Here is a 144179-nt window from a genome sequence, read left to right on the forward strand (position 1 = left end):
GGCATCTTTTGGATATATGCCTAAGAGTGGAGTTGCTGGGTCTTGTGGTAGGTTTATTCCCATTTTTCTGAGGAATCTCCATACTGATTTCCAAAGTGGATGAACCAGTTGGCACTCCCACCAGCAATGGAGGAGTGTCCCCCTTTCCCCACATCCTCTCCAGCATAAATTGTCATTGGTGTTTTTGATTTTAGCCATTCTGACAGGAGTGAGATGGTATCTGAGAGTTGTTTTGATTTGCATTTCCCGGATGGCTAAGGATGTTGAGCACTTTCTCAAGTGCCTCTCAGCCATTTTAGACTCCTCTATTGAAAACTCTCTATTTAGTTCTGCAGCCCACTTTTTAATAGGGTCCTTTGGTGTTTTGGAGATTTGCTTCTTGAGTTCTTTGTAAATTTTGGAGATCAACCTTCTGTCAGATGTGGGATTAGTGAATATTTTTTCCCATTCTGTGGGCTGCCTTTTTGTCTTGCTGACTGTGTCCTTTGCTTTACAGAAGCTTCTCAGTTTCAGTAGGTCCCATTTATTAATTGTTGATCTCACTGTCTGTGCTACTGGTGTTATGTTCAGGAAGCTGTCTCCTGTACCAATTCGTTCAAGGGTACCACCCACTTTCACTTCTAAGAGGTTCAGTGTGGCTGGATTTATGTTGAGGTCTTTGATCCATTTGGACTTAAGTTTTGTGCATGGCGATAAACATGGATCGATCTGCATTCTTCTACATGCCAGTCTCCAATTATGCCAGCACCATTTGTTGAAGATGCTTTCTTTATTCCATTGTATATTTTTAGCTTCTTTGTCAAAGATCAGATGTTCGTACGTGTGTGGGTTAATACCCGGATTTTCAATTCGATTCCATTGGTCTACCTGTCTATTTTTGTGCCAATACCAAGCTGTTTTCAGGACTATAGCTCTATAATAGAGCTTGAGGTCAGGGATGGTGATGCCTCCGGACGTTGCCTTGTTGAACAGGGTTGTTTTGGCTATCCTGGGTCTTTTGTTTTTCCATACAAAATTGATTATTGTTCTTTCAAGGTCTGTGAAGAATTGTGCTGGAATTTTAATGGGGATTGCATTGAATCTGTAGATTGCTTTTGGCAGGATTGCCATTTTTACTACATTGATCCTACCTATCCAAGAGCATGGGAGATCTTTCCATTTTCTGAGGGCTTCTTTAATTTCTTTCTTTAAAGATTCAAAGTTCTTACGATACAGGTCTTTCACTTGTTTGGTTAGCGTTACCCCAAGGTATTTTATGTTGTTCGTGGCAATTGTAAAGGGTGATGTTTCTCTGATTTCTCTTTCAGCCCTTTTATCATCTGTATATAGTAGGGCTACTGATTTTCTTGAGTTGATCTTGTAGCCTGCCACTTTGCTGAAGGTGTTAATCAGCTGTAAGAATTCCCTGGTAGAGTTCTTTGGGTCATTGATGTAAACTATCATATCGTCTGCAAACAGTGAAAGTTTGACCTCTTCCTTCCCAATTTGTATCCCCTTGATCCCCCTTTGTTGTCGTATGGCAATAGCTAGAACTTCAAGTACCATGTTGAAAAGGTATGGAGAGAGTGGACAGCCTTGTTTTGTTCCTGATTTTAGAGGAATTGCGTTGAGTTTCTGTCCATTTAGTTTGATGTTGGCTGTTGGTTTACTGTATATAGCTTTTATTATGTTTAAGTATGTCCCTGTTATCCCAGATCTCTCCAAGACCTTTATCATGAAGGGGTGTTGGATTTTGTCAAAGGCTTTTTCAGCATCTAGTGAGATGATCATGTGATTTTTGTTTTTCAGCTTGTTTATATGGTGGATTACGTTGATGGATTTTCGTATGTTGAACCATCCCTGCATCCCTGGGATGAAACCTACTTGATCGTGGTGAATGATTGTTTTGATGTGTTCTTGGATCCGATTTGCTAGTATTTTATTGAGTATTTTTGCATCAATGTTCATGAGGGATATTGGTCTGAAGTTCTCTTTCTTAGTTGTATCTTTGTGTGGCTTGGGGATCAAGGTTATTGAAGCCTCATAGAGTTTGGCAAAGACCCTTCTGCTTCTATTGTGTGGAACACTTTGAGAAGAATTGGTATAAGCTGTTCTTTGAATTTCTGGTAGAATTCTGCAGTGAGGCCATCTGGACCTGGGCTTTTTTTGGTTGGGAGACTTTTGATGACAGCTTCTATTTCCATAGGGGTTATAGGTCTATTTAAATTGCTTATCTGTTCTTGATTTAATTTTGGCAATTGATAGCTGTCCAGGAAGTGATCCATTTCCTTTAAATTTTCGAATTTTGTGGAGTACAGGTTTTCAAAGTATGACCTAATGATTCTCTGGATTTCCTCAGAGTCTGTTGTTATGTCCCCCTTTTCATTTCTAATTTTGTTAATTTGCGTGTTCACTCTCTGCTGTTTGGTAAGTTTGGACAAAGGTTTGTCTATCTTGTTGATTTTCTCAAAGAACCAACTCTTCGTTGCATTGATTCTTTGTATTGTTTTCCTGGTTTCTACTTTATTGATTTCAGCCCTCAATTTGATTATTTCCTGGCGTCTACTCCTCCTGGGGGAGTGTGCTTCTTTGAGTTCTAGAGCTTTCAGCTGTGATGTTAATTCTCTGGTATAACTGTTCTCCTGTTTCTTCATGTGAGCACTTAGCGCTATGAACTTCCCCGTAGCACTGCTTTCAAAGTGTCCCATAGGTTTGGGTATGTTGTGTCTTCATTCTCATTGAATTCGAGGAAGTCTTTAATTTCTTTTTTTATTTCCTCTTTGACCCAGGGATGGTGCAGTTGAGCATTATTCAATTTCCATGAGTTTGTAGGTTTTCTGCAATTTGTGTTGTTGCTGAATTCTAATTTTAAAGCATGGTGGTCTGATAAGATGCATGGAGTTATTCCAATTTTTTTGTAGCTGCTGAGGTTTGATATGTTGCCAAGTATGTGGTCGATTTTTGAGAAGGTTCCATGTGGTGGTGAGAAGAAGGTATATTCTTTTTTATGTGGATGAAATGTTCTATAGATATCTGTTAATCCCAGTTGGGTCATTACTTTATTAGACCTTTTGCTTCTTTGTTGAGTTTCTGTTTGGTATTCCTGTCTAGTGGTGAGAGTGGTGTGTTGAAATCTCCCACTATAACTGTGTGGGGCTTTAGATGAGATTTAAGTTCTAATAATGTTTCTTTAACGAATGTGGATGCCTTTGTATTTGGGGCATAGATGTTCAGGATAGACACTTCATCTTGGTGGGTTTCACCTGTGATGAGTATGTAATGACCTCCTTCATCTCTTTTGATTGATTTTATTTTAAAGTCTAGTTTGTTAGATATTAGGATTGCCAACCCTGCTTGTTTCTTGGGTCCATTTGATTGAAAAATTTTTTCCCAACCTTTAACTCTCAGGTAATGTCTGTCTTTAAGGGTGAGGTGTGTTTCTTGTATGCAGCAGAAGGAAGGGTTCTGTCTTCGAATCCAATCTGCCAGTCTGTGTCTTTTTATGGGTGAGTTAAGGCCATTAACATTGAGGGATATTAATGACCAATGATTGCTCATCCTTCTTCGATTTGCGATGGTTGTTGGTGGTGGAATTATGTGTGGAATTTCCCACCTTTGTTCTTTTGGCTGTTGGTAGAGAGGGATTCTCTAATGCTTATGTTTTTCTGGTTGTAGTTAGCTTCCTTGGGTTGGAGTTTTCCTTCCAAAATTTTCTGTAGGGCTGGGTTAGTGGACACATATTGCTTGAATCTAGTTTTGTCATGGAATATCTTGTTTTCTCCGTCTATAGTGATTGAGAGCTTTGCTGGGTATAGTAGTCTGGGCTGGCATCCATGGTCTCTTAGTGTAGGTAGAATATCTATCCAGGACCTTCTGGCTTTCAGAGTTTCCATGAAGAAATCAGGTGTAATTCTGATAGGTCTGCCTTTATATGTTACTTGACCTTTTTCCTTAGCTGCTCTTAATATTCTTTCTTTATTCTGTATGTTTGGGGTCTTGATTATTATGTGGCGAGGGGATTTTTTTGTGGTCCATACTATTTGGTGTTCTGTAGGCTTCTTGTACCTTCATTGGCATGTCTTTCTTAAGGTTGGGGAAGTTTTCTTCTATGATTTTGTTGAATATGCCTTCTGCCCCTTTGAGTTGGATTTCTTCTCCTTCTTCTATACCTATTATTCTTAGGTTTGGTCTTTTCATGGTGTCCCATATTTCCTGGATGTTTTGTGTTAAGCATTTATTGGATTTAAGGTTTTCTTTGGTTGATAAATCCATTTCTCCTAGCGTATCTTCAACACTTGAGATTCTCTCTTCCATCTCTTCTATTCTGTTGGTAATGCTTGTATTGGTAGTGCCTGACTGTTTGTACAGCTTTTCTATTTTCTGCCTTTCTTCAGATTGTGTTTTTTTAATGACTCTATTTCAGTTTTCAACCCTTGCAGTGTTTGCATTGCTTCTTGCAATTTTCTGTTTATCTGTTCGTCCGTTTGTTGCCTTTCATGAATTTTTTGGTTTGTTCTTTCTTCCATTTCTGTGAGGAGCCGCCCTCGCTATCGCTATCACCATTAGAAGATGGCGCTGACATCCGCTGTCAGTTGGAGTTCACCATTTAAGCTGTGCCTCTCCCGTGGCGTCATCTGGGGTGATGAGCAAACCACCAATCCCGGCTCTACACGTCTCACTCGGAGCTCCTAGGCTTATATAAGGGGCTGGGTTTCTTAGCTTGGGGTCTCCCTCTCAGAAGCTGATCATCTATCTCTCAAGATGCATTAAAGCTTTACTGCAGAAGGATCCGAGTGTCCTGAGTCGTTCTTGCTGGCGAGACGGTAGCGCGGGACATCTGGTGCCGAAACCCGGGAACTCTTCAACATCGCCGGCGCCGCGGGAGACCCCTCAGAAGACGGGGCGGATTCAGAACTGCAGGGACGTAAGTTCAGAGAGGTATGCTTGATCCTGAACACCCCTTTTCTCGACTATGGCCTTAGTTTGTCATCACCGTGGGACAGGTCAGTGGAGGCTTTGGTGCTAGTCCTGTTTGTCCTTCTTCTTCATCGTGGCTGGTGCTGACAGAACGGTGCTGTCAGTCTGGTAAAGGAGTTGAGAGCCGTTTTTTAGATAAGCCGCCAGCGCGATGGGGTTGTCACAGTCAGTGGTTACTGCCCTACAGACTGTGCTAAAACAAAGAGATCTCAAAATTGCACCACGGACACTTCAAAATTTTGTGAAGGAGGTAGATAGAATGGCACCATGGTTTGCTTGTTCTGGGTCCCTCACTGTGGCCCCATGGAACAAGCTAGGTAAAGAACTAGACAGGAAGCATGCAGAAGGAGATCTCCAAAGCCATTTGGAAGCTAGTTAAAAACTGCTTGGAGGATGAGGCCTGTCACCCTGCTATAGTAGAAAGTCAGGGAACCTTAGAGGAAGTTCAAGATAGCATGTCAGAAACTGAACGGAGTGAGAGAATGGGAGCTCGCAAAAGGAAAGACATGTCTAAGAAAAAAGGCCCTCCCCAAGAAGTTAAGAAAGGGGGAGAGAAAGAAGGGAGTGATCATTCACCCCCTAACAAATCTAAGAAAAAGAAAAAGCCAGAATCTAGCCTATACCCTACGGTAGAGCTAGAAGCCTTGGAGCTTGATAATTTCGATTCTGACACTCTGGATTCTAGCGAAGAAGGTGGTCTAGAGGAGGAGATGGCACGGTATGAGGAAGAAAGATATCACCCTGATAGACACCGGCCGCTGAAAACAAAAATGAATGTGAGGCCACCGCCTATAAATCCGGCGGGCTCATGCCCCTCGGCGCCTCCACAGTATGAGCTTCAGCTGAATACTGGTACTGACTCCTTTTTACCTTTAGAGGAACGGAGAAAAATACAAATGGCTTTTCCAGTATTCGAGAATGTGGAAGGCGGAAGAGTACATACCCCCGTAGATTACAATCAAATCAAAGAATTGGCCGAATCCGTTCGTAATTATGGGGTCAATGCTAACTTTACCACAATACAGGTGGAAAGGCTTGCTAATTTTGCCACGACTCCCACTGACTGGCAGACGACAGTGAAAGCAGTGCTTCCCAACATGGGACAATACATGGAATGGAAGGCTCTCTGGTATGATGCAGCCCAGGCGCAAGCTAGAGTTAATGCCACGGCTGAAGATGAGAATCAGAGGCAGTGGACATTTGAAATGCTGACAGGTCAGGGTCAACATGCCCTTAATCAAACCAACTACATCTGGGGCGTCTATGGTCAGGTGTCGGCCGCCGCTATTAAAGCATGGAAGGCCCTCACAAAAAGGGGAGAATCCAGTGGACACCTTACAAAGATTGTCCAAGGACCCCAAGAGCCATTTTCAGACTTTGTGGCCAGAATGACCGAGGCCGCCGGTCGCATCTTTGGTGATTCAGAACAAGCTATGCCCCTGATTGAGCAACTTGTCTATGAACAAGCAACCCAGGAATGTCGAGCGGCTATCGCCCCTTGCAAAAGCAAAGGTTTACAAGATTGGCTCAGAATGTGCAGGGAGCTGGGGCGACCCCTAACCAATGCAGGACTAGCTGCCGCCATTTTACAGACGCACAGGCGTAGAGATTTATCTAGTCGAAAAGCTTGTTTTAATTGTGGGAAAATGGGGCACCTTAAGAAAGATTGTCAAGCCCCTGAAAGAACAAGAGAACTGGAGCTTTGCCGTCATTGTGGTAAAGGTTATCATAGGGCTAGTGAATGCAGGTCAGTCCGGGATATGAAAGGGAGGCTTCTGCCCCCTATTGAAGAACCCAAGGTACCCCAATCAAAAAACGGGTCACGGGGCCCATGGTCCCAGGGCCCTCAGAAATATGGGAACCGATTTCAGAAAAGCAATCAAGAGGAAGTAGAGGCTTCCGAGGAACTCCCGGAATGGACTTGCGTGCCGCCTCCAACTTCTTACTCATGCCCCAAATGAATGTTCAACCGGTCCCAGTCCATTCCCCTGGACCTTTGCCCCCTGCCACCATTGGGCTTATTCTGGGCCGTGGCTCCTTAACTTTACAGGGACTCATTATATATCCTGGGATTGTTGACCTGTATCATAAAGAGGAGATTCAAGTTCTCTGTTCTAGCCCTCGGGGTGTATTTTCTATAAAGCAGGGAGATAGAATTGCACAACTGGTGTTGCTGCCCTCCCTCGGGGATGGAGAAACCTACACTTTACAAAAAAGGGCTATGGGATCTTCTGGAAGTGATTCAGCCTATCTGGCTATACCCCTAAATGAGAGACCTACAATAAAATTGTTAATTAATGGAAAAGAATTTGAAGGGATAATGGATACGGGAGCAGACAAAAGCATTATTTCACTCCATTGGTGGCCGAAGTCTTGGCCCACTGTTGTTTCATCTCATTCTCTACAAGGTCTTGGATACCAGTCCTCTCCTGCCATCAGTGCCTCAGCCTTAACCTAGGGATGTTTTACCCCCTATGTGTTGCCACTCCCTGTAAATTTATGGGGACGGGATGTGTTACAAGCCATGGGCATGACCCTAACTAATGAATACTCCCCCCAGGCATCAGCCATTATGGCAAAGATGGGGTATACAAAGGGTAGAGGCTTGGGTAGGCAAGAACAAGGCAGAATAAAACCCATTACGCAACATGGAAATCGGGGTAGAAAAGGACTGGGTTTTATTTAGGGGCCGTTGAGGCTTCACGACCCATACCGTGGAAAACAGAGGAGCCATTATGGGTCTCTCAATGGCCTCTATCCTCTGAAAAATTAGAGGCTGTCACAAGATTAGTGCAAGAACAGGAACGGCTGGGGCATCTAGAGCCTTCTACCTCCCCATGGAATACACCAATTTTTGTTATTAAGAAGAAATCTGGGAAGTGGAGATTACTCCATGACCTGCGGGCCATTAACAATCAGATGCATCTTTTTGGCCCTGTTCAAAGAGGACTTCCTTTGCTTTCTGCACTTCCTCAAGATTGGAAGCTTATTATTATAGATATTAAGGATTGTTTCTTCTCTATTCCACTTTACCCACGGGATAGACCAAGGTTTGCCTTCACTATCCCTTCTCTTAATCATATGGAACCAGACAAGAGATTTCAGTGGAAGGTACTGCCGCAAGGCATGGCCAATAGCCCAACAATATGTCAGCTGTATGTGCAGGAGGCTTTGGAGCCAATTAGGAAGCAATTTACATCTTTAATCATGATCCATTATATGGACGATATTCTTATTTGTCACAAAGAGTTAGATGTTTTACAAAAGGCTTTTCCCATGCTGGTGGCTGAATTAAAACAGTGGGGATTAGAGATTGCCTCAGAAAAGGTTCAAATTGCAGATACAGGCCTCTTTTTGGGCTCAATGATTACTCCCAAAAATATAGTTCCTCAGAAAATAGAAATTCGCAAAGACCACTTACAAACATTAAATGATTTTCAGAAACTTCTGGGAGATATAAATTGGTTGAGGCCCTTTTTAAAAATTCCATCTGCTGATCTAAAACCCCTCTTCGATCTCCTGGAGGGTGAGCCTCATATCTCCTCACCCAGAAAATTTACCCCTGCCGCCCACCGAGCCTTACAGATGGTGGAAGAGGCCTTACAGGAAGCACAATTACAACGTATTGAGGAGTCACTACCTTTTAATCTGTGTGTTTTTAAGACAGCTCAATTGCCAACTGCAGTCCTGTGGCAACATGGACCATTACTTTGGATTCATCCAAATGCTTCCCCTGCTAAGATTATTGACTGGTACCCTGATGCTGTTGCACAGCTCGCGCTTCGCGGAATAAAAGCAGCTGTTACGCATTTTGGCAGGGATCCTGATTCCTTGATTGTGCCTTATACTGCTGCACAAGTTCAGACCTTGGCAGCCACATCTAGTGATTGGGCAGTTTTAGTTACTTCCTTTTCAGGACAAATTGATAATCATTTTCCAAAGCATCCAATTTTACAGTTTGCCCTAAACCAGGCTATAGTGTTTCCACAAGTGACAGCTAAAGACCCACTCCCAGATGGGACTGTGGTGTACACTGATGGATCGAAAACTGGTATGGGAGCTTATGTGGTCAAGGATAGGGTTATATCTAAACAATATAATGAAACTTCACCTCAAGTTGTAGAATGTCTGATAGTACTGGAGGTTCTTGAGGCTTTTCCAGGACCCCTCAATATTGTATCAGATTCCTCTTATGTGGTTAATGCAGTTAATCTCCTTGAGATAGCTGGAATAATAAGATCCTCCAGCAGAGTTGCTAACATCTTTCAGAGGATACAAGCTGCCTTGTTAAACAGGAGATTTCCTGTTTTCATTACCCATGTCCGAGCACATTCTGGACTCCCAGGTCCCATGTCCTTAGGGAATGACTTAGCGGATAAGGCTACAAAGCTGGTGGCCGCTGCCTTGTCTACCCACGCACAAGCAGCAAAAGAGTTCCATCAGCGCTTTCATGTGACGGCTGAGACCTTGCGCTGTCGTTTTGCTCTATCCAGGAAAGAGGCTAGGGAAATTGTTACTCAATGCCAGAATTGCTGCGAATTCTTACCTGCTCCCCACGTGGGAATAAACCCACGTGGCATTAGACCATTGCAGATGTGGCAGATGGATGTTACTCATATTCCCTCTTTTGGAAGGCTTCAATATGTTCATGTTTCTGTTGACACCTGTTCTGGCATAATGTTCGCCACGCCCCTAACAGGGGAAAAGGCCTCATATGTGATTCAACATTGCCTTGAGGCCTGGAGTGCTTGGGGAAAACCCAGAATTTTAAAAACAGACAATGGACCAGCATATACCTCTCAAAAATTCCGACAGTTTTGTCGGCAAATGGATGTTACCCATCTAACTGGCCTACCTTATAACCCTCAAGGACAGGGCATTGTGGAACGTGCCCATCGTACACTCAAATCATATCTGATTAAACAAAAGGGGAGTATTGAGGATGTTCTACCCTCGGTACCAAGAGTTGCTGTGTCCATGGCACTTTTTACCCTTAATTTCTTGAACTCTGATGCCCAAGGCCACACTGCGGCCGATCGCCACAGTTTAGAGCCTGATAGGCCAAAAGAAATGGTAAAATGGAAAGATGTCTTGACTGATCTCTGGAAAGGCCCGGATCCTATTCTTATAAGATCCAGGGGAGCTGTGTGTGTTTTTCCACAGGAGGAAGAAAACCCCCTGTGGATCCCTGAAAGACTCACTCGAAGAGCTCCTTCACAACTCCAGAATAAGAAGGATGGAGGCCAAGTGGGTGATGAAGACTCTCCTACTCGGGATGATGGTTCCTAGTATGATGGGAGAGTTACGGTGGGCCATCATGTCTACCTTCCCCTACCGATGCCAGTGATGCATAATGCCCAGGAGTTCCCTAGATTTTTCACAACTAATAGAGAGTTGGGGCTTGCCTTTTTGCCTTTAGATCCTCAGATACAGAGTTTTCAGGATGAGAGAACCTTGTCATTGGTAGGAAGCTTGTGCTTTACTGTGATTTCTTCATTAAAGGATAATTTTATTCATATGGATCCAGAAAGATCTAATGCTAATCCTTTTGAATTAATGGAAGCTGTACTGATCTTTCTCCTATGGCAATGATTGCTGGAGGATATAGTGAGAAGGGACAGATTACTTTTGATTGGAAAGGGACATTAGGCAACAGTCTGAGTGAGGGACAGAGCTCTGGATCATCTGATTGGTCCTCCTCCAATGTTAAGTATACCCCTTTTAAGAGAACTAATTATTCAGCTGCTCCAATTTGTGTTTGGCTGCCCTTTATTTGGGTTGTGAGTAATGATACCTTAGGTAAGAATCAGAAAGAAATAAATTGCTCTGCTTAGAATTGTTTTTATGCATTATGCTGGGATGCTATTAAGCACCCTTTTGCTTTGGTAATGTGCATGCCTCGATTTGTTCCAGTTCCTGTTGAGGCGCCAAGTAGTTTGAGTTTGTTTAGGGAAAAGCGAGATTTTTGGGATCTCTGCTATTATTGTGGGCCTGATAGCCGCCGCCGCGGTTACTGCTTCGGTTACCGCCTCGGCCCTTGCACTTTCCGCCACTGTGCAGACAACTCAAACCATTAATGAACTATCGGCCACTGTGACTATGGCCCTAGATAAACAGGCCACTGCCAATTCTCAGATACAAGGAGGCCTGATGTTGGTAAACCAACAGATTAATTTGGTTCAGGAACAATTGGATATATTGTGGCAGATGGCCCAATTGGGATGTGAACAAAAGTTGCCTGGCCTTTGTGTCACTTCAGTACAATATGAGAATTTTACAAGAGCAGCTAACCTGTCAAAAGCTCTGTCTCAACATTTATTACAGAATTGGACTTTTGAGTTTGAGCAGACACTCCGTGAGTTGAGAGTGGCGATCCTGCAAGTGAATTCCACGCGTCTGGATCTTTCTCTGATGGAAGGCCTCCTGGATTTCATCTGCATTTTCTTATTTTAAGGAATGGATGGGGGTGGGATCATTTAGCCTAGTTCTCTGCTGTGGAATAGTGTTGATGCTTTGGATGGTGTGTAAGCTCAGAGCCCAAACAAAAAGAGACAAAGTGGTGGTGGCACAAGCACTTGCTGCCTTAGAACACGGAGCCTCCCCTGACATTTGGTTAACCATGTTAAAGCAATAGGTCGCTGGCCTCCCGGCTCTTGCACCCCACGAGGCTAGTCTCATTGCACGGGATAGAGTGGGTAGGCTTCAGCAGCCCAAGGAGTTGCAAGGCTAAGCACTGCACAGGAGAGGTCTGCGGTATAACGACTTTCTCCTGGGAGATAAGTCATCTTGCATGAAGGTTCTATGTCATGATCTCCTTCCCCCAGAAAAACGACATCGGGACTGGTCAGGGCTCCCTCTGGGGATAAGACCCTGGAGAGGAGCTTTGTACATGTTCCAAATTTGCACATGGGGATTTGACCTCTATCTCCACTCCAAAGTTGTGGGTGTCCTATGGCTTCAAAAATAAATGAATAGGGGGAGATGTGAGGAGCCGCCCTCGCTATCGCTATCACCATTAGAAGATGGCGCTGACATCTGCTGTCAGTTGGAGTTCACCATTTAAGCTGTGCCTCTCCCGTGGCGTCATCTGGGGTGATGAGCAAACCACCAATCCCGGCTCTACACGTCTCACTCGGAGCTCCTAGGCTTATATAAGGGGCTGGGTTTCTTAGCTTGGGGTCTCCCTCTCAGAAGCTGATCATCTATCTCTCAAGATGCATTAAACCTTTACTGCAGAAGGATCCGAGTGTCCTGAGTCGTTCTTGCTGGCGAGACGGTAGCGCGGGACACATTTCTTGCATTTTTTGGTTTGCTTTTTGTTCCATTTCTCGCATTTTGTGCTTTGTTTCTTCTTCCATTTCCTGCCTTTTTTGGTTTGTTTCTTCTTCCATTTTTTTCATTTTTTGCTTTGTTTTTTCTACCATTTCTTGGATTTTTTGCTTTGTTTCTTCTTCCATTTCCTGTCTTTTTTGGTATGATTCTTCTTCCAATTCTTGCATTTTTTGCTTTGTTTTTTCTTCCATTTCTTGCATTTTTTGCTTCATTTCTTCTTCCATTTCCTGCCTTTTTTGGTTTGTTTTTTCTTCCAATTCTTGCATTTTTTGGTTTGTTTTTTCTTCCATTTCTTGCATTTTTTGGTTTGTTTTTTCTTCCATTTCTTTGAGGGATTTTCCAATATCCTCTTTTAGGGCCTCTATCATTTTCATGAAAGTGCTTTTAAGGTCGTTCTCTTCTGCTTCGTCCGCATTGGAATGTTGGGGTCTTGCTGGTGTGGAGTCTCTAGAATCTGGCGGTGTCATATTTGTTTTTCGGTTGCTGACTGTGTTTTTGTATTGTCTCTTTCCCATCTCTTCTTCTAGTGAGTGCAGAAAGAGCCCCTTACTGGTCTGGGGACCAGAGTTCCCTTTTGGTGGGTGCTAGCAAGTCCAATAATCTGGTGGTTCTTCTATTCCTTGTCCAAATGCTGGTCCTGGTCTCCCTGGGTCCTCTGGTTTCCTGGTCTCATTGGTGGGAGAGAAGACTTGGGGTCTGGGTGCTTGGCTCCCGCCGGGATTGGGAGCTCTGTGCAGGTCCCAGGCGATCTGCAGGCACTGGAGCACAGGCCGGGAAGCCGGCCTGTTTACCTGATGCTGCCCGAGGAACAGCTGCTTCCCTGGACTCCCAGCCTCCTCTCCTTTCCTGGTCTCATTGGTGGGAGCGAAGATCTGGAGTCTGGGGTGCTTGGCTCCCACCGGGATTGGGAGCTCTGTGCAGGTCCCAAGCGATCTGCAGGCACTGGAGCACAGGCCGTGAAGCTGGCCTGTTTACCTGATGCTGCCCGAGGAACAGCTGCTTCCCTGGACTCCCAGCCTCCTCTCCTTTCCTGGTCTCGTTGGTGGGAGCGAAGATCTGGAGTCTGGGGTGCTTGGCTCCCGCCGGGATTGGGAGCTCTGTGCAGGTCCCAGGCGATCTGCAGGCACTGGAGCACAGGCCGGGAAGCCGGCCTGTTTACCTGATGCTGCCCGAAGAACCTGTAGCCCACTTTTTGATTGGATCCTTTGGTGTTTTTGGAGACTTGCTTCTTGAGTTCTCTGTAAATTTTGGAGATCAGACCTCTGTCAGATGTGGGGTTAGTTAATATCTTTTCCCAATCTGATCTGTAGGTTACCTTTTTGTCTTCCTGACTGTGTCCTTAACGCTAACCAAATAAGTAAAAGACCTGTATCACAAGATCTTTGAGTCTTTAAAGAAAGAAATTATAGAAGATATCAGAAAATGGAAAGCTCTCCCCTGCTCTTGGATAGGTAGGATCACCATAGTAAAAATGGCAATCTTACCAAAAGCAATATACAGATTTAATGCAATCCCCATTAAAATCCCAGCACAATTATTCACAGACCTTGAAAGAACAATTCTCAACTTTATATGGAAAAACAAAAGACACAGGATAGCTAAAACAACCCTGTTCAACAAGACAAAATCCGGAGTCATCACCATCCCTGACTTCAAGCTGTATTACAGAGTTATAGTCCTGAAAACAGCTTGGTATTGGCACAAAAATAGACAGATAGACCAATGGAATAGAATTGAACTCCCCGACATTAACCCACACATGTATGAACACCTGATATTTGACATAGGAACTAAAATTATACAATGAAAATTATACAATGAAAAAAAAAGAAAGTATCTTCAACAAATGGTACTGGCATAATTGGAGGCTGACATGTAGAAGACTGCAGATAGATCCATGCCTATCGCCATGCACAAAACTTAAATCCAAATGGATCAAAGACCTCAACATAAATACAGCCACACTGAACCTGTTAGAAGAGAAAGTGGGAGGTACTCTGAATGAATTGGTACAGGAGACTGCTTCCTGAACATAACTCCAGTAGCACAGACACTAAGATTGACAATTAATGAATGGGACCTCCTGAAACTGAGAAGCTTCTTTATGTATCAGATTTTCTTCATCCATTCTTCAGTTGAGTGGCATCTAGGTTGTTTCCAGGTTCTGGCTATGACAAATAATGCTGGTATAAATATAGCTGAGCAAATGTCCTTGTGGTATGAGTTTACATCTTTTGGCTATATGCCCAAAAGTGGCACTGCTGGCTCTTGACGTAGATTGATTTCCATTTTCTGAGAAACCACCATACTGATTTCTTTTTAAAAATTTTTAAATTTAAATTTAAATTAGAAACAATGTTGCTTCACATGTCAATCCCAGGTCCCTCTCCCTTTCCCTTCCCTCCTCCCATGCCCTCCCACTACCCTCACCAGGACCCTCTCATTTCCCAGGGAGGGTGAAGCCCTCTGTGGGGTGTCCATAGTGTGTTGTTTCACCCATGGCAAGGCCTAGACCCTCCCCTAAGAGTCCAGGGTGAGAGTACATCTCTCATTGTGGGATGGGCACCCAAAGTCCATTTGTATGTGAGGGATAAATACGGATCTCCTGATTTCTAATGTCGCTGTACAAGTTTGTACTCCTACCAGTAAGGAGGGAGTGTTCCACTTACTCCATATCCTCTCCAGCATAAGCTGTGTTTTTGATGTTAGCCATTATGATAGGTGTAAGATGGTATCTCAGAGTCATTTTTATTTTCATTTCCCTGAGGGCTAAGGATGTTGAGTAATACCTTAAATATCTTTCAGCCATTTGAGTTACTTCTGTTGAGAATTCTGTGTTTAGATCTGTACCCTGATTTTTAATTGGATTATTTGGTATTTTGGCATCTAGTTTCTTTAGTTCTTTATATATATATATGTATGTATGTATGTATGTATGTATGTATGTATATATATATGTATGTATATATATATGAGATTGTCCCTCTGTCAGATGTGAGGTTGGTGAAGATCTTTTCCTATTCTCTTGGCTTCCATTTTGTCTTATTGACCATGTTCTTGAGGTATGACTTTTTACAGAGGTCCTGCTGTGCAGATGAGTACTTGAGAAGCTGATACTGGATATAAACTCCTGCTGTGGGTAGACACAACAAATTATCAGAGCTGGGATGTGTAAATGTGGGTCTGGGCCTGGGGTAGTACCTGTGGCATGACACTAGGCTCTCATGGAACCAAGTTGAGGTGGAGCCAGCCACCAGTGACACTCCATGGTGATAGCCTACAGTTTAAGACTTGTCTCTGAAGTCAGAGAATGCTGCAAGTACATGTCTGCAGATGCTCAAAAAGCCAGGTCCAGACTCAGAAAATCTCTAAAAACATACAATGTACTTAATAAGATGTTTAGATAAAGAAGAAAAGATAATGGGTAAAACAGGCATAGGAAATATAAATATTTTAAAAATAATAAAGTCTTTAAAGAAAATACAGTAATATAAAAATAAGACATGTAAGGATGAAAAATATTATAACACATGGAGTTTGGACCTTAGGTGCTTTGTTAATTTTGAATTTTTAATGCTAATGAAAAGAGAATGGAAGCTGCTGGGAGATATTGGATTATGAAAGAGGCCTCTAAATTAAACCAGCCTATATATTTTAAGGCTGTCTTAACTTTAAAATCGAAGTCAGAAAATATGTTGCATTGGGGGAGAAGTCATGATTTTGTTTCCACAGGAAACAAAGAACTATGGATTCTTTCAGAATTAATGAAGATTATATTAGGGGCAAAAGACCTCCTGAAAATCTTGGTTTACAGACATGAAGAAAAGAAAACAAGAAAAACCTATAAGACAGGTGATGTATAAACTGATCCCTCAACATGGGAACAGCTCTGAGACTGGATGAATCATGATAAACATTGTTGGTTACAGAGTCCTCATGAATTATTATTACATACCAGCCTTTCATATAACATGGATAGAGATTTGTTTATTCAGTTCAAACAGATTTATAAAGTTAACAGATACCTTTTTCTTGTTCAAACATAAAACAAAAATATCATCTTTAGCTGACTTGTGCATACTGCACATTCCACACTTGTGTTAATGCAAATATATGTTACCTCTAAAAGTCCGTGTGTTTTCAGGAAAAAAAGACCAGATCCACATAAAGACAAGTAGTCCAGATGATTCAGCCTCTCAGAATGCCTTTGTTGCAATTTCCTCAAAATTCTACATCCAGAACAACTTCAGAGCTGCTAGCTGAGATGGTTAAGCCTCACGAACTACACCAGCCAGGACTTCAAATAAGCTCTATACTTTCCCATTACACAGAAACTAGACAACAAATGATAAAGCTAGCTCTCCCAGGACTTGAACATTATCCCAATTTTCTCAGTGTCCTCCTAAAGATGCCATTAACCCCAGACAACAGGAAGCAGTTTAGAGAACACAATGCCCATATTCCCAAGAGGTGGGGTGGTGGTTTTTGGTCATTCAGCAGGTTATAAATATTGGTCATCATTTATGGAGGAATATTGGAAAGATAGGATAAAACGATAGATTATTGAATCTACTTAAATAGACTTTAAAGAAACTACTGGCATCAAATATTCTAGGCCTGTAGACTGTCAAGATGAATGCTCCAATGTTGCAGAGGAACCTCGGGTGACTGTCCAAGTATTCAGATGTCTTTGTCATTTCTGTAGTTTTGGAAGTTGCTTGACCTTCACTTCCTGTTTACTCAGGAAATGAACATCCTTGATCTTGATCTTTATCACTTCAAGATATTGGTTCTTTGATGGGGATGAAAACTAGATAGTTACAGTTTTCTTTGTTACCAAATTTGGAAAGGAAACTCACAAAAGAGATGTAAAATCTATGAGGTTGAGAGACATAAAAATTTATGCTGTTTATCTAAGAAAATGTTTTGAGGCCTGAAAAGACAGTTTTGGATTGGTAATGCAAGTTAGGATAAAAAGTGAATTAGGTATAGGATTTTTGACTCATCAAGTTAGAACAGGTAATGGAGTATTTTCTCTGAATTATTCAAATACTAATAGACTGAACATTGCAAATGTAATTTTTACCTGATAATTTTTGTTGTATATATTTTACTGTGTTAGTGTTAAAATCTTTCCTTTTTATTTAGACAAAAGGGGGAAATATTGTGGATATATTTGCACACTGTATGAAGACGTGTTGCTGTGATTGGTATAATAAAAAGCTGAACAGCCAATTGCTAGGCAGGAGAGAATAAGGCAGGACTTCCTGGCAGAGAGAAAATTCTGGGAAGAAGAAAAGTGGAGTTGCCATCCAGACACAGAGGAAACAGGATGGGCAGTATTGAAATGAGGTAACAAAGCTCATGGAAAAACATAGATTAAAAAATATGGGTTAATTTAAGTTATAAGAACTAGTTAGGAACAAGCCTAAACTAAGGGCAAGCTTTCATAATTAATAAATCTCTGTGTCATTATTTGTGAGCCTGCAGTCCTAAGAAATATCCAACTATACCTACACGTAACTCCTTCTTCTTGTGATGAGCATTTACATGAGACACAATATCTTCATGTCCTTTGCCCACTTGGAGAGACCTATCCACATACTTCTTTCTTAGATGGCTTTCTCACCAATTTTCCAATCATATTCTTTCTGAGTTCCTTACCATTCAGTCAATCCATTGGCTAGCACCTGTGAATCAGTGAGCAATTCTGGAATTTCTTCTTCCAAAGAAAATGTATTGCCATATATACTTCTCAAAGTTCTGCCCACTATAGGACTTCCCTTCACTGGTATCTTTAAGGGTTGACCCATAAAGGAATTGTAATGCTACTCCTGTCTACTTCTGGGTAGTGCCTGCATAATGTGCAGAACAATTAGTAAAACAGGTCCAATCATAGGTCATAGGTGCATACCTGGCAGCAGGTGGCATTGTAACAAAAGGAGGAAAACATAGGCATTTGGGCAACTTCTTCATGTAACTTGCTTGTGCCTTCAGGACCTGCTTAACCTGATCATGTATATATCACTTCCATTTGATAATGGATTGCTGCTGTGAATGTCTTACTTTGTGACTTTGTGGGTCAGGTAATACCCAACTCATGATAGCTCAGATCACATGTAACTTAGTGGCCCATTGTCAAATGTTCAGTTTCCACAAAGGCCCAATAACAGGCCAAGAGCTCTCTCTCTCTCTCTCTCTCTCTCTCTCTCTCTCTCTCTCTATATATATATATATATATATATATGTATGTATGTATGTATGTGTGTGTGTGTGTTTGTGTGTATGTCTCTGTCTATCTCCCTTCCCCCCTCATATATATATATGAGAAAATTATTAGAATGACTTGCATGTTGTGGTTCAGTCAATCCAACAGTGGCAGCCTTTGAATGGAAAGTTCAAGAATCCAGTAGTTGTACAGCTCACAAGACTGAATGTCTCAGCTGGTCTTCGGTATATTGTTGGAGTCCCAAAGAAGTATGCAGGAATACCAATGAAGGAATGGACTTCACACAAGGGTAGAACAAGCAGGAAAATAAAAAGAACTTTCTTTTTCCATGTCATTTATACATACTGTCATAGGAAGGTGTGATTCTGATGAAAGATAAATCTTTCTACCTTAAAAGATCTGGAATAAAGGTTTATATTCCTATCTCAAAGATCCAGATTAGAGGTGGGTATTTTCACTTCAAATTATTAAGAAAAAATCCCTGATGGGTGCATGCAGACATTTGGTTGTGGTGTGGTGAAGTTGACAAACAAAAATGGCCATCACAGACATATATCCAAAAGATTTTATATCCTACTACAGAGATGCTTGTTTATTCATGTTCATTATTGTTCTATTAACAATAGCCAAGAAAACGAAGCAGTCTAGATATCTATAAAATGATGAATGGATAAGGAAAATTGTTACATTCACACAATGGAAGTCATTCAGAGGTTAAAAAATGAAATTACAAAATTTTCAGGTAAATTGATGGAGCTTGAAGCACTCATTCTGGCCAAGGTAACTCAGACCCAGGAAGACAAACGTCATATTTTCTCTCATTTCTGGATAAGTTTTGAATTTTCAGATATGTGTGTTTTATTGGTAAAATCCATAGAGATTAGGAAAGTGTTAAGGAATTAGAGGGAGGGCTAACAAAGTAGGGGAGATAGAACAGTGGTATAGAAGGGGCAAAGGAGAATAATAGAATAGGAAGGGTTAAATTAAGTAGGGAATGTGAGGAAAAAGTGAAGGAAGGAAGGAATAAAAGGTGGGATAACTAACCCTAAGGATCTTACGAAAAATCCAAATTGAAACCTAGTACTATAGATAATTCTCTCTCTGTCTCTCTGTCTCCTCCCCCGTCTCTCTCTCTCTCTCTCTCTCTCTCTCTCTCTCTCTCTCTCTCTCTCTCTCTCTCTCTCTCTCTCTGTGTGTGTGTGTGTGTGTGAGTTACATAGATGTGTTGACTGACAGTGGTCCTATGAGAAAACACTGACTAGGAAATAAAAAACTTAATGCCATGAATGGGTTTCCTCTTTTGGAGTTGTTGGCATGGAGAAATTAAGCTAGTACCAACCTGGAAGCTTCTTCCTTACTGGCTAGCTTCATAGTGCTGGAAGGAGCTATATACTCTCCTGAAGGAGAAAGTAATCATTAATTCTATCTCCACATGAGGCCTTTCCCCATCCTGTATCCTGTGCCCAGAGGTCTCATTCTGTCTCTTTACCTGTGTCCATATTTTCCTCAATCCCAGATCTCTAGAGTGTTCTTTCCCTGCCCCCCTTTCATGGGTATGTGCATCTTCTGCACGTGTACATGCATGCTTTTGTACATTTATGGGTACACATGCATGAGTGGGAGTGCATGCATGTATTTGTGTGAGTCTATGCATGCACACATTGAGGGGCAGGGGTTGTATATGACTGTGGAGGGCTGAGTTTGATGTCAGGAACTGTCCTCCACTGTTCTTCCACCTTATCCACTGAGGCAGGATCCCACAGTCCAAACCCCAGAGCTTGCTGATGTCTGGTGTCTCTAGTCAACTTGCTCTAGGGATCTCCTGTCTCTGCCTTCCAGGGCTGGACTACCATATCCACTGAGCATTTACATGAGTTTCTGGGATCTGAACGCTGGTCCTCGTATTTGTACGGCAAGGTTTTTAATGGCAAGTTCTTTAACTTGTGCTCTAATCTCCCGAGCTCTACCAGAAACATTCTATGCAAACCTTTATGTACCCTAAATCTCCCAGTCCTGACAGCTACTGTGTGCTCTGTGACACTTATCATAGTCATGTCCTTATTGCTATTGCTACATGGTAAATAATATCTGCCTCTTCACTAGACTAAACTTTGTAAGCAGTGCTTTGGGTTGAGTTTATTTGTTGAAATCCTAGTCCCTAGAACCTTACAAAGTGACTACTGTGTTTGGAAACAGAGTCTTGGTTGTTTCCTTGCTTCCTTACTCCTTGCTTTGTGTTATTTGGGATCGTATTCAGAGCCTTATACATGACAGGCAAATACTCAACCACTGACTATATCTCCAACCTCTTCTTTTTACTCATCTACTTTGAAACATTAAATCACCTAGTCTGGCCTTGAATTTACTCTGTAGCCCAGGCAGCCTCTGGAGCTTACAACCTCCACCCCTTACTCAGAGTCAATCTTTAAAGTCCAAGGACTGGCAAGTTTAGGTAGTGAAAGATAGAAGAGTAGTGAAGATGTATTTGAATGAAGGACCATGCTCCTGCCACAAAAAGGAGCAGGACTCGGCAGCTTTGACCATGAGCTTCTGGATTTAGAGTTAAGGATAAAAGAAAGGAATTATGGAATACATCCGCCAAGGCCAGGTGTGTGTCAGGGGTGTCTCTGAATGGAAGTCTAGTAGAGAGGCCATTGTGTGAAGCCTGAAGGTGAAGCCTGGATTGCCTTAGAGAACCAAAGATGTTAGAGATACCAGAGTTGTGGATACCTGCTGAGGAGAGTGGAAAAAGTTCAAGAGAAAGAAGTGTGCTGTGGTCAACAAAGCTGAATGGGATTGGATGTTTTGACATCAGACATGGAGATGCTGTGTTTGGAGTTTTCCCAGCTAGTTTTCGGTCTTGCTTTGGTCCAGCATTCCCTCAGTATGTTCCCTTCCTTGGATTTTAAAATGGTAATATACATCCTGTACTGTTATATGTGGGAAATATATGATCTGCTTATTTTGAGTTTTACAGGGGATTGCAATTAAGAGATCGTCATGAGTCTCAGAAGAGATTTAGGAGTTCAAATTTTGAAACACACTTGGGACTGTTATAGACTATGGGAACTTTTGAAGTTGAACTGAATACATTTTTGTGTTATGACACGTCTATAAGCCTTTTGGGACCAAGGAGTGGAATGTGGTGGTTTGAGAGAAAATGGTCCACAAGGAAGTGGCACTGTTAGGAGGGGTGGTCTTGTTGGAGGAAGTGTGTCACTGTGGGGGTGAGGTTGAGGTATTTTTCTCAAGCTTCACTCAGTGTGATGGTCAGTCGACTTTCTGCTGCCTTATGGTCATGATGTAGCCAACACCATGTCTGCCTGCACACTCCTGTGCTCCAAGTCATGATGATAAGGAACTGAACCTCTGAAACTGTAAGCCACCACCTCAATTAAATGTTTTCTTTATAAGAGATGCTGTGGTCATGGTGTCTTTTCACAGTAATAAAAACACAAACTAAGACAACAGTCAATATTACTGTCTTCCACTCTTGTTTTCAACCTTACCTTTTTGAGATGGGGCCTCTCATTGAATGTATAGCTCACTGGTTGGCTAGACTGGCTGGCTAACAAGCTTTGAGGATCCTCTTGTGGTCCTGTTACCCTAAGGTAAGGTTACAGATGTGCGTAGCAACAGCTGACTCTTACATGGCTATCAGGGATCTGAAAATCAGGTGTTCATGCTTACACAGCAGGTGTTTTATGGTCAGTGCCATCTCCCAGTCCCACAAGAGAAGATTGCCTCTCTAAAAGAACTTGTTCATTGGAATAGTTGTTTCTGTTTCTTAAGATAACTTTGTACTCACTCATAAGTGGATGTTAGACATAAAGCAAAGGATCCACAACCGAAGAGAAGCTAGATAAAAAGGAGGACCCTAAGAGGGACACACATCAAGGACATAAGGAAGGGGAAATAGTTAAGATCTCCTGGTAAACTGGGAGGGGAGTAGAAGGGATAGGGTGTGGGGCTGGAACATGAAGGATTGAGATGGCTGACTTTGGGGAAGGAACAGAGCAGGGGAGAACAATGAAAGAGATATCTTGATAGAGGGAGCCATTATGGGGTTAGGGAGAAACTTGGTGCTAGAGAAATTCCCAGGAATCCACAAGGATGACCCCAGATAAGACACCTAGCAACAGCAAAGAGGGTGCCTGAACAGGCCTTCCCCTGTTACCAGATTAGTGACTACCCTAATTGTCATCATAGAACCTACATCCAGTACCTGATGGAAGCAGATGCAGTGACCCACAGCCGAACACTGGACTGAGATCCTGAAGTTCAGCTGAAGAGAGGGAGGAGGAATCATATGATCAAGGGTGAGTCAAGATCATGATTGGGAAAACTACAGAGACAGCTGACCCAAGCTAGTGGGAACTCACAGACTATGGACTGACAGTAGAATAACCTGCATAGGACTGATCTAAGCCCTCTGAATGTGGGTGACAGTTAAATGGCTTAATCTGTTGGGAGAGCCCCCAGAAGTGGGAGCAGGACTCATCCCAGGTTCATGAACTGGCTTTTTGGATCCCATCCCCTATGGTGGGATACTTTGCTCATTCTTGATACAGCGGGGAGAGGTTTGGTCCTGCCTCAACTTGGTTTGCCAGACTTTGTTGATTCCCCAAGGGAGGTCTTACATCCTCTGAGGAGTGGATGGGGGTGGAGTCAGGGGGAAGTGGCAGGGCAGGAGAGGGGAGAGAGGGGGACCTGGGGTTGGTATATAAAATGAAAACTTTTTTAAATAAAAAAAAGAAAAGAAAACTTGTCTAGGGGAAGGGAGGGGTTAGGCTTCCCCATGGCAGTTTTCCCTGTAAACTATAACATGTTTTTCCCCAGAACACAAGATATGCTTAAGTAATAGAATAGTTACATTAATCAGCCAAGCTCGTGTTAATTATTATCAAGCTCATTGATTTAATTATTTCTCTATTGTTTTGGAATTTGTATATGTGTGTGTTTTCAGTTATAAATAATGTTTCATGAAATATCTTTGTATATCAAATATTTTCTGCATTTTGAATCATTTCTTTTATAGTGAGTCACAAAGGTATGATTTCTAAATGGAAGAGTATTGCCAATATTATGGTCCAGATACTGTTACCAAATGGCTTCAACCAATGGGTCAAGTTTTACCTTCTCACTGGCATAATGAGATCATGGATACCCTAAGGCTGTGGTAATCTGTCTGTCCCAGGAACAGCAGAGTGGACTGATGCTGAGGATGTCTCAGTCAGGGATGTTAAACCATGGAACATTTGCTGAATGTGGCAGTAGCTGTGAGCTCTGAACCAGGAATGCTCTCCCATTTGCCAATATCATCCCACAGTGCTCATTTGATGCCTATACTTTGAAGGGATCGTGCTCCAACGAGGTGCTGGCTAGCACCCCTCCTTCTCCTTTCAGGACCTTCAGAGCATCATGTCATCTTTTGCTGGTTGCACCTCATCTTCCCCACTCTTGGTTTCTCAATTTACTCCTTAAGATCTTTCCAGAAACTGTCTTTGGCAGTTCCGAAATGAAAGCCACCTAGTAACCAAACAAACAGATACAGTTATGCTTAGAAACCATCATTTCCTAGAATGACCCTTTTCTTAAGTCATTCCTTTTGCTACTTCAAAGGAAAGCTCCCATAATTCAGGGTTTTCCCCATCAGATAGTTAAAATTTCTGGAGCCTAGAGTGCCTTTACCTCTCACCAGATCCATTGCTTCTCATCTGCAGATCAATTTTTTCTTTTATTTTAGAAACAATCTTTATTTACATATCAGTTCCCCATTCCCTTGCCCTCCCATCCTCCCATGCTCCCCACTGACCCCCCCAACCCATACCTCCCACCCACTCCCCAAGGATAGTGAGGCATTCCACAGGAGATCATCAAAGTCTGTCACATTATTTGGGGGAGGGCCTAGGCCCTCTTTCATGTATCTGGGCTGCAATAGTATTCTTCCATAGGGAATGGGCTCCCAAAGTCCATTTGTGCACTAGGGATAAACACTGGCTGCACTGTTAGAGATCCCATAGACTGCCCAGGCCTCCTAACTGGCACCCACATTCAGAGGGCTTGGTTTGGTTCAATGCTGGTTTCCTAGCTTTATGACTAGGGTCTCTGTGCTCTCACTAGGTCAGATCAACTGTTTCTGTGGGTTTTTTCAGCAAGACCATGCTCCCTCTCTACAACTGGATTCCAGGAGTATGGCTCTGTGTTTAGCTGTGGGTGCCTGATTCTGCCTGCTGAAACTGAGAAGCTTATGTAAGGTAAAGTACATAGTCAACAAGACAAAATGGCAGCCCACAGAAAGTGAAAAGATCTTCACTAACCCCACATCTGACAGAGGGCTGATTTCCAAAATATACAATAAACTCAAGAAGCTAACCCCCAAAACACCAAACAATCCTTCAGCTCTATTATAGAGCTATAATCCTGAAAACAGCTTGGTATTAGCACAAAAATAGACAGGTAGACCAATGGAATCAAACTGAAAACCCTGATGTGGACCCACACATCTGATTTTTGACAAAGAAGCTAAAATTATACAATGAAAAAAAGATAGCATCTTCAACAAATGGAGGTGGCATAACTGGATGCTGGCATATAGAAGACCACAGATAGGTCCATATCTATTAACATGCACAAAACTTAAGTAGCAGAGACACTGAGATTGATAATTAATAAATGGGATCTCCTGAAACTGAGAAGCTTCTGTAAGGCAAAAGTCATAATCAACAAGACAAAATGTCCTCCCACAGAATGGGAAAAGATCTTCACCAACCCCACATCTAACAGAGGGCTGAATTCCAAAATATACAAAGAGCTCAAAAAGCTAGTCACCAAAACACCAAAGGATCCAATTTAAAAGTAGGGTACAGAACTAAACAGAGAATTCTCAATAGGAATCTAAAATGGCTGAGAGACACTAAAGAAAGTACTCAACATCCTTAGCCATCAGGGAAATGCAAATCAAAACAACTCTGAGGTACCATCTTACTCCTGTCAGAATGGCTAAAATCAAAAACACCAATGACAGTTTATGCTGGAGAGGATGTGAGGAAAGGGGAACATTCTTCCACTGCTGGTGGGAGTGCAAACTTGTACAGTCAATTTTGACATCAGTTTGGCAGTTCCTCAGGAAAATGAGAATCGGTCTACTTCAAGATGCAGCAATTCCACTCTTAGGCATATACCCAAAAGATGCGCATTCACACAACAAGGATGTCTATTCCACTATGTTCATAGCAGCATTATTTGTAATAGAAAGAACCTGGAAGCAACCTATATGCCCCTCAATTGAAGAATGGATGGAGAAAATATGGTACATTTACACCATGGAGTATTACTCAGTAGACAAAACAAAAAACAAAACACTGAAATCTTGATATTCACAGACAAATGGATGGAACTAGAAGAAACTGTTCTGAGTGAGGAACCCAGTCACAGAAAGATAAGCATGGTATGTACTCAGTCATATGTGGATAGTAGACATAGAGCAAAGGACTACCAGCCTACAATTCACACCACCAGAGAAACTAGGAAACAAGGAGGACCCTAAGGGAAAAAAAAACACATGGTCCCCTGAAGAAGGGGAAAGGGACAAGAACCCCTGAGCAAATTGGTGGGATGGGGAGGAAGGAGGGAGGTAGGAAAAAGAGAAGAGGATAATAGGAGGGGGGAGGAGAACAAGAGGGGTGAGGAAGACTGAGACGGGGAGGAATAGAGAAGAGTAAGAAAGGAAATACCTTGATAGAGGGAGCCAGTATCGGTTTAGAGAGATATCTGGCATAGGGAAATGTTCATGGATCCACAGAGATGGCACCAAGAATCTAGGCAGTAGTGGAGAGACCACCTTTGATACCCTTCCCTATAATAATGAGATTGATGACTCCCTCGGTTGCAGATCAATTCGTAATGTAAGAACATACAGTACTTTGGGAAAGATCCAGTGAAAAAAGACAAACAAGGCTGAAGCAGCAACTGGGTGTTCATATCTACAGTGCTGAGCCTTGCCCTACATAGGTGACCAGTCCTGGGAACAGGCACCATCTGGTTCCTCAGCTTATGTCTTAGAGCCACAGGTGTTTACCTTCCTGGGATACTTGTATGGAGCAGTCACCGTCTTCACATGCTCCTGGAGTTCCTGGGTCAGTGCTTCTGGGTCATGAGATGCATACGCTGGAGAAAGGACTATAAATGCCTTCACCACCTGAAGGGAGAGAACCCCAGAAGGGATCAAGCCTCCAGGAATGATGCTTTTCTCCTCCAGCTAGCCTTATCACAAGGGTTTTGCTAGTTCCTGCTAGTTTTGCTAGTTCCTACTGGTTCCTTGAGCACAGTCAGTGAAGTGAACACCATCTATTTCCCTATTGTCTGCCTGTTCAGAATAAACAGTGGAATCATTTGGAGCCTCATTTCCCAGGCCACTCCCCATACTTTTAATGGCTCCATCAAGAGTGAGGATAAATTCCCTTAAGGTGCAGACCTACTGGGGGGAAGCAGCTTCACAATACCAATAGTCATTTGCTCCCCGATTTTCATGTGGGAGGACAGAGGAGCACCAGATTGTCCAGGCAGGGTTAAAGAAAACAGCCCTGCTTGGGGGCCACTGTGTCTTTGGAGAGTGCCCGCAGGTACATTTCCCATCAGCAAACATGGAACTACACTGTTTCTGTTTCAGTCATTCAAGGGCATGTTCTTCTCCTTGGCTTTGTGTGCTCAGGTTTCTCCTGCAATTTGCCTCTTGTTAAAGAGGGAACAATCAGAGGGTAAGTTCATTTGATACTGAGCCTAAGAACCTGAGCTCATTCCGTGGAGCCCACATGGTTTGTCCTCTGACCTCCGCACGTGTACTGTGGCCCACGAGCATATTTATAAACACACACACACACACACACACACACACAAATAAATTTTTAAATGAGTTCAAATCATGTCTTCTAATAATGTCAGAAACTACGCCCACAAAGTCTCACCAATGTGACTACGCTGCATAGCATGAGCTGCATAAAAATGACCCCAATAGAAATTTCAATGTGGACAGGTGTCAACTCTACATGAAGAAGCACAGGCAACCAGGAAACACTGAGAATGGGAGCAATAAAGACTATTGGTATTGTCCAACCCCAAATGGTCAACCCTGAAAACATATATACAAGTAACATTATACCGTTTGAACAGATTATATTTAGGAATATATATGTAGATACATATATACCTGTAATAACAATTAATGAAGAAGAGGTCACAAATTTGAAAGAGTCAAGAAGTGTTTGGAGGGAGGAAAGGGTAAAATGCTGTAATTATATTATAATCTCAAAAGTAAAATAAAATAGTTTCTTATATCAATGGAAGAGTTTTAAAGGCCACTTAGTTGCAGGTCTACAAAACCATTAAACTCTATTAACTCACTTTTATTAAGGGGTGGTATATCAAAGACACTTAGAAACACTCTGTTATCCCTAAATTGGCCATGCAGCCATCATTAGTCATGTTTGGGGAGCTTGCTAGGTTCTCATATGAAACAGAAAAGGACATTTTTCTGGAGAGAGTGTCTTCCCTTCCACTGAGATTTCCTGCCCAATCATCAGCTTCATTTGGATTGTCTGATGTCCAATAAAAAACTACACTTTGTATTTTCCCATCTTGTCTTTGTAGAGTGTCTGTGATTTAAAGGTGGTTTAATCAAAAGGAATGAATGACTGAATGTGGAGCTTAGCTTTGTGGTATCAGAGGTGGGGCTGAGATCAAAGGAGGAATCAGGCATTCCTGCTTGTTCCTTTGGGTGCAAATAAGCAGAAAACAATGAGGTTATGCTCTTGTCTGACTGCTTACCTCTCCACGAATGGGGTCTGGGCTGCTGACCACGGCGCACTCGAGGACAGCTGGATGCTCAGCAAGAGCACTTTCCACCTCAACAGGTCCAATCCGGTAGCTGGAAGAGAAAAGAAATCTTTCGAATGTCATTCCTCTCCCTATGGAACTTCAAGGAGAGGAAAGAGCAAACTGCTTGACCTTGAAGAGTTGATCACATCGTCATTTCTCCCTAAGAACCAAAAGTAGCCATCCTTGTCCTTGCGGGCTCGGTCTCCAGTGATGTAAAAGTCTCCTTTCTCTGATGAGGCTGTCTTTTCAGGATTTTCCTAGAAGACAAGGGAAGACTATGAAGGATCATTTGGGTACAACCACTTAGGTCAGCCCCTGCCTGGGGATCCCATGCTGAGGGGAGGGCAACAATCCTTCAACAGGTAGTCTCTTGGTTCTCAAGGCTCAAGCTGTCCAGAATTTCCTATAGGGAAGAAGGTTAGATTCCTGCAGATTTGTGACTTCTCTTTTAATTGGATGAGAGCCTCCAGGTGGGATCTGGAGCAAATGCCCACAGCATCCTTTGAATAGTCAAACTCAAGGATGATATACACAGGGCAATTGGCTCTGCATAACTGAATACACTGCAAGTATAAGATAGGAAGTAAAAGATTGGCTTTAAACCCCATTGCTAGGAGGAGAGTCTAGAGTAAAGAAAAACGTATAGCCATGGTCTAAAACCTGTGTGTGTGTGTGTGTGTGTGTGTGTGTGTGTGTGCGTTACACTGTGTGAATGTGGACACAATAGTGCCTTGACAAATGTGTTGAAGTCAGAGGACAGCTTCGGGTATCAGTCCTTTCCTTCCACTTTATTTAAGATGGGTCTTTTATTGTTTCTTTGCACTGCATGCACCAGGCTAGCTGGCCTGTGAGCTCCCAGAGATTCTCCTGTCTCCATCTCCTCTTAGGAGCTGGGATTTCAGACACTCATGTTATCCTGTCTATTATGAGCACTGGTTCCCACAGCTGTGTCAGCCCCAAATGAACACTCAGAGACTTATATTAATTATAATACTGTTGGACAATGACTAGGGCTTCTTATTGGCTAGCCCTGTCTTAATTATTAACCCATTTCTATTCATCTAAATATCTAAGTATTTCCACATGGTCTTATTTACCAGAGAAAGTTCTGGACCTCTTACCCCTTTGTGGTCTCACATGACATCTGCTAAGCATCTCCACAGAGAAAAGAGCAATTTCCTGTTTGTCCCTATTTATATCCTGATGCTGCCCAGATACATCACTTCCTGTCTGTCTGTACAGACCTCCAGACCTCTATGATTAGCTAGTGGCAAGTTTCTGCCTAGCTACATCACTTCCTATCTTGCCAATCAGCTAATCAGTGTTCTGTTCATTAACCAATAAGAGAAACACATAGAGAGTACATTCCCCATCACCTGTCCAGCTTGTGGCAGATTTTTGCATGCCAAATTCTTTGTTCACAAAGCTAATTATCTAGCACAATTCCAAAATAATTTTTAAAAATTACTATTTGTTAGTAGAAAGAAAAAATTATTAATTACTAATGCATGCAAAAATATGGATGATTGGTAAATAAATTATCCTGTTCTTAAGATACACAAAATGGATCTTTTATGTCTCCAAGTGTAGTTTTTGGAAGAAAACAAAATAACTATATAGTTGTTGTGCACAGTATACAGTAAATATATAGTATATGTCATGCTATATAGTAACAATTTACCAGTTGCTTGAGGTCTGGAGTAAAGAAAGTTGAATAGGAAGGAGATCATAGAACACTTAGAGGTGATGACAGTGTTCACATCTTAACTGCATTGGTGGCCACATATGTATACATAGTGACCAGAAGTCATTGGCCTGTATACTTACCATGGATGCATTTTTTTCACAATTAAATTTTATCTTCATTCAAACACATTTTGAAGAAAAGCTAAGTTATAATGAATATTTAAGAATATATCTTAATAGAAGTCTATAATGTAGAGCCATAGAACTCTTAACAGTCTCTAGAGCATTAGAGGAGAGATAAACAAATGGAGAGACAGAAAGAATGAGTTAAAGCTGGTGAAATAGATTGGTGGGCAGATGTGTGAGTTCAGTCCACAAGCCCACATGGCAAAAGGAGAGAACTAACTTACCCAAGCTGTCCTTCGACCTCTACACATATGCCCTGGCATGCATGCACCCAAGCATGCACACCACACACACACATTTAAATTAATTAGTGTAAAATAGTTAGAAAGAATGGGTGGAATGTCAGCTCTCTCTGGGTTGATTTACAGACAATGCAAAATCCAATTAAATTGCTAACAATTATTTTTTTATGGATCTTGACAAGTTGATTCTAAAATGCATACTCAGTCAGCTTAATGTGTGAATGGCATAGTATCTCTCCGACAAGTGATTCTCAATCCTTGGATGCACTTTTGAATTATCCAGGGACCTGACCCTCATCATTCAAAAATTTATTTGAATTGGTTTAAGTGGTATGTAGGCATTCTAATAACTGAAGCTTCCTGGATGTTTCTGATGCACATCCAGGTTTAAGAGTTTTACAGAAAAGAGTCAGAAGGGACTCTGGTCAAGGCATGTCTAGAGGACAGATAATTACTGTTTTGTCTTGGAATTTTGGACTGAAATCCCAGGATACAAATCTAGACAGCAAACCAGAAAAAACACCCTGAAAACTTGGCTCTGATACAAACTTGTAGTTGGTTCTTTGGTAGGAAACTTTACTTCCCTGAACCTAATTTTCCCTATCCTTTACCATCAGGATGAAGTTGTCATGGGTTTGTGCTCTCAACACACTCTTCTTAAAGCTTATGACTTACCCTGAATATTAGTTATGTGACACTGGAGGAGCCATTTTACTTTTGTAGCTTCCTTATTAACCACAGTGTTCCTGATCAATAACAATAGCAACCAACTTAATACAGTTGCTGCAAGGGTTAAACTATAGATATTTACAAAATGTGCTCTCAAGGCTTGGCATGAAATAATTGCTGTACTTTCTCAGGGCTGTTCCCCTACCACTTACCAGATAGCAGTTGAAGAAACAGAAGGGTCTGGTGGGTTTGATGCGGACAGCAATATTCCCCTCTTTTCCTGGAGGCAGGACATTGCCCTCCTCATCTACAATCTGATAGAGAGATCATCACATGGCACCAGAGCATCTTTTACACAGCCAGGGTACCCACCAGCCTGTACTCACCAGCACGTGGATGGTTCCATGCACAGTGGGCAGAGGCTGCCTACCTGAACATCGTAAGGTGGGCTTGCTTTCCCCATAGATCCAGACTTGATTGGGGAGTCTCTTGAATTGCCACAGATGACGACCTGGAGAGAAAACAGTGTCCCCGAGGGGGAAACTCATCCTCTTGCTTCTTGTTCCATGCTTGCTCTCACTGCCAGCTCATTCTTCTTCTTTCTTCTGCCATCTTTCTTTCCCTCCCACTCGTCCTTCCTTTTTCTTTATCTCCTTTCCATAGTCAACAAAACTTTATGTGGTACTCTAATTATTGTTCATGGATGGAGAACTAAATTGTATCATGAAGCTCAGGCACTCACTCACCCTCACATCTTGCCAAGATGGCTGCAGGGGTCACTGCTTAAGATATTACTGAAAGTACACTGTAGGCTATTCTGGGATGACAAACAATTTCCTTGAACAATTATGGGTATTCATCGTCATTGTCAATTGGATTGAATTTAGGATCACCTAGAGAGAAGTGTGTCTGAGAAGGGAAGACCATTCTGAACATGGGTATCATGATAGAACCTCTTTCATCATGAACTCCCACTACCATAATGTTCTCCAAGTTCAAGGAACCAAGTGACCATGGCTGGACCCTTTAAAGTTATGAGCCAAAGTCAGGCTCTCTTCTTTGTTTCTTTCAGATAATTTGTCACAGCTACGTGAAAGTAATTATGGTATCAGGAAAGTTGCTTTACTGGCCATGGTATCTGTGAAATTAATTACCTGAAACTGCCTTTAAACCAAAGGAAGAATGGCTATTGGCGTTTCATTGCCAGTTTCCCCTAGAACCAAGGCAGTTTCTGGCAGGTGTCTGGGAGAGGTGAGTAACTCCATGATACTCTATGAGGGCTTAGATGAGGTGGCTTGGCACACCAACTCACTGTTTCAGATTGTCCGTAACCTTCATGGAGCTCCAGGCCTGTCTGGCTCTTCCACTTGTCCCTCACATCAGGGTTGAGGGCCTCTCCACCCGTCAAACAGTGCCTCAGGCTTTGAAACTTGTACCTTTCTCAAGTAGGAAGACAAGACCATCAGTGTCATAAAAATTTCTACTTACTCACTAGCACTGCTAGAGGTTCACAGCCCCGAAGACACTAGAGGATAAACTCCCTTCTGTTCCAACCTCTCTCTATAGCTCCAGAAGTAAATAATTAAAACTAGTAATTATTAAGTAAATAATTAAAACTAGTCAATCCTATCTGAATTTGGGATAAAATCAGGTTCATATGGTAGGTTTAAGCATAACAATGTATTGTTCAAATTAATTTACCTATAAATAAACTGGTTGGTAACAAATAAACTGAGGCAATTATCTAACTCAAAGTAATAAATCAATAAAAAAATCTAGTAGACTAAAAATAGCCTTCTAGGAATTCCCCAATTCTGAAGACTGGATCTAAAAGTTCAAGAGATATTAAATAAATAGCAAATATGCCTCTCAGTTAAAAAATTATCCTAAGTATAAATACAAGTTCAATCATGTTCTCCTCCTGGTTGGAATATACTGTGTCAATTAAATTACTTAGCATTGCCAGGCAGCCTCTAATTGGTCTTGAAGAATTACCCAAGAACTGCTTCTAGCCAGAATTACAACGTGGAGATAATGAATGGGAAGGATTCCTATATCTAGAGGAATAAAATAAAAATTATGTAAGTGCTCCCTTCTTTTGGGTATTTCATGGCCAGGGAGTGTGATTATAGAAGACGAGAGCATGGGAGGAGCATGCCTTGGGAAAGGATAAAAAAGGGAGGCATGGGTGGGGATAAGTAAGTTACTGATCAATGAGGGTGTTCACCTGATACTCCAGCAAATAGCCTTGCCCAACTAATGAATAAAAGCCATCCATGGAGTATTGTCACCTTCTTTTGTGTGTCTGAAGACAGATACCCAGGAATGGCTGACTTGGGTTAATTAGGGAGTGGGAAATGTAGAGTATATTGTGACAGGGTTTGTCAGTCTAAGCAAATGAAAGATCCTTGGCTACTAACCCCATTCTGTATATGGTGGGAATTCAACAATTTCTGTGACAGAATTCACAGACACAAGGTTAAAGTACTAGCCTGTGGGCATTGTATACGGTGGAGATGAAGTTTACCTCAACTGTTGAAATTTTGGATTGACTTAAATCATTTCCATTTTCTCTGGGTATGAATTCCAAGGAGCCATAGAATCATCTTTAAAGGACTGTTTTGTGTGAAAGACAGCACATAGTGACAAAGAGAGACACATGAAGACAGATCTGACTTAAGAGAAGCTGGAGGAACACAGGGAATAAGAGTTGGATTGTAAAGGTGGATTTACTCATAGATCCTCAAACAAGAACCCCAGAAGTGCTGAGCAGAGTCTGTACCTTGTCAGATCCTCCTGTACAAGCAGGCGAAAGAGGGTTGGAACACAGCACATGACAGTTATTGGGAACCTGCAGAGAGTCTAAACAAAACAAGGGGTTTAGACAGTTTTCTTAGAGATACTCAAGTGTGATGGGATGAATGAATTAAATATTTATAATCTCGCTGCCATAGCAGAGAAGTAGAAAAGTAAGCATGGCATTTGTCAAGATGACCTCCATGATCTCTACCTGCCGGCATTTGTATCCTTATGGAGTGTCTGGTGGAAGTCACTTGGGATTATATGATAGGAAGAGGAAACTTCTGTCTTGGATGCTTTTATCTCTCTTGAGTGACTCACTCTGGAGGAGACAAGTTACCAGGCTTTGAGTATTCTAGCTGCTCTTGGGATGAAGGCACACAGTGAGGTGGGTATTCAGTGCACAACTGATAAAAACTACAATCCAGAAGTGAAACAGATTGCCATGCTTAACTGTACACCGAGATGACTATTTTCCTAGATGGTAGTTCTGTTTAAAATTAGTATTGAAGATCATGGGAAAAAGTTCAGTCAGTAAAGTGCTTATAGTGCACCATGAGAGCCTGAGTTTGCTCCCCAGAACCCAAGCAATGAGAAAGAGTCAAGTGTGGTAGTGTATGAGCATAGACTCAGAACTAGGGTGGCAGAGACATGTAGATCTCCAAGACTCACTGGCCATTGGTCTAGTCCAATAAGAAAGCTCCAGCCCAAAGAGATCTTGCCTCAAAAAATAAGGTGGGTGCCACCTGAGGAGTGTCATTTGAAGATGACCACTGGCCTTCACACATAAATGTACAGTTACTGTACACACATTCCTACACACATTCATTTATCTGTGTTCATGTGAACACACAGAAGCATAAATAATCCTTGGATATATATTTCAGACATTTATCTACTTTGCTCATTTTTAAGGTATTTTTACATTTTGGCACCATCTAGATCCAGAGTTATTTCATCTTTTCAAACTGGGTCTGTGTACCCATTATGTAATACATTCACATTATCTTCTCCCCAGACTCATAGTAGCTGCCATTCTATTCTGTCTTCATGAACATGGCTATTCTAGGTACCTTATGTAAATGAAGTCATGAAGTATATGTCCTTTGAGGACTGCCTTCTTTCACTTAGAATGTGGTCCTCCAAAATCACTCATATTGCAGAGTAGCAGAATTTGCTTTCTTTTAAAGGCTGACTAACGTGTATGTGTGTGTGTGTGTGCACACGTGCGCACACTCATACGTGTTGTATTTGGGTTATGCATTGTTTCTGATGGATGCTTGGGTTGCTCCTGCCTTTCTGTTACTGTGACTAGTAATAATAAAAAAACAGGCTTTATTTGTAAAACTAAGGTATCACCACATATCCCCCTTTTTCCTAAAATTAAAAAGTGTTATAACAAATATAATAAAAACTATATACAATAAGTACAATAACTATATACAATATATACATGGCAATAAGTACGTTAACAATGTCTAGTCCATTAGCATATGACAAATTCTGAGAAAATACTCAATTATTTATTCTTTCTTGATGAGTCCAAAGTCTTTACCTAATTTACTTTCTATTCTAATTTGCATTATCATATTATCTCCTAAAGTCTTAGATGGGGCTACCAGATAAGGAGAATGCTGGGAAGAGAAAGGCAGAGAGAGAAGCCAGCAGAGAGATGCCATGTAGCTACCAGGAAGATAGGACTCCGTGCATTCTCTGGTAAGATAAGGTCATGTAGAAATACATAGATTAGTAGTTATTGGTTAATAATTAAGAGAGAGCTAGCCAGTATTAAGCCTAAGCCATTGGCCAAAAAGTTTATGATTAATATAAGCCTCTGTATATTTATTTGGGACTAAGCATGATGGGACCAGGTGGAACAGAAGCTCAATCCACAGGTCCAAGTTTAACGAATGGTGAAACCCATATTTCTAGTCATGTGTAACCCAGCTTGTCCCAAACAGATAGGCCTGGGGAGATAGGCTCATGGCGTCTCAAGAACTGCCAGTTAGAGTCAACGATAGAATAAAGGTACTCAGTGTCTTCACTGGGGTGGTCAATACCACTCCCTCTTGATAAGACTCCAGAGAAACAAGACAGGAGGGGCCAGATCTATGGTTGGATGGAAGCTCATGATAAGGTCCGGGGACAGAAGCACATGCTCTGGTGAATAGACTTTTAATTTTTCCTAAAGTTTTGACATAGATTGTGCTTTGACAGAGCATAGGGAAGAAGATTGTGGAAAGAGAGGCATGACATGTATTAAAAGGCTTTGTTAAGGTTTGAAGACATAAAACTCTTCTGTGCCTAGGGATCTATGTTGAGCATGGGCAATGAATGAAGGCTGTTAGGTGGACAGGAATAAGATTATGTAAGGCTCTCAGTGAATTTGTCATCAAATTCACACATTGTCCCATGCCATCTTAAAACATATATTTCATTCATCTGATTCATACCCAGAACACAAAAGGTGTTCAAGATCTTGGCATGGTGGTATACAATTATAACATCAACCCTTGGGACTCAAATACAGAAGACGGCTGGTTCAAGGTTGTTTTGTGTTATATAATATGACTGTTTCAAAATGAGTGCATAGTGATAGAGCATTTGCTCAATGTGTGCAGAGCTTTGGATCCCAGCACTGGGAGTTTTTTCTTACATTTAGGATAGTTTTGGCATCAACTCGGGGCAGTTCATGCACGAAAATGCACGCTCCATTGGGCCAGGCAGAGAAGAGAGTCCAGGCTGCCTTCACCCAACCAGTGTCAGTTGTGTTCCAGAATATGTCAGATTCAGTCAAGGCCATCCACCTCCTGCCAAAAAATGACAGAAAGTCAGAGAATCCTCACCAATGTATCTATCTTCAGAATGGATTATATTATTCACATATCATTTGGAACTCAGACCACAGGAGGTACCATTTAAACTTGTCAAATATACACAAGATCCATCAGCTTAATTACTGTCTCAACAAATACTCAACACTTTCTCTGTGTTTGTTCCTGGGCCTAGAAGAAAAAAATGAAAAGAACAGATCCCATACTTTCAAGAGCAATTTGCAAGGGAAAATTAATCTCAGTACATTATGATAAGAGCAGGTTTTTCCATTCCACACTCATTAAATTCATCTGGAGTTAGCACTAGTGATGCAGAAGTAAATAGTTGTATTTTGAAAGACTTATAGGTTAGTAAACATAAGTATCCAAAATGACCTGGGAGAGCACATTTTTTAACTTTCATTGGAGGGGGCAGGGAGGTGTTTTTTACCACATGCCTCCTGATCCTATCCACCTCCCTGCCCCCTCCAAATTTTTAAGAGATATAAATGGGTTGAAAGAAAGAGAAAATCTCATCATGGAAGCTGCAGTGTGAAATTAGTGAGTCTCCTTTAGTCATACATTTTTATATTTTACATGCAGGTATTCATTGCAGAGAGTCACTGATTTGGTTTGAGGCCTCTGATCTCTGCTATACTATCGATGCCTCTTGCTCATTACTGCAAGGAGTGAACCAGCCAGAGCAATGCTGGAAAACTCACCCTGGTGGTAAAGACAGGGGAGATCTGGCAGGATAACCAACCCTGAAACTACCCAGACCTAGAACCAGGGTTACTTGTTGGCCCACCCCAATATCTACCCCATATGTGATCTGATGGAGCTAGGGGAGGGTCAGTCCTGTGGACCCAGGGCTGCAGGATCTCCATGACACTGGGCAGCAATGGTATGTCCAGGAAGAGTCCCAGTGAGGGCCCAGTGTCAATGGGAGAGCACATTTTTAAGAGTTAAAATCAAAGTTTTGTAGGATGACAGAGAATAAACACTTAACTTGGAGCAAAGAGACTATTATCTCCACAACTGTTAATTAAGCATCCTTTAAGATTTATCTCATGTTCTCACGTGGTCCATAGTGAGAGTGGAGGTGGGTCTGAGAAATGCTTCTGAAGTGGACATGACATTTGAAGAAGCATCATTGATGTGTAGCAACCATGGTGATAAAGAGAGGAGGAATAACCTAGGAAAGGGATGCACATGTCTGCAAACACGGGATATAGACGGCTGCCATGCTTGCCTTTTGGTCTCAGGACATACTTTCTTCTGGTTTGCCCCATGGGTAGCTCCCCCTAAGTAAGCTCCTGTTCCTCCTTTCAGTGCAGAAATGTTTCTCTGTTCTCTTCAAATCTCACCCAGCCTCAATATATTAAATAACATCTGTATACTGGTAACCTGAGAGGAATCTTGTTACCACTACACATGTAGAGCTATGCTCGATCTCTACAGTTCTACTTCAATTAGGAAGATGAAGATGTTTAATGGACCCATTGAGTTTGCTGCAATACCAAGGAATAACACTTGGTTTTCTTTCCTCTGTCCAACTTATTTTGTTTCCTCCACATTATTCTTAGGAGAATAAACCACATAGTTCTCACCCCATATTGAACTGTCAGAAAATTTCATTAGGTCTGTGTTTAAGTTGTTTATAATCTCTTCACTTTCTCCTGTCACTTCTAAACCCCAAGACAAGTCATCACACTTTGTTTGAATATAGTGCACTCTTTTCTCTCTTTCTTTTTCCTTCCTTCCTTCCTTCCTTCTTTCCTTCCTTCTTTCCTTCTTTCTTTCTTTCTTTCTTTCTTTCTTTCTTTCTTTCTTTCTTTCTTTCTTTCTTTCTTTCTTCCTTCCTTCCTTCCTTCCTTCCTTTCTTCTCTCTGCTCTGTCTCTCTGTCTCTGTTCCTCTGTCTCTGTCTCTCTCTGTCTCTCACTGTCTCTGTCTCTGTCTCTCTCTCTCTTTCTCTCTCTCTCTCTCTCTTCAAGACAGGGTTTCTCTGTGTAGCTTTGTAGACCAGGCTGGCCTCGAACTCATAGAGATCCACCTGCCTCTGTCTCCCGAGTGCTGGAATTAAAGGTATGCACCACCACTGCCCAGCTGTGTCCTCTTTTCTAACTCTGCTTCATTCCTTCATTCTTATTTGTTATCAACCTGACATCCTGAGGGACACTTTAAAAACTAAATTGCATCATATCATAGCCCTGCTCAAAATACCCAATACTTCTTAAATAAACCAAAAATCTTAACATAGAATTGTCTTATGACTGAGCAATCCTACTTCAGAGAGATACCCAAAGAAGAAACAGTGGGGGCAGTAGGTACAATATACAGGTAACCCATGTTTATACCAACAGTTGAGTGGATTTAAAAATGTAACATGTACTTACAATGGAATACTTTTGAGTCGTAAAAAGTAGGGAAATTTCCCTGAAATTTAAATTTTTCTGTGCAGCCGAATAAAATTCCACTCTAAATATGTGCCACTTTTTTATTATCCATTCTTCTGTTGATAGATGTATAGTCTTGTCCTATTTCCCTGCTACCATGAATAAGGCAGCAATAAACATGGATGTGCAAGTATCCCTGTGGTAGGATGTGGCATTTTGGGGCATTTGCTCAGGTGAGGTATAACTAGGTCACCACACAGCAAGAAAGTGGGTGGATTTGAAAAATACATTAAGTGGCTCAATCTCAGAAAGACAGAACCCACATGATTCTCCAATATGTGTTTCCTAGCCTGCAATATATACATGTATATACACAAGTATATGTAAAACCTGCAAAACTAGAAATGATACCAAGAGGACCTATGAGCAAGTAATGAGGAAGAATAAATAGGAGGTGGCAAAAGGACACATGAGTCACAAAAGAGGAAAAGTGACAAGGTGTTCACAGAGGAAGCAGGGGTAGGAGAGCTGGGAGGGGAGGAGAACATACTAAACACACTATGTTTGAAAAGGCCACAGTGATACCTAGTACATTGTATCTAATTAAAAGTAAAAAAGTATATGTGAGGAGAATTTAACAGAAAACGAATGAACCCTGATGACACTGTCCTAGGTGAAAGGAGCCAAATTTCAAAATCATGTACTGCTCACATGAGATGTCTGAAATTACCAGATTCATAGAGACAGAAAGCAGAATAGAGGTTTCCAGGAAGACAGGGGAGGAGGAGGATGGGAGGCTATTTTATAATGGGTCTAGAGTTTCTGCTTGATATGATTAAAAGTTAGTTCTGTAGAGAGATGGTGATGATGGGTGCCCAAAAATATGAGCATGTATAATGATGTTAGATGATACACTTAAACTGGTAAAAATTTCCCAGAAGATCTTCAGTGTTTATTTTATCACAAACGACAAGTATTTGAGAACATGAATAGCTTTACCATGACTTAAAGATTGTATAACACACACTTTTCAAACCAGTGACACACTGTTCCATAACTATGAACAGTTTTATATATCTGCTAGAAACATTTTAAGAAAATGATGAAAACACATGCATTGTATATTTTGATGTAATTTTAAAAACACCTAACAGTTTTCAGATTCCTCAGAGTAAAACCTCCAAGGCCTCCCTGACCTGTCCTCTGGTTGCCTTCTGCCCTCCATTTCCACCCCCCCTTCACTCCCTCCCATTTGCTCATTCCTCCACCTTGGTTTGGGACTTTGGTGGTATTTTAGTTTTTGATTTAACAAATATAACTTACCTGAAGATTAGAGTGCAAAGCTAGCCACACTGGTTAGCCATAGAGGCCAGACAGTGGTAGTATACACCTTTAATCCTAGCAGCTACTATAGTTAGCCATAGAGGTCAGGTAGTGGTGGCACACACCTTTAATGCCAGCACTTGGGAGGCAGAAGCAGATGAGTATTTGTTAATTCAAGGCCACCCTGAGCTACATGAAATTGATCCAGTCTAAAAGAGAAACAGGGCTCACACTTGGAATCTCACACCTTTAATCCCAGCACTAGAGAGGAACATAAGGCAGGGGGCCGGGATGGGCAGGAAGACAGGAGCTGAAGGGAGTCTGAGGTTTGGTGGATCTTGGATTGTCCCTTCAGTCTGAGCATTGGTAGAGGTGAGAGCTCGCAAGTGGTTGGCTGCTTTGCTTCTCTGACCTTCAGCTTTAATTCCAATATCTGTCTCTGGATTTTTTATCCATGCTACATTTGACTTTCCAGAAAGCTGTCCCAATACCTTCCACTGGCCACAAAGCCCAATCCATAGCTGCACTGGGAATGTTCTACCATCTTGGGGGCCCCCGTGGTTCCACTGGTGAAGTAGATGGCCAACGAATCTTGACTCTTGGTTCTCACACAGTTGTGCTCTGTAGAAGCATTTCTGAAAAATGCAAGAATTCCAGGTGACACTGCTAATATAAATACACCAAGCAGTACCAAAATTATAACAATCGTAGGGCTGCCATTTCAACATATGTGCATGAGGTGCTTTGTGGAGGATTTTACTACCTGCACATGCCTTAATAGAAAGATATTTCTCTACAACAGTTTTTTAGCCAAGAAAATTGACGCTCAAAATGTCCAAATGACTCATTTGAAAGATCTAAAAAGTTGAGTAAATAGTTCAGTCAGTACAGTTTAAAGGGGCAGACATGAGTTTAGATCCTTAGCTTGAATCTATAATCTCAGGCTTGGAGATGCATAGGCAGAAGATCCATGGAGTTCACTGGGCAGCCATTCTACCTAGCTGGTGAGCTCCAGGTTCCATAAGAGACCCTGTCTCAAAAAATAAGGTGATGGAGAATGATAGAGGAAAATACCTGATGTTAACTCTGTCCTGCACATACATACATACATACATACATACATACATACATACATACACACACACATCTACATGAACAAACACACACACACACACATACTCACATATCACATACATATAACACACACACACACACATTCCTACATTCTTTGAGTGGGTCTGAGGAGTTTGTGGTAGAACACATACATTCTCATGTGTGTAATTCTTTTCATTTATGAATAGTCCTATCCCTAACTCAATTCTCAATGTAAAGATAATTTTCTTAATGTTTCTTCAAAAATTAGTGGTTTGAAATTAGGTAATTTCCCAAGTTCTGCGATTTGAAGCCTCAGCTAGTTCATGGTTCTCAGCCCTGGCTATGTCTTAAGATCTCTGAGTTAATTTTTAAAAGAAATTCCATTACTTGTGCTCCACCCTGGATAAAATGAAATCAGAACTTTGATTCTTCTTAAAGCTTGAGCAATTTTAATGACAACTGATATTAAAAGTATATATCTAGTTTAACCTGGCAACTCCCCCAAATTTCATGGGCTGATCTTCAGAAATGAAGACTGGAGTCCTGGTTCAACTACATCTGGCTAAGTAGGCCTGATACGAGATTGCAAAATTGGTATGCAAAACATTCAGGTCCATCTGGTCATCGAGGTGGATGCTTCAGGCTCAAAAGTCCAGCACCCAGTGGCCTGTTTTGTATTCTTCCTTTCTTGTTTTTTATTTTGTTTTGTGACAGGGTCTGGCTGTGTAGTTCAGGTTGGCCTTAAGCTCACACTCCTATCTCAATTTCCTGAGTGCTAGGGTGACAGGTGTGAGCCACCAGGATGGGCATTCTGATCTCTGATCAGGAAAAAAGATCTCAAGTTCCCAGGTAAACATCTGTCACACCCTTCTTACAAGGCAGAAATAGTCTTGACTCTGCCCTAATTCTGACTTCGTGTGGCTCCTTTCAAAGATTAAGCAAGGTGATTTCTTCCTTACAACAGTGTTCTGAGCTCCAAAGCACAGAGCACCAGTATTCTGAACCACAGAACAGGCCTCATTAAATCCTTCTTGCACAAATGAATGTAGGTGACAGCTTATTTAGCATAGTGTCTGGCAGACAGCAAGCACCAAAAAAGAGCAGCTGTTTCACTATTGACAGCTTTCTGTAAACTAAATGTATCATAAAGGTTAGCTCATATTCCCTGGCTAAGAATTCAAGCCATCTTTGCCATCATTTTAGAGGACACTGGGATGAAGCGACACATCTAGTAACTGAGTGACTTTGAACATTGAGGTGGTCACAGGATGTTGTCTCTGGCCAGTATCTCTTTGATTCAGTCACCTCATGCTCAATCATGTTGCTTTAAAAGAAAATACCCAAAGCGTATCTCATTGCTACTCTCCTGGAGAGTCCCAATTTACCGAAGGAGTTCCCGGAAATTGATCCAGCCTGGACGACTGGTGTCAGACACCAGAAGCTTGGTTTGGAGGGAAGGGCAGTCAGCACTGATGGTGTCCACTTGTGGGGCTAGGGCATCACTGGTGATGATGGACTTGGCCCTGGCTGTCTGAAGCCGGTACTTGAGATCCTTCGCTGTCAGCTGGGAGACACCTGGGATCATGACCACACCTTGGGCCACACAGAGAAGGGATGTTGTTAGAGAGGAGGAAGATTCTAATGTAGGGGCCAGATAAACAAGTGTTTGAGGAGGGATGGAACACCTGAGGGAACAATAATAGTAGCAACAAAGTAGAAAAAGGTATTTCCGATGGTAGGAATTTTCCCGACTTTACTTCACTTAGTTCTCACAATGCTCAGAAAAACATGCCATTGTGGTAAACACTCCATGCACTTTAAAAGAGTATGGGTCTTTAGACTTTCGTGCCTTAACTAAATCAAATGACTTGCCCAAGAGTACATAGCTAATGTGTAATAAAGCCAGAATTGCAGAGCTAAAGCAGCTGTAAACCTGCTCTGTCCTGCCTAGATTTATGTCAACTTGACACAAGCTAGAGTCATCTGAAAGGGAATATCAATTGAGAAAATGCCTCCATAAGATACAACTGTAGGGCATGTTGTTAATTAGTGATTGATGGGTGGGGCTATCCCTGGGCTGGTGATCCTGGGTTCTACAAGAAAGCAGGATGAGCAAGTCATGATGAGCAAGCCAGTAAATAATACCCTTCCATGATCTTTGCACCAGCTCTTGCTTCCAGGTTCTGCCCCTGCTTGAGTTCCTGTCCTGACTTCCTTCAGTGCTGGACCACAATGAGGAAGTATAAGCCTAATAAGCCCTTGCCTCCCTAAGTTGGTCATGGTGTTTCATCACAGCAATAAAAACCCTGACTAAGACAGACAGGAGTCCATGATCTTGACTTATATTGTATTGCCTCAACAACTCCTTAGTTCAATTTTTCTCATGACTTTCAAACAAAATATTGCAATAAATCCTTTTATTTTGTGTGGATCACTTGCTGATAAAGGAAATATAGCAGATAGGGACTCCAGAATCCCCACATAACTTCAATCAAAGCTGTGCAAAGGGTGACATAGTCCATCTACCTCTAAAGGTAAGGAATAAGAACTGGGTGGGGGTGACTTGACATTTGAAAGCCCTTGATATCTCAGAATGCAAATTATTAGTATTTTCTGTGGTGTTTAACACTCACTTCACAGAGGAAAGTATCTAGTGAGAACAAAAGGCAGAGGGAAAGGTCATTTCAGCACAACACCAGAGTCAAACTCATGTTCTTACTACACTTTGCCCTGTCTCTGAAACTCTTGCACAATTTGTGCCCAGTTTGAGCACTCTGAATTGAGTGTTGCTCTTTTATACATGTGTATGCACGAATATGTGTGTGCTCATGTGACTGTAGGTGCTATGTATGCAAGTAAGTATGGAGGAGGTAAAGAAGACAACCTCAGGTGTCTCTTCAATTGCCGTCTACCTTGTTTTTGAGACAGGCTCTCTCACTGGCTTGGGACTTGCCAAGTGTGCCAAGCTGGCTAGCTGTGGAGCCCCAGAGATCTGCCTGTCTCTGCCTCCTCAAGGCTGAGATTATAAATGTGTACCATCATACTTGGCTTTTTTATAATATGGGTTCTGAGGATCAAACTCAGGTCTTTGTGAGGTACCCCCAGTCCTGATGTGCTTCTTCATTCCACTACTCCATTTTCACATCCCTAGAAGTCCTTTGTTTGTTATGGACTGGGGACTGTATTCAAGTTTGGAGCCTAAGTAGATGCGGTTTGAAAGGAAATGGCCTCCAACAGGAGAGGCATTATTAGGAGGTGTGACTTTGTTGGAGTAGATGTGGCCTTGTTGGAGGAAGTGCGTCACTGTGGAGGTGGGCTTTGAGGTCTCATACATGCTCAAGATACTGCCCAGTGTCTGAGTCTACTTCCTATTGCCTGAATATCAAGATGTAGCCAGAATCTTGTCTGCCTGCACTCTGCCATGCTCCCCACCATAATGATAATGGACTGAACCTCTGAAAACGAAAGCAACCCCAATTGAATATTTTTCTTTTATAGGAGTTGCTGTGGTCATGGTGTCTCTTCACAGCAATACTAACCCTAACAAAGATAGAAAATGATTGACAGCCAGAACTGTCAATAAGAGAAAGTCAATCACTTTAACCTGGCAAGTGCATATGAGGAAAATCTATGGATGTAGGGATGCAATGACATCAGCTGTGGTATCTTCTGCAGTGTTGGAGTGGAGGCTCCACCTCACCTCATAATGTAAAATGTAGTTGTGAGTTATTTTATTTAAGTATCGATAAAAGCTGTAGGGTAGGAAAAAGTGAGATATTTGGTGACAAAAATAAATAATACTTTAAAAAATGTTTTGATCATTGAAAAAATCTCTTAACACAGTGCCTAGCACATAGTAGGTGCTTTAAAAAATTGCAAGGCTTCCTTATACTTCTACCCTTACTAAGCAGTTGACTCTTCATTATCATATCATTGTCTAGCCTCTGCAAACAATCAGGTTTGAGACTGCTGGGCAAAGGAAAAGTGAACCCCAAATACGGTTCTCTTGTGGGAACTGCAAGCTCTGGTGGGCAGGGTCAGTCCTACCAAAGAGCCCTAGCCTTGCTTACTGACCTGTTCGCATACACGCCACGCTGATCAACCACCAATCTGGGAGTCGTGGAAGCACCAGCATCATTCTGTCTCCAGGTTGCAGGCCACAAACACCCTCTAAGATATTGGCTGCCTTCCTGGACTGCTTCCCCAGCTCCTCAAAGGTCCACTTGACTTCTGCTCCTAAGCTGTTCACCCACCAGAATGCAGGATTTGGAGGCCGGTGCCCTTCCTGGACAGTAGATGTAGCCAGGGGAAAAAATAGAAGCCATTGTTGGGTGGCTTTGCTCATTTGTTTGTAAGAAAACTATATTTTTATAATAGTTATGTGTTCACAGAGTTCAAAAATCAAAATTATGAAGCCAGGCAGTGGTGGCGCACACCTTTAATTCCAGCACTCGGGAGGCAGAGGCAGGCAGATCTCTGTGTGTTCGAGGCCAGCCTGGTCTACAAAGCTACACAGAGAAATCCTATCTTGAAAAAAATCAAAATTATGGGCACAAGGTATGACTCGGTTGAGTAAGACTCAGCATGCACAAAGACCTAGGTTAGGTTCCCATCACTGAGTAAGACAGGTGCTGTGTGGCATGCCTATAACCCCAGTACTTAGGAGGTAAAAACAAGAGGATCAGAAATTCAACACCATCTTTGACTGCACAGTGAGTTTAAGTCCAATGTGTCTACATGAGACTCTCCCTCATAAAACTAAAAGCCAGTCAGTCAAGCACAAAACTCAAAGGCTGGTTCTTTCTTTGTACTTAAGAGAGTGGCTAGTTTTATTTGCTATTTACATATTTTCACAGTGTTGAGTTTAGGCAAATATAAGCAAATTTTCCATACCAACATCTTTGACATAAAAGGTAAGATGATTTATGCTGTCCTGTGTCTTTCCCTGTTCAATTAAAACATTACTCACATCACCTACTAATTAACACAAAAAAAGTGCACAACGCATTGGTTTTCAATATAGTCCCACAAGGTTGTATAGCTGTATTACTTATTGTTGCCACGACCAAAGGCAACTTAAGAGTTTATTTTGATTTAAAGCTCTAGAGAGCTAGATGTCTATGATGGTGGGGGAGGCACGGTGGCCGGAGCAGGAAGCTGTGAGATCACCTAACGGCACAGAGCAAGTGAGACAGAGGTGGACACAGCATAAACCCTGAGAGCCTGCCCAGGGCCTTGTCAGATCTTTTTCAGGCACACGCATGACCCAGGTGAGGCCCCTGGTTCTAACACGCAGTTTCTGGGATGCTTAGGAATGTACAGGAGGCTTTCAAAGCCCATGTGCATTTCTCAATCCCTAGTCTTTCTTTTCTTTAGCTTCTTGGTTATTCTACTAGCTTTTGGTTTATTTTTCTTTTCCCATGTGGGCATCTAACACTTCATCTGCTTCTTGCAATCACAAAGTTAAACTAATTGCCTACAATTTCTTTTTTGACAACTGCCTTCCTGGGAATAGACTTTTTTACTGGTTAAATTCCAAGCTGTGGCAACTCTAGACAGTCTTACAAAAGTAACAACCAGTCAACTGGTGTTCACTACATAATACATACATACATACATACATGTAACATTATGTAGCCCGAGAAGGTTATATTTAGGAATATATAGTGTGTGTGTACACACATATGCATAGATGCGTGTAACGATGAAAAGAGAGGATGTGAGTTTGGGAGAGAGCAAGGATGGATATATATATATATATATGTATATATATATATATATATGGGAGAATTGGAGGGAGGAAAGGGAAGGGAGACAATATGTAACTATATTATAATCTCAAAAATAAAAGAAAAAGATGGGAGTACCACCAAATAATGATAATTCTTTGGAAATGAAGCTTTGAAAAAGCTCTGGAACCATTCTTTGCCTTTGGAGGCTGCCAGGCTCCACTGGGGACAAGGACTGCTGCTTTCCAGGGCTTCTGGGCAACTAAAAAGTTGGCTCAGGACCAGGGAAGCTTAAAATGCCCCAGACTCGCTGTTCAGCCTGAGGCTCAGCAATGGCTGCAATAAACAGTGGGTGCCAGGGCTCTGCTACTTCTGAAGATACGGATTCTTTTCCAGTGTTGCCCTCAGCACTGTGGCTTTCATGAAGCCGAGAACCCTGGAAAATTCCATTTCATTGTTAAAACTTACTCTTGCATCTTTTGCCTTTATCATCAGAAGACCTCTAAGAGGTCAGGTATTGAGACTAATAACTTTAATCTCAGCAAATGGGAAGTTAAGCCATGTAGCTAAAGTTCTGCCGCCCCCCAAAAACACAAAACTCCAAATTAAAAAAAACAGACAAAACACTGACCTAACATGTGCAAGGGTCTGGACTTCGTCCCTAACACGGGAAAAGAAATGTGAAGAAGGGGAAGAGAAAAGGGAAACTCCTCTAAAATGGGAAAAAGAGAAAAAGCCCTTACTCTTTGCACATAGCTAAGGATGGAGCATTCTGCCTGTGAGTCACATACACCTCTCATTTAATGCTCACTACAGCTTGGGGCAGCCGATGCCTGGAATCCTAGTTGCAAAGAGAAAGCCAAGGCCCAGAGATCTCAGTTAAGTCCACACTTAAGTATGTGGGTGATGCGTGCCTGGTGACTGCAAAGGCTGCTTGTGTCTCCTTCATCCTCAGTCTGTCTTACCTGTTTACCATCTTCAGTGGCAGTGGAGTATTCCTATATCCAGTGGTGGCAGAATCAACAAGATTAAAAGTAACAGAAATGAGATAGGAATAGTAGATCGTGCCTGTAATCATAGCACCTTCGAGTCTCAGGCTGGAGGCTTGCCATGAGTTCAAGGCCAGGTTGAACCACAAGTTGGCTATAGTTCCAGGCCAGTCAGAATTTCACAATAAGACTATCTCAAAAACAAAGAAACACACCCCGGAGACAAGCAGGCAAATCTCTGTGAGCTCAAGGCCACTCTCATCTATATAACATAACAAGTTACAGGCTAGTAAGGGCTACATTGACCTGTTTTTTGTTTGTTTGTTTTTGTTTTTGTTTCTTTAGAGCAAGCAAACAAAATTAACCCTGAAGTTTCTTTGGAATCAAAATTTATATTCTCACATCACCAATAAGTCATTGGTATCAAATATAACACAAAGAGCTATCCATAATAGGCACATACAGAAGGGAAAATAAAGAAGTGTGTGTAGGTAAGACACACGGTGAAATCAGGATTTGTTTGGTTGTTTGTTTTGGTTCACTTCTAGGAGAAAAGCTTTGATCCTGAGCTCCTGTTTCTCCTGCTTGGAAGGGAAGTGTGTGACAGTGAGAGACAGTATCAGAGCAGAGCCCCTTCTCCTTCTCATCAAATCCATAGTAGGAGGATGAAGAAGCATGGCTGTCGTGTGTGGCTTGGGCTCAGGAACCAGTGAACCTGGTACACATGGTCTGGGTCAGACTTGTTTGTCTCAGGCTTGAGTGCCAACAGTGCGAGTTTTAAGACTTCCCAGGTTCTTAGGTCACAATGTTGAAATGCACTGTTTTGCAGTCTTGAGTCTCACTGCAGTGTCTGAGGGACTTCAGATGCCCCCATGGGACACCAGGGCAGCGTGAGGCTCACTCACCTTTTCCAGCCGACTCCACTCGTCCAGCACATCGTGAGCAAAGTTGAAATACTCAGGTACCGGCTGCTTCCCCAGGCTGATGGCTTCCCAGGTGGCCACAACCTTGGGGACAGGTGGAGGTGGTGGCTGCCTGTGAATCCTACGGATGCCCCAGGAACTCCTCAGCGCCTGGAGGACCAAGCCTCTCTGCCAGAACCTCATGTCTTCTGCCTGTCACCAGAGGAAAGACTGAAGGATTCTGACCAGCTCCAAGAGTAGCATAGCTCATACTGGCTATAGGGCACACAATCAACTTCATTCTGATGTGACACTGGTAGTATCTTCTCTGAACCAGAAGTACTCTCCTAGCTCTCCCTGTGTGGGAGTCTGCATGTATCTGAAGTCATCTGTTCAGAGCCCACTTCTCCAAACACAGGTCTTCAAAAGGATCCCAATAACAATAGTTTTGCTACTGTATTAAAAACTTTAATGTGCAAACCGTGTGTTTGTGTGTATGGATTGTACACATATGTTCAGGTGCACATATGTGTTTAGGTACATGTGTTTATGTATATGTGGAAGCCAGAGGAAAATCTTGGCTGTTAGACTAGGATGTCTGACCAGCACTCCCTAGGAATCCACCCATCTCCAGCTCCTTTATGTACATTCTGGGGATTAACTTAGGTCCTCATACTCGAAGTGTAAGCACTTTATTGATTGAATTATCTCCCTAGCCCCTTCACGCACATTTTAACTATTTTAATTGACATATAATTACACAGATTTAGGGAGCACACTGTGACATTCCAGCTAATTTGTGCATGTGTGATAGTGGGTTAGTGTGATTAACATAGCTGTCACCTCAAACAGCCCAACACTGCCCACTAGAGACAAATTACAACTCACAGAAAACTAAAAAGAAACATGAGACTTTATATATCTCTTACTTCACCAGACACGTGAATAACATTATCCCTTCAACATGACACCCCTGTGAGAAGAAGACATTTGGAAGACATTTGTATTCTTGTACCAAGACTGCAAATGCAGTGTGCACTTCACACTAGCATGCACAGCTAGGTTTAGGCCAGCTGTGTGTCAAGTGCCAGGTGCTGCCAGTGGGCAGTGGCATGAACAGGGCAGGGCTGTTTTAGTGCCTTGCTGCTCAGAGGATGGGCCTTGGAGCACAAGTGGTCTCCAGACTCTGTGACACACGTAGGCTGTCAGCCCCATCTGTGAGTGCATGTGACTCTGCATGTTCGTGGGACCCCACATATGTCTGTGGCCTGGGGATGCTCCAGCTTCAGTCCCTTGGGCCAAGTTCCTCTAGTGATGACAGAATAGGGCAACGGTAAAACAACAACCATGTGTTTCAACAACAGGAGAAACCCACCTCCACAACCACTGATTGACTGTACACAGAACACACTGAAAAAAAAAACAAAACTGTGTACATTATTTCACACCCAGCAATACATTGCCCAAGCTCCTGAAATTAATCATTCATGGTCCTGCAAACAACCCTTTATAAACACATGGGGTTCCAGAAAAAAATAACTTAAAAGTTAGAGGGAATAGTTGAGAAGAAGAAGGGGATCTGTGGGGGGTGGGAAGGGACAAAACGTAGTGATGGGAATGATTATGATGGAAAAACATTTTATACATTTTGTATCTGCCTAGAAAAGTTTGTGTGAAACCCGTCATTATGTATAATAGCATATGCTTAATCAACAATAAACTTATAAAAAAAGCTTTTCATTAAACCCTGTGACAATGCTGCTGAGAATGGTACTTTCCCAAAGACAGAAAAAGTGACTCCCAAGCCTCACTTTCCAGGAGAGCCCAGGTTTGACCTCTGTCATAGCTGCTAGCCCTGGCTTTGGGGCCTAGAGGCCTCTGACACCACCCCTGCATTTTGCCTTTTCTTTTGGCTCTTCCCTCCTTGGTGGTCGAACTCCAGTCTCCAGGCCTTTCCCTACACCTTCCTAAGGCCAGTTTATGCTGTGCCTACCCTTGATTTAATCACCAAGACCTCTGGGTAGGTGGCACTTGCCAGTGAAGGATTTCTTGCTCAGTTACCTTGTTTTAAAATCTGAGGCACACACGAGGCATAGTGTTCCTCTTCAGTAGCAGGGCAGACCTGAAGGCTCCCGAGAAACTCACCCAGAGGCTGAAGAGGAAAGGATTCTGACCAGGAGCTTTAGCCACAAACACAGCTTAGAGAGAGAAGCCTTGGAAGTCAGCAGGGGACGCGCAGCTTCAGCCAACAACAGGACACGGTGAACCAGTGAAAGTGGCTCTCTGCCAGTTCCCCCTGGCTCACAGGGCCTGCAGGACTAAACCCTGGCCTGGACTCTGCCTCCTCGGGATTGGGACATTTGCTTCCTGGAATTCAGGTCAACGACCTAAAACTGGAAAGAGAACTTTACTCTGTGTTAACAGAAAGGCCATAAAACCAGACCCCCATTGTGTCTTGCTTAAAGCCCCCTTGCCTGCCCTCCAAGCATAAAGATAGACAGTGAATGGGCAATCTTGCTGATGATGAGAGCAGGGTTCTTGGAGTTAATGAAATGGCTCTTGGATGGGGGCCAAGGCAGCACAATTACATACATTTACTGAAAGTAAGAAGAATCAGCTCTTATCTAATACGAAGCTGTTGAAAGGGTTCTCTTGTTTCTGCAAGGGTCAAAGTCAAAGTCGTAACACTGGTGCACGGCAGCAGGTGGATTCCTTGAGAACAGCAGCAGCAACGGGGCCATTGAGATGCAGATAGTGTAGCTATCACCAGAACCCGATGGAGAATCTCCCATGTTAATTCCTGTCCCACCTCCCCACTGTTGCTGGTTCCATCCTGGCGTGCTGCACGCCTGTCTCTTCCTGCCTTACTATCTCTTCTGTCTGTGGTTCTCAAGCTTCCTAATGCTTCAGCCCTGTAATACAGTTCCTCATGTTGTGGTCACTCCCACTACCATAAAAATTATTTTGTTGCTACTAAATATCTGATATGCAGGATGTCTGTTACAAGCCCCCCCCCCAGGGGTCACGACCCACAGGTTGAGAACCATTTTTTTGTACACGATTTCCTACCTTCTTTATCAAGGTGTCACTTGGAATGGCACAAGGCTCTCCCTCAGACTAGAACTGTCTCCTTTGGCCATCCTCCCTCACACCTCCTTTGGGCACCATCCCTTGCTGCCCATGTTTTCAGTTAATTCACTGTGTTTATCCCCCTCACACATGCACACTAGAACATGAACCCCACGTAGATGTAGGTTTAGGATCCTCTGTTCACCCATATCCCTGCACTTAGACCAGTGCTGCTTTGGGAGGAGTTTGTGATTATTTGTTGAATCTACAAGTAGTAAAAGCAGATTCATTCAACATTTTTCTCACTGCTAGATATTTTGCAGGAGGTTTTCCATGAGTAACAGGTATAAGCTATTTCTTTGTCCCTCCCTGTCCCACAGCTGCTTTGAAATAATCACTCAGAGGCTTAATATTAACTATAAACTCTTTAGCATATAGTTCAGGCTTGTTACTAACTAGGTCTTCCATTTAAATTAACCAATTTCTATTAATCAATGTATTGCTACATGGACATGGCTTTTACTGGTCTTCTGGCATCTCCCTTGACTCCACCATTTATTTTCCTTCCTGTATTCAGTTTGGCTTTCCTACCTAGCTATATTTTGCCTTGCTGGAGACCAAAGCAGCTTTTATTATCAGCCAATGAGAGAAACATATATTCATAGCATACAGAAGTGTTATCCCACAGCAAATAGGTACAAATTGATTTCTGACATTGTAGGTATGAAAAGGTGTGTTTTATTTTTGTTTATAGAGTAAAATCTAATCAGGTGAAGTCCCCAGCACAGGGGGACTTCAGAGCATCTTCCTTAACACTAGAAGCAGATGCAGGGTTCTCGTAGAGAAAATGCTCAACCTCCCACAGGGTGTCTAACATTCATGATGCCATGCTCCCTGACTCATCTGTTGGTCAGGTCACACAAGGGTAGCTTCTCTTTCTCCCTATATACCTCGGCCACAGAATCTTTGCTGGGCCCTAGGCAATAAACTCGTGCCTAAATTTGCAGCAACTTCTAGAGATAGGATCTTCATGCTCAGGTAAATGACAAGTGAGTTATCTTCAGGTGATACCATCTCATTATCTCTATTTCTGTCAGTATTTGATAAGAGCTAGGGCAACAGAGAGCTGAAGGCTGATAACTCTGGTGGTAACAACGACATACTAATAATACAAACAGCTTTTATTTAACACATATTTATTCAACAAATATTTGCTGGGTGCCTAGCTAAGCTAGGCAAAGCAAATGGCATGTAATTTAGGAGGTGATTAATGCCCAAGATGGGGGCGAGTCTGTTATCATTTTATACACAGTGGTTGGGAAAAGGCTAACTGGGAAAGTGACACTAGACATGAGGAAGCCAAGAGTATAAGTCAAGTATTCCTAGGTAAAGAGCTTCCTGACCGAGGAGAATGCAAGTGTCAAGGCCCTGATACAGAAACACGGGCATCGTATTTGAGGAAGAAGGAAGAGGCTGATGTGGCTGGAGGGTAGTCAGGGAAAGGCAGTAAGAGGGCCTGGGGGTATGGCTCAGTGGAAAAAGAGGTATAGTACTTGCTAAGTATGTGCAAACCCTGGGTTTGATTCCCTAGCACTTAAGAAGGGGAGGAGAGGGTAGTGGTCAGACGGAAGAGGGTGCTTACTGCCTTCAATGCACTCAGCTGGTCATTTTGCACCTATAAGTTTGCTTAACCCTTTCCACACCCAGTGAATTCCACATCATTGAACAGTAGAAGGAACCAAGTCTCAGAAAGAATAAATTGGTCACACTGGTTAGGACAGTTCTGGGCCTCAAAACTCCAATCCATAGATACCCAACTCCCTATAGTTAGTTTGGCTTTTGGTCCCATAGAAACTCTGGTTCCTGGTGTCCATGGGCACATTTTTTCAGCAGGGCTGCTATGCCAGGCCCCTCTTACTCAACAATGGCCCATTCTTCTCCAGTCCCTCAGCCTGGCCCTCTAGAACCCCAGAACTCAGAACATTGTTTCAGAGGCAGCTCTGACCTCCACGTGCTCAAGGAGGAACTTCATTTCTGCCCCTCGATTTCTTGGGAACACCCATTAGCAGACAGGTCCTGCTCTCATCACAAAGGGAAACTTAAGGCCTGCTCTTCAGACTCCCACATCCTCTCTGAAGTGCCACAGAGCTAACTGCCCCAGCTCAAAGTAGCCAGACAGTTGGATAGCCTGAGAGGAATCCAGCTCCTTGCAGGTATGAGCTTGCTGAATAAGAACACTCTGACTGAGAGGTGACCTTCTTTCTGTTAAGGACATCTTATATTTAGGATGGCTACACATTAGGGTCAGTACAATGGCTTTATAGGCTCAGTATAACCCTACTCCAGACCATGAGATCAGAACCTGCTAGGTTTGGACTCAAGCATTAGTATTTGTGAAAAACTCCTCCAGGAAACTGTACTGTGCAGTGGTAATTAAAAACCCACTCGAATAGGTCCTGGCTTTGTTGTGGGAATTAAATGAGGCCATTTGTTCACTCACTAGTCACTGAGCATCAAAACAGGTCCAGACATGGTTCTAGGAGGTGGGGAAACAGCTACAAACAATTCTACTCATTTATATTTAACGGCTTTAAAGATCCAGATGAGGTGTTGCATTATCTGAAATCTCAGCACTTGGGAGGTTGAGAAGGTGGGAAAATCACGAACATCTAGTCAGCTGGGGCTACAAAATGAGTTCCAGGCCGGCCTTGGCTACTTAGTGTGACCATATCTTTAAAAAAGAAAGTTCAAAAATGAAACATAAAGTACCCAAGTAAACAAAAGCAAACTGAAATATGAAATAAACACTGGTGACTGGGAGGGCAGAGTGTTTCAGGTGGAGGTGAATGAGGCCAAGTGTCATTGGAACCCTCTCCACCTGATATCTGGTATCAGCTGGGGTAGCAGCTCCTGGTGTCCTTGAGTGAGTACTCTCATCAGGGGCTCCTCTATCAGGATCTGAACCATTATAAGAGTCCCAAAAGGTGAGATAAACAAGTTGTAGGCAGAGGCAAAGTCCTAGGGTGGAGTGAGGGGAGGGGAGGGCAAGGTCACAGGGCATTAAGGACAAGGTCCAGAGGCATTGGGCCTGACAGAATAACACAACTTTTGGATGATTCATCCTGGTAGAACACAAGAACCTTTGCAGAAAGAGAAACAACTTGGTCTAGTTCATATTAAAAATGGAGCTCTCTAACTGCTGTGTGTGCCAAGGATTAAAGATTACAAAGAATAGGAGACCATTAAGCATCACATGGTGTGGTTTAGAGCCAGTGGTGGCTGGGATATGGGGGTCTTGGCAGAATGCTGGTGGGCAAAATCCCACAAAAGGGCTACTTGGGGACACCCCTTTAGTGTCAGCTGTTCTTACGAAGGACGGCTCCCGCTCCAGTCACTTTCCCCTGAATCGGGGACTGACGTTGAATCTGAGATTAGCATTTTTAGGATTGAGTTGGTTAGAAGTGTTCAGGGGAGAGGGCTCCAGAAGGGCCCACAAAGAATGCCGGCCACAGAAACAGGCAGGTACAGGAAAAGTGAGGTCTACACCCAGGTAACAAATGGGCAAAGCACAGGCAGAGGATGTCTCAGAGTATGCCTGAGGGCACAGGGTGCAGAGTTTGAGGGTCTCTCTGCAATGAAGTAGAGGCAAACTTAGGTTTTAGGGAACTCTCAATATAAAGAGTAAGAGGGACAGGAAGTGACTCCTAGAAAGTGTAAACAGTTCACTTATTTGCTTGCTTTAGTCGCATGTTCCCTGAGCAAAGCTTCCTACCATCACCCTACTTTAAATGTTAAGCTGACCCTTTCCTCCATCAGTTTTCAATCTTTCCTACCTGCTCTTGTCCCTCAGACCTTATCAACATATTCCTTTTTGCCTTGTCTGCTTGTTTCCCAGAAGAACACACAGACTCTTTGTCTGCTTTGCTCACTTCTGTGTCTTCTGTGCTTAGAAGGAAATGAGCAAGTGTCATGGCCTCAAAGATACTTAGTGAGTGAACAAATGAATGAGTGAATGTGGTAGCCTGAGTAAAAATGGTCCTCATAGGCTCAGAGGGAGTGGCACTAACATGAGGTGTGGCCTTGTTGGAGGAAGTGTGTCACTGGGGGTGGGTTTTGGGCTTTCAGACGCTCAAGCCAGGCCCAGTGTCATTTAATCTTCCTACTGTTTGTGGATCCAGATGTAGAACTCTCAGCTACCTCTCGAGCACCATGTCTGCCTCTGTGCCCACCATGATGATGGAATAATTCTCTGAACTGTAAACAAGTGCCAATTAAATGTTTTCCTTTATAAGAGTTGGAGTGGGCATGGTGTCCCTTAACAGCTATAGAAGCCCTATGTAAGACAGCTAATGAATGGATGAAACAAGGTTGACATGGTGAAGGCTGATGATGGTTTGTGTGGTGTTTTGAATAAGAATGAACAACATAGGCTCATATATTTAAATACTTGGTCACCAGGGAATGACACTATTTGAAAGGATTAGGAGGTGTGGCCTTGATGGAAGAAGTCTATCACTGGGGGGTGGGCTTTGACATTTCAAAGGAATTACAGATTAGTGAAGGAAACAATAGAAAACAGAAAGGTGATGAAAATGTTTGAATGAGGGAGCCAAGTGCCAGCCCCATCAAGTAGCAGATCTTGACAGCTTTGGCCATGTGGTTCTGGTTTTAGAGTCAAGGATAGAAGAAAGGCATTAGGTAACCTTCCTCTGAGACTAAGGAACACCACTGAAGCCAGGCATGTGTGTGTGTGTGTGTGTGTGTGTGTGTGTGTGTGTGTGTGTGTGTGTGTGGTCCCTGCAGTAGAAAGCTTATGTTTATAACTGGAATAATTTGTGGTGCTATGAACCTTAGGAATGAGTGTCTTGAGGATACATAGTGCCATTTTCCCTAGATTGTATGTTTTCAAATTTTCCCAAATAAAGAGTTAAAACAACAACAAGAGAATAACCATCTGGGAACCTTTGAAGAACATAAATATTTGGGTCCTGGAATGGCTGTTTTTATGCCAACTTGATACAAGCTAGAGTCACTGAAAAGAAGGGACACTTAATTGACAAAAAAAAAAAACCTCAATAAGATTGGGCTATAGTCAGGCTTGTAGGGCATTTTTTTTCTTTTTTTGGTTTTATGAGACAGGGTTTCTCTGTATTGTTTTGGAGGCTGTCGGTCCAGTCCAGCCTCGAACTCACAGCTTTCTGCCTGCCTCTGCCTCCCGAGTGCTGGGATTAAAGGCGTGCGCCACCACTGCCTGGCGGGCATTTTCTTAATTAGTGATTGATAGGGGTTACCCCAGCCCTTCTTGGGTGGTGCCACAACTGGGCTTGTAGTCCTGGATTCTATAAGAAAGACTGAGCAAGTCATGGAGAGCAAACAAGTAAGCAGCATTCCTCCATGGCCTCTGTATCAGTCCCTGCCTCCAGGTTCATGCCCTGTTTGAATTCCTGTTCTGACTTCCTTTGATGATGAACAGTGATATGGAAGTGTAAGTCAAATAAACCCTTTCTTCTCCAGCTTGTTTCATTATAACAATAATTGCTGTAACTAAGACAGGCCCCATATTGAATAATTCTGAATTAATCTGAGTTTGGCTGAGGTGAGGTGCCAGTCATATTCTTTAAATTCTATAGAGGATCCATGGTTAAGAAAAGAACATTGATATGGATCAATAGGATTAACATAGTAAACACAGAAAACGTTACCAAAAGCAATGTACAGATTCAATGCAATCCCCATTAAAATTCCAAAACAATTCTTCACAGACATAGAAAGAACAACACTCAACTTCATATGGAAAAACAAAAAACCTAGGATAAATAAAACAATCCTGTATAATAAGGAACTTCACCATCACTGACTTCAAGCTCTACTATAGAGCTGTAGTAATAAAAAATAGCCTGGTATTGACATAAAAACAGACAGGTGGACCAATATAATCAAATCAAAGATCCTGATATTAATCCACACACCTATGAACACCTGATTTTTTTTTTACAAAGAAGCTAAAAATATAAAATGGAAAAAAAGAGAAAGCATCTTCAACAAATGGCTGGCATGACTGGATGTCAGCATGTAGAAGACTGTAAATAGATTCATATCTATTGTCATGCAGAAAACTCAAGTTCAAGTGGATCAAAAACCTCAACATAAATGCAATTGTACTGAACCTAATAGAAGAGAAAGTGGGAAGTAGACTTGAATGTATTAGCACAGGAGACAACTTCCTGAATACAACACCAGTAGCACAGACACTGATATCAACAATTAATAAATGGGTCCTCTTGAAGCTGAGAAGCTTCTGTAAGGCAAAGGACAAGGTAAATAAGACAAAATGGCAGCCTACAGAATGGGAAAAGATCTTCGTCAACCCCACATCTGACAGAAGGTTGCTCTCCAAAATATATTTAAAAAATCAATAAGTTAGACATCAAATTATCAATAATCCAACTAAAACTGAGGTACAGATTTAAACAGAATTCTCAACAGGAGAATCTCAAATGGCCAAGATACACTTAAAGAATTGTTCAACATCCCTACCTATCAGGGAAATGCAAATTCCAGTAACTGAGATACAATCTTATACCTGTCAGAATTGGCTAAGATAAAAAATACTAAGAACAACTTATGTTGAAAAGGATGTAGAGTAAGGAGAATACTCCTCCACTGCTGGTGGGAGTGCAAGCTTGTACAGTCACTTTGGAAATTGATATGATGGTTTCTCAGAAAATTGAGAAGCAGTCTACCTGAAGACCCAGCAATACCATTCTTGAACATATACCTAAGGGATGCTCAGTCATACCACAAGGACACTTACTCAACTGTGTTCACAGCAGTGTTAGGTATTCATAATAGCCAGAACCTAGAAACAGCCTAGCTGCTCCAGAACCAAAGAATGGGTAAAGAAAATATGGTCAGTGGAAAAACAAGCAAGCAAACAAAAAAAAAAAACCCAAAACCCCCAAACAAAACAAAACAAAAAAACTGTGATGCCATGAAATTTGCAGACAAATGGATGGAAATAGAAAAAAAATCATCCCAAATGAAGTAGCACAGACCCAGAGAGATAAACATGATATGTACTCACTTATAAGTGGATATTAGTAAAGTAAAGGACAACCAGGCTACAATCTATAGCCCCAGAGAGGCTAGGTACCAAGAAGGGCCCAAAGAGGGACGTATGGATTTCTCTGGGAAGGAGAAATAAAAGAGATCTCCCGTGTAAACTGGGGGTGGCAGATGGGGATGAGAACATGAAGGATCTGATTGGGTGGGTTGGATGTAGGATGGATGGGGAGAGTGATGAAAGAGATGTCTTGATGGGGGAGAGTTTGGGGTTAGGGAGAAACGTGTTACTAGGGAAACTCCCAGGAATCCACAGAGGTGACCCCAGATAAGACTCCTAGCAATAAGGGAGAGGGTTCCTGAACTGGCCTTCTCCTATAATAAGATTGGTGACTACCTTAATTGTCAGCAGAGAGCTTTCATCCAGTAACTGATGAAAGCAGATGCAAAGATCCACAATCAAACACTTGACTGAGCTCCTAGAGTTCTGTTGAAGAGAGGAAGGGAGGGGTTATTTGAGCAAGGAGGGTCATGATTGTGACAGGAGAGCTGACCTGAGCTCATGGGAGCTCCAAGATTTTGAAGGAACAGCTAGGGAGCCTGCATGGGACCCACTTAGGCCCTCTGCATGCATGTGACAGTTGTGTAACGTGGTCTGTTTGTGAGGCTCCTAGCAGTGGGAACAGGACATGTCCTTGCTTGAGTTGACTTTTGGGAACCTATTTCCCATGCTGGGTTGCCTGGTCCAGCCTTGATGCAGGGAGAGGAGCTTGGTCCTGCTTCAACTTGATGTATCGTGATTCCTTGACTCTCATGGGAGGCATGCCCCTTTCTGACCACAGACAGAGGCGGAGTGGATGGAGGTGGGGTCGTAGATGGGAGGTGGATGGAGGAAATGGCAGGAGAGGAGTGAGGGCAAACTGTAGTCATATGTAAAATAAATGAAAAAAATAACAAAAAGAAAAGAGCATTGAGCACTCAACAATATGTATAATCTGAGTTTGTTTAAAATATGCATATGACTATTTTCAACATTAGTGGGATTCATTACCAATCAGCAGCTTTTTCCACAGAGGGATCGTGGGATAGATCTTTATTTACTTGACAATTTGTGTTGCTGTTTCTGTTTGCCTATTTGAGACAGTATTGTACCATGTAGCTCAGGCTGGTCTGTAACTCACTATGTAGTCCAGTCTGTAGTCTTGAGAACATTTTAAAGACCAGGCAATGGATTGGGCAGATTTGGAGAAGCAGGAAGCAGCACCAGTATCAGTCAAGGGGAGTGTGGAAAGGGGCCACTTAGAGACTTACTTTGGGATTCTGGAGTGGGACTCATCTTTGTGAAGTCTCACCAAGTGACTGGGAAAACAGTGGGTTCCAATTGCCCCTTTGATTCCAGGTCTTGAGGAATGGGAGCTGTTCTAGCTTCCCTTATGCAGTTGAGGTTGGCCAGGCAACCTTGTGTTTTGCTGTAGGGCTGCTGCCAAACTGTGCAATTCAGAGTGTTATGAGCTCTGCTCCTTCTACATTCCCCTACAAGCATAAGGAAAGGGTGTTCAGGTTTGAGAAGAGTTCTGTTTCCTCTGCTACCCCCTGCAGGCCAGCCATGGAACTGCTCTGGATGCCCCTGCTGGTGGTGGCTGCTTGCCTTGCTCAGGTCCTTTGCTCACCAGGGATAGATACAGGCCTCAACATTTCCCGGCCTGTGCACATCCTGGAAGATCATAACTTAATGGTGTTGACTCCTGCAGGCCTGGCGCAGACACTGAATGAGACCCGCTTCCTAATGGTGATTTTCCGTGAGTATATTTGGCTCTGCTAATGAAGGGTCATTGATTTTGGAGACCACAGGAGTTCTCTATACTGTCACATGCACAGAAAGGCACAAAAAATACTGTAGGCACTCACAGCTGGGGAAAGGCCTGTCCCCACAAGAATTCAAGCTCTGCTCACTCAGCTGTTTTTATTACAGTGGAAGACCAAGTTCATCTCTCTTCCTCCCTCCCTCCCTCCCTCCCTCCCTCCCTCCCTCCCTCCCTCCCTCTCTCTCTCTCTCTCTCTCTCTCTTTCTCTCTCTCTCTCTCTCTCTCTCTCTCCTTTTTAACCCTCCACCACTGAGCTGCACCTTTAGCTCCTACTTTTACATTTTTAATTACTCTGATAGCAATATGAACAATTCAAAGTATTCTATCATCTAAGAGACACTAAATTAAACTCATTGCGTTTCCATTGTTGATTCTGTCAATACACAACTGAATTCAAAATAAGTTTTTGAAATCTGGTAGACCTTTTAAGGTGACCTTTGGGAAAATAATTTTGGGGGAGGATTATAAACGTTTCCCTCAAAGGTAAATGGGCTTTTTATACAAGAGAGTTTTCGGGGACATCTCAGTGACTCTCAAATCCTTGGCCAGTCTCTCAAGGGCGATGCTCAGTGGGGACTTTCTTTCTAAGGTCTCAAATGCTGCCTGTGTCTAAAACAAACTTCCATGTTTGGGGTTTGGTTCTGACCACCTGTCACTTTTAACATTCTGTGTGCACTGATGACACCATCAAGCACTTCTCGCCAAAGTCAGAAACGTCAAGGTCATGCCCAAGTTTTTTTGCTGTGGCCTCATAAGAAGGTATCTCCATATCCTGTGGGTTCTTCATCACAGACTTTGTGGTCCCCAGCTATTTTCACACCCCCATCACTGCCTCTGCTTCACTCTCACTGCTCTCCACCGGAAACCCAAGGTAGGCCACTCCACGGACTCCATTCTCCTTCCAATGTGTTCTCCGTAAAGCACCCAGAGAGACTGGTTTCAGAACTGCAGCTCTACTTGTCAAAATGGAATATTCTGGCTCAAGTCTCTAGGTCTTTCATCACACACTTTGCTCTGTAGCACCTGTCTTCCACTTCTGCACTTGGACTGTGAGTTTAAGTTTCTCGTGAGGAAGCTTTGCTCATTCCCGTTTAGACTGGGTAGTAATCTTCCCCAGTCTGCTTCTCCTTCCTTCTAGGCACATTTGTCACATCACATCAAAAGCACTTCTAGACTTGCATGCTCCATGGAGTCATGTCACAAACCTGACCCATGTCTTGATCCCTGGAACTGACACTGTTGGAACATGGTAGGTCTCCACACATGCCAAGTGAATGAATGAATGATTGAACTAATGCTATTTTCTTTGGGTCTTCCTTTTCTCTGTGACAATTAACTTGAATGAGTCAAAGAGAGAAGGCAAGGCTACTTTTGGTGGAAAGTGACCAAGAAAGGATTGGCAGCTGTCATTAGGGCCATTTGCCAGTTGTCCCTAAAGCAAAGATGGCAAGAATATGTCTTGAAGTTACAGTAGATATTGACGGTAATCATGATAAAGATAGTCATCAGGATTGGAATAATAGTGACAATTGCTGATGATGGAGGTAATAATAGAGATGGTGATAATGATAGACATAATAATGGCAATGGTGATAATTGCTCAAGTTAGCCTTGATTGCCAGCTTGACTTAGCCTGGAGTCATCTGAAAGATGAAGCCTCAGTTGAGAAATTACTTAGGTCATGTTAGTCTGTGGGTACATTGTGAGGTATTGTATTAACTGTGAATTGAGGGCTCAAACTACTGTGGAATGTATTTCCATTTCTTGGGCAGGTGGTCCTTGGCAAACTTGTAAGCAGCATTTCTCCATGGTTTATGATTTAGTTCCTCTTTGAGTTCCTACTCCGACTTTGCTCAGTGATGAATTATGACCCAGAAGTATAAGGCAAATACATTGTTTTTTCTCCCAAATTGCTTTTGGTCCAAGTATTTTAGCATAGCAGAAGAAGAGTAGCTAATGCAGAATAGAATAATTATAGAGATAGTAATGTCAATGGTGGTGGTCATAGAGATGATGGTAATGATGATAGATATTATGATGGTGATGATGGAAATATTGATAATGATGTAAATTATGGTGGTGGTTGAAATAGAGATGCTGAGAGGGATGATGACTATGGTGATGAGGTGTTGATGATGACAGCTGTCATGGTTTTAACTATGGCAGTGATGATTTTAATGGACATTTATCAACATCTGCATTACAATTATTGTACTCAGTACCATGGTTCCCAACTTACTCATGAAACAAAATTCAGAAAGGTTAGATAATTTGCCCAGAGTCACACAAGTGGTAGGAATTTAAAACATAGTCTTCCAGCCAAACCACTGCTCAGTCCATCTTACACCACCACATTGACCTCCAGAAGATGTACTTTTATCGTAAGTATTTACTGAGTGCTGGGTATGCCCCGTATGTATTCTCAGCACTGAGAAAGGAGTGGTAAACTACATTGCTTTCCTGGAACTCACAGGCAGGAGAGGAGACACAAAGCAGATGCAGGAGTGAAGTATGTGGTGTGTCTTGTGGTTAACAATGATATGTAGAAAAGGGGTTGGGATGTGACAGAAGTGTGTGAGGTCTATGGCTGTGCCAGCACGGTCTCCCTTACCTCTGTTTCAAACACCCCAGGGCTCTGGGATGTGTATGGATTCTCTAAATGCTCCACCATTTGGCAATTATTCCAGTGCTTCTCTTTTCTGAGCATATACACTCATGAACTCAGCAATCATGATTCCAGCATGGCCAGGTCCACCAGGAAACTGGGAGAGGCCACACAGCAGAGTGGCCAGCAAAGAGGCCAGAGCTTACTGCTGATAATGGAGGGGTGTATCGAAGATGGTGATGGGAGAAGCATCAGTCTGTGAGGGAGGGAGAAAGTCTTTGCTTCCCATCTACGTGTGGGGACTTTGATGAGAATGATCATTCACACTCAGGTTCCATTGCTGAGCCAGTGACTGGCAACAGAGCCTGTGCCAGCTATCCTGGGGCTCAGCTTCCCCGGCTGTGCTTTACAAAGCATGTATCTGTTAGATGTGGCCTTGCCCACAGCCAGGAGGTGAGCTGCACTCTCTCCAAGTGCTCCAGATGGACAAGAGGTTTGGAAAGGATAGAACATTCTGGCTTGAAAGAGAACCAGTTTCCCCTAGCCCTGACAGCCTACCAGTCTCATGTGGTAGCGAGGACCTGCATTCTGGCAATGTCATCAGAAGGTTTACCATTCCATGTCCTCCCTCACATTTCAGCTAGGACAGCCCATCCCGATGGCCAAGGTCAGTTCTCTGGGGGCTGTTTTCAGTAATGAGCCCCTACCTTACCTCACTGCCCAGCTGTGGGAACCACCAGGGATTCCAGAGTACCAGACACTGTGACAGAGTACCGGGGTCTCTTTGGCTATCCGTTCCCAAGGTGGTCAGAGAGGGGAGTGAGTATCCAGTGCACCCTACCCACCTGTTTCTCACACCTTACCTACCTTTGCCTGAGAGAGTTCTCAGCCCAGCCATGGCAGGAGGGGCTCAATGACTATTTAGTTCCAAAATATTCCACCAGATGGCGCAAATGAGCCACATCACTTGCCCTTACTTTCTAACCAAAGGGGGGAAAATTCAGCATTAATAACAATAGCTATTAAAATGCATTATGTCCTTATTATGTGTCAGGCATTAATCTGAGTGTTTTTACATGCCTAGTGAAAGTTTAAAAACAAACAAACAAATAAACAAACCAGGACTTCTTCAACCAGCTTGAGTATATCCTGTTGTTAGGACCTTGGGCAAAGTGTGTGATTTTGTTGTGCCTCGGTTTCCTCATCTACACAACTGAGATAAGAACAACATCTACCTCCTAAGGTTATTGAGAGGAACAATAGACTTAGTACTTGTAATGCCCACAGATAACACTAAGCACCATGTAACTGACTGCTAAATTAATTTCATTTGATTCTGATAATCTCCCAAATTGTTCCATTTTTATCATCCATTTGTCTCATTTCCTGCCCCATTTCTGAAACCTACTCTTTAGCTGTGAACACAGGAAAAGCCAGGGCCTTCCAGGCAAAACCAAGACCAGACCAGCGTGAGGGAGAGGGACTCTGTAGTCTATCTTCAGACTTGTTCTTTCAGACAACCCATCCTCGAAGCAGTCCCGGAAGCTGGCTGAAGAGCTGGGCAGAGCCGCGGAGATCATCGGCAAGGGCAAGAATGGTTTGGGCTTTGGCAAAGTGGACATCACCGTGGAGACGGAGCTTAAGCAGGAGTTTAACATCAAGCAGGCCCCGGAGTTGAAGCTGTTTTTCGAGGGGAACAGGTCCGATCCCATCAATTGCAAAGGTAATGGTGATTGGGGTTTCGGTTGATTTCATACTTTGGGTAAGCCTGCATGGCAGCTCAAGGCGGGATGTGGGAGGCTCTGACCCACATGACCTCCCGGTGAGGTGATCCAGGCTCTTTTCCTTTGTGGCTCCATCTTGCTTAGAACCCTGAAGCCACCTGCTGTTCCCTCAGTCTCCAGATGGAGGGGCTCACCCCAGGTAGCATGTTGGCTAGAGTGTCAAACTCACTCCTGTTTGCCATCTGCTGGCTGGAGTTCCGATACACAGCAATGCAAGACAGCTGAGAAATCCAGCTCAGCTCTGTGTCTAAATGAAAAACGAGACTTGCAAACATTCAGCTGCTTTTATCAGAATTCTTAGCTAAGGAGGGACATGGCTACCTACCAGAGGTTCTTTCTAACTCCACTATGGAAGATTTCGTCATGGAAGCACTGCTGGGCCAAAGGGGAGGTTGCAAGGGGCTGGGGACAGCTTGGAGAGTAAAGCACTTGCAAAGGACCTGGTGGGATTTCCCCGAACTCCTGTGAAAATGATAGGCTGGGTGGTGCCTTCTTGCAATCCCAGAGCCGAGGAAGTAGGAATGAGTAGGAGACTGGGGCTAGCAAGCCAGCCACACTAACCTATTTGATAAGTTCTAGGCCAGTGAGGGGCCCCATTAGAAGAAAAGATGGTGCCTTCAGAACACCCTATGGTTGATCTCTGGGGCTCTCTATGGGCACACACACACAAGCATGTACATACACAGAAACAAGCAGAGGGTCTGGGCATGACAGAACAAAAGGTTGCAGTGGGTGTCCAGCCAGTACTTTTCCTCACGCCGTCATTCGTTGATCATTGCCGACACATCTATTCACATGCCCACTTACTGACAGATTACCATGATATTGAAGCTGTCTGGAGAATCACATTTCATAGTGTGTGACATGGCTGATCCTAATTTTTCAATGTAAACGGGTAGGAACAGATAGCTATGGACTAGCCGGAGGATGGGTGGACTCACTGCTGGATGTTACAAAGCTGGTGAAGCCCAAAGGAACTCAGCAGGAGGTGACTGAGATAGATGACTCCGTGGGTGAAGGCATTTGTTTCCAAGACTGAACCTGAGTTCAATCCCTATGATTACATGATGGAAGGTGACAACCTATGCCTGAGAGTTGTTCTCTGGCCTCCACAGGCATGCTATGGCATACCCTTGATAGCTAATTCATAAGTACACAAAAGAACCTAACCCATCCTCTACCATGTCAGCAGAATGGTGCCGTGGTATATGTGTTGAATAGCAGAATCAGAAAACAGACACTGCCTTTTACAGGCTTTGGAATTTCTGAAACTTTCTTCTAAGCAGTTAGTACAAGAAAAGCCTAGGAACTAAATGATCCAAATAAAGAATACAGTCCACCCCAGGAGATGCAGAGCAGGTAGGGGTTTTTGCTTCCAACAAGCCTGATGGAATATTGATTGTTGCAGGAGCCAAAGGGTTAGAAAGAGACTCCCTGAGCAAGAAATAAAAGTACATTGCAGTTAACAGGATGCTCACTAGAGGGTGTCAGAGAGATACTGGGCAGACTGGCTGGAAAAGAGCTTCAGAGGGAGAACCTTACATCACAGAGCAGGCAAGGACTTTGATGCCCAATAGTTCAAATAGGGGTTAACCTGTGCAAGGCAGTGAGGGGATGTGGAGAGGGAAATGGGGATCTGATTGCTAGGAATTCATAGGAATGATCCTCAACTATAGGGACCCATCTAACGCAAACAAGCGGCCCCTGGCTATGTGTTGGCTTTGGGAAGGACTGTGAAGAAGCAGGCCTGGGTTACTTTGTGAAAGTTCACATCTACTTATGGCATGGCTCAGGTGCTGGCTCGCCCTTCCCTGTTGAAGGACAACTGAGATCTGGTTCTATCAAGAGATGACAAGATGAGTGTGTGGCAGCTTCTACACCCTACGTGAGCTTGGCAGAAAAGATACTCAAGGATTTCTTCACTAGAAGTCCAATGCGCTATCCATTGCACGACAGAGCCACATGATACTCAAGGATTTCTAAGTCTTGGTGGTGGCAACGAGTGGCTGAGACCTCCTCTGCCATACAGGAGGCTTCTCATCTCCTCTCCCAAGGGGTCTGCCCTGCTCCTCAGCTGTGTTCCCATGGTATCTAGGTATCACGATGAAGACATTGCCTCACAGAATGCTATCTGCTTGTTAGTGTCTTCTAAGAGCACCACAAGGGCAGGGGCTAGTCTAACCTCCATCTGGTCTAATCTCCATCCTTGGGGTTCCAGTCTTTGCATCCAAACCCTCACCGCCTGCCTCAGGAGTAGCCAGTCCATCTGAAAATGAGGGAATGTGGAAACTCTACCACCTCAGGCTGCCAAGAAAATATAGCAGTGTTTGCAAGGCACGGGACCTGGCAGATCCCTGCAGCCAGCACTGACTTCCAGGTGTTTCACAACAGCTCAGCACAGCTGTTACTTTCACTGATGGAGCACAGGGAAGTGAAACAACTTCTACACAGCACCCTAACTGGGGCTGGCAAAATGGCTCAGCAGGTAAAGGTGCTTGCTGCCAAGCCTGGTAACCTGGGTTTTATCCCTGGAATTCACATATTGGACTCCAACAGGCTGTCCTCTGACCTTCAAACATGCTTCATGGTACCTGTACACCCACACACATAGTTAAATAAGTTGAAATATTGAGCTTTAAAAAAAAGCAATACTCCAGCTAGTAAGTAGTAAAGTCAGGGAAGATTTTTCTGGAAAGGGCTTTGTAATAGGAATTTTAGCCTTATGAGGCAAAAACCTGCCACACTTATCAATTCTGCTATTCACTATGTGAACAGGCATGGCTATATTTTAATAAAGTTTTATTTGTAAGATCAAACTGTGGGCCAGATTTGGTCTATGGGTTATAGTTTGCTGAGCTCTACTCTACATTGTGCTGTATATTAAATAAACAGAGGTGTTTATTATTAACTATTAATGGTTTAAGCCTAGCCCAGTGCTTGGAAAAATATGCTTTTAGTAGTTGTTAAGTTTGAACAAGATGCAATTACAAGAGCCCACTGCAAGAAAGCACACACAAGAAGACAACACATACTTCTTTCTCATCTCTTTATTATTTTTATTTATTGAGATTTGTTGAGACAGGGTTTCTCTGCACAGCCTTGGTTATTCTGGGACTCACTATGTATATATACCAGACTGGCCTTGAGCCACCTTTTAAATTTTTTTGAACTTTAAAAAATTTTTACATTCCAATCCCAATTCCCCCTCCCTCCTCTCCTCCTGATTCCCCAACTCCCCCCACACCTCCCATCCACTCTTCGGAGAGGGTAAGGCCTCCCCTAGGAAGTGTACTAAGTCTGTCCCATCATTTAGTTGAGGCCAGACCAAGGCACCTCTCCACTCCTGCACCCCTGTGTCTAGACTGAGCAAGGTATCTCTCCATATAGAATGGGCTCTACTAAGTCAGGGTGTGCATTAATGTTAGATCTTGGACCCACTTCCAGTGGCTTCATATGTTGTCCAAGTCATACCACATGCAGGTTCCCCATTTGTCAGACCTGAGTCAATGATCTCTCACTAGCTCAAATCAGCTGATTCTGTGGGTTTCCCCATCATGGTCTTGATGCCTTTGTTCATATTATTGCTCCTCCCTCATTTCGATTGCACTCCAGGAGTTTGGTCCACTGATTAATTGTGGATTTCTGCATCTGCTTCCATCTGTTTCTGGAAGAGGGTTCTAGCTACTCTGGGGTTGTGGATTGTAGGCTGGGTATCTTTTGCTTTATGTCTGGTATCCACTTATGAGTGAGTACATACTATATTTGTCTTTCTGGTTTTGGGTTACCTCACTCAGGGTGTTTTTTTCTAGATCTGTCTATTTGCCTGTAAATTTTAGGATGTCATTGTTTCTTACTGCTGAGTAGTACTCCATTGTGCAAATATTCCACATTTTCTTTATCATTCTTCAGCTGAGGGGCATCTAGATTTTTTCCAAGATCTGGTTATTACAAATAATGTTGCTGTGAACATAGACAACACATATATCTAAGGTAACTCATCTCCCTCTTCTTCAATATTACTTCCCAAGCACAGAAATGGGAACTGGGATGCAAGGATGGAGTGTGGGACTCAGGTCTCCAGAATTAGGAAGCACTCTGGTTCTGAGTACTTGAGAAAAGCTGTACACCTCAGCTTACATTTGCTTGCTCTAGACAGACTGAATAAGGCCTGCTTGACAGGACTCTTTGGAGTCCCAAAAGGACACACTGCTCTGTATGACACCTGCAATGTGACTATTATGGACACAGGCGGGACTTAGTCCTTGCTGGGTCACATCCCAGTTCTGTCCTCTAATATCCACAGATTGATGGTGGGAGACTTGACCGTGTCTACCTCCCTGGAGGAAGGAGACTCAGATGGCCTCTGGGGCCTCTATTAGTGATGCATTCACAGCTTGTGTTTGGAAATATGCAGCCAAGCTCTGGCCCAGTCAATCATTGACACAGCATTCACACCTGAGTTGTCACTGTGTCCTCTGGCACAGAGTCAAGAGCCAGGGGAGGCACAGTGCCTGTCAAGGGCAGTGCCCAAGCTGCAAGCACTTGGGAATAAGATGTCGGTCAAGCTCAGAACCACCTGTGCCCCACAGAATCCAAGAGGGCCAAGCAGAGGCAGTGTACCCCAGAAGAGGAGTTACTTCTCTCAATCTGGTTTTCCTGATGGTTCACCCCCTCAATTCCTTCATCATAACTTGATTTCCTGAGCACTGAGTATGTATGTTCCTGGCATCTCATAGTGAACAAGTTTACTCCAAATCATGTAACAGCAGTTTCAGAAAAGTGATAAACCTATGGAAGAAAACAGATGTCATAATGACCAGGGAATAGAATGGGTAGTGAGACAGGGGATGGGGTAGGCAGGAGATGGACGAGAAATGACTGGCATAGCGGGAAATAGAGGCCGTGGCCTTGGGTCTGATGACTTGAAGGTTTAAGTCCATTTGGAGGCTTTTTTGATTATTTCTTTTTTTTGTGCTTGCCTTGTTTGGGATGAGGTCACTGTGTAGTCCAGGCTGGCCTGGGACTCAGGCTCTTTCTGCTTCAGTCCCAAGAGTTAAGCATGTAGGCATACAGCATCACCCCTTACCTCAATCGTAATCCTATCTACCAAAGCTAGCATGACATCTTCTGTGTCGAGAAATGCTGCTCATGGCCCATAGAACGGATGGAAGTCAGTAACTGTGCTCCAGGTAAACAAACCCTAGGATCCCGGTTGTAGGAAGTTAAGAACCGGTGAACACAGCGTGCTGTTAGAGGTTAAGAACACGGTTACCCCTAGGTGAGGTGTGGGAGGCTTCAGCGGAGCACTTAGCATTCACATTGATTTGTGTGATTCTGGCCAGGACCACACACTATTTCAACATCTGGGTATCAGTTTCATGCACGTTTATTTTGTGAAAACTCATCAAATGCACATTATAACTTATTTCTGTATGTTTTTACCCCACAGGTCTAATGTACTTAGGATAGTGGTTCTTAACCTGTGGGTAGGAACCTCTTTGGGGTTGAATAACCCTTTTATAGGAGTTGCATAATAAATAGTCTGCATATCAGATATTTATATTACCATTCATTTAAATTAGCAAAATTGTAGCTATGAGATAGCAACAAAAATAATTATATGGTTGGGGGGTCACTGTAGAACGAGGAACTGTACTAAAGAACCTATGCGTTAGGAAGGTTGAGAGCCACTGTCTTAGGGGTTGTGGTGGTTAATGACGTCATCTGGAGAAGTCTAGAATCACATGACATAGATAGGTCTCTGGGAGCATCTGTGGGGAATTATGTTCACTGGGCTCTTTGATGTGAGAAGAGCCTTGTTAGCTCCTGGCAGAATCCTTCCCTCGGTGGGAACTTGGCTGTCAGAAATGGAGAAAGAAGGCTGAACACTGGCATACACTGTACCATTCTGGTACACCAACATGTCTTTTGAGGTTGGGAATGTATGTCCTCATTTTACAGGCTAGGATTTCTGCACTTGGATACTCCCACATAGTAGCTGGGTAATGGAAGCTGGGATTCTGGAACCTTAGGGGATATTTGGGTCTCAGTGACAGCCTTAGCATAACAGATGCAGAAATGGGATATTCTCCAAAGGTACAGAAACATGTGAGCTTTTGACTTATATTTTAAGAAAACCAATTCTTGACCCCTTTGCTTATATATCACTCCTTCCTCTTTTCATCAAGACCAGAATGGGGAAACCCACAGAAACAGTTGACCTGAGGTAGTTGGAGCTCACGGACTCTGGACCGACAGCTGGGGAACCTACATAGGACCAAACTAGCCCCCCCAATGCTGGTGACAGTGGGTGGCTTGAGCAGTTTGTGGGACCACTGGTAGTGGGACAGGATGTATCTCTAGTGCATGAACTGGTTTTTTGGAACCCATTTCCTATGGAGAGATACCTTGCTCAGCCTAGAAACAGCAAGGAGGGCTTTGGTGGTCCTGCCTCAATGTGGTGATGGGGCAGGCTTTATTGACTCCCCATGGGAGGCCCTACCCTCTCTGAGGAGCTAAAGGGAGGCTGGGATGAGGGGAAGGTGGGGGGAGCTAGAGGAGGGGAGACAGGGGGAACCGGGATTAGTATGCAAAAAAGGGGATGGGGCGAAGAAAGCCATTTCTTTTCCTATCATCTTAGAGAAGTTTGGGAGTGTTTCCTCTTAGTTAGGTTCCCAGGTGGGCTGGTGAAACTGCCATAGGCAAGCTGAGCATTGCTCTCCTCATCTATAAAATGGGAAGGCTGAGAACATCTGTTCCTTAGAGTTGCTGTGAAGGTTTAATATAAGCACAATATTCAGTACAGGGTCATAGCTGTGGCGAAAGGTTAGTGACACTTAGCTGCTGCTAATACATTCGTGTCTTGGAGTTTGGGAGAAAAAGAAAATGGAGATACTGCCTTAGGCCTGCAAAGGGTGGAATTCAAGACAAGATACTTTTGTTCATTGAATTCAGAAAAGTTCTGATTGGATTCCTTTAAATGTCTCTTCAGACGTGGTTGAATCTACAGCTTTGGTTGTTTGGTTGAGAAGACAGGTTCTCCACAAAACACGTCTGTTCAACAACAGTGAGGAAGTGGCAAATTTCGTGAAATCCAGGCCCTTGGTCATCATTGGCTTCTTCCAGGTACTGGGGTGAATAGGTGGGAAGTGATTGTCATGTAGTGAGCACTGTGTGTGGAGGGTTTCTGACTTGTAGAGGGCCCTTGCTCAATTTCCTATCCACTGAGCTGATGTCCTGGGGAGCTCCTGGTTTCAAATGAAGAAAGAAAACATGGAAGTTGAAATGTTAGAGGTTAGTTAGAAGATGGCAAGAAATGGAGAGAACAAGAGATTTGCATCCATATTTAGTTGGTTTTAGTGCTGTAACTGATCTTTGGGGGATCTATTTAGAACATCAGAGAATAAGAGGGTGTCTCTGTTTTCCAGTTTGAGAATTATTTTAACTATGATTCCAATAGGTGCTTGTTAGTTTGCTTAGGCTAAGGCAGTTTCTATCCACAAACTCTTTCCAAGTCTGCATATAAACTAAACTCTCAACACTTTATTAGGTATCCATTGGAGGGTCAATCAATTAATCAATCAATCCTCATCCAGATAATATATGGGGAGATGCTTGGAATAGTTCATAAACAATTTAAATGTGATTATGAAATGTCTTATGATACTTTCTATTAATTTTATTCTTCATAGTAATGAATCTTACCAAGTATGTTTCCTTGTAGAAAGTGAGTTTTTCATGTGTCTCAACTGATTTACTTTAGGTTGACAAGGCTTCATCTCAATAACTGATTTACTTTAGGTTGACAAGGCTTCATCTCAATAGATGTCAGTCTTTGCTGTCATATTTACATGTGAGGAGAGTCTATAGCCCTTTCTTTACTGGTTCGTTGAGAGCACTTTGGGCCAAAATATGTTTTCATGCCAAATGTTGAATCTCAAAGGCCAAAAACGCAGCTACATCTCAACACCAGCTCACATTTGGTATTATGTTCAGTCAAACCAAATGGCTTCTTCTGAAAGCGATTCAGGAATTAATTTTAGGAATATTCTCAATTCATGGGTTATGTCAGCTTTTATTTTCATAATAAGAAAAAGTAAAAGATACCTAGTTCTCTCCATTGATCTCTGTAAATTTGCCTGTGTGAGGTGCAGTCATAGTTACGGGAACATTGTAGGTGGGAAATATCCATAAAAGGGGACTTAGACCACCCAGCAAAAACTCAGAACTTAGAAAAACAAAGCCACTTTCCCCTCTAGCCAGGCACTGTTACCCCTCCAGAGAATTACAGAACATGCTTTCCCACACAGGATTTAGAGGAAGAAGTGGCAGAATTGTTTTATAACATGATCAAGGACTTCCCAGAGCTAACATTTGGAATGGTAGAAATCAAAAATGACTTCGGGCGCTTCCATGTGATCCTTGACAGCGTCCTGGTGTTTAAAAAGGTATGTCTTCATTCTATATGACCATGAGGGCCTTTCACTTCACACTAAGTGATGGCATTTGGGGACAGGCTCTGGCTCCATTACCTGTGAACTAAGTGTCTGTGAACCCTCTGATTTGTGAGAAAATTCTTTTCCTGGCCCACCCCCACCTCTTTTCCTGCTTCTCTGCCTTTGCCAGTATATGTTATTCATCAAGACTCAATCCCACAAACCTTATTTTCTGATTCATGTTTTCCCATCCATCTCTGTCAACAATTACCATAGACTCATTGCCTATAAATCTCTGTCTCCATCCAAACTTCACTTGACTCCAGATTTTGGTATGTAGAACCAGACAGTCCATCATGATTAGTGTCAAAGTCATAATATCCTCTCTGAGTTCTCTTAAGATTAAGACTTGGAGAGTCGCTGGGCATGGTGGCTCACATGAGTTTCAGATTAGCCTGGTCTATAGAGCGAGTTCCAGGACAGCTAGCACTGTTGAACAGAGAACCCTATCAAAACAACAACAGCAGCAGCACCAGCAGCACCAGCAGCAGCAGCAACAACAACAACAACAAAAGACTTAGAGAGTCATAGTAAAGAGTGCCACCATCCCCTCATTTAGTGGAGGAAGCCAGAAACTATAGGTCTTATTCTAGTATTTCCCATTTCTCCACTCTTCCCTCTTAGCCAATCCTCGGGATATGTCACTTCCCCAAATCCCTACTGTAACTATCCTAGATGAAGTGACCATCATCTCCAATAGTCCATCAGAACAGTTTTATACTGGTCTGCTCTGGTCTGCAGAATACCATTCTTTCCAAAATTGAAATCTGATGGTCATGTCCCTCCGCCTCTCAGAAAGTCTTTTAATGCTTTGTGTAAGAGGGTGTGTGTGGAGTATACATGTATGGTACATGCATGTGAATGTGCATGTGTGCACATGTGGAAGCTAGAGCAGGATATTGTGTGTCTTCCTCTATTGCCTTGAGATAGGGTCTCTCACTGAACTAGAAGCATACTGAGCTTTTGTTGGGGGGGGGTAAAGACTCAAATTCTTAATGAGATCTACAAGGTCTTTCATAGCCTGAGCTCATTTAGTGATCCAGCCCCCAACCCTGGGATCTAGACTTGAGCTGGTAGTCTTTAACTATATAGATGATATGACTACTTAGATGGAAAGTAATTACATCAAAATTTTAGTTTCTGTCCTAGTCAGGTTTTTGTCCCTGAAATGCCTAAGAAAAAGAACTCATGGAGGAAAATTTCACCCTCATAGTTTCAGTCCACCATTACTGGGGGGATTGATGGAGCTGAGTGGCTCACATCACAGCAGTGGGAGCAAAGAGGGGTGTCTGTGCTGCACGGCCTTTTCTTCTTTTCCCTTTTGTGTCTGGGTGCCTTGCCCGTGGAATGGTGTGGCCTACATTTGGGCACATCTTCCCCTTAGTTACTCCTCTCTGGAAACATACAGACACACCCAGAAAAGCCTTACTGATCTTCTAATCAAACTGATGCTAAATAGGTTGCCAGAGTTCCTCGGCCATGCAAGTAACAGCTCTAGTTCCTCAGAGTCACTTGGGGTCAGTTGGCTGCTGTGTAGAACAGCATAGACACTAGAGATTATCCCCATTGCAGCTCATCCTGTGGGCCTTCCAGACATGCCTTCCTTTCTCTCCACATACAGTTAAATGTGTATAATAGCTGTTTTACTTACCGTTGAGGTTAGTCACTTACCTGAGGTCACACTTGATAAGTCTTTGAAAAGCTTTTAAGATGAGAATAAAATAATCTGTTTTTTGAATGGGACAACATGGAGTCAGAAAGGACCAAATACATACAGAACTCTAATATATGACAAAGATAATTGAGACTAGAGGAGAAAATACTGTTATTAAATGCAGGATGTTTAGAATAACCAGGTATCTGCGTAGGGAAAATACTGAAGCTGTAGGCAGGCAGAATATGTTTCATCAAATTCCGTATGACCTGATTCAAAACTGTAATTGAAGAAACCATGTTCCCATATGATGATATAGGACAGGTTTTTTCTTCTTTTGTTGTTGTTTTAATTTTATTTTATGTAAGTGGGTGTTTTGCCTATGTGTATGTCTGGGCACCTTGGAGGCCAAATTGTATTGTATCTCCTGGAACTGGAGTTACAGAAGGTTGTGAAGCACCATGTGAGTGCTAGGAACCCAGATCCTTTGGAAGAGCAGCCAGTGCTCATAACCATTGAACCATCTGTCCAGTACCAAGTTTGTTTCCTATACATGGAATGGGGAGACCTTTCATAAAGCATGGAGAAACCATTTTAAATTTCTGTTAAATGTGTGCTATCTACATATCTAAAGTTTGTAGAATAAACCAATCATAAAATCTAAAGCCAAATAGCAATCATGGAAAATATTTTCTGGGTATCTTTGTATTTATTGTGATAAGTACATTTATTAAGTACTTGAATTCTGCACTATACCTACATGCAGAGAGGTATATTTTATTTATTAATTTTATTCTAATAGTTATTATTTTTGAAATTACAATTATACAATTTACCCCTTTCCTTTCCTCCATACAAACCCTCCCATGAACCCTTGTTCTCTCAAATTCATGGCCTCCTTCTACGTAACTAAATATACAGATACAAGCTTCTGAGTCCATATAATGTTATAGAAAGGTTCATCTTAAACAGCTAAGAATATGAACATTAAACTGCCCATTTTAAAATCCTGGCTCTCGGGTTTGGGTAAGATTGAAAGACAGAGTGCATACTTAGTGCATGTGAAGTTCCGGCCTCAATCCTAGCAATAACTAGATAACGAATGCCTGCTTCTATCTCTTACTTAGTAATCTTGGATAGGCCATTATACTTCTCTGAACCATAGTTTCTTCATGTGTAAAGTGGGAGAGATTAGATGTGAATACAATCAAGAAAGAAAGAAAATGAAGAAAGGGGAAGAGCAGGAGGGTAATATTAGTGCATGGTTTGGGAGACACTGTGAGGCCTGAGTAAACTGATGTGTATACTGTTTGCAACTCTGGTTGGCACAGCTCAGGCTCTCTAATTAGTATTATTAGACTGCTGATGTAACCAGTAAAGACATGGAACTTTGTATCCAGGGGATAACTTGGGGCTATAACACGTTGAAGCAAGAAAATGATGACAAGAATCAGATTTGTGTTCTTACAACATTAGAATTACTGCTGTGGTTGCTGCTGCTGCTGCTGCTGCTGGTGGTGGTGTGTGTGTGTGTGTAGAAGTCAGTGGAGGAAGTTCTTCAAGAGTCTGCTTGAGAAGTTTGTACTAATTTAGGACTGGTGGAGATGAAAAGACTATGTAATACTCAGACTGTAAACAATCATATTACCCCATGTTTATACAGGTATGCCACCTATTCATTAGGAAAAAATCATAGGGGTAGGGGACTTAGAAAACCTTCAGGCCACAGTGAAGGTGTGGCCTTGTTGGAGTTAAGAAGGCTGATAGATCACCTCTGATCAGAAATGCCTCTCAGGATCTCCCTGATCTGGGTTTGCCTTTGTATTCCTGATACCTTTGGCCTTTGGTATCGGTGTGGAATGGCATTCAGCCTTGGTACATGTGTTTTGATAGACCTCAGAGAACAACAGCTGGTGGTGTCATCAATCAGATTGCTTTCCACACACTCACATTCAACATACAGACTGATTTGCTTAATGTTATTATTTATTAAGTACTTGGATTATGGGCTATAACTGCCAACATCCTTAGTGTTTTACCTTCACCCCGGGTGGGGGTGAGGTGTGTTTTTACATTTGTTAGGTGTATGTATTATGCAAGCTATTGTCCTCTACCATGCTTTTTCTTTGGCTCAAGGGAAAAGTTGTGAGACGTCAAGAGCTTATTAATGACAGTACCAACAAAGATTTTCTCAATCAAATTGTAAAACAACAGCTTACAGATTTTGTGATTGAATACAACCCTGAGGTCAGTGGGCAAAGGGATGCTGGGAGGACTTCGGGAACCCTTGTGTGTACTTTGAATGACATGTTTTCCTTGCAATTTCAGAATAGGGATCTGATTTATGAACTGAGCATCTTGAATCATATGTTGCTCTTTATCTCCAAAAACTCAGAGCCATACAGCATCATAATCCGGCATTACAGAAAGGTTTCAAAGGAATTCCAGAACAAGGTTTGTAGACCAACTCATTGTAGTTGGAGGCTCTTTGGTGGGGACACAAGAGCAGCCTTGCTATTTGAGTTTCATTAGCGCCTAGCTTCTTAGTGGTTCCTTTCCCTTGATGAGGGTTCCAGAGCTGCAAGATATTTTACTTGATTTGGCAGATTCTTTTCATCCTTGTGAATGCGGATGAACCCAAAAACAAACGCGTCTTTGAGTATTTCCAGATCCCAACAGTCAATGTCCCGTCTGTTCAAATCTTGAACTTGAGCTCTGATGCCAGGTACAAAATGCCCACAGATGACATAACCTTTGAAAACCTCAAGAAATTCTGCCAGAACTACCTCAGTAAAACTGCCAAGGTAAGCTTCCAGTCAGGTAAGTCGTGTTTAGAACCTCAGAACCTTCTCTTTTTTTTAAGATTTTATTTATTTATTACGAATACAACATCCTGCCTCCATGTAAGTCTGCACACCAGGAGAGGGCACCAGATCTCATTACGGATGGCGGATGGCTGTGAGCCACCATGTGGTTGCTGGGAATTGAACACAGGACCTCTAGAAGAGCAGTCAGTGCTCTTAACCACTGAGCCATCTCTCCAGCCCCCTCAGAACCTTCTTACGATTTTGCTGGTTTCATTTAATCTATAGTAAGAGACAGAACAAAGGCCATTACCAGGTTCAGCATGGCACAGTCTCTCCATTTACTACCTTCATTCACTGAAGCAGGTAGCTTCTTCTGAGGTTGGAAACCTACTACCAGTTCTTTGGTCATAAAGAAAATTCCCAATACAAGTTCAGATGTTCTAGAAATCCTCCCTACAGCTTCATCTTAGAAAATCCACTTGACCTAGAGTTAGAGGAGAAGGAGACGGAGAAAATAGCAGCCAGGATTTAGCATCTAGAGCTTAATAGGTCTTTGGGTTGTGTAGGGTGGAGAGACATCCATGCGGCTGAAAGGGTGGGTTCAGGAAGTTAACTATGAGCACTCCTGCTGAGTAATATTGTTTACTTTACAAATGGAAACATCTTTGAGAGTAAATGGAGAATCTTTCAAACATGTTTTGGATAATGACAGGAGTACATGGAGAGTCTTCAGGTAACTCCACATCTATGGAGACTTTACAGCTGGCTGCTTCCATTCCCTTCTATTTCCAGAATGACCCTGCTTCCTCTACAGTCTTCTCAAGGGGAAGTGGTTCTCAGACTCACATGATTGTGAGGTCAAATGGAAAACCTGGTGTCCTTCCCGGTCCTTCCAAACTAATTCTCCTAGCATCTAAAACCCAGCATTCTTTGCCTTTCATGCTTTCGGTGCCACACCACTTACTTTCATCCCTTGTTGATATCCTCTGACCATCTCCTCCTGCTCTCTCTCAGGATGAAGGTTTCTCAGTGCAGATGACCTCCGTGCTACTTTGCTATCATCCCTAGGCATTAACATCCAACATGCTCTGTTCTCCATGAATTGGTGTGCACACATCATCTCAGCCTCATGATCATGTGCTCATCACCTAGACCTGGAGTTTCCTCCAAAGGCCTCATTTCAGCTTCTGCTCCTCACTTCTCCACTGACCACACTACTAAGAGCCTCATCCTTGCCATGAGCTTCTACCTTTGAATCCTATTTCAGTCTCTCTTGGGCCTTCTCCATGAACTTGGATTCTGATAACTTCCTGTCCTCTCCATGCTCCACTTCTTCTACACCCTGAAGGTGTAGAAGGCAAGCATCCAACTCCTGCTGAGCACATTTAAGATATATATGATTTCTATAGTAATGTTGGAGAAGAACAACTCCACCATGAGTCTGACTGAAATTATGGACACACCAACCAAACTTCCCTCTACCAAGAAATGCTCCAGCATCTCTGTGTAAATCCCTCCAGAGTACTTATCTCTTTACCTTTAGGTCAGTTTCTCTTCCTGTCCCATTCTTGGCTTCATGCTCAGCTCAGCACTCTACCCGTGTATCACCTTCATGCTGTAGGCCTCCTCACTTTCCATTATCACATCCACAATGTGCCTGAGACTTTCCCTAGACTCTTCTTCCTTCCAGTTAGATGTAAGGTATTTTCTACCCTTCAAAGGCAAACAAGTTCTCTTGTGCTCCCAGAATAAAGATAAACATCTTCCACATGGCCAATGATCTTCGCCTGATCTGCTTATTCCTAATTCTTCAATTTTTTGCTTCATTGCTCATCTTCTGTGTCCAGCCTACGCCCCCCCGCACACATTTATGCTTTCGGTGAAAGAACCTTTAAGTCATTTCCAGAGGCTATTAGGTGGAGGAAGGATAGTACCACTAAAGAAAAAGCAAAAGAGTTTGACTGAAGCCAGGCAGCAAGGACCTCATAAGCATATTAAAGATTTGGCATATGCAAGGAGAAACCAGATCTCTGGGATAAAAATAGAGCCTTAACTGCAGAAAATAAAGACATGGAGAGAATTTGGGGGAGATGCAGGGGCAATCCATGTGATAATCATGGGTTGTCTAGACTTGGGTAGTCACAGGGAAAGTGGAAAATAGGGTATAGACTCAAGAGATACCCAATTGGTCAGTGGTTGTATAGAAAAATATATTACAAGATTTCTGAAACTTTAAGCCCAAATAGCTGATGAACCCATTCTTTCTGCCCTTCATTTGAAATTCCCTCTATGTGCAGACACTTGATAAGTAAAGAAAAAAGTCCTTTAAGGCACGGTGTAGCATGGCAGAAAAATAATTGATAATGTTCTGACAGTAATGTAAAGGGGACATTTCAAAGAACTTATCATCTTGAAGAATAAATTTGAGTTCACTGGATAGAGGAAGGAGAGGAAATTTTGGAGAAGGCCTTCCAGGCTGTGGGAAGAACATACCAACCTGAGGTGGAAGACGGTTAGGTTTTGGGGGACAACTGATGATCAGTACAGCTAAAAAAAGCTAAGGGGGGGGGAAATGGCAATGAACTTGGGGGAAGCTGGCACAGAAATGTCTTGGTCTTGACTCTCATAGTTATTGGGTACAACCATTGTTTTCAAGAAGTCTAGTTGAGACACTAATGACACAAGTGCCACTGTCATCTGAGAATCCTGAGAATCCTAGATATGGATAAATTATAGTTCAGATCTCTGACCCCCCTCAGTGTTCTGACCCCCCTCAGCCTCTGACTCCCCTGAGCCTCTGAGCCCCCTTAGCCTCTGACACCCCTCAGTTTCTGACTCTCCCTTAGTCTCTGACCCCCCTCAGCACTCTGGCTTCCCCTTAGGTTCTGACTCCCCCCTCAGTGCTCTGACTCCCCCAGCCTCTGAATCCCTCAGCCTCTGAGCCCTCTCAGTGCTGACCCCCACACCCACCCCAGCACTCTCACCCCTGTCTGCTCTGGACAATGCAGAACTGACACTGAGTTTGTGACTACCTCTGCATTTTGAATGTTTTGAGAGTTTGTCTTTCCAAGACAGAGCCTTTTGTTGTTTGTAATTAGGGGTGTGGGGATCCTAGTTACTTGTTCCTTGTTGGAATGGAGAGTGTTAGACCTCTTAAATTTGTTTCCTAGAAACACAAATCCAGTGAAGAGATTCCAAAATATTGGGACCAAGGGCCAGTAAAGCAGCTTGTGGGGAAGAACTTCAATGTGGTTGTCTTTGATAAGGAGAAGGACGTGTTTGTGATGTTCTGTAAGTATCTCCATGGAGACAATGAGGGGTTAAAGGCCCCATTATTACTTTTCAAGTATTGCTTCTGAATTCTTGGGCAGTGCACTCTCCAAACTCATGAACTCTAAAACCAGGCCGAGGATTAATTACCTCTCTCTAAAACAGATTAGATCAAGATGCCAGCAGCCACAGGCTACTTGGTGTCCCAAATTAATTCTTAGCATGTTGAATGCTTTGCACATGATCCAGTCCTATGACAATTTGTAACAGTGACACTGGTGGATAACATGGTTTTGTTGGATGCAGAAGTATGCTAGTACCCTGGTGTGAGTCATTGTATACCTATGCCATTTAATTCCTCACCATATCCTCTTAAAAGCAGCTACTATTATGTCCTCCATGTATGGATCACTCAACAGAATCTCAGGGAAGAAGCATTCCCAGTGTCACTAAGTGCTGGAAATAGGATTTGAACATTTTTCAGTCTGGTTCTAGCATGTGCATTCATATTACCCAGAATTTCCCTGCTTTGACTTTATATGGTTCATCCAATGGTCCCTGTGAGGTAGGAACACAAATGTATTATATCAAGGACTTTGTATAGTGTGTATCATGTTGCAAGCACTCCCTAGGTTATGACTGCTGTTGCTTCCATTAAAATTATTCCCACCGCTTGTTTAAGGACCATGGACCTTTCCTATCATCTTTAGCTTATATTCCAGTACCCCAAATTAGAGACTTTTTCCATTACATACTGCTGATGACTCCAAAGCTACTTCAGACAGGCAAAGGCACTATTTAGTGAGCTTGTACACTGAGCAGCTAGGTTTAAGTGTAGCATATGGTATGTTACAAAAGGCTGTGAGGAAGGCAATGTGGCTTTCTCCATGATACAGGTCAAGGTCACACGGTAAGACCCAAAGTGAAGCCATCCCTGTGCTGATTTCATTGTACATCCTTTCACAACCTCCGTGAAGCAGATACCTGTCCACTGACAGTGCTTCTGAGAGCTGTACAGCTGAGTCATATCAATCTGCTCCTTTCATCCTGGAGCTGGGGCAGCCTTTCTGTACCTACCCTACACACAGAGTTTTGAGAGCACTCATTTGCTTCTGATAAAAGGCAAGAGCAACTTCATTTTCTTAGAAGTAGGGCTGTTGGAGTGCATCCTAGGACTTCAACCATTATTCCCTGTGTTCCTACCCAGGGCCCATCAGACTCCAGGGGTCTCTGGGTGCTATAGGCAGGAGGTTTGGTCACAGGGGACACTTGGTAGGCAAATGGATAGATAGGCTTGTAAAAGTATAATGTCAGGGCCTCTGAGGCTATTCCTCCCACAGAGTAAAACTCTTGAGTTCTGAGCTTCCAATGAGGGCAAACCAGTGAGATCTGGCTTTCTCTGTTTTGGATCTGCACTCTGGCCTCTTTCCAAAGGGCCAGCTGTCTGGCCACTCAAAGTTCAAGGAACTTTGCATTAAAAAGGTCAATGTCCCCTGCCAAGAGTAGTTGTCCCAATCTTAGCATATATCTGTTCAGTTTTTTGGGGTATATTCTCTTACAAGGAACTGAAAGGCATGGTATATTGTTATGTATTAATATATATTAGATAACATTATGCTATGCCATATTTGTAGTACAATTAAGCCCAGTGGCCAGTCTTCAAATTTTATTCCCTTTGCTTAATTTTCTGCATGACCTTGGTCAAGTAGCTTAACTTCTGTGCTGTAAACACAACACATTCTCTTGCAGACATAACAGTGGCAAAAATATTTTCCTTGGTTTTCTCTTCAACTGGAGTGGAACACTATGCCAAAAGGAAGTTTTATTTTTAAAAAACATATTAACACATGAAAAATGTCAATGTCCAGGAGGAACAGGACTAGGTTAATTTTTATTTTGGTTTACTTAATAGTGATAATATATCGAGATGCACGAATAACCTATAGTGTGAGTGAAAGTGTGGCTCACTAAGTAGATGTATGGTAAGAACACATGGGACTATGCGGCAGTAGCTTTCAGAGTCCTGCACAGTGAGAGCTGAGCTAGACCCTTGTTTTCCAGATGCACCTTGGTCTGAGAAGTGCAAGGCACTGTTGCCACTTCTGGAAGAGTTGGGTATGAAGTATCAAAACCACTCCACGGTCCTTATCGCCAAGATTGACATAACAGCAAATGACATTCAGCTGGAGAACCCAGATCAGTACCCATTCTTCAGGCTTTTCCCTACTGACTCACAAGAGGTGAGGGACTCTTGGGGCCACATAACTGAAAATGCTGTATTATTACCAGGAACTCAGCTTCTCTCCATCTCAGGTCTCTATTGAACATTATCAACTCCAGTTCCTAATGCTCTCTCATATTCAAAGTTAGAGTATTTTCCAACATATTCTATGCAAGTTCTAAAACTTCTTATTGTTTCATACAACTTGAGTACATTGCTCATTGTTGACCAATCACTGTGTCAAATGGAAGTGGATGTTTTGATTGGACAGTGATAAATTTCCTCTAGTATTGAAGCTGGGATATCACAAGCTGCAGAGAATAAAGTAAGGACTTCCCTATAGTAATATTGGGGTGGAATGCTACGAAATTAAAGAATGTGTGCCAGAATCAACATCTACCCCTGGGAATTCTGTTCTTTGTGCAACCATCACCAGGGCTAGTGGAACATAGTCTCTATTGATGGGGAAGGGTATCAATAAAAGGGGCATGAGTCAAAGTCCTTCCTTCAGACAAGAGTGGATGAGTGGGAGGTAAAGCCATAGTGACATGGATCACCTATGTATGTAATGCGAGAGCAGAATCTGGAGAAGAGATATGGCTAAAGTCTTCATGCAGACCTGGGACTCTGAAGAATGGTGGAGATTTAAATTAAAGGAGGGGACATGAACTCTATAAGTAGGGTGTGTAACATGAATGAGGAGGTGGGAAGGATGACCAGAACACTGGGAGATTCCATCCCAGTACAGAAGGTATATGTAGAGAAGCTGTAGGAAATGAGGTTAGATTGACAGGATGAAGCTATCACCAGTCTTAAGTTATGCAGAAAAAGCTTAACAAACCAGTGGACAGAAAGTAGCTTTTTTGTTTTGTTTTTATGAGACAGGGTTTCTCTGTATTGTTTTGGAGACTATCAGTCCAGCCTGGCCTCGAACTCACAGAGATCCGCCTGCCTCTGCCTCCCGAGTGCTGGGATTAAAGGCATGCACCACCACCGCCCGGCTGAAAGTAGTTTTCTAATCCCCTTAAAGACCCACAAAGCAAAGGAAACTATTATGAATGAATGCTGACCACACAGTAGGTGTTTTTCTTCTTATTGTTAAAATGCTACTAATACCAGCTATTCATATGAGCAAGTGAGTGTGTTACCTACCATAAGCCAAACACTGATTTAAGCACATTTCCTATATTAGCTCACTTAATCCAACAAAGCTGTGGGGAAGCTCCTGAAATTAATGCCATATGGGGGAAACCTGAGTCACAAGTTCAGTAAACAGACCACACTGGTAAGTATTGCAGCCAAGGGTTAGACCTATAAAGTGTGGCTTTATAGTTCATGTATGACGCATTCCTCATATCCTCTGATTAGTTTTTATCAGAGTTATGGTAAAGGAGGCTCACAGAGGCTAAGGCACTTTTTTGGTAGGTCCACATTGTTAGGAATTTGATCCCGAGTTCCTTTTTGTAATGCTATACGAGCAACTTATAAGAAGAGGCTCCCATCTTAATGCTGCTTTGTTGTCTTCCTAGGCTGTACTGTATAAAGGAGAACACAGCATGAAGGGATTTTGTGACTTCCTGGAGCGCCATGTCAAGATTAGGGTTGAAGAAGAGGATGAGGTAAGGGGCAGAGCTACAGGCTAGGTCTTCTCTCATGCACAAATTACCAGGAAGCCAATGACCCATATAAAAACTATGTGTTGGGTACTATCAGTTATGTCATTCTCCCTGGAGATGGTTTTGAGGCTGCATGGACAACCACTCACTTTGTGTGAGCTCACTAGTTATTTTAGGGGAACTTGTGAGAAGGAAGTAGAAATGACAACTGTTAGAAAACAGAGTGAAGGAACATACAGCTTCAAAACATCCTGTTTGTCATTTTCCTGAGATCAAATGTCTCAGTGAAAGTCTGCCCCCTGACATTGCTGCCCTGATGGATGTGACCAGTCTCCTTTTTCTCCTAACCATGCCACAGTGGGCTAGAAGGTGCCACCTGACTCAGTTAGGATGCTTTTTGTAGCTAATATCAAAGACACTCCTAGCCTGCTTTAGCAACAATGGACATTTATTTACGTAGTAGGACATTTTGCACAGATGGACCCAGAGACTCTTATCTGCCTTCTGTCTTCCCATATGTTTTCTTCTGTCTTGGCAGTTTTCTCAAGCAGTCACTTCCCCACAGACGGGGCTCTAAACTTACCTCCTCCCAGGTGAGAAAGATGAAATCCACTTTTCAGTAGTTGCAACATGTATGCTAGAGAGGGATCACATTAACTAAGCCAAAGTTACCTGCTTTGTCCTGGAGTTAGGGACTTGGCAGCCACACCTTTCCTAGAGGAAGTGTGCTCCCTGAAAAAAAAGGGGTCAAAACCATAATGGGCACTTTGTCATCCCACTGTCTCTATGAGGATACTTAAGCCAAATGTGATTCTTTCTGGGCTCATGCAGAACCCATTGCCACCTCATGATCATGCATATTTCTTTATTCTCCTTCCCCTTCCGTCTCTTGTTCCCACATTTTCTTTAACAGCTATTGTCCATTGAGCAAAACGAAGTGATTGAGGAAGAAGTGATAGCTGAGCCAGAGACTCAGCTCACAGAGAAGTTGCCTGAGCAGCCATTGCTCAAGCTGGAGGATGCAGCCATAGAAGACAGGCAAGCGAAAGAGTCATCTGTGCTGGGGAGCATAAGCGAGCCCACAGAGCCAGTGAGAAGGACGGAAACAGTTGAGGAGGAGGAGGAGGAAGAGGAGGTGGCTCAGCGGAAGCAACCACCTCAACCAGGGAGGAAACCGGAAGTCAAAGAAGAACTTTAGCTTCTCAGAAGCCAGAAAAGAAGGAGCCTAATTCCAGTTCCTGACATCAGTTTCTGAGCGAATCTACTCTGACAATGCCATATATCATGTGGTAGGGTGGGTGGGTGGGTGAGGAGTAGACAATAAAGCTCATGAGTGTCTTTGATCTTCTTTGCTCATTTCCTCTTGATTGGTGCTAACTGGAATTCAGCCAGGGCTGCAAGAGAAGCCATGATGCCGATACTTAGTAAGTGTTCACAACTTCCCACCCTTGACCTCCATCACTTGAGGCCAGCTTCACTGGCCTCATTTACAGCTCGGAAACTAGAGGCACAAAGAGATGAGAAATCAGTCAGAACCACACAGTTTGAGGACTGTTGATAGTATTATATCTCTTACATCACTCTAGAGCTCATCTGCTTGTCACTATGCATGACACCTTGGGCTAGTTGGGCCACCTCAGGAGTTTGGCTAAGTCTTACAAATGAAGTGCATTGACAGGCTTATAGTGCAATTTGACACCATAAGAGATCCAACTCTAAGCTTGTCTCTAGATGTCTACATGCTAGTAAGTGACCTACGATCAAGTAGTCATGCCAGAATCATCCTGTGGTCTTTTCTCTTATGACTACAAACTTGATGATCCACATAATTTTACCTAGTTCCCCTCCATGTGACTCCACTCTCCTTTTTCCATGTGACCCCACATACTTCCTATGTACTCCAGCGACTTCCTTTCATGTGACCCACCCTGTTCTTTCTATGTGATTCTGCCCATCCATGTGACTCCACCTACCTCCCTGCATTGCTGAGAGTAGCCCAGCATTTCCTGAATGCAGAAGATTCAAAATTGATCTATCTCCTGATATTCTCTGTGTCCTCTCTCCACTTCCCCCTCACACCCATATTCCTACAACTGTGGAGATATTTTCAAACAACAGAGTTCTCAGTGTATCTGCCCCATCTCCATCCTTAACTGGCGTCTTCATGGCATTTAGATTGTTTCCAATCTTCTTTTTATTCCTGGAGAGTCTTGAGAGGTCTAGGCCTGCAGATCTTTATTACTCCTCACTTCTCGAAGTTTCTATGTGTCATCCACATATCTTGTGTATTCTTTGTTCACAACAAATTCTCTCTATGGGGCTGTTCCCTCTATCTGAGTATGTGTCTTCAGAATACTTAGCACTCCCCATCTTCACACAACTGAGGTTTCAACATTCAAATCTTAACTCAAATGTTGCCATGTCTAGGAGGTCCTCCAGGACACTAATATTTGAAAGCACTTTGTTATTTCTTCAAGTGATTGCACAATGCCTGCTCCCATCCCCACCATGACTAGTCCCATGAATACAGAGATACTACTTTCTTAGTGCCAGCTGTGTGTTCTGCATGGTACATAGTAGATGCTCAATAAATGTTCTTGGAGAAAATGGAATCATCAGGTAGCATCCTCTCTCTGAGGTATACATGATTTCATAGTTCTCCAAACAATACTTTTCTGCAAAGCAATATTCATGGATCCCAGGGATTAGGATATTGGTATATTTGTGGGTCATTATTTAGTCCTTCATATTCATTCTGTTTAGGTGATTTCATTGGGGGCTAATGGGACTTCCGAGGAGAAGTGAGGACGATTATTGTAGGGACTGTGTGTGCTAAAAACCCTCTGGGCCTCTGTGCTTTCCACACATCACACAAAGCAAAGTCTATTTATATTTTTAGATCCCTAGAAGCAGTCCCCCCATACCTGATTTACCCACATCCAGGTGGAACAGGGAACAGCCTGGGGCCCTGGAACTCAGTAGAGCCATATGCCCCTATGGTGTTAGGTTTTAGTATTCAAGGCACGGTGCAAGACTCAACTGCCTTGACCTCACAGCCATGTGGTTACCTGTCAAAGGAGGGGCCCATGGGGGTTGCTGAGACTAATCACGTGGATCAGAACCCATGACAAGCAGTGAAATAGAGAACAAGGCTGTCACGTGCATGTTCCACAGGTGTACTTGGAGCCTCAGAGGTTGGGAGAGAAGAAACAGCAGAGGTGGGGCACAGATACCCCTCTGTTGGGAAAGTCTTCTCAGCTCACTTTCTATTCCTTCCCAATGTATCTCCCTGTCACTTGAACCCCTTTTGTCTGCTCAGTTTCTCAAAACTGGCCATCCTTTCAATTCCAGCCTACCAAAAAAGATGGAACCACTTGTCACTCTGAGACTCTTCTATGGCTAAGTAAAGAATACTCTTTGCCCCTCAGTAAATAAGATTGACTGAAGTGGTAAATCTCAATGTAATTTGGACTTCAATTTGCAGCTAGTACTAGTTAGCTCTGCAACCTTGGGAAGTTACTTAGTTTCTCTGAACTTCAGTCTTCTCTCCTATTTCACTGAGACAACATATAAACAGAGTCTGGACATCTTTAATCTCCAAATAAAATTTCCAGTACCAGGGATGAGTTACATCTAATTCAGTTGTTGGCCAAAAGGGTCCAATTGGTATCTCCAAATAATTCAGATTACTGCCAAGGCTTTTGATCGCTCTCTACAAGCTGACAGTAAGGCCTTGTTGATGAAGACAACATCTACATAACTCATTGAACATGGAGAAATTGATCTGGTTCCTACAAAGAGTCTTCACCTCCATAGACTAGTGTTCATGAGCCTAGAAGGTACACTGGATTCTACCAAAGGAGAAAGGTAAACACCAACCCAGCCACAAACCCTTCAACATACAAGAGTAACCTGCCTGCAAGATAAACTGGTGTAATAGTGGCAAAGAGCTTGTGAAACTAACCAAGCAATATCTAATTTGAGTTAAGGCCCACACCATGAGATGGAACCCATACCCAATGGTACTTATATGGGCAAGAACCTGAGACTAGATAGGCTAGGGACCTAGGGGAAACCCTAACACTATTGTTCTACTAAAAAGACTTAATAAAATGACTCCCAATGGCATTCTTCCATATTTAAATCAGTGCCTGGCTCAGCTGTAATCAGAGAAGCTTCCTCCTGCAGCCAATGGGAACAAATAGACCCATTGCTATACAATATGCAGAATGAGATACCTTGGAACACTCAACCCTAAAGGGGGTGCCTCCAACAAGTCCCTACTCTTAGGGCTTAGGATACCCTGCAGAAGAGGAGGCAGAATGAGTGTAAGAGTTAGAAGGGATGGAGAACACCAAAGAATCAAGGTCTTCAAGACACAACAGGGAGGAAGAACATGAACTCACAGACCCTGAGGCAGCATACACAGGGCCTGCACAGATCTGCACCAGATGGGGTTCTAGAGTTTAAAGGAGAAGTGGACACATGCCTCCATCCCTATCCAGAAGCAGACTCCAGTTGATAAGTACTTGCAAATGAAAATTAGTTTCCTTCAAGGGAGTCTCACTAAGGAAACAAACCACTCAAGTGTAGATCCATGCCTGACACTAGATGGACAACACAAAATGAACTCAGTGTCCTCTTTGGAGGTTCTTTGTCTCATAATATTAAGTCAGGGAGCTTCCTTGTTTCTTCCTACCATACAGGTCCTTATTATGGTTTCCAGTTTGGAGTTTTCATGGAATTCCTGAGTTTTTGAATGTGTGTGTGTGTGTGTGTGTGTGTGTGTGTGTGTGAGAGAGAGAGAGAGAGAGAGAGAGAGAGAGAGAGAGAGAGAGAGAGAGAGAGAGAGAGAGAACCTATATGTGTTTCCTGTGCTCTTTCTTTGGTTCTTTTCCTTTTTTTTCTTTTCTTTTTTTTTGGTTTTACGAGACAGGGTTTCTCTGTTTTGGAGGCTGTCAGTCCAGCCTGGCCTCGAACTCACAGAGATCCGCCTGCCTCTGCCTCCCGAGTACTGGGATTAAAGGCGTGCGCCACCAACGCCCGGCTTGGTTCTTTTTCTTATTTGTTTCATCGTTTTCTGATTTTTAATATATTTTATTATTGCTCCTTAGATGCCTATTTGTTTACTAATGAGATACAAACAGTGTGGACCTTGATGGGACGAGAGGTGGGAAGAATTGGGAGGAGTATTTTTGTTTACTAATGAGATACAAACAGTGTGAACCTTGATGGGACGAGAGGTGGGAAGAATTGGGAGGAGTATGGAAGAGGACACCATAATCAAAGTATATTGAATATAAAAAACTATTTTAATAAAAGAAAAAGCACTGTGTAACCAAGAGAAGCACTTGGTACGCAACAGTTGTCATTCAAATCAAATGCCATATCTGTGTTGGTGAGTTAAGAGAGAAGAGTGTTTCCAGGGAGTCAAGTCTCCTTCAAAACCAAGTATGTACTGAGTGAGGAATAAGATTGCATTTGACAGCAATCTTGCATTTGCCTTTGATGGTGTGGAGTAATTTCAGTGGAGTTGGCACTTGGGAAAGCATACTGGTGTGAACTGGAGAGAGTATATACATCCTTTGAGAAATATGGTCACGAAAAATAGGGTATAAAATATCTTGGTGTGTGTGGGATCAAAGGAGTGTCTGAAGGTTATTCTATATAGGAGGAAGGGATAAATGGAGAGAAGGGAAAATATTGGAGCACCTAAGGAGAGAGGGATCTTCCCAAGAAGTGAATGACGTAGCCTTCATCTCAAGAAGAAGAGATGTAGGCAGCCCAAGACAATGAGAGACCAACAGCATCCATGAAGGATGCCTGCAAGTCATTTAGTGTGCATAACTGGTGAGAGCAGACAAGGATTAAGGAAGGCAAAATGAGTAAGAAAATGACTGAAAGAGACATACCAAGGATGGTACACCTATATTGAGTAAAAGTAATGGTTCTTGTCTCAAAATGTAGGTTTTAGCATTATGGGGATAAGGCAAGGCCAATGGCAAGGTGACACTGCCATCAACAATCTAGCTTGTTATGTTCATAGATCCTAAGGTAAGGGGACATGGCATGCTATGGAGGCTGAAGGAATGGAAGAGGAAGGTATTTGCAGAAGTACCAGAGGAATCAGGAAGGAAGGGATCAGGAGGGACTGTGTTGTGTGTGTGTGTGTGTGTGTGTGTGTGTGTGTGTGTGTGTGTGTGTGTGGTGTGGTGTGCCAGTGTGCATACATGTGCCCATGAGTATGTGAAGGCCAGATGCCATTCTTGGGTGCCATTCTTCAGGGCCTATCTACCTTGCTTTTGAGACAGGGTCTCTCACTGGCCTGGAATACATCAAGCAGGCTATACTGGTTGTCCAGCAAACCTCAGGTATACACATGTCTCTGCCTCCCAGTGCTGTATTACAAGTGCACACCCTCACACCCAGCTTTTTATGTGAGGGTTGGGGGTTGAACACAGGTCCTTATGCATGTGTGGCAAACACTTTAGTAACTGAGCTACTTTCCTAGTACCCTACTGCGATTTCGTCAGGTGGGAAAGGAGGGGTAGGCTAAGCAAGTTCTGCTTGGTTTCTTGAATTTCAGTGGGTTCTGGGAAATGGTAGCTGTATTCAGTTTTCTAGTTCCCAGCTGGCTTTCTGGGTGATTAGAGCAGGGGATAGTAGCCCTGCATGAGAGCCCCACCAAGGAGACAGGCTCTGGATTGGTTGTTTGACATATAAAAGGCTTTTTTGTAGTAAGTTATTTTCCATCTCCAGGGACTAGCCAGCCCAGCAAAGTTGGTCTTCCCAGGACCAGCCAGGCACCGAGATTGGAAAGTATAAAATCTAGAAATCAGAAAACATGATGCTAGCACTTCAGAATAGACACTAGCCCAGATTCTCCTTTATCTTGCCCTAAGCTTTTCCAGAAAACTCTGCAAGCCACAGAAAAATTTTAAATTCAGGAGGGGTGCTAGAGCAGATCTTACATGGGCCTTGTAGGAAAGGCACAGTGCACCAATAATTAGAGTTACAAAGAAATATGTGGTAAATAAATTAATGAATTGGCAAAGTTATTGTTCATAAAAAGAACAAACAAACTAAAAAAGTGAACAAGAAGATATTCTCCATTGATTTTTGGCAAAGAAGATGGAAAGTTGGTCAAAATGATACTCAAGTTATACTCAGAACTATTTTGTACTAGAGGGGGGTTTATAAACTATTGCTGTTGTTGTTATATTTTATTGTACTGTTGTCACAGGGTCTCATGCAGCCCCAGCTGACTTCAAGCTTACTATGTAGCTGACAATGGATTTGAAATCCTGATCCCCCTGTCTTTACTCTCCAGTGCTCTGATTACAGGTGTGCACCACCACACCCAGTTTATGCTGTGCTGAGGAATGAGCCCAAGGTTTTGTGCATGCTAGACAAGCATTCCAACAACTGAGCTACTTCCTCAGTCCCTATAAATTTATTTTAAAAATATCACTGGGATGATATCACTGGATAGCTATTGAAAAGAGCTATCAATATTCTTAAAAGTACACACTTCTTTGATCTGAAACATCCACTTGTAGGAAATTATGAAGGAGACAGAATAAGAGCCATTCCAAGAAAGTCAATGTGGTTGTCATGGTCATGCTTCCTACAGTCAACGTGTACATGTATTGAATTTTTCTCAACATACTGACATCTGTTCTACCAAGTTTTGAGTTATCACCTATATGGGACTGGGTCAGGAGGTGTGGCTTGTGGCCTGATCTTTAGTGACTCTGTCTCTGTGACTCCATATAAACAAAGCATCTGTCACAGAATCAAACACACCATACATTTCCACTTGCATCATCTCTGTTAACCACCATCGAAGTTCATGGGGAGGGGCATCTCATTTTAGAGGTGAAGAAAATGGTCTCATGGAAGAGTAGAGTTGAATTCCCTGGGGAGGTGATGAGGAGAACAGGAGGACTGACACTGGGGAGAAATAGAGGAAGGCAAGAAAGGAGATGTCTTGATAGAGGGAGCCAGTACAGGTTTGGAGAGAGGTCTGGCATAGGGGAAATGTTAGGGGATCCACAGGGATGACCCCAACTAAGAATCTAGACAGTGATGGAGAGGCTTTGCTGTCCTTCCCCTATAATGAGATTGGTTACCTTGGTTACCAATCCCAGAGCCTTCACTCAGTAGCTGATCAAAGCAGAAACAGGTACCCACAGCTAAATACTGAGCCATACTCCCAGAATCCAGTTGCAGAGAAGGAGGAGAGATGAGCAAAGGAGCCAAGACAGTGCTGGAAACCTGCAGAAACAGTTAACCTGACCTAATGAGGGCATGGAGACCCAAGTCATAAAGCTGGGAAACCAGCATTGGACCAAACCAAGCCCTCTGAATGTGGGTGCCAGCTATGAGGCCAAGGCAGTCTATGGGACCTCTAACAGTGGAGCCAGTGTTTAATCCTTTATCACAAATGGGAGCCCATTCCCTATGGAGGGATACTATTGCAGTCCAGATACAGGAAAGAGGGCCTGGGCCCTCCCCTAAATGGTGTGATAGACTTTGATGATCCCCCATGGAGGGCCTCACTATCCCTAGGGAGTGGGTGAGGGCTTGGTTGGGGGGTCGGTGGGAAGCATGGGAGGATAGGAGGGTGAGGGAATGGGGGATGGGTATGCAAATAAGAGTGCTTCTAAAGTAAATAAGAAAAATAATTCTCTGGGATGCAACTCATGGTGGACCCAGGCAAACTCAGCGTGTTCAATTACAAGGTTGTTCCTCAGCCCAAGGAACCTCCACTGTTTGGAGTTTCTTGTCTTCAAGTCTTCTGGTCTACAGAGGTTAACCAGATGGTCTTATGGTTTGATGTCATTCTCTTGCTCCTATCAGGACTCTAGATGAGAGAGCTGATCCTGAGGCTGTCCTTCAGAGCAGGCATGTGTCCCAGACTTCAAAGCAGGTATTTCTTTTATCCTAACACAAGGTGGCTTCACATACTGTCTTCTGCCTGGCCCCTTGGGCTTGGATCCCACCTCGTCCTTGCCTAGGACCAAGAAAAAGCCCAGTATCTTAGCACTGCTTTGCCAGTTAATGTCTAACTGAGGAATGCCTTGCTGCCAAAAGGTGAAAAACAGAGACCTTGTATTTCCAGGCACAGGTGTGACCCCCAATGTCAATCATTTTGTGTGTCTAACTATTAGGGAAAAAATAACAGTCTCATGGGTTGGAAAAGGTGAACACTATGCCAAAAAGAAAGAAAAATTCTACCCCCACAGAAACAATCTCAAGGAGCAGAAGCAGAGAATAATTGGAGGAGAGCGTGCCAGCCAAGGACAGAAGTGTATATATTGATCAGAAGCACTTACTTAGGAATGGACCAGTCCTGTCCTCCTGGGTTCAGGTAAGGCTATCTGGAGCCATCATCTCCTGTGTCCACTTTCCCCTATCTATTCCCACTCTCCTTCAGGAAGGTTGCCGAAGAAATTTAGCTTCTAGACACTGCAGTCAGAGAAGTAAGATTCATTTCTCAACTGATTATCAAATTTGTGATCTGTGACATGTCAACTTCCCTTAGAGGCTAACTATTTTTCCTTCAATCAGAAGTATTCATGAAGCATATGCTATGTGCTAGGTACTGGTGTTATGGCAGTAAACAAAAGTATCTTATGTGCCGAGTTTTTGCATATTTCATTTACGTTAACCACAAGAATGTCCCAGTGCTTTTCAAACTACAGCAGTGGGTCATGAAATCATGTGGTTTCTATTAGAATTTTCTTCATTAAACAGACAATGTCATCAAGCCACAGACATTGTAGGGATAAGTGTTATCATATAAAACTTTTACCTGTCTATCCATCTATCTATCTTTTTTTGTGTGTGTTTCTTATATCATATCTCAGACTCAGAAATCTGCAAAGTATTTGTTTTTTAAAATATATTTATTATTTTTATTTATGTTATGTGTGTGTGTAACTGCATGAATTTATTTGCAACATTTATGTGCAGTTACCCTAAGAGCTAGAGGGTTTTGGAACTCCTAAAACTGGGGTTTCAGATAGGTATGAGCTACCTAACGTGGGTGCTGGGCATGTGACCCAGGTCCTCTGCAAGAACAGTGGACACTCTTATCTACTGAGCCATCTCCCCAGCCCTGAGAGCATTTGTTCTTGCATACAAGTTCTTTGAGCATAGAACTAGGCCTGACATTGCCTATACACCAGTTGGTGGAAGAGGTAGTCCTCATTGCATAGATGAGAAGACCAGAGCATATCACCTGGTGTCACAGTGCTGTGATAGGTAACACAGGGACTGGACACTGTTTCAGCTAGGTTCCCAATTTTTTACCCCTGATGCCACCCTAGTTTGTTGTATAAAACTTAGGGTAATACTTGCATCCATCTATATCATTTTACCTGTTGCAATCACAATCATTTTGAAAACAGTAATGTGTTCTATTGTTAAGTTAATCATCTCTAGAGTTCCTTATTTTGCATCATTCCTTTACATGACCTGTGTGAAGATGTTAACTGTATTCATGATTTTCCTTGGTATTTAGCTCCTTGTTTGGCACAGAGTAGCCAAAAAATAAATGTTTGTTGAATGAATAAGTTAGTGTGTTCAGATAATCAGGCACTGTCTGTGAAAACCCTCTGATGAGGTTGTGAGTACAGAGCACCACCCCATCTTGTGATTTTTTTTTACTCTAAACAAAAGATTCAGTTCTTCAAAATGTGCAGTACATGGAGCTTGGGTAGATAGGTATGGGTCATAGGTAAGGAAAAGGGGAGTGTCCACAGAGGCTTCAGAAGCCAACCAAAGCTAGAGCTGCAGCACGGCACTTTTCCTGACCCATATGAATGGTGTCTCGTGATCTATACAGATGTTGCTTCCCGATCCGTATAAATGGTGCACAACAGAAGCATCCCTTCTGTCTGCGGGGAGGGGCGTTAGCTCACACAGGTGCCTCACTCGGGCCTGTTCTCAGGATTTCAGGCATCAGAAACACAGGGGAAAACACATAACCCACCATTACCTTTGGGCAGGTGTTTCCAGGACCAGAAACAGAGGGACGAACAGGAAGAATGAGGCGGCTGTTCTCTTTGCCCTGGATACTGGTGGTAATGGTGGTAACCCCTTGGTCTACTGTAGCTGGAGCCAGTGACTCATCAGAAGCAAGTAAGAGTGCATGCATATGTGCATGTGTATGTGTGCATGTGTATGTAGTACTGTTTCCTGTGCTTTAATAGGCAAATCCTTAATTAAGATTAAGCAATCTCAATCCCTCTTTTAGCCCACTTGAACATGATCTTTATTCTAAGCCCATTTTGTGGATTGTAATGTGCCCAGAACTAACTTGGAAGTTTTGCTAAGATGAAAATTCTGGTTTTAATATGTCTGACAAGGGGCTCAAGACTTTGAATTAATAACCAGATTGGGTGATGCTGGTGTTGGGGAAAAGGGTTAGAACATCTCGGAATTTTTCCTGCAATTCACTGTAAAGTCACAAATATGCCCAGATCCATTAGGAGATTTCAACATCCCCAACGGCTCACAGGCACCTCTCCTTTAAGTGTGGGATCATTCCATGGGGCTTCTATCCTGGAGTACTCTGGAGCCGCAGTAAATATAATTGTGGGGTTATGGTTAAAGAACATGTTCTGTGGTCATGTGCATCATGTTTGGCAACTTGTGAGGAACCTACTCCTTCTGAATCTCAACGTTCATGCCTGTGAATAAAGATAAATTAAAACGGGGCCACTGGTAAGTAAGGTTCAGAATGACAACTGCAGATCCTTGTGTCAGACACGCAGTAAGTAAGGAACACTAAACAACAGTTCTTTTCTTTTCACTGTTGAATGGGAGTGAGTGTCCTGTCAAATAGTCTGAGAACAGTCTTCAGAGAGAAGGGACACTGGGCAGGAGGTGAAGGCTGCACAGGAAGAGAAGAGGACCTGAGCAGAAGGGACAAATGGCTGGGAAGGGGTGGCAGCTTAACCACACGTCCTCCACAAATATCAAGAATATTATGTGTTATGCTCATGGATGTGACAATGTGGACATGTTAAAAGAAGGCAAAGGGAAGGTCATGCTTAACTAGATGAAGAGTCTACTCAGGGGAGGCAGGGTGGGTGGGTGGGTTTCAAAGGTGTCAGTAAGGTAACAAGTCCTTTGAGAAACTAGGAAGAGTCTGTGCTGAGACATCTGCCCAGCTGCCCAGGGTTTTGAAGTTGGGCTATTCTGTCTGCAGGAAAGTGTTCTGAATGCCACAGCAATGCCACCTGCATGGTGGATGGAGTGGTCACGACATGCTCCTGCCAGACGGGCTTCACTGGTAATGGGCTGGCGTGTGAGGACGTGGATGAGTGTGCCGTCCCTCAAGCTCACAACTGCTCTAACAACAGCATCTGTGTGAACACACTGGGTTCCTATGAGTGCACCTGCCTCGTTGGCTTCCGTCTGACACCTGAGCTGGGCTGCACTGATGTGGATGAATGCACAGAGTTGGGGCTCAATGACTGCCATGCCCTGGCCGCCTGTGTCAACACGGAGGGCAACTACTCGTGCGTGTGTCCCAAGGGCTATGAAGGGGATGGCAGGCACTGTGCGTGCTCCCCGGGCTCCTGTGGACCAGGGCTGGACTGCTTGCCCCAGGGCCCGGATGGGGCACCGGTCTGTGAGGACCCCTGCAATGTGCATGAGACCCTGGCTGAGTACTGGCGCAGCACGGAGTACGGTGCTGGATATTCCTGTGACTCAGGTCTGTATGGCTGGTACCGATTCACAGGCCAGGGTGGTGTGAGGATGACTGAGACCTGTGTGCCGACCTTGCGATGCAACACGGCTGCACCCATGTGGCTCAATGGTTCGCATCCTTCGAGCAGAGAAGGCATCGTGAGCCGCACGGTCTGTGCTCACTGGAGTGGCCACTGCTGTCTGTGGTCCACACAGATCCAGGTGAAGGCCTGCACAGGTGGCTACTATGTTTACAACCTGACAGCGCCCCCTGAGTGCAATCTGGCTTACTGCACAGGTGAGATGAGCAAAGCCCTACATCCTTAGTCTGCGGGAGTCTTGAGGCACAAGCTGTTGACTATGTATGTCTTGGTAATATTGCAGATCCTACCTCCGTGGAGGGGACTTGTGAAGAGTGTGGGGTAGACGAGGACTGTATATCGGATAACGGTAGATGGCGCTGCCAGTGTAAACAGGACATCAACATCACAGGTGAGACCCACAGGGATATTTGTGGAGAAAATGATCAGTGCTTAGGAGTGAGGCTTATGTTTGTGTGGGCCTGTGACTAAAGGACAAATATTCAATCAGTGAGAAGGAAAGGTCACTAATAGTCTGGGCTGTTTGGGGCTTCTCAATTGGCTCCAAAGCTCCCAGAGACTAGGGACTGGGGACCTCTTCCTTCCTAGTTCCTTCCTTGGTTATTTTTCTTTTATAATTTATTTATTTGTATATTATTTACACTGGTGTTTTACCTTGCATGCATGTCTGTGTGAGGGTGTCAAATCCCCTGGAGCAGGGGTTACAGATAGTTATGAGCTACCATGTGGGAATTGAACCTGGGTCCACTGGAAGAGCAGATAGTGCTCTTAACTGCTGAGCCATCTCTCCGGCCCCCTAGTTCCTTCTTTTTGAGGACCCCACACCATGGCAGGCTCACCAGGTAACCAGAAGCTACAGAGCCACTTGGAACATCAGAAACTAACTTCAGCAGTCCTGGGGCCAGCTTGGGATGCTGGGCATGGTACTGGTCTTCTCTTGGCCTGTTTCTTCCTGGTGCCATTGAGGACAACTAAATCTTTTCCAGACGTGTCCTGATGATGGTCTGATTCTGTTTGTATCTGAGTACTATATATGTAGTGAATGCTATAATGAACACATTCTTCTCCAATTTGTGGGGTTACTTCCTTGAGCTTGATTCAGGGTGTGGGTGGCCATGCTGCATTTGCAAGCAACACCTCACAAAGTTAACAGTAAAAAGGAACCAATGGAAAGGAAGCCATTACACTTCTATAGATGTGTAGTGCTTCAGCAAAATACTTAACACTAAAAATGAAAAACTAAGAAAAACTTCAAAAATTGTGAGTGTGTGTGTGTGTGTGTGTGTGTGTGTGTGTGTGTGATATGTGAGGAGGGGCTCAAGAGTCATGGCACATTTGTGGAGATTGGAGTACAATTGTGGGACTTGGTTCTGTTTTTCTATCATATAGGTCCTAGGGACTGAACTCAGGTTGTAAAGCTTGTCAGCAAACACCTTTATCGGCTGAGCCACCACACCAGGCCCCAAATACTTGAAAAATATTGCCTACTTCAAACCCTGAGCCTGCTCTTCTTCTAAGAGGGAAACTAACCAGCATATATCATCAGAATCACTGCCAGTGGGGGAGGGGACTGGCACCTATGTGTAGCAAGGATGCTAAAGAATGGCAATCAATGCTTTTTTTCTCTCATCTGGGTTCAATGTTGTTTAATGCTGGGCCAGTGAAAGGCCCCCAGACGACCTTAAATTTTGTATACAATTCACTCTTAAGGGAACATGGAGCTGGATGGTTGGTGGCTGGACCCACGCAGTGATGTTTATAATTCAATTTTGTCTGAGAGGAGACTGTGATTAGCCCAAGGCATCTTAAATGCCACCGTCTGGTGGTCAGGCCAGCAACCATGCTGGGTCCCTGAGGACATGCCTGGCAGTGGAGGAATAGGCTTCTAATCCTGTTGTCCCTGGCCTTTTCAGATGTCTCCCAACTGGAGCACTGGCTAGAGTGTGGGACCAATGACATCAAGATGTCCCTCAGCAAATGCCAGCTGCAGAGTCTGGGCTTTATGAAGGTCTTCATGTACCTGAGTGACAACCAGTGCTCAGGCTTCAATGAGAAGGGTGAAAGAGACTGGGTGTCTGTGGTGACCCCTGTCCAGGATGGCCTCTGTGGGACAGTGTTGAGGGTGAGTTCTTGCCTGTGGTGACATCAGGGTTGGAGTGGTTGGTGTCTATTTAAGTCCCAAGTACACATCTCGTGTGATCTACCAGTGAGTTGTTTGATCCCTGACTAACTAACTTCAACACTTGAACACGGAGGGAATTCTGCTTCTCTTTAGGGATGCCAGGATTAAATTAATCCATGTGTCTTGTGTGAGCTTGATCTATAAGGATGACTCCCCATTCTAAAGATGGGAAAGGAAGGATTAGGCCACCACTGATGGCTTGTAACAACTAAGGCTAATACTGGGGCCAGAAACAAGCCTGTCTGTGTCCAGGAATCCCAAGAAAAGCCTCACCTCCAGAGGCCTCTGTGGAGATCAGCCATTAAATGCTGCCTCCCTCATCCCTGGAAAGAAAAATGGGGAGGAGCAAAGGGAAAGGAAGGAATGAAGAAATTGCCATTGTCAAGGACAATGTGAAATGAAATTACTGATGCCTTGCATATGATTAGTGATAGCTTGCATATGATTTTCAGTTTGGATTGCACTTTTGAAGCTAGTCCAGTTTTTATGGAGAATCCATGCTACCATTAAGGTTTTATAGATCCAATGCTCTGCATGGGCATCCTCAGTTCTCAGAAACTCTGGACCCCTTCATCCATGAAGCAGGGATTCAGCAATCCTACCTCTTTAGGCCATTGGAAGCATTGGTAGAATGATGCAGGAGGACAATGAAGCTCAGTGCTTGGAACATGACATCTGCCCCTAAAGTCACTGCTATTCTAACACAGAGACTGGGAGGACAGCTTTCCGGAGTCCATCGACAAACTCATTGGCTATAAAACCCTGCATAGGGTCTCATGTCCCTTTATCCTACTCCTCTTTACCCACTGCAGACGAATGAAACCCATGCCACCTACAGCAACACCCTCTACCTAGCAAAGGAGATCATCATCCGTGATGTCAACATCAGAATCAACTTTGAATGCTCTTACCCATTGGACATGAAAGTCAGCCTGAAGACCTCCTTACAACCCATGGTCAGGTGTGACCATCAATGACCTCCAGTACTCAGGCTTCAACCCTCTGTTCCTCAGCCCCTCAGCCTCTCAGTCTCTCAGCCCCTCAGCCCCTCAGACATGAGATCATCAGCTTTCCAGACAAGTGGGAGCTGGATTTGGATTCTGAGAAGCAGGATTCTTTAGTGGGGACACCTAGCGAGGAATCCCAGAACCCAGATGATTCCAACCCAGGCTCTGCTATATATTAACTGGATAGCTGGGTGACCCATAACAACCGTCTAACTGTTGTCCTCATTTGCCAAGGGGCTTTAACAATGCTTGCATGACCTTTCTTAGGACAATGATGTTCTGCAAAAGGGATTTTTGAAAAGGATTAGGTGACCCTGCTTCTGGGGGGATTCTGGGTAATCATATCTTATATTTAGATCTCAGCTTCCACCCTTCTCTGAGTTGAAGATCTCTGATTAAAGAGGTATTTACAGATCATGTTCTTTAGAGATGCCTTGTTTGGGTGGAAAGGTAGCTGGAGAGGAAACCAGAGAAACTCCTTCCATTTTTGGTGAAAAAATAGAATAATCCCATTACTAAATAAAGTTGAAAGTCTTTGAGTTGATGAGTCACAGGCCAGTGATGCTCATGAGGGGGAATGATAACAGTTGCAATCATTAGTGTTCATTGAGCATTTGTTGTATGACAGACGTGATGTTAAGTTATTTATGGGAAACATCTCACAAGAGGCTAATAATAGTAGCCTCAGAAGATGCAAACTCAGGAAGTGTGCTAGACTGATGTGTGTGTATGTGTCACTTACTCATTTCATGCTATCAGATGGAGATTTCTTGGCTAGGCAGTGGCCTGTAAAAATGTAACCATGTCCTAGGCCTGCCTTCAAGGTGCCAGAGAGCAGCAAGTATATGGGCAAACCTCTATGGGGCTCAAAGAAGTTTCAGCCTGCTCTCTATTGTGAAGTGGAACCCTGCATTGTTAGTTGTTTTGTATGATACAATCTCTCTCTCTCTCTCTCTCTCTCTCTCTCTCTCTCTCTCTCTCTCTCTCTCTCTCTCTCTCCCATGAGAGAGTGAGATATCAGAAGACAGTGACGTTCATGATTAGAAACAACCCATAAGCCCCAGTCTGATGTAGGTACTGGAAAGAACACCTTGACAGATCCTCAGAGCTCAAGTCCATAGGCTCCTGACAGCTCATCTCTTTTTAACTGTTGAAGTTGAAACTCAAGAAGTCCAGGCAGGTCCCTCAAAAATTCATCCTATTTTGAAGGATGGTAGGAAGGGGGCACCTGACATATGACTCAAGATACAGTCTATGGATCTGTAACATCAACGCCATCAGGAGCTTGTTAGAGATGCAGATTCTGAGTCCCACCAGAGACCTGCTCAGTTAGACAGGGTTTCTCCCCAACACCATCCAACACCCCACGCCTCCAAGTGCTCATGGAAGGCTGCCAAACAGTGGTGAGGGGTGTAGTCCTGCTACTGAATGAAATGGCCAGATTCCAGCAAGGAACTGTCTGCAAGGGTAGCTCCCTGTGAGTGTTCACAACCTGGTCCTCTCACAGATCTTTTCCCTCTGCAGTGCCCTGAACATCAGTGTGGGTGGAACAGGCATGTTCACCGTGCGGATGGCACTGTTCCAGAGCCCTACCTACACACAGCCCTACCAAGGCTCCTCCGTGATGCTGTCCACGGAGGCTTTTCTGTATGTGGGCACCATGCTGGATGGGGGTGACTTGTCCCAGTTTGTCCTGCTAATGACCAACTGCTATGCCACGCCCAGTAGCAACTCCACAGACCCTGTGAAATACTTCATTATCCAGGACAGGTAAAACAGTGGATTCTACTTGGGGGCCATGGGTGGGGCTTGGGGATATGTCTTTAGAATTAATGAGAGAAAATACACTTTTATGTTCCTGATCCTTTAGCTTAAATTTAGCATTCTGGCCTACCCTGAATACAGGGATCTTCCTATGCTACCCAGTAGTTTTCAGGTGCCATTTCATTAGAATTCTCCCTATATCTTATTACATAATGCATTATCAAATGAATGTTTGCAAGTATATAAAGCACATACCAAATGTTTTAACATTTTAAGAGGTGTGCTTCATCTTAATTGGTTTTCCCTGTATTCCTTGAGATAGTGCATTTTTATGAGGTTGCATATGTTCACTGGAGGACCAAGTGGGCATCCCTGACTTAGAATACATATGAAATCTAATGGAAAGGCAGACTTAGAGCAATAGGCAACCAGGGCCTGACTAGGAAGAGTAGACGATGGACATGGCTAGCCAAGAGCAGTTGAAACTGGGAGTGTGCAGATGTGCTGTCTCGTCCTTAAAGGGCCATAGGTAAATTGAACAGATACTTTGAAAGTTTGCTGTGTACCAGACTTTGTGGGTACCATGGTGAAGAGAAGAGATGAAACCTTCTAGACTCAGACAACTTAAATTCCAAAGGCAAGACAGACAATTAAATGCAAGTGAAATATGCAGAGCATTCGTGAGAAAAAGCTTCTTGGACAAATGAAGTGGGGGAGGGAGAGGCTTTGCAGCCCATGGTGCAGAAACTTCCCAGAATTCCCGGTGCACATGTGAGCGTCTTCTGCATGTTGGTTTGTTTCCTTTAGCAGCTGTGTTTAGATGCCACTATGTGCATTACTAATGGGTGTACACACTTCAGTAGGTTCAGAGGCTGACTGGACTCCCTGGCTTCTGCTGTTATAGGCACATATTAGATAGCATAAAACAGTTAATTGTTCTTGAATATATTTCCTTGGCAATGAGAATGGACTTCTGAATTGTTCCAACTCTGTAGTTGAATAATTTTATCATTTTTATTTAGCCCAGACACAGACTGCACCTACTGTGTCCCTCACTCTGTTCTAAGCACTTTGAAAAACTAAGTTAATCCTCACAATTGTCTTTTGACATTCCTCCCATATGCATATGGAGAACTTGAGGCACAGAGAGGTCTAATGAGCTGCCCAAAGTCACAGAGCTAAAAGGCAACAACATGGTATTTAAGCTCAGGAAGAAGAGCTCCAGAGTCTTGGCTTCACCAACCCCAGTCATATGTCTTAATGTTCCCCATTCAGATGTCCACGTACGGAGGATACAACTATTCAGGTGATGGAGAATGGAGAGTCCCCTCAGGGCCGATTTTCTGTTCAGATGTTCCGGTTTGCAGGGAATTACGACCTTGTCTACCTGCACTGCGAGGTGTACCTGTGTGACGCTGTGAATGAAGAGTGCAAACCTGTGAGTCATGCCCCCACTGCAACAGTCTGCGGGAATGCCCATCTCTATCACCAAAACATTTAGCCAAAGCCATAAAGGAAGACATGCATCTGGGGTGTTTTCCTATTTTAACACAAGGGCGCAGAGCTGCAAAACAGAGTGGGCAAGACCAGTTGGGACACCTCGGTTTCATGAAAGTCAGGAAGTGGTGGCGATCTCAGGGGTCTTGGCTGATAAATTGACCTTATTTGCAAGTTGCAAGCTTATTTCCCAATGACAGGAGCTTAAACCTTCAGTGCTGTGTGTAACTTGGGTGTTTTAACGTATTCAAGCTTCACAGAAATTCCCCAGGGGAGGTAGTACCTCATTTTCTCAATTGAAAAAGCTCTGAGAACCTAACTGACTTGTCCACAGTCACTGTAAGGGGTAGGGCTGGGATGTGATCCCCTATCTCCAGTATGAGCCAGGAGGATGCTCTTCTGAGCTGGCTGCCCACTTCTCACGCCAGGATCACATGCAAACTTCCTCTCTATGTATGAGTGATTCTCTGTGTCACCCTTCCCCTACAGACCTGCTCTGGTACCAGGGTTAGAAGTGGGAACTTCATAGATCAGACCCGTGTCCTGAACTTGGGTCCCATCACACGGCAAGGTGAGAGATCTATTCTTCTAATATGTCCCTGAATGGGGGAAAGGTAAGGTGGCAGAGCCTGGCTTCTTAGGTCTTACTGGGAACTGAAGAGTGAGGAACAGTGTATTCTCTGGTGTAAGGTGGGCTATCAGCTGCCATCCTCTTTTACCAGTTCTAGTGCAGTTATTCATTCATTCACTCACTCACTCACACACTCACTCATTCATTCATGCATGCTGAGACATGCTTTACTGTGGTTTAGTATCTTGTGACAAACAGAACAGATCCCGCTGCCTTGGATCTTATAGAACAGTAGGGAAATACCGTCCAAATAGCATCATTTAGATGTGTAGAGCTGCAGTTGCCTTAAGTGCAGGAAGAAAGTGTACAGAGTTTGAAGCTATTCTGACAAGGGAACCGGACCCAGTCTTAGTGATGGGGGAAGACTAAGGAGAAGCCAGCCTGTTAGGAGAACTGAGGGAAGCTTGGCCAGTGGTGGTGGATAAACTGGTATAGGCGAGGCTAGCCCTGTGGGGCTTTGCAGATCCCGATAAGTTTTGAGTCTTTTTCTGAAAGCAATGTGGGTGTGGCTCTATAAAGATCTAGTGCAGGGGAGTGGTATGACCAGATCTGGGCTTCAGAAAGATGACCCTGGCTGCAAGAGAGAAGATTGAGGGAGTTTTTCTGCCTCCTTGCAAGTTATGTGCCTCACTTTTCATGGATCTTTCTGTTTCTTCCAAAGCTATCCAGGCCTCGGTGTCCAAGGCTGCTTCCAGCAACTTGAGTAAGTTTGGGTCTTTTCTGTATAGTTATCTGCTCCATGATACTCCTCTGTGGCTTCTATCTGGGGGCCTTAGTGGGCTGAAGGGCTTAGCCTTCAGAGCCTGAGCTGCCAAGAGGTGATTTGTCTTGGAAATGCCTGGACCTTGGCTGTACTCACACACACATTTGTGCTGTCTCATAGTAGTGTGTGGGAACACAGACCCAATAACGTGAGAGAATGCAGTACCCAGGTATGTTTGCACACAAGTTCATATCTGTACACAGATACCACATGCGTTTATATCTGTATGCATACTTGTTCCTATCTGCCCACACACTCATGTGCACAGGGATCATATACATGTCTGTACACAAACCACAGACCCTCATATACACACAGATCACATATATTCACATCTGCACATATATTCATGGGCATACAGACCATACATACTCACATTTGCACGTAGATCACCCACTTTCCCATTACACACAGATCGTACACACTCCTATCTGTGCACAGACTGTACACACTCATATCTGCAACACATCACAATACTCATATATGTACGTACAGATCATAAATGTTCATATATACACATGCTCATTACACACACACACATTTGTGTTTGCACACACAGATCACATGTGTTCATGTCTTTATACACAGATATACACAGAGCTGCAGTTGTCTGCAGGCATGTTAGCTGCTCAGATATTCACATATATTTATTACAAACTTGTTCTCCAAGGACATGTACACCTATCCTTTTCTTGGCTCTTCATGAAGCTGAGGCTCATCTATAACACATTCAGGAGCTGTCCCACAGGTCACAAACATTTGCTGAGGGCCATTATTTGCCAAGAACCAAGCTTAGTACTGTACTGAGCATACCAGACAAACAAGAAACTTCTTCTTCTTCTTCTTCTTCTTCTTCTTCTTCTTCTTCTTCTTCTTCTTCTTCTTCTTCTTCTTCTTCTTCTTCTTCTTCTTCTTCTTCTTCTTCTTCTTCTTCTTCTCCTTCTCCTTCTCCTTCTTCAAGCATCAAACACAATATCCAGGAACTGGTGACATTTTTGTGGTCTTCTTCTTATGCTGGCTGCCTTACTTGACACTCCAGATGGAAACTGAATCCACACAGCCATTGCTTTCCTTGGCTTGTGGAACCTGGGTCTAAGAGGGCTGCTATGATGACCTAGTGTTTGGCATGAGCTCTGGATCACTGAGCTCAGAGCTGTAAAGTCATGGTTCTCCCATGACATAGGCATGTCCTCTGTGACGAGCCTCCAGGTCTCCAGGATGGTTGGGTGTGTTAGGTATTACACGAGAGTGCACACCAAGTGCTGCAGGAGATGTAACTGTCTTTTGCAGACTAGTCTGCATGGAATGGATCCTTTATCCATCTCCCCACTCAGCGTAGACACATTTTTTGAATTTCCTCATCCAGATAGGGTACCTTCCTTCTTTGCTAGTCTGTAGGAAAGTGTCTTGTGTTACTTTACACAAAAGTACACCAGCACCTGCCGTATCCCAGTAACTGTTTTCCTTTTAGGACTCCTGAGCATCTGGCTGCCTCTGTTTCTCTCAGCCACTTTGACCCTGATGTTTCACTGATGGACAGAAGGAAACCTGGTGTGGTTCCTAGCTCACTTCCTGCCGGCCAGGAGAGGAGATGCATGCTGGTTTCCAGCCGTAGAAGAGGGAGCTCACACTGCCTCCAGCTTGCACTTACTCCCCCTTTAATCCTCACTATCAAAACCAAGTTGATATTTTTCAATGCTGCTCTCTCTCCAATTGGGACTTGTGATGGATCTGTACACAAAGCCCCAGCTCCTCAAATAATAATAACAACAATAATAATCAGTTTAAAGCATCAGTGTTTGGAATCATTAATTCAAATATTTACTGAGCACACAACCACTGTGACTACTGTCTATTGTACTGAGCACCACACTGTTGGAATAAAACAGGCCCTTTATCTATCTTTATGGACTTCACAGTTGCTCCAAGAAACTGGACAAGTGTTCTGCTGTGTTACCTTAGATAAGGCACACAATGTGTCTGAATGTCACCAGTCTATCCATTCATATATAAATCCATCCTTTCATTCAGTAAATGTTTGCTGAGCTGCTACTGTGCCAGTTACTAAGTTATGCCGGGGATATAACAGCAAACATGGGCAGTGAGCAAAGCAGGCACAAGCCATGACTTGGAGCCCTAATATGCAATTCCAAAGGCTGCCAGGGACTCCAGAAACAGGGAGTTTAGCCGACAATGGGAGGTGGCTGATGATTTGCAATGGGGAAGCCGTGATGCCCTCACAGGGCACACTTTGTTTTCCACAAATGGACTTTGAGACCTTCAATGCTCTAGGCCTACACTGGGAGCTAAGAAACATTGGGAAATGAGACAGAGCCAGTCCCTACCTTCAGGAATCTCGGGTCTTAGAGAAGGAAAGTAGAAGCAATGACAGGTGTCTTGCCTTCTTAGGTCTCCTGCTCACTGGGATTCTACTTGCCAACCCTAAAGTTATAGATCTTTTCTCAGGCCTCAGCAGTAGAGGGAAGCACATCCACCCTCTTTCCATTGCTAGAGAGTCTTTGGGGCCTCATACATGGACAGGAACCAGATCTTCTCTGTGCTCAGACACCCAGAGATCCAAAAGGTCTCTAGAAAAAAAAATGTCACCTATGCTGATGGGAACTCTATTCTCTGACTCACCTGGCTCTCTGGCCTCCCAGTGGGACTTTCCAGAGGAGGTCAAGGCTTCACATCAGGGAAAGCCACATGTGTGGGTTTGAAGCAAGGGCTGCAAGGACAGTGTGTATTATGCTAAGAGCTCTTATCACACACAGAATGTGCAGGCCTCTTGCTGTTACATAACAACGGTGCATGGGTTCTACAGGCTAGTCCAGTGCTATCCCAACCACAGTTAATCTGTGGTATGCTTAGGCCAAGTGACTCCTGTGTTGTGACTCAGGAGCTGCAGAACTTGAAGGGAAGGTCTGGCCAAGGAAAAAAAGAGCAGAAGCTAAAGGTGGGGTTAGGGGCAGAGAAGAAACATCACAATGACATCTTTTCCCCTTTCTTGTCTTTTCCTTTCTTGTTTCCTGTCTGCTTGTTACACAGCTTAATGTTTCCCCTACATATTGATGAATTAATAATAATTAGATGCCAAATTCAGTGCCAGGCACTTTTATGGTAATGAGGAAATAGCAAATTATCAAAACAGAGTCATTTTGGTAAGGACAATACCTTGAAATAATAACCATTAAATGTGACAAGTAATGACAACCACTGGAGAGGGGGAAAAAGTCAAGGACAGCCTAAGAGTGTAACAGGAGTGTTGTTTCATAAAGAATGACAGAGTATGGTCTCTCTGACAAGCAGAGACTGGGAGAGCAAAGGAGTGAACCAGCCTGTTGGGGACAGCTGGGCTAGCTGGAGAAGAATGTCATAGGTCGCTGAAATAGTAAGTGCAAAGGCCCTGAGACAGAAACTGTGTCTTTCCATCAAGGCTGACTGATACCTGGACACTGGACACATGACTCACTAGAGATGGCCAACAGTATACATTTGCTTTTGTCCATTTGTTTGTTAAGCAAATATGTTCTCAGTGAAGATCAGAATCCCTGTCCTCAAAGCACCTACAGATTTCACAGACTGACTAGTTACCAGGCAAGCGAATGTGATTAGAGTTGTCCTGGAGAGACAGGGCAACAGAGCAGAGGACCACACAGGATATGGAGTTAGGAAAGTCTTCCTGGCAGAGGTGCTAAATAGGAAAAGGTCAAACATAGAGAAATCTAGGTAGGGAAAAGATTATGCAAGCATTTGGGGATGAAAAAGAGTTTGGAGAATCTGGCATTGGCTGAAGCAGAACTGGTACAGTGAAGTAAAAGTAAAAGTAGGAGGTGTCAACAGGGTCAGGTCCCCAGGGCATGGGTAACACAGGCTCCAGAAAAAAACAGCAGAGACAAAAGGAGGCAAGAATGAAAGCATAGAGACCAGTCTGTAACAGCACTAAAATCACTAAGATGGCAACCTGAAGTTGGATTGGTGAAGTTAAAACAAAGAAGAGTAGATAGTGTTAAGAGGCTTTTGAAACATAGAAACATAGGTTGTGGTGCTTCCTGGAATTGAGTCCCGAGGAGGAAAGGAAACAGTCAAGTCTCCAGCTTGGAAGACTGGTGAGCAGCCCTGCCGTTGGCCAAGGTGGATGCTGGACATGGAGAAGTGGGGAGTCAGGGGAGCTCAGATTGGAAGCTGCTGAGTTTGAGGGACCTCAGGTGTCTGCATTCAGAAGGAGAAGCTCAGAAGGATCTGGGCACTGGATATGAAGCTAAGGAGAGTCATCTAAGCTGGGACTCAGCCTGTGGGTGAATTTGAAATTTCTCTATAGTTTGAATCTGAGGTGGTCTTCACAGTCCCTTCTTTCCAGCATTTGCTATCCCAGCTGGTGGTGCTATCTGGGATGCTGTGGATGCCCCTGAAGAAGTGGGGTGCGGTTGGCAGAAGTCCACCACTGGGGGCAGATCATTCAAGGCCAGGCCTGAGCTCATTTCCTGTCTTACTCTCTACTTACTGGACTTTCATGATGTGAATAGCCTCTGCCACATGCTCCCACTGCCATGGACTAAACTATACTGTGCTCCCTGTCATCATGGACTGAAGTCCTCCATGCCAGTTGGTTTTCTGTCAACTTGATACAGGCTAGCAATATCAGAGAAGAGGAACTTCAATTGAGAAAATGCTTCTGTAATATTCACTGAGAGAGGGAGAGTTCATCGTGTTTAAGAGTGTTGCCCCTGGTGAGTCAACTACACTTCAGGGAATGTCCACTCATCTAAGAATATTTGGGCAGTATAAATTAGCCTCAGAGGAAAAAATAGACATTGGGTAGGGGACAGTGAGGCTAGACTTGAAAAACTTGGGGAAGGGACTGGATATGACCAAACTTTTAAAGCCTTTTTCACAGTTCTGTGCCGTCTAATGCCTAGGCTAGCCCACTTATTTTAAGAACTTTGAGAAGAGACCATACCAATGCTGACTTTGTCCAAAAGCCTTGGGTGTTTCTTTGCAATCTACAATTCACCATTTCTAAATATGTCATTGGAAATCGGGTAAACTTTGTGGGTTAAGAACAGTAAGTTCTCAAACTCTCTTCCTTCATTCTCTCACTCTGGCACCAGGTGAATCAAAAGGAAGTGCTCTAATGCAATTAGCTAAGAACAGACATTACACTGGACACCTACTGAGCAAACAAGCCTATTTGGTTTCTGTCTACTTTCCTTTGGGCATTTTTGCTTCCTTCTCATTAGTGTTTGCTCTGTGGGAATGAACATGGCATTAACTTTGTAAATTTATTGCAAGATTAGATGAGAGAAATAATGATTGTGAGGTATTGGCATTGTCTGGTGTAGCCAACCTTAAGTACATATTGCGATTGCTTACAGAGAAACATTCGTGTGGAATTGCACCAAATTCCCATGCAGGTGGCATAAAAACCCTTCTTTCACTACCCTTTACGGTAACTGTCTTATCTTACCTACGTCCAGCAGGACCTAGTACCTGGGAACTTAGTGCCAGTCCTACCTCAGCACCAATCATGAAGAGCCACATGAGTGGGGAGTGTCAGAATAAATGAAGCAGACAGCAGGTTATGTTCCCACGCTGGGAGAGGAGGAAGGAGTCTCTGGGTTCTTCCCTTACGGTAAGTCCTGCTCCAAGATCCAGTGAGATTTCTCCTTACCTACAGGTGAGTTTCATCCTCTTTACCAACTGAACTTGCTTTCTGAACCCAGAAGTGACTCTGGACCTTAACCATTGTCAAACGTCCCAGATCACTCAACTCATGGTCCCAGTCACCCGCTGACTCTGACCAGCTTATATATGACATCCCGTTCCTTCCCACTAAGAAGACACAGGTTAGTACCTCTGTCCCTACTCTCTCATAATGGACTCACGATACCCTACCAGAAACATGTTTCTAGCTCCAACTACGTCTTTTGGAAGCTGCAAGGAATCACCTGGAGATCCCTTTTCTGGGCACAGAGGGGTAAATGTCACCTGAAGTCAATAGACATTTTGTCTATCTATTTACTCACTTCTTTGCTTTGATTTTTCATTCATTAGTTATTCAATTGTGCATTTTTTCTGGGAGTCACTGTGTACCATCTTCTGTACTGGGAGAAAGGGGCTTAGAATTTAGTCTGACATAACACTATGCTTGTCAAATCCCAGAGGACCTGATGCATGTAATCAAGACAGACAGCACTCTTGTCCATAGGTACCAACAGGCATTTAAATCCTTGCCTTTGGTTTGTTAACCTCCACTTGCACAGGGAATTTCCAAACTCTGTTCTAGGACATCTTGCAGCATGCATCCACCTTGTTACAGACTTCATCTTGGAAAGTCTGTAACCCTAGCCCTCTCCATTTCTGTACATCATGTCAGCAGCTCGTGTTCTGAAAATCTGGACCTGTGGCCAGGTCCATCCACTGCCCATAGCTGCACAGAGAAGCAGTTGTATAGACATGATTTAGATTAGCATCCTCTCCAAACTAAACCTCAGCCACAAAATGGGAACTAGAACAATACCTTTCTGTGGAGTTTAGTACTCTTGAAACTAAACTTCTTCATCACAAAATGGGAACCATGACATCACCTTCCTGTGGAGTGGTTCAGAGGCTTAAGTGAGGTAAACTATGCAAGGAACTTCAAGCAAATTTAGACATGTGATAGGTGCTGAACTGAATTTCAACCTTACTCCCAAGCACAGAGGTCTGTTGGCCTGGTCTGATGTGAGCCTTTCCTTTTCCATAGCTGCATTGAAAGTCTTCAGGCTGCAGTGTGACCTACAACCCTACTTTATGAAAAGGATGGTGGGCTGTGACCTGCTGTGGCTGGCTGTGGCCTCCTGTGTTCTGACGCTGGCATCTCCATCTACAATACAGGAAGGTGAGTGACTGCTCACCAGGGATCCCAGATGCTCAGCAACACTTAGGGAGTGTGAGCAGAGGGAGCGAGCAGAAAAGGTTACTCAGGTTGGTTCCAGGAACAGGGAGTTGGGAGCAAAGGCTCAGAGCTAGAGAGAGCCAGGAAAGCATCAATCTCTCAGCACGATCAGAGAGCACAGACTAGAAGACAAGGGAGATTACCTGTCACCTCCTTTTTCCTTCTCTATCAAGTTGCTCATCTGTAAAAGTGAAGGTGCTAGATTTAACAATATTTTTGTCTTCCAAAGATCTGTGTGTGTGTGTGTGTGCGCGTGTGTGTGTGCGCGTGTGTGTGTGTGCGTGTGTGTGTGTGTGTGTGTGTGTGTTTGCTGTCTCTCCATCCTCCTGCCTTAGCCTCCAGAATGCTGGGATTAAAATCACATATCACCACACCTAGTTCCTAAAATTGATGAATGAGAGAAACCCAGACACTTGCAGAAAAAGTTTCCAGAAGAGAGTGCAAATGTGAGCCCTGTGATGGGGACTTAGGAAGAAAACTGAGCTTACCCTGAGCTCTTACTCCCGTGGGAAAGCACAGGGTGCTCGGGAAATGATCCAAGAATAACAAGGACCGAAATCCCTCTCCTAAGAGCAAACATACACATGATCAAAACTAGAGAATGGCTTTATCCTTCCTTTTTAAAGAAAAGTCTCACTGGTGTGTACAAGATTGTGAGCCAAAAGTTGTGCTTAGTTCATCATTCTAAAGGTAACTGGCTGGATCTAGGTGTTGGGTGGGATATCGTACAGTAACCATCTCATTTAATCTTTAAGGCTTTATCTCCCAAATGAAGCACACCTACCCAAAATGACCCTGGAAGTCTGGAAAGCTCCTCAAAAATTTTAATGGTTGCATATTTACTTTATGAATATTAAATAATATAACAATACAACCATCCCTACATTTCTATATTATCATAGATAGTATTCTTCTAGGATGAAACTTACTTATCTATATATCTATAATTGTGTGTATGTGCACACATGTGTAATCCAGAGAACCACCTAAAAATGCCATCACTTTGCTTTTTAAGACAGGATTTCTCACTTCTGCCAGAGCTTAGGTTGCCTGGTTGGTGAGCCCCGAAGAACCTGCCTGGCACCACTTCACATCATTGGCATTAGAAGCTCATGCCACTGTGCCCAACTTTTTAAAGTGAACTCTTTGTGATCAAACTCACATCTTCATGCTTATAAGGTGCCGTACTAACTGAACTAACTCTTCAGTACCCATGAAATTAATTTTTTAAAGGGAATCACTGAGAACAATCTCTATAAGTCAATCACAGGAACAAGAACACAGGTGTACAAATGGCAGGACCTGAGGCATGGGAAGGGAGTTTGGAAACCTTGAACTCTTGGGTTGGTTTTGCATAGGAGTCTCGGGAGAGCTTAATCACTTTTCAAGGCTAGAAGGTGAGAGCTCTATTTAAATCCCAGCTGTATTTAAACCCCTTGATAACCCCCCTCATCACTTCTTTGCCTCTTCATATATCATAGCTCACTGCTCACCCCCAACTCCTAAAAGGAAACTCAGCAACAGAAATGGTCCTGTTAGATGAGTAGTTTTCAGTGGAGGTTATTTCGACTTTCCAGGACCATTATGGATGCCCAGAGTCTTCAGAAACAGTTACTAGCTAGCACTGGGTGGGGAGAGGCCTTTGAAGGCAGCTGCACAACAATAAATAGTGCAGCCAATAATAAACCAATGACACTAAACTTGGGAATGATCGACATGATAGGGAACAAAGTTGATTTTTATAATAAGTTAAAGATTGCAGCCAATTTTTTAAATGACTCTCTCTCTCTCTCTCTCTCTCTCTCTCTCTGTGTGTGTGTGTGTGTGTGTGTGTGTTTGCATTTCTAGAGACGGGTCCAACTTAGGACAACTTTCATTTTAAGATATGTTTTGCCAAATCAAGCAATATGACAGTATTTATTCTGCTTAATTCACTTTACTGATATCTGATGATTTTCTCAGGGATAGTGTATTACATTTATGATAAAAACAAACATTGATTGAGTGGGATACACACTGTCCTGCTAAGGGCCCACAGAGAAGCTATTTGAAACCCTGAGTGGAGTAAAATAACTTGAAAGGTCCTCACTGACCATTCTGCTCCCTGAGTGACAAAGTCTGGTGTTCATTGCTGTCATGTGCGCCTATTGGTCTCATTGGGATATTAAGATGTTCAAAGTAGAACAGAGAAGGGATTAAAAACCCTGAAGGCTGTGGATCTGCTCTATAAACCCATGTGCTCCCTGTTCTTCCCAGGTTATGGAAGGCCCAGAAACAGTGACTCTGGTGGGTTGGACTTGGACTGTGGAGTCCCTGGTACTCCAGAGGCTGGCATCTGCTTTGACCCCTGCCAGAATTACACCACACTGGATGACCCCACCAGAAGCACAGAGAACACGGTGCACTCATCGGAGTGTGATGATCACCTGCAAGGCTGGTACCGCTTTGTGGGTGAAGGAGGAGTGAAGATGCCAGAAACCTGTGTGGGTGTATATCGGTGCCATACCTCTGCTCCCATGTGGCTAAATGGGTCTCACCCCTTCCTGGGAGATGGCATTGTCAGCCGCACAGCCTGTGCCAACTGGAATGAAAATTGCTGTTTCTGGGACTCGGAGGTCCAGGTGAAGGCCTGCTCAGAAGATTCCGGAAGCTATTACGTGTACAGGTTGCAGGGCACACCTGAATGCAGTCTGAGATACTGTACAGGTGAGCAGCAGCTGCAGGGCAGAGTGATCTTCTTGTACCCAGGACTCAGTGGAACCAGCAGATGGGGTCAGGCGGACCCTGAGCAAAGGAGCCACCACTGGGATTCTTTCAGAAATACACAAGGAAACGTAATTTGGGAGCTGCCAGGCACACGCTAGAAACTCACATTTGAGTGCAAGATAGCCCAAATTATAAATGCATATTGCACAATATCAAGCTATTTAGAAGGCTCAGTAGCTAAAAAGTTCTTGCTGTGAAAGTGTGGGGACTGTGGGGACAATTCTCAGCACCCACATAAAAAGTTGAAGGCAGCCAAGCATGCCTGTTACCCCAAGACTGTGGGGATCAGAGACAGGAGGCTGGGGCTTGCTAGTCGCCAGTCTAGACCCAGGTTCAATGAGAGATTCTGTCTTAAGGGAAGAAGGGGAAGAGTGGTTTAGCAGGATAGCTGATGTCCTCCTCCAGCCTCTGTGTATAGGTGAGAACACACACACACACACACACACACACACACACACACACACACACACGCACACACGCACGCACAAATAATATAAAGAACCCGGTCTCATTCAAACTTTACTTTTGTCAAAGTTTACTCCTCTGTAGAACCTGTTTTCTTACCTGAAACAAAAGGGCAAAAATAACAGCTTACATTGCTCACAGTATACCTGATACCATTCTGCTTTAAGCATATCAATGTGTAGTCATTCAAATTAGCATCTAGAGCACAGAGAAGTCCAACTGTTCTCCCTGTGTCACAGAGCTGGAATGCAGAAGAGCCTGGATTTAAACCCAGGACCTATAATCCTGGTGACTGTGGACCTAAAATCATCAGGGTGTTACTCGCTTTTCTGGATTTGGGAATTGGAAATACGAATTGGAGGGTTGTCTCTTTCAGCAAGCATCTCATTTTATAGATTGGAGGAATGAGAGAGTCGGCTTGGGAGGACTTGAACCCACCCTGCTCGGTATTCTGATCCTCTTCCTCTGTCTCTTCCCTCTAGATCCCTCCACTGCACCAAAGGATTGTGAGATCACTTGCCGACCTGAGGAGGAGTGTGTGCTCCAAGATGGCAACTGGACCTGTGTTTGTAGTCAGGGCCTCAATGTTTCTGGTGAGCAGCTCTTGGGGCTGAGTAGATAAGGCAGGAGGAATGAGACTTAAGAGGGTCAGGATAAGGCAGGGGCCAGAGTCAGGGACCATGGAACTGACATTTGGGAAATATTGAGATTTATTTGGACCACTTGTTATGAAGCCAGTGGGTTTGCAAGGGTGAGAGAGGGTGGACAGACCAAACTTCCAGGCCAGCTGCTGGAACACTGTATCAGCAGGCAACTCTGGCACAGTCAATCTGGCTTTGGTCTAGGGTGGAATACAGGACCACTTTGGTTTCCGAAGAGCAGCTAAGCCAGGCCTATACCCAAGCCACTTGTAAGTCTTCAATCAGAGACCTCTACCAGCCTGACTGTGACTTCTGTTGGGGTCTCAGACCCCATCTAGTCTATTCTGCAACTTGATGGGCAAGGTGAATTTGCCAAAACACAGAGAGTGTAGATGCTCTGCGTTGTTTCCAGTTCCCTGTCCACTCCACTGACCTCACTCTTGGCCTCCTAGATATTCAGAGTTTGCAGCCTGAGCTGGACTGTGGACCTAATGAGATCAAGGTGAAGCTGGACAAGTGTTTGCTGGGAGGTCTGGGTTTCAAGGAGGAGATCGTTGCCTACCTGAATGACCAGAACTGCAGCGGAATCATGCAAAATGAGCCCAACAACTGGGTGTCCATCACCAGCCCTGTTGTAGCTAGTGCCTGCGGGAACATTCTGGAGGTAGGTGGTATTCACATCACTGCTAGTAGAGGGTGGGATCTGGGCTAGTGGGAGCATCTTCACAGCTGTGAGATTGTAGGCAAATGCTCTGTCCTCTTTGGGCCTCCAAGGTTATGTGAATTTACACATGCCAGTTCATGTCAAAGAGCTTAGACTGGGCTTAACACTTGAGCTTCATTATGATGATCTTAATCAGGGGTTGTATGGGAAGAGCAAGCATGTCAGTCCCTGATTCTTCCTCAGGATTAAGCATTCATTTTTTAGTGGTTACCTTAGGCGTCCCATAAGTGCTAGCGCTGCAGGAGAAAGGACACTTTGTTCCCTGCGGGTCAGAATTCAGGGTGGCTATGTGGCTGGGAACATTGACTGTGGAAATCAGACAGATCTGAGTTTGATATACACCTATTCAAGTCTACACAAACACACATGACTTCTTTTTTATGCCGAAGAACAATGGGACCCATGCCATCTACAGAAACACCCTCTCCTTGGCCACTGATTTCATTATCAGAGACTTCATCGTCAATGTCAACTTCCAGTGCACCTACCCACTGGACATGAAGACCAGCCTCCAAACTGCACTGCAGCCTATTGTAAGGTATGATCACACACACAATCTATGATGCCCACACAGTGCTACCACCCCACTCATCAAATTTCTGTATTGTAGCTAAGAATATTCAGCATGATCAACACACTTGTGAACAGTATAGATTTTTACTATGAAGTGATGCTGTACCATGAATCCGTACTTAAAATGCCATCAAGGAAACAAAACTTCAGACAAGTTCATTCATCTTGAGGAGAAAGGCATCAAACAACTAATCATATCAATAGTCATAATTAATAATCATTTGCAAATCAGACAATGTGACGTAGGAGAAACATGGAGTGCTTTGAGTCAGTGGACATGGGTCCCAGATCTAATCTTTGTGGGATAGAGATTGCAGGGAGATTTTCCTGCAAGCTTGAGATTTAAGCCAATCTCCTTTGAAGAAACAACACCTATACTCCTGTGAAATAAAATGAAACAACAGAGCAGGGCACTGGTGGCACACACCTTTAATCCCAGCACTCCTGAATCAAAAGCAGGCAGATTTCTGTGAGTTAGTGTCCAGCCTGGTCTACAGAGTGAGTTCCAGGACAGCCAGGGCTGTTAAACACAGAAACAGTTTGGGTGTGATTGGATCCAGGTAAGACTTTTGTTTGCATTGTGTTTATCACTGCTCCTTTGTGCCTGGAATGAGGCTTATTGAACTAGGTTTTATACAGCTCTATAATTGCCAAGGGATCTTTCTGCACTGTCAGTCAGAAATCCAGGGTGCCTGTCCCATCCCCTGATTGCTTCCTGGGCTCACAGAATTGCAGGATGAGAAGGATTAAACATGTCAAAGTTCAGAGGTTTTACGTTATATCAGTTGGAGCCCATGTTCATAAATATAAAGATGAAAGTCATTTATCTTGTTCAAACGGGTTCAGCTGAAGATTGTGGGGTGGAGGGGATAGACATAAAGCTAAAAATTGTGAGCCTGTTAAGAACTAATCCGGAGCCCTGTTGCCTAGGTTACAAGATGGTGCTGTGTCCTAACCTGTGTTCCTTGAGTAAAAGCTTGATGTGGCTGCCACACAGAAGGGGTGGGTGCAAATTCTGGACACCGGTTTGCCTACCTGTCAAGTGCAGGGTTTAGATGCAATAAGTGATCTGTTTCAATGGATTGTCAACTAGTTCATTTAGAATTTAGAGATGCATCTTTTCCCCCATAACTTTATATTAGTGCAGGACTTGATTTATTTGCTTTTTCTGGCCAAAGCCTAATATTTCCACTCTCATGGCTTCCCTTGTTTCAGTTCCCTAAATATTGATGTGGACGGGGCAGGAGAGTTCACTGTCAGGATGGCCCTCTTCCAAGACCAGAGCTACACACACCCGTATGAAGGGGCCAACGTGGTGCTTCCAGTGGAGTCTATGCTCTATGTGGGGGCCATCTTGGAGAGAGGAGACACCTCCAGGTTCAAGCTGTTGCTGAGGAACTGCTATGCCACCCCCACAGAGGACAGAAATGACCCCGTGAAGTACTTCATCATCAGAGACAGGTATCAGGAGACTCTGGGATTTGTTGTTTTTGTTTGATTGGTTTTTTTTCCTCAGCTGAGTTTTGGATAAAAATGTTATCTCATCCATTGCTAGTCGAGGTGTAAATTGGTTCACTTCATTTGGAAATAATTTGCCAGCATTCTGTTTGATTTTAGAACATGATTTCTGATATTTTAGCCTAAGGTATTAAAACAAACTGGATGAGTGGGGTACAGAAATGCAAATAATTTTCCATTTCAGTATTCCTGATAACTTTTCCATTGAGTTAAATATAGCTCAATTGAGTAACAGTGGACCATTATATAGATGTTTAGATTGATTAAAGTGAGCATGATATTACAAATAGTATAGACAAGACATTGTTGAATGTCATTTAATGATAAAATAGGGGAAATGACTACCTGGACGTCACAGTTCAAATATTAATGGTACTTGTTAATAATATTCATCCTTGAGCTCAGCTGTGTGCCAAGCTCTGTAATGAGAAAATGTACATGGTAGCTTCACTAAGTGCTCGTGTCAATTGTATGAGGTTACACCTTTGCCCCTTTCATTCTCCTAGCTGCCCAAATCAACGTGATTCCACTATCAATGTGGTGGAGAATGGGGTGTCCTCGGAAAGTCGATTCTCAGTACAGATGTTCATGTTTGCTGGAAATTATGACCTAGTTTTCCTGCATTGTGAGGTTTACTTGTGTGACTCCCCTAACGAAGAGTGTGAACCAGTAAGTGTCTCTTTGGACTGGTCCCCTGTTGGCTCTCTACATATGTTTATTGGGTTTACAGATAGAGGTATGGATGGAAAGAAGGGCAAATGCATAAACAGAAGGAAGGGGGAAGAGGAGAGAAAGAATGGAAGGAAGAAGAGAGGGGAGGAAGGAAGAAAGTTGTTTGGTTGGATGTATGGATGTATGGATGCTTGAAAAGGTGGAAAGACAGATGGGTGAGTGGCTGGATATAGGGAAGAGAAGAGAGTAAAGACGAAAGATGGACAGATAGACTTTGAGCATCCCCAATAGCCTATTTATGAGCAATTATTGTCTCTTCACAAGGCAGATTAGCTTTGCTTGGCATAACACCTATTGTGATTAATTATGATATAACAAGTTGAGCATTATTGATTCAAACATTTCAAATCCAAAATATTCCAACATCTTAAAGTTTTTGAGGAACAAGATGGAGCAAAAATTTTCAGACTTTGGAAAATGTTGGGTGGCAGATTCTCATATTATAAATTACTGACATGTGAAGCCTGTGAATGTTCCAAAATCTGAGAAACTCCCAATTGCTGAATATGTTAGTCCCTTCTCTATGCCACACTCTGCACCAAAGCTCCCACATCCCTATCTACTCGAGCTCTCACAATGACTGTTTAATCAAGCCTCACTATGCAGATGAAGACACTGAGGCTCAAAGAAGTCCCAAACACACAGCTGTACACAGGGCTAGAGCATCAAAACTGGATGCTCCACATCTTAGCTGTGACTCAGATGCCCATACTTTTACTCCTAATGGGCACCGTTTGAATGACAGATATCCCCCAGGTGCTTACAATGTGTCTATATATTTCTGTTACACTTAATTTTAATGTTTAAAACCAGATGTACTAAACCGGGGAGATCTGAATGGTAAAATGCTTGCTATATAAGCCCAAGAACTTGAATTTAGATCCCCAGAACCCATATGAAAACTAGGATGTTAGCATGTAACTGCAATCTAAGTCATCCTGGGAGAGTAGAGACCGGAGGATTCCTGCAGATTACCAGCCTAACCAAAAGGACAAGCTCTAGGTCCACTGAGAGACCTTGTATCAAAAGAAAGGTGACAACAATATAGAAAGACACTTGACATAAATCCTTGGCCTCCTCACATGCTTGCATACATGAATGAATGAATGAATGAGTGAATGAATAACTAAACAAAACCAGTTATGAACTATTTGATCATAGACAGATAGATATTTGTCCCAATTGTACAATAGAGGGCAGAGATGAGAGTCAAACCAGGTATATTAAATCATAACTGTGAATTCTCATGGTTGAAAGGAACCATAGCATCAAAGAGAAAGCCATACAGTGGGATATCCAAGTGCTTAGGCCACAGAACTACAGATGTCCACACATATGGCAACCAGTACATAAGGACCAGGTACTTACATTTTGATATAACAGGAGTTCTATGTCTCCACAGACTTGCCCTATAAATCAACTCCGCAGAAATGGAGCAGGCATCAACTTAGCCCAGGTTCTAGATTTAGGACCCATCGCTAAGAAAGGTAAGTAAAAGAATGAGTCCTGGTGCAAGGACAGCTGTCCAAATGCTGATAATTAACTATAGATGCTTGGGGTCACCAATGCTAGCCACCCTGGGTATTTCTGCTCTCACTCCATCCATCACTGATGAATGTGTTTTTCTATGAGGTGCAACTGTCTTGGCATTTATGGTGGTGCCTATGAATTAGCAATCATGCATAACTCTTGAATTTATCAGTATACTTAATCCTCCCATGACTTTGTCCATTTAGTTGGTTAGAATCCAAGGCTCATAGAGATCAATATATTCACCTAAGATTGCTTGCTTATGAGTGGCAGGAGTTAGAAGGAACCCAGATGAGTCTGATTTCACTGCTTTTCCCTGAAGCTTACACGGGGTCCTGTAATTTAGCCCCATTAGGGTAGATGTGCTTTCCAAAATTTAGCCACCATTCTCTGGAGATAGGATGCAGATGAAGCTATGCAACCATTCTATAACTCCTCATTCATCCTACACAAGTGTGTATAGTACTGTCATGGTTTTATTTCCACCTGAATGAGGAGTCAAGAGCCCCTCCTAACAAAAAAGAAAGAACCTTCTGCCTTGAAGAATTAAGAGGCAATGATGTTAATTCTTATTAAATAATATTTTTACCTTCACTCTGTGCTGAACAGTTTTATATGTGTCATCATCTTGGCTGCTTGTGGCAGCCTCCAGAGGTCAGCACTGTTCCCTCTTCTACTTCTGGGATTAATAAGCTGAGCTTCTCATGAAGAAGATCTGCCTTGAGTGGCCCTGTCCCTTACTGACCTCTCAATTTAAAGCCTTGTGTGGTGTCATGGGTCAACTTAGGCTTGTGCAGTATCACAGGACAGCTTGACAGCTTGAGGAGGGGTGGATTGTGGGTATCCACAGTGGAAACAAACCCAGAGTTTTGTTAGCTATTGGTTGCTGTGACTAGATTGCTGAGGAAATGACTTCGAGAGGAAATATCTATTAGGGCTCATGATTTCAGAGGTCTTGGTCCGTGGTGGCTTTCCTCCACATTCTGGGTCTTTAGCCAGCGCCAGGCAGAATGTCACAGAGGAAGCATGAGGTAGAACAAAGCTGTTCAATTCATTGCAACCAGGAAGGGGAAGGGAAGGGAGGGAGGAGTGGGGGCAGGTAGTGAGTCCATGGAGCTTTCACCTTTTCCCGTTAACCCATCTGCAGTTCCAGGCTACAGAATAGTGTACACACGCTCAGGGAAGTCCTTTACTCCTTCAGTTGATCTCTGCGAAATCCTTTACGGACACACCCAGAACTGTATCTTGCCATCTCCTAGGCACCTCTTAACCCTTTCTAGTTGACAATGGAAAGTAACCACCATACTGGAGTTGGAATCCCAGCTCTGATGGTCTCTGAAAAATCAATGTAGAAAGTTTGACATCACTGAGCTCGTCTTCCCACCAGCCAAACGGGAGATGAAGATACTTTCTTCACAAACCCGTTAGGAAAGTGAGGTAAAGCTGCATGGAATGTGCTTAGATATGTGCCTGCCAGATAACAAAGGCCCCCACAGTAAGGATAGATGGTGGGGTGGTGATCACATCCAGGAGGGCTGGGAGCAGCTATGTTTCTAGGACTGCATTCATCAGAGCATGAATGAGGAGACCCTCACCTTCTTCTCTTGCCCACAGGTGCTCAGACCCTTGAGACCTCGAGTGGGGCTCCCAGCGCTGCAGGTACGCAGTTCCTTATGCTTCTCACAGCACTGCCTCGTCTCTTTCCTTCCATCCTCCAGTCCGCTGGGCGTCCATGCATCCCCTGGTCTGGGACCATGACTAGTGAAATGATGCTAACCCAAGAATGGTTCTATAATCTAGCAGAGGTGCTACTCTGTGCCAGGAACTTCTCTAGGGACTGATAATACGTTACTGGTCAAGACAGGCCAGGTGACTGCCCTCATAGAGCTTATGTTCCAGGGTAGGAAATAGACATTAAGAAGAAAAAGAAAATATTCAATTAGAAATAAAACATGGGTGGCATGATAGGAGGCTACAGGCATAAGTAATGAAGTCCTAAATCAGAGAGAAGTTTATTTCTCAAATACATAAGGGAAATATTTGTGTAAGAAAATCTATGATTGAGCCATCAATCAAAGATTCAAGCTTCTTCCAGCTTGTTCTTTCAGGTGTGGCCATCATCTTTATGGTCTAAGATAACAGTCAGGCTTCAAGATGGATGACCATGAAGTAACTCAATGATTATTATAGAACATTCTGCCAGCTGGAATCTCATACCTCCATTTATATCTCATTGTTTATTATCTAGCTACATGGCCACACCTGGTGCAAAAGAAATTAAATCTTTGTTTTCAATGGCCATGTGCACAGTGTTGGATGGCTTAATGATCAAAGTAAGAAGATAGAGTGGGCCAGAACTGTTAGAAGAAATTATATTTGACCAAGAGAGAAAATGTCTCTAGATAAGGATTAGGTGAATGGAACCCTACAGGCAGAGACAACAATTGCTGACTAAATAAATGAAACAGGGCGTAAGCTGTTAAGTGACAAACAGGAATGCATAGAGTCCTAATTAACTATACCAGAGATGGTCAAGAGAGTTTCACATAGCACAGATATCTAAGTGGGGTTTTGATGAATGACTTAGAATTTAAAGCCAGAGACATTGAAGAATGTGTTTTGGACAAGGTGGGAAATATATTTTTTCTATCTCCTGGAAGATAGATATTAGTGAACATAGACAGGAAAATGTTGTTTTTGTGTTCAAACCCTCAACTTTGTGGCATTCCAAATATTTCCCAAATGAGTACAGTACAGTGGTAACTTCAGATGGTATTCAGGAAAATAAGACTTACTGTGTGAGATGCACAGAGCGTAGAGTAAGAGTGCCTTGAAGTCAGGAGCCTCAAGTCTCCTTCGTTCCACCACTCCTTCAGATTGGCACATTGACCAGAACTCCTGGGGTGGGCACCTTCTAGAGAGGAATGGATCTGCTGAGAGGGAGCAAGCTGCCACAAGAGGGTTCTGTGGTTCTCATAGTTTGCAGTCACTCAGAATCACTTTTGATGCTTCAGGATTAACTTATCAAGCATTTAAGTCTCATTACAAAAACTCTGCCATACATTTGTGTTTCTGAAAATCACACTTTTTCTTCCCCACTCTCTAAGACATCATCAAGTGACTTTGAATTGTTAGGGTGGGGAGATGATGCTGTAATTTGTAGTGGTCTCAAAGGGGTTGATTTGCTTATGCAAAACAACTGTCACCCAGTATTTCCCCCTCCTTAATACTGAACATTTAATAGTGTATAGAACACACACACACACACACACACACACACACACACACACTACTAGGTATCAAAGTCTAATTTTCAAAACTAACACTCATATAACACCACACCACACCACATGCTAGGCACATATTTTATAAAATATATAGTCTTTCTTATTGCAGCATTAGAGATTGAGCCTAAAACCATACATTTGCCTTGTGAGCATGTTGCCACTGAGCTATAGTTCCCAGTCCACAAACGCTATATTAAATGCTTGATATGAATTGATTCACTTAAACCTTATGAAATCTGATAAATCAGTGGGTGCCATTAATAGTTACATTTCGTACATTGGGAAATTTGGGCACAGAGAAGTGTAATGTCTTGTTGAGGTCCACCTAAGTAGTTGCAGAGCTGAGATTCCTAGCTAAATAATCAAGCCTTAGAGATAATGTATTCCAATCCTTCCTGACTACTATTAGTCACTGTAAGTAACACTAGCTACTATAACTAATAACCCTAAATCCTCTATGCCTTTGTGCTAGGGGATACATCTCTGATCTAGGTAGTTCTTAGAAAACCAAGCTTATCCTTCCCTTTGGTAGTTCCTGGTAATACCACTGTGTTCTGTTGGTCAGACCTTGGACACTTGGCAAACAAGAGAGCATGGGGGAGGCTTTTTATGACTAGTCCTACTAGTGGAATTTATAATTTTGATCCTTATTTCTAGACAAGACCTATATGCAAAGAAGGCTGAGAAAACTGTCTCCCATGTTCCCAGAAAAAAAAAACAGTTGTCCCAACCAAATCTAGGGCTGTGTTGCCTTCTTCTTCTACAGCAAGTGACAAGGAGGCCAGCTGGCATTGGCTCCTAAGTTCCAAAGCTAGGCATTTGACTCGTGTCTCTTGTGTTTCAGGGTTCCTGATGGCCTGGCCCATGCTTTTCCTGCCTGTCTTCCTGGCTCAGCTCTTTTGAGAGGCCAGCTGGACATCTGGCCTAGAAACTTGTGATCTTCCCTCTGGCAATGGCTCTTATCCACCCTTTGGTAGAGCTGGATCCCTCTGCGTATCATGTGAACAGCCCTGGTTCAAGACTAGACTGGGTTTGGAGAAAGGGAAGAGAACTCTCCGTTATGTTCCTCCTTTCCTCATGCTGAGGCCCTGCCAGCTTGTTCGCTGCCAACTTACTCACTCATTAGTGAGGCTTGGGAAGAGAACCTAAATCTACTTGGTGCCTCTTCAGTACTAGCAATTAGCAGAAGTACAATGCATAATAATAACTCCTGGACAGAGGTGTACTGTTAGTGGGTGGGAAATCCGTGGTTCTTCCTAAATGTCTCTTGTCCTGACAGCTGATGAATTGAAACACATTGACCCTTGCATTCATTCTCTTTGATGTGTTTCATTCTGGTCTAAACAGATGCATGGGAACATGTAATTGTGGGGAGGGGAGTGAGGACTCTCAAAGGCGAGAGTGATACTATTACTCCTCTATGACCTCCACCAATGGTACCTAGAACTGCACACATCTCTACACTTGGGCCTGAATGCTGGAGGAACTGCTTTATTTTGATGCAGCACTGCCATCACCCTGGGAAACAGCTCTTGCTGTTATCGTTGTGGTGTTTTTGCTCGGGAGGACTAAGCCAGACTGAGAATGATGTGTGTCTCCTGCACTACAGTTGCATGTAACCTCCTAGTTCAGAGATCAGCAGCGATGTTCTAGCATCTTGCTGTCCCACACTCACACTGTCTTAGGACGATCCAGTTTGCTGTTTGAGTCAGGATGTGGGACCAATTGACACTAAGCAGCCTATGAGACTAACTTCATGGGTGTGGCTCAAACAAACGAGTCTGTTTCTTAAGCATCCTACAGGTCACTATGACAGCACCTTCTGTTTTTCTGTAAGCTTTAAAATCCATATCTACTGTATTCTAAGTAAGGTGGTGTGGTATGGTCCTACAATAGAGGTCTGAACATCATAAACATCTCCCCTCTCTGTGGCCCAGTTTCTCTTCTTGGTAGAATGAAAGGTTTGGGGCCAGAGAAAGGATCTTAAATTTTTTAAGTGGTACAATTCTTCTATAAGTATATTTCTACATGAACACCAATAGAAACAAAAGTAGACAGGCTCTTGTTATTAGGTAGGAGAGTTAGCTTTTCCATCTGTGATTCCCTTTTCATCAGGCCCTCATAGTCCAAAATAACACATAAAGCTAACAGGAACAAAATACTGGGGCTTTCTGGGGGGGGGGAAATAGGATCTTGAGTATCTCCTCCAGAAGGAGTCAACAGAATTCCACCCAACTAGAGCCAAACTTTCATGTACAAATACCTGCTGTCTATATCTGTTGGTATATGTCTATATCTATTATCTATCCAGTCCTCCATCTCATCTACTTATCAACTTATTTATCAACCTATACATCATACAGCTAGCTATATAACTAATTGGACCTGCTTTTTACTCTTCCTACAAATGAACATGCTATTTGAGCTATAGTCTCTGATTAGTCTATCCACTTTGTTCATTTGATCACTATAAATGTACCAAATCTGCTAGATCTCAGGACTTTCTTTCTTCCTTCCTTCCTTTGTTCCTTCCTTCCTTCCTTCCTTCCTTCCTTCCTTCCTTCCTTTCTTTCTTTCTTTCTTTCTTTCTTTCTTTCTTTCTTTCTTTCTTTCTTTCTTTCTTTCTTTCTTTCTTTCTTTCTTCAGTTTTCTCTCAGATGGGTTCCGCAAGAACATCCTTGAGAATATCACATTCAAGTACTATATACCCATTCTTGGTTTCCAGTCCTGTACATCTCAATGCTTCCATTCATACTATCATACAAAGTCTAATAGATATGCACACTAAGGTTGTTATGGTCATGTGCTAAAGACCATGTCTTCACATACAGAAAGTCACACTTAAATTCTCTAGAGAAACCACTTACATATTTATTACCAGCATGAATAACTTTACAATGATCAAAACGCTTATCCTACCTTCACATTAAATACCAAAAGTAGGTACAATTATTCTGCTCAATTTAAAGATGAGTAAACCATCTCTGTGGTGGGGGATTATAAGTTAAAAATGCTGATGTCAGTGATTTTTCCCAGGTAGTCAGACTTTGGAGCACATACTCTTAGTTAAGGTCTATGTTCTGCCTCCATTAATACAGTACACACAGAGTAGCACAGCTTTATATGAATTCATATATATATATATGTTTCATCTTAGATGTATATGCCTATAGAAAATGTGTGCATGTGTTCAATGTTCACTGACACACATGAGCAGATATAAACAGAAGCATGCATGCAGGTATTGATATTCAATGCTAGCATGCATATTATCATATGTGTTGCTCTTTAAGTACAAACACATACACAGACATATACCATACAGGGAGACTCAAAGCTGAGCCTCATATATGAATGTATATTTACACACACCAACACACACACACACACACACACACACACACACACACCACCACCACCACCACCACCACTACCACCACCACCACCACACCACCACCACACCACACCATACCACACCACATCTATTAAGACACAGGACCAGAATTCTTGATTCAAATTCGGAGGCAGGTGGACTCCAGTCACTTGTCCTTTTCTGTTAACTTTCTTCCTCCTCCTTTACTCCAAATACTGCCTAGTGAGGTACTGAATAAGAAAATGTCCTGTCCAGGATGGTACACTTGATAATGTGCTCTGGGTTAATGTGCTCTGTGTCCAGCGTCTGGGAGCTCTGTAGTAGAAGGATGATGGGATAATGAGAAGAAAGCTGACTCATATTCGTGAAAATTGACAGTCTTGATGGAAACTCAACAGCTGGCAGAAAATACTGGGGCACCGGGCTCCAGGTACAGGGCACAGGACACAGAACACAGGGCACAGAGCACTGGGCACAGGGCAGTCTTACCTTCTGGGGGTTCAGAGTCTCCTAAACAAAACAGGCCATGCAGATTACAGGCAGGCAAAGCTAAGCAAAATTATGACAAACTTGTTCATCATGTGGAGGAGGAAACTTCTCTATCCCAGGGAGCCTAGTCCTTTTATTCTGTGGGTTGGAACTGAGGTTCAGAAGAGAAGTGGTTTGTCCCTTCTTTATCCCTTATGAAATGTGCATGACAAGGTGTACATAAAGGAAGCATGATCAGAGATACAGTTAGTGTGCTGGAGGAGATGTGGAGTCAGGGCCTCAGAGCATCAGTTGCACTCAGCCTACCCCATTTTGTAGTCCCTGCCCCTTATTCTTCCCTCCCCTAGCCTCTTCCTCCTGTGAAGGTCTGGGATCAGCCTTTTATTTTCATTTCTCACCATCTTAGACTCATCTGCTAAGACTCTGTGATATCCACTCACTTTGTTCAGCACTGTGGCCCTGCTCTTTCCTGAGCTGCTGCCATCTTCTCCCTGGGACACGAATCACTTCATAATTGCTTTCTCCCCTTCCCATGCAGTCTCTACAGTTCATAGGCAGTTAAAACAAATGTATTTACTTCAGTCTTTCTACCTTCTATGGCATGAGTGGGAAAAATTTTGCCTACTTGAAATAAAAGCCTGCCACCTCCTGGGCCATTGTCTGATTCACCTCTTATGCTCACCCCCTCCATAAACTACATTGTAGCTTCAGGCATTTTCCAAAGCAACCCTGTCTCAGGCCATCTTACTTCAATAGTGCTGTTTTTGCTCCCTTCCCCACACTGGAAGTGCCAACTTCATGATGTGACTTTGGGATCCTTTGTCCTGTTGTGTAATTTAGAACTGACATCTTGCTGAGTCTGTGACCCCCCTCTTCTACAAATACTTATGTATGATTGCACATATCATCTGTCCCACAGACTCCCCCCTCCATCCCAGACTACTGGTTTCTTGAGGATAGGGACTTTATGTATTCAAACACATTTGACTGAAATAATGAAAAGGCAGACTGCCTTCTTCCCTGCTTCCTGCACCTCCTAAGTAATCGTGCTGTCCTCTTATGTAAGGAGGACAAACAGCCATATAGCTTAATTTTGGAAATAATGGAGACCTACTCAATTAGATAATTATTGCAAAAAATAAATTCAGAATTCTAAATTTTTCTAAAGATATTCATTCCACTTCTGCCTTATGGAAGGTGGATTTCTTTTCCATTTATCTCCCATTGACTGTGACTTTGGGAGAGGTTGGGTGGAAGTTTGAGGGTGCCCTTAAAAACATTTTACTTATTCTTTGAAAATTTCCTGCATGTATATAACACATTCTGGCCATACTTACCTCCATCCTCCTTTAGCCTCTTTCACACTATCCCCACCTTCCTCTCAAGTCCCCAATCTACTCTCATGCCTTTTGTTCCTGTTTTGTGACTCACTGGGTTTAACCAACGCCCTTGCATGGGCATGAGTGTGATGCGCAAGTAACTCACTAGTAGCTACTCCACTAAAGACAATGACTTCCTCTCCTCCAGTAGCTCTCAATCCACTATCCACCATTAGCTACCCCAGTCAGGGCAAGCCTCATCATCAGGAACTGAATCAGGGAAGAGTGAGTGAATAAGGAGGAAAGCTGAGTTCCTTTCTATAATTAAATTGAGGAGTTCTTGAGGTTGAGACCAGGATAGTAATTATTGGTAGAGAGCCAGTCAAGAGAAACACAAGGGCAGTTATTACTTATTTGCAAAGTGGCGAGGGAGTTAACTTATTAAGAGTTTAGAAAAGTTAAGTTTGATCCAGAACTTAATGAGTGTAGCAATCAAATCTTGGGAAGTATGCAGTGATGCTTTCAGGTACATATGTATCAGAAAAGGCATGTGGAGGCTCGGGATACAGCCCAGCAATAGAGCACTTGTCTAGAATGCACAAAGTCATATATTCAATTAAAAATAAAAATATTTGTTGGGGACCAAATGATATACTATATTCTTGGAGGTTCTGTCTAGAAGCAAAACTAGCTTTGTTTTCATAAAATATCTTGTGAGTTGACCATGCTGGCAAGGGAGTAGGTAAGCCTGTTTGAATATGTTTTATCCAATTTCTAAATTGGCTCTAGATTGATTGAGAAGAGACTGAACCTTTGTTCTCCGGTCTCCAGGCTATACATGCAAATGCTCCCTTTCCTACACATAAAAAGGAGCTAAATGCAACTAGAAGGTTGCCAGAGACAAAAACTATGATGTAATTTTGCAATGTATTATGAGGAAGACAACTAGCAGCATCACCACCATCAATCATCATGGCTATTGTAATTCTCATCAGAATAAGTGACAGCAGCTTCTCAAGACTCGTTATTTACCCTCTTATCCCCTGCATATGACCAAAAGGCCATCCTTGAAAATCAGGTTTTCACAGTACCCACAAATAACATAAAATATCTTGGGGTAACTCTAACCAAACAAGTGAAAGACCTGTATGACAAGATCTTTAAGTCTTTGAAGAAGATATCAGAAAATGAAAAGATTGCTCATGCTCTTGGATGGATAGGATAAACATAGTAAAAATGGCAAGCTTACGTAAAGCAATCTACAGATTCAGTGCAATCCCCATCAAAATCCCATCATAGTTCTTCACAGACCTCAAAAGAATAATACTCAACTTCATATGGAAAAACAAAAAAACCCACGATAGCCAAAACAACCGCATACAAGAAAGGAAACTCTGGAAGCATCACCATCCCTGACTTCAAGCTCTACTATAGAGTCATAGTACTGAAAACAACCTGGTACTGGCATAAAAACAGACACATGAATCAATAGAATCGAATTGAAGACCCTGACATTAATTCACAGGCCTATGAACACCTGATTTTTGACAAAGAAGCCAAAATTATACAATGGAAAAAAAAGCATGTTCAACAAATGGTGCTGGCATAACTGGATGTCGATATGTAGAAGAATGCAAATAGATCCATATCTATTGCCATGCACAAAACTCAAGTCTAAATGGATCAAAGAACTCAACATAAAACAAATCACACTGAAACACCTAGAAGAGAAATTGGGAAGTATTCTTGAACGCATTGACACAGGAGACCGCTTCCTAAATATAACACCAGTAGCACAGACACTGAGAGCAACAATTAATAAATGGAACCTCCTGAAACTGAGAAACTTCTTTAAGGCAAAGGACAAGTTAAGTAAGACAAAATGGCAACCTACAGAATGGGAAAAGAGCTTCACCAACCCCACATCTGACAGAGGGATGATTTCCAAAATATATAAAGAACTCAAGAAACTTGGCATCAAAATACCAAATAATCCTACTTAAATGGGGGTACAGATCTAAACAGAATTCTCAACAGAAGAAATTCAAATGGCCGAAAGACATTTAAGGAATTGCTCAACGTCCTTAGCCATCAGGGAAATGCAAATCAAAATGACTCTGAGATACCATCTTACACCTATCAGAATGGCTAAGGTCAAGAATATTAAGGACAGCTCAGTATCAAAAATACTGAGGACATGCATGGTTGTGGAGTAAGGGAGCACTCCTCCACTGCTGGTGCTAGTGCAAACTTGTATAGCCACTTTGGAAATCAGTGTGATGATTTCTCAGAAAATTAGGAATTAATCTACCTCAAAACCCAGCAATAGCCGGGCAGTGGTGGTGCACACCTTTAATTCCAGCACTCGGGAGGCAGAGGCAGGCGGATCTCTGTGAGTTAGAGGCCGGGCTGGACCAATAGCCTCCAAAACAATACAGAGAAACCCTGTCTCGTAAAAACCAAAAAAAACCAAAAAAAAAAAAACAAAAAACAAACAAAAATAAAACAGCAATACCACTCTTGGGCATATACCCAAAGGATGCACCACAAGGAAATTTGCTCAACTATGTTCATAGTACCATTACGGGCAAAGCCAGACCCTGGAAACAACCAAATGGCATTCAATCAAAGAATGGATAAAGAAAATGTACATTATACAATGAAGTATTACTTAATAGGCAAAAAGCAATGACATCTTGAAATTTGCAGACAAATGGACAGAACTAGAACAAACCATCCTGAGTGAGGTAACCCAAACCCAGAAAGACAAACACAGTATGTACTCACTCATAAGTGGATATTAGATTAAGGATAACCAGACTACAGTCCATAACCCCTGGGAAGCTAGGTAACAAGGAGGACTGTAAGAGAGACATATATGTATGCACCTGGGAAGGGGACATAGATAAGATCTTCTGAGTAAATTGGGAGCTCATGGGGGGCATGGGGGAAGGCAGGAAGGTGGAAGGGAAAGGGGGAGGAGAATATGAGGGAATGGGATTGTTGAGTTGGGGGAGGGACAAAGAGGGAGAACAAGGAAAGAGAAATCTCTTAGAGGGAGCCATTATGGGATTAGGGAGAAATCTGGTTCTAGGGAAACTCTCAGGAATCCACAAGGATGACCCCAGCCAAGACTCCTAGCAATAGTGGAGAGGGTGCTTGAACTTGCCTCCCCCTATAATCAGATTGATGACCACCCTAACTGTCATCATAAAACCTTCAACCAGTAACTGACAGAAGCAAATGCAGAGATCCACAGCTAAGAACTGGGCAGAGTTCCTGGTGTTCAGTTGAAGAGAGGGAAGAGGGATTGTTTGAGCAAAGGGATCAAGATCATGATGGAGAAACTCACAGAGACAGCCAACCCAAGTTAGTGGGAACTCAGTGACTCTGGACTGGTAACTGGGGAACCTGCATAGAGCAGAAGTAGGCCCTATGAATATGGGTCACAGTTCTACGACTTGGGAAGTCTGTGGGGCCACTGGCAGTGGGACCAGGATTTTCCCTAATGCATGAACTGACTTTTTGGATCCCATTCCCAATGGAGGGATGCATTCATTACTCAGCCTAGATACAGGAGGCAGGGGTTTGGTCCTACTTCAACTGGGTATGCCAAGCTTTGTTGACTACCCTTGGGAGGCCTTACCCTTACTGAGGAGTGAATGGGGAGTTGGGTAGGGGAAAGGTGGGAAAGGGGAGGGAGTGGGAACTGTAATTGGTATGTAAAATGAAAAAAAGAACTTCTAAATAAAAAGAAAAAGAAAATCAGGCTTTTAGGTCAGAAAGGACTCAAAGCCAGCACACCACAGAATGTTGTCTGAACACCAGTGTTTGTTGTTGCGCTATGCACTATGCACACTAGCCAAGCTATCAGCAGTTGACTAGATGAAGGCTATGCGGTATGTATATACACAAAGGAGTTTTATTGAGCCCATAAAGATAAAGTTGTGCTGTTTTCATGAAAGTGGGTGGCATGGGAGACCATTGTGTAAACAAAATAAGCTAGGACCAGAAAGACAAATATCACACATTTTCTCTTACATGTAGATCTGTAAATCAGTTATAAATGTGATATAAAAATGGAAGTAAAACTGTAGGAAAAGACGTGGGGCTAACAAGAGGGGAGCTTAAGTAAAGAAGGCTGTACTTTAAATATTCTTTATGAGCCCATCATTACATACATTGAATATCCTTTATGAACCAGTCATCATGTACATTGAATATCCTTTATGAGTCCAACATTATGTACATTGCAGTTTCATTTCTGTTGTGGTGATAAAATACCCAACAAAAGCATCTTTAAGAAAGGATTTATTTGATTGCAGTTCCTGGTCCCAGCCCATCATTATGGGGAAGTCAAGGCAGAAACTTGAAGCTACTGATAACATCATATTCGGAGTCAAGCAGAGAAAGAAATGAATATATTCTCACTTGCTGGTGCTCAACTCACTCTCTACCAGTCTTTACACTTACACAGCTTAGGACCCCCTGCCTAGGGACTAGTGGCACCCAAAGTCTGCTGGGCTTTCCCCACAGTAACTAGTATAATGGAGACAATCCCCAGCCTTGCAGACAGGACCACAGACCAACATAATCCACACTATCCCTCATTGCAACTTTCTTCCTAAGTGGTCCCACATTTTTTTTTTGGACAATCAACACTAGCCATCACAAATGCCAATTAAAGCTCCCCTCCCTCTGAACAGGGTTAAAACCAGAAAGCTACAGATTCTACAGTGGGCCTATTTCTAGAGGAAAAGGGTGAGCTAATTGCTGTCTCAGGAAAGCTTTTCAGGTGATGCTTGAGGTGCTTCTCTTCCCAGGGTGGACTACCTCTTGCCTTTTATAAGACACAGGGTTATACAACAAAGAAAGTTCTGGTTGTGAGGGGCGAAAGCCCACACTCTACACTGACACACTGCTCAGAGTGATTTTCCTCTTAATATAAGTCATGACTCTTTCCTCCCTCCCCCAAGAGACTTTCAGTCTTTTCATTAGTAGATGAATGCTTCTTTTTTATTATTATCATTTTTTATTTTAATTTTAAATAACTTGTTTTACATGTCAATCCCAGTTCCCTCTCCCTCCCCTCTTCCCGCACTCCCCTCCCCCCCTCCCCAGCCTCCCACCCTATTGCCAATTCCTTCCACATAGGAGATATCTAGAGTCTGTCATTTCACTCTGGGTAGTGTCAGTGAGAAGGCCTGGGCAACCTATGGGGCCTTGAGCAGTGGATCAGTGTTTATCCCTGGAATACAAACAGTCATCGTGTGCCCATAGCACAAAGAGGGATGCTCTCTCAGCCTGGACTCTTAGGGGAGTGCCTGGACCCTACCCAGGATGAATGCTTCTTAGAAAAGCATGGCATTTGATTATTATATTTTGAATTTTAAGAATCATATTTGTCATTATTTAGCACATGCTATATAGTTAGTGAATGCTTAGTATGTAAAAACATGCCTGTCAAACATTACATATTGTTTGACTGAGTCCTCACGATAGTCATTTAACATAGGGCTGTTACTCCTTTTGATATAGGAAGAAATAAGGTGACAGAGAAGCTTAAGGGATATCCCCAATGTCATACAAATATCACACGCCTGCCACTTATGTAGTGCTTGTATGTGGGACAGTACATAAAAGGTCACACTTTGCAGCTGAGACACAGGTTCAGGAGCACGATTTCACTTGCCCAAGGCAGCACAGTTCATAGGAGACCAACTATAAAGATGTAACTCAGTTGATCTTCCTTGACATATTACCTCCCCGCATGTTCCTTGATGGTCTATGATAGCAAAACCCTGCCTCAGAGTTTTGCCAAGTTGTCTGTGTACATGCACATGTGCAGATACATACACATACATGTTTGCATGCATGTATATGTGTGCCCATGTGCTTGTGAATGTGTGTGGTGACAGTCACTAGTTCTGGCAAGCCTGAAGAATATTAAAACCACTTTTCCTGAGACAGTTAAGATCCCTTCACTCCAAGCATGAACTCGAAAGAAACATTGGACCTCAGAGACCCAGAAAAATGTCACTGATGATCTAATTCAACCTCCTCTCTGTCCCCAAGAAGAGTGACATCCTGAGTGCACAGGGGCTGGAACACAGAAACTCACACTCGGTATGACTTCCACTAATGTAAAAGTTCAAGCACCCTGCTTGCCTTGCCTGGAGTCTCTGTAAATGAAGATGCTTGACAATCTGACTACCATTGACAAGCTGTGCATTTCAAACCCTTCTCCCCCAGAACAGCTCACTTTAACCTGGTCCAGGGAACCCCCAAGACAAAGTCCCTCTGATAACCTTGGCCTCAGACTTCTCCAGTTAGATCAGAACCTGAAAGAATACCTCTGCAATCCTGAAAAGGCCAGGCAGAAAGAAAGATCAAGGTCAAAGAGGAACAGAAAGAGGACTTGACCTTCCTTGATTCTTTCTGGCCCTAAGTGAGGAACCCAGTGAGGCGGCTCACTCCTTAGGTGCTCAGGGCAACTGGTGTGCCCTGCCATGTTCTCCTGTCCAGCTGAGGCTCATGAGGTAGAAGATAAGCACTTAGGATCTCATCTTCAAAATAGCCATGTCTGTGTTATTCCTGCCGGTGGGAAGCAGGCATGGCTGTGATGAACAAAGTGAGGTTAGCCTACAGTCACAGAATACCTTTGCTATGTTTCATTGGCAATAATACACAGCGCATGTCATGTCTCTGTATACAGTGAACACTCCTGTCACTGATACCCACTTTCTGATATAAGCCAGATGCAGTGATCCACATTTGTAACCCTAGCCCAGTAGAACAGAAGGTTCTTGAATCCGAAGCCAGTAGGGGCTACATAGTAAAACCCTGTCTCACAGAAAGTAAGATAGAACAGTAGATGCTCCCTAGGAGCTATCCTTTACTCCTCTCATCTTTACACCTCCCGAAGCTAATCATTTTCTCCTACTACAGCTTTTTCTATTTTTGAAATTTCTACAAAAGGAATCATATGATAGGGATCCTTGAGCCAGCTTTTTATGTTCAAAGTTATCTTTGTAAGTTTTGTACTGTTTGTTGTGTTTAGTTACACTTTGATCTTTCTAATTGCTGACATCTTTATTGGAAGAATAGAGCTCGCTTTACTGATGCTTATTGATCTATTCTATTGTTGATGGGAATGTATGTTGTTTCCAGTTTTCAGCTATAGAGACTCTTCAGACTCATTTATGTTGTGGTGTGTATATTTAGCTTTAAGTCTGTTGCCAAGTCATTCCCCCAAATGTTTGCTAGACATGATGACCTGAACATTCCAAGATTCATTAGCACCCAGTAGTAACTGCAGACGCCATGTCCTTTGTTTATTTGTGTTATCACATGAACAAGTCTTCATTCTGTAGCCTCATATAGACACAACCTTTCTCAAGCAGGTCCTGAGGTCTTTATACACACTACTTTATAGACAGCAGCTAGTCCGGGAGTTCTTTATCTGTAAGCAAATGTTGGCTCACATTGCTTTGGTGCAATGGTCCTAAGTCTCTTTCCCTAAATTCCTATGATCCCTGGAAGTCATTTTCCCCAACTCTGATCCAGGGAATCTAACCACCCCCATCCCTAGTCTCCCACCCCAGCCCCACAGGAGAGGGGCATCCAGCAGAGACCTTCTGAGATCTGTTCACCCTGCTCTCTACTAAATGCTCGATAGAGGGCACTGTGAGAACATGGCCACAGGAGGAGCACAATTTTGGTATCAGTTCCACAACAGCTATTGCCAGAAGGGATTTGCAAAATCTATCTAGTTCCAAGCCTTCATTTTACAGATGAGCAAGCAGATACCCAGACAGGAGACATGATTTGCCCAAGGTCATATGGCTACTGTGTGGGGAGTGGTGATGACTCTTAGCCCCTTGGCATTCCCCACTCTGAGGAGCAGTTGCCAAGCACTTAGTGAGACTGCTGCCCTGGAGCTGCAGCCTTGAGCCACAGCCTCTGCAAAGTCCCCAATGCCAAAGTGTTCATCTTTCTCCTAGTCCAACAGGGAAAGGAGCTAGATGCTAGGGGAAGGACGGTGCAGACACTGCCTCGTTGGTTCCATAATTTTTTAAAAAGAGATTTATTTATTTATTTATTTATTTACTTACTTACTTTTATTATGGGGAACATTTGAGGTCCCAGTACTGTGCTGGGTAGAATAAGTTTTGAGACTTGATTTTTTTTCTTTCCTGAGAATCTTCTGGCCTCAAAATTCACAGACTTCTGTCATTTCCTGTCCACCACATCACCCATTTTACAGCCCCTATGGCTCTGAACTTATTTTTACAATCACTCTGCTTATTTACTCATTTGCCTAATGTGACATGCTCCAATGCTTGTCTTCCAAGTCAGCTCCATATTCTATGGATTAAGGATCTGAATTAGACAGGCCCGAGTTCAAACTCCAACTCACTGTGTGCTTAGCAGCAATATGGCCTCTGATCATTCCCAGAAGCTATTCTCCCTCCCTTTGTAAAGTGTGTAAAGTTTGTAAAGTATAAAGAGCTCAACCTTAGCTAGCTCTTGATTGCCTTGGTCTCTGGGTAATAAACCCAAGAGAGAAGGATACGTTTCATCTGTTGGAAGAAGAGTCAAATGCTCTGAGGAGAGTTTCAGATGGGACACTGTGATGCAGTCTATACGTAACAGGAGTAAGGTATTGGTTCAATTCCCTGCACCCCTCTGCCAAATGATCTGAAGTACTGAGAGGGGGCAAGGAGAGTTTATTGACATTACCCCTACTGTGACGTCATGGTTTTCCAGACACAAATGGAATCAAGGAAAATGGGAAGACTCAATTCCAGAAGATGAGTTCCAGCATCCACATTGTTGATCATTACTTTTTTTTAAAAAAAAGTTTAATTACCTACGTTCCCTCAAATTCTCTGATCTAGTTGTAATAAACAAGCCATTGAATTTGGACCTCAGCTACCGTAATACTAGGATTACCTCAAGCTCAGCATTACCCACCATGTTAGAGCTGAAGCAACCAAGCCTCAAAGAGGTTGCACTGTTTTCTCATAACTGGACACAGTTTGAAGAAAGCCTGGTTCTAAATCCCCAGCTGTTCTATGGTTTATTTTCATGCCTGGAACAGCCTACCCTGCTCTCACTGACAGTCCCTGGAATCCGGATGAAAAAATACCAATGTGCTGCCAGGGAGTCTTCATGAGTATGCAAAGGGACCCTGGAGGACAGCTTTATTCATTCTGGATGTGTTGATGGGTCTACTTCCTGGTATCTTCTGGGGAGTTTTTCTGTGCCCAAGTTAAATCCCAAGGCTGTCACTTCCCCTTGTCTTGCTCTTCCTTACAAACATAACCCTGTGGCCCAGAAGGCCTCAGCCTCAGCAACCAGGGCCATAAATAGCTCATTGGCTTTTCACTTCCCATCAGCACCCAGCAAACAGGTCACCATGGGTGAGTGCTTCACACCTCCTAAAATTCACTGCTATGTTCTGCACTGAACTGAGGTGATGTCTATGTGTCTTCCTACCCCTGTAAGTTTTAAACTCTTATAGAAAGTGAACCATATGATTCCCCTCAAGCATCTACTACGGAATCTGACATTTAAAGATACTATATAAATGCTTGTTGGAAGGATAGAGAGACTGTTGGGTGGGAAGGTAGATGTTTAAACAGATAGATGAACATACAAGGGTAGGCAGGTAAGGGATGGGTGATATTCTAGTTATTTTTTGTTGCCATGGTAAACACCATGACCCAAGTCAACTTGAGTAGGAAAGGGTTCCATCTTACATCTTACAGTCCATCATTGAAGGAAGCCAAGGCAGGAACCTAAGGCAGGAACTTAAAGCAGAAACTACAAAGGAATGGTGTTTACTGGCTTGCTACCTCTGGGTTCCTTCACTTGCTTTCTTATGCAGCCCAGATCCACCTGATTAGTACAGAGCCTCCCACATCAATCATCAGTCAAGACAATTTCCCAGAGATATGTCCATAGGTCAGTAATGGAGGCAATTCTTCACTTGAGGCTCTGTCTTCTCGGGTGACTCTATTTTGTGTTAAGCTGACTTAAAAAACGACAAGTATAATTTGATAGATATATTTGTGGATAATTAAATGGGCATATGGATGAGATGAGTGGATGCTACGTAGATAGCTGGATAAAGAACAAATAGGTAGCTAGATGGGTAGGTGGTATTTTAGATGGATGGGCAAATGGATAGATCTATGAATAAATGGGTGGGGGAATGGATGGACAGAGGGGTGGGTGTATAGATAGGTGGATTAGAGGCACATCAACAAGTAGGTGAATGCATGATAAGTGAATGATGGGTAAGTGGGAAAGGGACGGGTGGGTGGATAGCTGAAAGCATATGTGGGTGGATGAATAGGTGGATAGATGATATATAGGCATGTGGATGGATTCATGAGAAGATGAATTGATAGGTAAGTGATTATGCAGGTAACTATTCAAAGATTCATATCTCATCATGTCAGCTATGTTCCATCTCTATTAATGGCTTCCCATAAGTTTTGTAATAAAATCAAGTTCCTTCCCAAAGCTTCTGTGACCCAGCAAAGTGTGGTATCTTTTGAGTATTTCAGCCTTAATGCATGCCACCTTTCTCCTTACTAAAGGTCTTCAGGCACCATAGCCATCTTTCATTTTCCAGAATGAGTCCAGTTCTCCCTATCTCCATACCTATCTAAATCTCCTGTTGTCTCTCTAGGGTGCAATTCCTTTAACTTCAAATAGTGTCCTTCTTCCTTCTTTGTAGTTTAGTTTCAAAGAAATAAATTCCTAGGGGAGCTCCTTCCCATATCTTCCACTTACCTAGCCATACCCTGCCCATCTTCTCTATAGCCCTTCTGTACCTCATCCATACTATTACAGAACTTATTTGAACGTTTGTAACATTATTTGTCAATGGCTATCTTTCTGGTTGATCTGTAAGCATGAAGACGGCAGGACAACAGGAGCATGTCTGTCTTGCTCATCAGTGTATCCTTGGTACTTCAGAGATACTTCATATTTAGCAGGTGGTTGGATGAATGGATGGTTGGATGAATGAAGGCATGGTATGCTCTGATGTCATCAAAGGTGTGATGAAACACAGTTGGATTACATCACGGGTCATAGCTTGGCCTCTTTCCTCTCAATGAGCATCACCAATGGATACCTTCAGGTACAGAATCATGAGGTCTGAAAATCTGGAAGTTGGTACTGATCTCTCTGACCAATAAATTCAATTTATTTTGGATAAATAACAAAATGAAAGTAGAAAGTGCCTGTGAGGAAGAGACAACTGGTAACATCATCCATCTCTATTTTCTTCATTATCCTTAAAAGCAGGAGCCATATTTTGTTGTTGGAAGTGATAGGTCCAAGTTTAAAACATAAGCCAAGAGGGGCTGGAGAGATGATTCTGTGGTTAAGAGTACCTAAGGTTCTTTAATAGTACCTATGTTTGGTTCCCAACACCTAGGTCTAACAGCTCACGACTGTCTGTACTTCTAGATTCAAGGGACCTGATGCCCATGAGCATTCCCAGACATTAACATAAAAATGAAATAGTTTAAAGGTTAAAATAAAGAAAAATAAGTTAACAAATGTTCATTTCCTCATCCTTTTCATGGAGGGATAACTGTGCGACAAAGATCTGGGCAGAGGCAGCTTCCAGACTATCTCCTTTAAAGATATTCTGACTTTGGAAGCAGACCCTTTGTACCCCTTCCATTCATGCTTCTGGAATAAAATCCTGGAGACCAAAGCTGTGGTAGCCATTCTGTGCCCCTAAAGCAATGGTGATGACCGAAGCCAATGATAGGTGTTAGATAGAGTGGGGTGCCAAATTTAGAGTCTGGATTATTGTTGACACTGAAACCTACCATAAGCTGTTCACCACCCAGCTCTGTACCACCCAGCACTGCACCATTCACCTTTGCAACACTCAGCTCTACACCACTAAACTCTGCACCACCTACCATTTTATGCATTTTATACAACCACCACCATCCAAATTCTATTTTTAACAAGCCAATGCCATTTGGATTTTCTATTACGTGCAGCCCACTTGATCCATGTCTGTTCCAACTCAATGCCCCTTTCATGGGATTGTACATGTCACCTTTAACCAGTCTGTCCATCCACAACCTTCTCTGCTCTTTCTTCTTTCCCCATTAATGACTTCCTCTCTACCTTGGTAGAAGAAACATACATACATGCATGCATGCATCATACATACAAACATACGTATACACAGAGAGAGAGAAAGAGAGAGAAAGAGGTGGAGGGGAGAGCTATCTTGCCCCAACCTTACAACTTCTTGCTATATGATCCATAAGTCTGAGCCTTGGTACTCACTTCATAGAGTTGTCATAGAGATTAAATGAATTAGTGCTCCTAAAACACCTAGATCCATGTCAGCATCCCCCAAGGTCTTATAAAACATACCAATGTCTGGGACACCCTAGACCACTTACATAAGAATCTTTCAGGATGCGACCCAGCACTCATATCAAAAGAGAGTGAAGAAATCTCTGCAGATCTTTGTAATGTGCAGTCAGAACAGACCTCGAGGGCACGCACACATACACACACACACACACACACACACACACACACACACACACACACACACTGGCCTGTCTAACATTTCTCTTTCAGATCTATTCTTTGCCTTGAATGACATGTCTCTCCCAACATTTGTCCCTCAAAGCCTCTTCAGAAGGCTTGAAACTTCGGAGAAGTCCTTTTTCAGTCTTTTCTAACAGAACTGACCACTTCTTCCTCTGGGTTCAAGTGCCAGTGAGCAAATAATATTGCCTGCCTTCATATCTGTCTCCTAGCACCTATGTGTCAAGTGTCATCTGTGACCTGTCCATCCACCACTACTTTCTCTGATGATGTTTCTGATTCCCTCTCCACCTTGGAGGAAAGGAGGGGAGGAGAGAGAGTGAGCTTATCAACTTCATGGTTTTTAAGACCAAAAAATGGTATACAATTTATCATTGTGATTCTAGTCCTTGATGGAAAATTATAATAATTTAATTAATTGACCATAAGGGTAGGGTATTATATATATATATATATATATATATATTTAGAGAGAGAGAGAGAGACCCACTATGTGCCAGACATACTACTCTCTCCTAAGACAAGAAACTACAGAGCTCAAGTCTAAGAACCCCTGTAGTTCTCCTGCTGTGATCAAAACATGCCCAGGGAACACCAAGTAGTTACCTCCAGTAAGCCATTGCCCTCTCCCTGTCTGTAATTGGAGATAACCATGTGATGACATCATGGGACTGAATTATGCACACAAGACACTAGTTCCTAGCTCATGTGAGCTGCTATTAGCATCTTACTTTACTCTCACCATAACCTAGTAAAGTGCTCGCTATACCTGTAGTTTCCATTTTAACAGAAGAATCCATCCCCAGAAATCTTTGCTTGCAGGATGATACACAGCTACTTAAGTGGCAACTGGGAGAGTAGGACCCAGAATCTGAGCTCCTCCCTCTCCAACTTT

General features: G+C 43.1%; 4 protein-coding genes across 9 annotated transcripts; 3 read left to right on the forward strand and 1 right to left on the reverse strand.

Annotated features, from left to right (window-relative positions):
* Positions 1 to 19068: 19068 nt before the first annotated feature.
* Acsm5 (acyl-CoA synthetase medium chain family member 5) lies at positions 19069 to 51511 on the reverse strand. Of its 4 annotated transcripts, XM_013113721.3 has the most exons (15): positions 51285 to 51502; positions 50599 to 50633; positions 49227 to 49436; positions 45678 to 45888; positions 42989 to 43196; positions 41000 to 41143; positions 36632 to 36785; positions 33959 to 34038; positions 32489 to 32612; positions 31607 to 31687; positions 31389 to 31490; positions 28523 to 28650; positions 28343 to 28442; positions 26598 to 26717; positions 19069 to 24046 (listed from the first exon to the last, which is right to left on the reverse strand). In XM_013113721.3, exons 3-15 carry the CDS (start codon positions 49425 to 49427, stop codon positions 23963 to 23965), a joined length of 1737 nt encoding a protein of 578 aa, XP_012969175.1. In that variant the 5' UTR covers positions 49428 to 49436; positions 50599 to 50633; positions 51285 to 51502; the 3' UTR covers positions 19069 to 23962. The 4 variants fall into 4 exon arrangements, with proteins under 4 accessions (XP_012969175.1, XP_005064546.1, XP_012969180.1 ...); XM_005064489.4 differs by lacking the exon at positions 50599 to 50633; XM_013113726.3 differs by lacking the exon at positions 50599 to 50633 and having other exon boundaries at positions 51369 to 51498.
* Positions 51512 to 54279: 2768 nt separating this feature from the next.
* On the forward strand, positions 54280 to 86962 carry Pdilt (protein disulfide isomerase like, testis expressed). Its single transcript, XM_013112705.2, has 12 exons — positions 54280 to 54505; positions 60954 to 61153; positions 65341 to 65547; positions 72600 to 72733; positions 73918 to 74055; positions 77894 to 78004; positions 78086 to 78211; positions 78364 to 78561; positions 81735 to 81855; positions 83896 to 84074; positions 85585 to 85674; positions 86585 to 86962. The coding sequence occupies exons 2-12, from the start codon at positions 60961 to 60963 to the stop codon at positions 86867 to 86869; spliced, it is 1782 nt and encodes a 593-aa protein (XP_012968159.1). The 5' UTR covers positions 54280 to 54505; positions 60954 to 60960; the 3' UTR covers positions 86870 to 86962.
* A 9763-nt stretch (positions 86963 to 96725) lies between these two features.
* Positions 96726 to 107935, forward strand: Umod (uromodulin). The gene is made up of 10 exons (XM_005063418.4): positions 96726 to 96819; positions 97892 to 98674; positions 98761 to 98868; positions 100391 to 100599; positions 101472 to 101620; positions 103191 to 103436; positions 104706 to 104868; positions 105417 to 105498; positions 106220 to 106261; positions 107793 to 107935. The coding sequence occupies exons 1-10, from the start codon at positions 96726 to 96728 to the stop codon at positions 107852 to 107854; spliced, it is 1938 nt and encodes a 645-aa protein (XP_005063475.1). The 3' UTR covers positions 107855 to 107935.
* A 3840-nt stretch (positions 107936 to 111775) lies between these two features.
* Gp2 (glycoprotein 2) lies at positions 111776 to 126803 on the forward strand. Of its 3 annotated transcripts, none has more exons than XM_040755603.1 (11): positions 111776 to 111953; positions 113067 to 113201; positions 115515 to 115964; positions 116972 to 117082; positions 117583 to 117794; positions 118244 to 118392; positions 119643 to 119888; positions 120452 to 120614; positions 122080 to 122164; positions 123822 to 123866; positions 126339 to 126803. In XM_040755603.1, exons 1-11 carry the CDS (start codon positions 111884 to 111886, stop codon positions 126395 to 126397), a joined length of 1725 nt encoding a protein of 574 aa, XP_040611537.1. In that variant the 5' UTR covers positions 111776 to 111883; the 3' UTR covers positions 126398 to 126803. The 3 variants fall into 3 exon arrangements, with proteins under 3 accessions (XP_040611537.1, XP_040611542.1, XP_040611550.1); XM_040755608.1 differs by having other exon boundaries at positions 111885 to 111998; XM_040755616.1 differs by lacking the exon at positions 111776 to 111953 and adding an exon at positions 112065 to 112167.
* The last annotated feature ends 17376 nt before the right edge of the window (positions 126804 to 144179 follow it).

The sequence above is a fragment of the Mesocricetus auratus genome, unplaced genomic scaffold (genome assembly GCF_017639785.1).
Source record: "Mesocricetus auratus isolate SY011 unplaced genomic scaffold, BCM_Maur_2.0 Super-Scaffold_4256, whole genome shotgun sequence".
NCBI classification, from domain to species: Eukaryota; Metazoa; Chordata; class Mammalia; order Rodentia; family Cricetidae; genus Mesocricetus; species Mesocricetus auratus.

Excerpts from the sequence above, each read along its gene's own strand:
- Acsm5 (XM_005064489.4), bottom strand. The coding sequence starts at position 49,427 with ATGAGGTTCTGGCAGAGAGGCTTGGTCCTCCAGGCGCTGAGGAGTTCC. Across the intron at positions 28,443-28,522 it reads GATGTGATCAACTCTTCAAG|CTACCGGATTGGACCTGTTG; the intron begins GTCAAGCAGTTT and ends TTTCTCTTCCAG. Across the intron at positions 24,047-26,597 it reads CATACAAGTATCCCAGGAAG|GTGGCTTTCATTTCGGAACT; the intron begins GTAAACACCTGT and ends TTTGGTTACTAG.
- Pdilt (XM_013112705.2), top strand. The coding sequence starts at position 60,961 with ATGGAACTGCTCTGGATGCCCCTGCTGGTGGTGGCTGCTTGCCTTGCT. Across the intron at positions 65,548-72,599 it reads CGATCCCATCAATTGCAAAG|ACGTGGTTGAATCTACAGCT; the intron begins GTAATGGTGATT and ends ATGTCTCTTCAG. Across the intron at positions 84,075-85,584 it reads TCCCTACTGACTCACAAGAG|GCTGTACTGTATAAAGGAGA; the intron begins GTGAGGGACTCT and ends TTGTCTTCCTAG.
- Umod (XM_005063418.4), top strand. The coding sequence starts at position 96,726 with ATGAGGCGGCTGTTCTCTTTGCCCTGGATACTGGTGGTAATGGTGGTA. Across the intron at positions 100,600-101,471 it reads TCTGTGGGACAGTGTTGAGG|ACGAATGAAACCCATGCCAC; the intron begins GTGAGTTCTTGC and ends TACCCACTGCAG. Across the intron at positions 101,621-103,190 it reads TCCTTACAACCCATGGTCAG|TGCCCTGAACATCAGTGTGG; the intron begins GTGTGACCATCA and ends TTCCCTCTGCAG.
- Gp2 (XM_040755603.1), top strand. The coding sequence starts at position 111,884 with ATGAAGCAGACAGCAGGTTATGTTCCCACGCTGGGAGAGGAGGAAGGA. Across the intron at positions 111,954-113,066 it reads CTCTGGGTTCTTCCCTTACG|CTGCATTGAAAGTCTTCAGG; the intron begins GTAAGTCCTGCT and ends CCTTTTCCATAG. Across the intron at positions 120,615-122,079 it reads CTAACGAAGAGTGTGAACCA|ACTTGCCCTATAAATCAACT; the intron begins GTAAGTGTCTCT and ends ATGTCTCCACAG.